The sequence below is a fragment of the Pezoporus occidentalis genome, unplaced genomic scaffold (genome assembly GCF_034315485.1).
Source record: "Pezoporus occidentalis ecotype Australia unplaced genomic scaffold, CSIRO_AGI_Poc_V1 ctg118, whole genome shotgun sequence".
Taxonomy (NCBI): Eukaryota; Metazoa; Chordata; class Aves; order Psittaciformes; family Psittacidae; genus Pezoporus; species Pezoporus occidentalis.
The window spans coordinates 3731683-3841579 of record NW_026912972.1 but is presented as its reverse complement, the minus strand read 5'-3'; the positions used below and the strand labels follow the sequence as shown (position 1 = coordinate 3841579).

General features: G+C 46.1%; 4 protein-coding genes across 8 annotated transcripts; 2 read left to right on the top strand and 2 right to left on the bottom strand.

The window, feature by feature from the left end:
- Positions 1 to 10094: 10094 nt before the first annotated feature.
- ADARB1 (adenosine deaminase RNA specific B1) lies at positions 10095 to 76183 on the top strand. Of its 5 annotated transcripts, XM_062602735.1 has the most exons (11): positions 10095 to 10216; positions 29519 to 29555; positions 35794 to 35868; positions 42833 to 43764; positions 49280 to 49394; positions 51348 to 51516; positions 52039 to 52187; positions 52792 to 52960; positions 64819 to 65000; positions 72343 to 72521; positions 73213 to 76183. In XM_062602735.1, exons 3-11 carry the CDS (start codon positions 35841 to 35843, stop codon positions 73387 to 73389), a joined length of 2100 nt encoding a protein of 699 aa, XP_062458719.1. In that variant the 5' UTR covers positions 10095 to 10216; positions 29519 to 29555; positions 35794 to 35840; the 3' UTR covers positions 73390 to 76183. The 5 variants fall into 5 exon arrangements, with proteins under 5 accessions (XP_062458719.1, XP_062458744.1, XP_062458736.1 ...); XM_062602724.1 differs by lacking the exons at positions 10095 to 10216; positions 29519 to 29555 and adding an exon at positions 30918 to 31086; XM_062602743.1 differs by lacking the exons at positions 10095 to 10216; positions 29519 to 29555 and adding an exon at positions 35369 to 35390.
- A 3710-nt stretch (positions 76184 to 79893) lies between these two features.
- On the bottom strand, positions 79894 to 91029 carry POFUT2 (protein O-fucosyltransferase 2). Its single transcript, XM_062602772.1, has 9 exons — positions 90863 to 91029; positions 89477 to 89727; positions 88806 to 88950; positions 88607 to 88717; positions 86307 to 86373; positions 84081 to 84206; positions 83399 to 83579; positions 82463 to 82586; positions 79894 to 81679 (listed from the first exon to the last, which is right to left on the bottom strand). Exons 1-9 carry the CDS (start codon positions 91027 to 91029, stop codon positions 81526 to 81528), a joined length of 1326 nt encoding a protein of 441 aa, XP_062458756.1. The 3' UTR covers positions 79894 to 81525.
- Positions 91030 to 91042: 13 nt separating this feature from the next.
- YBEY (ybeY metalloendoribonuclease) lies at positions 91043 to 92253 on the bottom strand. The gene is made up of 3 exons (XM_062602817.1): positions 91879 to 92253; positions 91340 to 91408; positions 91043 to 91178 (listed from the first exon to the last, which is right to left on the bottom strand). The coding sequence occupies exons 1-3, from the start codon at positions 92215 to 92217 to the stop codon at positions 91092 to 91094; spliced, it is 495 nt and encodes a 164-aa protein (XP_062458801.1). The 5' UTR covers positions 92218 to 92253; the 3' UTR covers positions 91043 to 91091.
- A 17-nt stretch (positions 92254 to 92270) lies between these two features.
- On the top strand, positions 92271 to 105976 carry MCM3AP (minichromosome maintenance complex component 3 associated protein). The gene is made up of 14 exons (XM_062602713.1): positions 92271 to 93130; positions 93217 to 93440; positions 94121 to 94199; positions 95685 to 95832; positions 96803 to 96999; positions 97882 to 98021; positions 98509 to 98706; positions 98925 to 99193; positions 99732 to 99894; positions 100424 to 100584; positions 102155 to 102399; positions 103616 to 103806; positions 104744 to 104844; positions 105841 to 105976. The coding sequence occupies exons 1-14, from the start codon at positions 92338 to 92340 to the stop codon at positions 105974 to 105976; spliced, it is 3045 nt and encodes a 1014-aa protein (XP_062458697.1). The 5' UTR covers positions 92271 to 92337.
- The last annotated feature ends 3921 nt before the right edge of the window (positions 105977 to 109897 follow it).

Here is a 109897-nt window from a genome sequence, read left to right as displayed (position 1 = left end):
TCCATCACCCCTTGTCCTGTTACTACAGTCCCTGATGAAGAGTCCCTCTCTGGCATCCAGCACTCAGTTTGGTTTCTGGCTCCAGTCCTATCCCTTCAAACCACTGGGAGCCAACAGAGCTGAAACCTCATGATCTGGGAAGCAGAGGGGTGACTGAGCACAGGGAGGTGTTGAGCTGGGCAACCCCACCTGGTCCAGCCGGTAGCTGGTGGCCCTTCATGCCCAGCATCACTTGGCTGTGTCTGTCTCTTACCCCTCTGTTTGAAAATGTTGATCTCCTGGGTCTTGAGCTGCAGTTAAACATGGGATTGTTTGAAACCACCGTTCCCAGCCTGCTGCAGGCATCTCCTGCCCCCGCCAGCCTACCAGTTGAGCAAAGGACTTAAAATCTGCCAGGAAACAGGCGTCTGCAGCATTGAGTCGCCCTCGCACTTGGCGCATGTTCAGGAGGATGAAAGCTTTCGTGCCAACTTTCCTGGTTTTGTTTGTAAGATAGCAGGTTGGGAAAAATAGCTCCAAGGAGTGCTTGTGCCAGAGGGAAGGGCAGGAGCCTCCCCAAGCTGCTCTGCGCTGAGAGGAGTAAGCAGTGAATGCAACCACACTGCGAAGATCTGCTTTTCACAGCTCTTTCCTTTCTCGGTGGTGGTTCTGCCTTTGAAGGCTGTTCCCAGTAGTGTGTCTCAAAGCAGAAGCTGGGGTATCCTTGTCCATCTGGTGGTATCTGTGGGTATTTTCTGCTACACACAAAGCACCCGAAGCACCAGTGGGTGGATGGGGATTCTCCTCTTGCAGCAGCTCAGGGGTAGAGTCTTTGGCTTGCAGGTTGCAAAGGGAGAGGTTTTTATAGCAGCTCTTGCAGCTCGTGTGTTTCTCCTTGGTTCTGTGTGTGCTGGAGCAGAGCTTGCAGCAGGGCAGCAGCGTGTCTCACATCAGCACAGTGAGTCACAGGCCTGGCTTCAGCTTGTGCTCCAACCCAAGGAAGTCCCTAGTGTGAGTATGTAACCGCCGGCTCCTTCCTTCCGCTCCCTGGTTTCTCTGCCCTGGAAAGTTTTCCTTACAGCCCTTGTTCGAGTGAGTTCCCCCATCCCTTCGCATATGGAAAATATGACTTAGGCCAGGTCAGAGCACTTCTGCTCTGCTTTACTTCTTTCAAGGCCAAGGGCAAGGTCCTGCCCCAGGGCTGGGGCAATCCTGGCACAAACACAGGCTGGGGGAGACTGGATGGAGCAGCCTGAGGGGAAGGACTTGAGGCTGTTGGATGAGGAGGAGCTCCCCATGACCCGGCTTCTGTGAGCGCTTGACTCTAGAACCAACCCCCCCCCCCGTGTGTGTGTTGGGCTGCACCCCCAGAGCATGAGCAGCAGCTCAGGGAGAGGATTCTCCCGCTCTGCTGTGCTCTGGGGGAGACCCCCCCCTGCAGTCCTGATCCAGCTCTGGGGCAACAGCACAAGAGAGACGTGGAGCTGCTGGAGTGAATCCAGAAGAGGCCATGGAGGTGCTGCAAGGGCTCATCCTCCCTCACCTCGTGTGTCACCAAGACAGGTGTGAGCAGGAGCTGAATCACACCCCAGACCACAGGAGCATCTGCCTGGGACCTGGCTGGCTGTGACTCAGCCTGAGCATGGCTGTTGTTGCTGCAGCCGGAGTCCTGGTCATAGAATCACAGCCTGGTTTGGGTTGGAAGGGACTTAAAGCTCATCCAGTTCCAATCCCCCTTCCTAAGAGCTCATCTCAATCTCCCCTGTTCTGGCAGGTTAAAGCCATTCCTGTTGTCATGTCCCTACAGGCCCTTGTCCAAAGCCCCTCTCCAGGTTTCCTGCAGCCCCTTTAGGCACTGGAGCTGCTCTAAGGTCTTCCCTTAAGGAGCCTTCTCTTGTCCAGGCTGAACCAGCCCAGCTCTCAGCCTGGCTTCAGAGCAGTGCTGCTCCAGCCCTCTGCCACAGACACTTCTGCCCATTCAGGATCTGGATCCCACCACTGCAGCCACTGCCAGGAACCCCTGTGGTACCACGGAGGACAAGAGTGGCTCCCCACATGTGCAGGGCTGATGAGCCACACTGAGCAGATCCAGGCAGCCCTGTATGGTAATGGGAGCAGTTCCTGTACAAATCACAGCTGGTTCACACAGGGTCACCAACACACCCTGTCTGGCACGAAATGCCAATCGTTAGAGCAGAGAGAAACCCTGAGATTATACTTTATGCATCCTGCTTGGAAGCAAGTGGTCTGGAAAATCCTGGAGCGCTCGGATGCAAAGGTTTAAATCTTAACAATGCTCCTGGCAAGGCTCCTCTGTGTTTGCACTCTTTAACATCTTCGTAAGGAATCAGGCTGCTCAGGGACCTGCTTCAGGGACCTAAAGGCAACCATTAATTTTTGCATGGTTTTGGATCTAGTTCCTTTAGCATTTAATGTATTTTTCTGCCATCTGTAAATCATATCACCCTCAAATCTTTGTTTCTTTTTACTGTAGGTCTAACATTGTTACGTCAGTTTGTGCTTAGGAACTGTAACCTATTTCAACACATTTCCTTTCCCTTTGTGGATGAAGGCAGTGCTTTTTCACATGAGAAGCCCAGCCCTGATCACTGCTATGCACCAGAACCAGCACTGCTCATGTGCCTCCCTTCACCACTGTGCACAACGAAGGCAGGAGGGACATCCCAGAGGCTTCATGAAAACAGAGGTTTCATGGTCAAGCATCTGCCTGTGGCCAAGCTGCTGCTGTCCAGGTCCCCAGTGCTGCTTCCATCCTGGATCACAGCTCCTGAGGGGTGATGGCTGAACAGGATTAAATTGCTCAACACAAAGCCAGGTTTAACACTTCCCATTGAAGCAAGCCATGATTCAGAGAGGTTCAGCAGACACCTGGATGGTTACCACTATTCGATAGTTGGGAAGCATTAGCATTGCAGGGCATGGTTTTCCCTCACAGGCAAATGGTAAGCATGGAGATAAAGTTGATCCAATTAAGCGGGTTTGATGTGGATTTCCAACCAGCATGTGGCAATGCTCTTAAGCACTTAAAGAATGCCCCAAAGCTCTTAAAGAAAGTGAGCTGCTGTGGGGTGAGAGGTGGAGGCCTCCTGGGATTAGTAACTGCTGGAAGGTCAGGGAGCAAAGAGCAGGACTGAATTTGTCAAGAGAGTCTCCCCCATCTTGCCCCTCCCTGAGCACCCAGGACACAGCAAGGTGGTGGCAGGATGGCCAGCAAGGGCAGTGGAAGCAGCAGACAAAGGCTGCCACAAACAGGCTGTGGTGAAACCCTTGCTTCAGGGCAGGGATGTGAGGGTTTGGGCTCAGGAGCAAAGGCTCAATGAGGTGGTGATTCACCTTGTGCAGCTGTGGGTGAAAGGAGGAGTTGGTGGTGCCTGATCCCGTCTCCTCCCAAATCCAGGGAGCAGCTCAGATTTGCATGCAGTTGTATGTGCTGAGGTTCCTGCTATGACTGCAGGAACAGGGCTTGGGTTAGTATCACATGTAGCCATGCTGCAGATAAAGGGCAAAAGAAGGTTTGGAGCAAGCTGCTCTAGTGGAAGGTGTCCCTGCCCGTGGCAGGGGGTTGGGACTGGATGAGCTTTAAGGTCCCTTCCAGCTCAAACCAGTCTGTGATGCTGTGATTCCTGTGGTTTAATCTAGTGTGGATTCTTCTTGCAATCAAGCAAGCTGCGGCCTGGGTGATGGAGAGCAAGGTGTCTGTGAGGCATCTGTAGGCATCTGTGAGGCTGCTGTAGCTGTTTGCTGGGCTGCCCCACAAGCGTGTGGGATGCAGCATGCTGTGGAGGATGCTGGCAGCACAAAGAGCAGCGTGCAACACCTCATTCACTGCGTGTTCCCAGGGCAGTCGCCTTAGTTTCAGTGGCACAAGTAGGAGAGGAAGCTGAGACAAAGGAATATCCCAAACAGGAAGCTGCTGGGAAGGGAACAAATGTCAGGGCCCCAGTAGGTGAAGGCAGATGATGCCAGGATATCCTCCCAGGGGATGGAGATGGAGGAAGTGATAACAGCTGCAGTGCTCATACCTCTTTGACCCACGCTCATGGACAGATTGACGGCAGGAGGTGCCACGAGGACAGACTGAAAACCTCATCTTTATTTGAACGTGCAGATGTTTTCCCAGCTTTAGCAGGCACTGGGATGGGGCTGCAGTGGATCCATGCTTCCCACAGCCTGGCTGGTGTTTGATGGGTTTATGAGTGCGTCAGTGGCACCACGGCCCAGAGATGAGGCTGGAAGAGCGGCGCCAGGCCAAGGAGATGTGAGGGTTTGCAGCTATTCTGCATATATTTCATCTGAGTGTGTTTACAGCCAACCTAAATCTGTTAATCTCTGCTCAACAGCGAGGAATTCAACAACACTCCACTGCGTGAAGCAGCCACCACTGGTGTCCTGAGCCCGTTCAGTGGCTTGGGAGTGGAGAGGTTGGAACAGCACTTAACTCTTACAAAGCTGTTGATGGTTGTAGCAAGGTGGGGTCAGTCTCTGCTCCCACGGGACAAGGGATGGGACAAGAGGAAACAGCCCCAAGCTGCACCAGGGCAGGTTTAGATGGAGCTGAGGAACAATTCCTTCCCCACAGGGTGCTCAGACATTGGAACAGGCTGCCCAGGGCAGTGCTGGAGTCACCGTCCCTGCAAGTGTTCACACACTGTGGAGACGAGGCCTCAGTGCCATGGGTTAGTGGTGGCCTTGGCAGTGCTGGGGAATGGTTGGACTGGATGAGCTTAAAGGGCTTTTCCAGCCTGGTTGATTCTGTGATTCTATGACAGGAGGAAGGATGCTCTGCTTGGTCCAGCAGCCAGCACCTAATTTGGGGGCTCAGGGGTATGTGCTGGTCCGGCATCACCACCCTGCCTGCAGACCCTGCTCAGGGCATGGTGTAAGCACAGCTCTGCATCTCAGCATTGGCCAAGGGGCTGCACAAGCAGGGGACTGCAATGGAGCTGCCAAACTGCATTGAATCATGCACTGGCCTTGGAAATCCAGGTTCCAGACCTGTTGGATACTGCCACTTGCACATGTGTAATATCGGTCCCATAGGGACAAGGCAACACAGGCACACACGTGGTGTGAAGTAGGAGCTGGGTCTTGGCAACCAATGCCAATTACACCCCAACCAGTTTGATACCTTCACTGCGTGGAAACCTCAGCAGCTGAGCTGGGGCTGTGGGGGGGTGTGTGAATAATCAGAGTGGGGATGGCAGCTGTGCTTCCCATGCGTGCTCCTGCAGGCAGGCACGCACTGCCCTGGTGAGGATACTGTTGTGCTTCCATAGGACAGAGAGCTGGCCACCCCTTGCACAGTCTGGGTTAAACATCCTCCTTTTGCTGAATCCCTTTGGAAGCAGGTTCTCCAGAGCTGGCTGCTGCTCCATCAAGGATCACATGGAAACAGTGAGGGGAAACAACCAAGCTTGGACCTGCTGCTTAGAGCTGTCTGGAGATGCAGTTTCTGTTGGGTTGGTGGCACGGACGGGATGGAGGAGGTGATAGGTCTGGCAGTGGATCCACCATGTCCCGCAGGTCTGGATGAATCCCACACTGGTTTGTGTTGGAAGGGACCTTAAAGCTCATCCAGTTCCAACCCCTGCCACAGGCAGGGACACCTTCCACTAGAGCAGGGTGCTCCAAGCCCCTGTGTCCAACCTGGCCTTGAACACTGCCAGGGATGGGGCAGCCACAGCTTCTCTGGGCACCCTGTGCCAGCACCTCAGCAACCTCATAGGGAAGAACTTCTGCCTAAGAGCTCATCTCAGTCTCATCGCTCATGGGCAAGTCGCAAGCAGGAGATGGCAGTGCATGATGTGGAGGGCACATGCAGAGCCATTAAAGGCAGCAGGAGGCTTCAGCTGGACGTCAGACACAGCAGCAGGGCAGGATTGCAAGACACAATTCCCTGAAATCACTGCAACACTTCTGGGAAGATGGCTCATTTCTGCAGTCTGTGGCTCTGGTGAGCCCACAGTCACCTCATCTCTGAAACCCCACAGCCCCTAGGGACCTCCAGTGCTACACAAGCCGCACCGGTGACGCTGGTGGCACATTAGCCATAGCTGGGAAATGGTGTGGGAGCATCAGCCTTGTGCCAGGCACAGCTCTGCTCCCAGTGGGGCTAACTGAGCTCAGACATGTCCTGGGCTGTGGGGACCTCAAGGAGTGAGTCCAGTTTGCAAATCAAACTGCCCCAGTGTGGGAAAGCTGCTTTTGGTTTGTGGTGTTTGGAACACGCTGTGCTTGGCCTTACAAACAGCCTAGGATTTCCAGTTTCCCAGGGCTTTGATAAAAAAGTCGGTGTTAAAAAGTCATAATTTTATTAAAGTTAATTTACCAAGAAAACGCCAACACAAGATTTGGATGAAAATGCAGAAGAAAAGGAGCAAATGGTTTGGAAAAACGTGATGTTTCATAAACACCAGCAACTGTGTCACAGCTCAGCGCTGCTCAGGGAGCCCCTGGGAAAGTTGATGTGCAGTGGAGTCAGGCTGGCCATGGAACCGGGTGAGGACCTTGAGGACACCCTCACTCCTGCCCCATTTGCCAATGTGAGTCCTTGTCACCCCAGCAGTGATTTTCCTCTCTCCAGTTCAGGGCTGGAGCTGACAGAGACCCCTGCATGGTCCCTTGGGCCAAAGGGGATGTGCCTGGCTACATTTCTGGCTTCCCGGGGGGGGGGGGGGCAGCACCTCTCAGCCTCCTCCAGCCCTGAGGCTCTGCTGTGATCTTCATCAGTGAAGCCTGTCAGCCTTGTCTCCCCCCATCTCCAGAAGTGGTTTCCCCAGCATCCTGTGAGGACACAACCGCTTTGGTCCATGCCATAGAGGTGGAACTGAGGAGCGCAGCTTTGTTCTCGGTGGCTTCGCTGCTAATCTTCAGGGGGGAGGAAAAGAAGAAGGAGTAGCTGGTGTTGAATGCCTAGAGCCAAAAATAAACCAGGATAAAGAGACACAGGCGTTCCCGGAGGCAAAGGCTTCGCCAGGCAGGAGCTGCCCACTGTTAGCAGGGCAGAGGCACAGGATTGTCTCTGGGAGGGAGGAAGGATAAAAATAGATGGGTATTTCCAGCACAGGCTTTTGTGCTGGTCCTCTGCACCCTCCCATTGAACATCCCTATGGGTCCTTACCCTGCCGGGAGTGAATGAGGAGAGGGAAGAAGCCACGTGGGAGCCTGTGTGATGGTGACATGAGTGCTCTAGGGAAAGCACACCAAGTTCTCAGCGCCAGGTTTAAACAATACCGAGGTGGTTGCTGCAGCAACGTGTATACGGTTTGTCTGATTGGTGTCTACGCAAGGCCCCTGCCATGGCTGGGCACACCCCGCTGTGGGATGGATGGGAGATGCCAGAGGCGCTTCCCACTGGCACATCTGTGGGTTGAAGCCTTAGAAAACTATTGGGTTTTCTTTAAATATCTTTTATGTCCTTAAATTCCCTTTTGAATCCTAATTGCTTTAAGGAACAGTTTCCTTTTCTGGCAGCCACCCGTAGGTCTGTGGGCAGCCACAGCAGGATGGACATCAGGACATCAGGAGTAGTTTCCCCACCTCGCTTCCCAGCACATTTGGTTCAGCGTTGGCTGCTGCAGTGCTGGGTGTTACTCTCCTGCATGCAAAGGTCAGTGGTGCCTGCATTCTGTTTGTGTCAGACAACAACAGGCAGGGACTTTGAGCTCATCCATGTCGGTTTTATTAACTGTGGGTGGAGAAATGCATCTCTGCTTGGGCAGGGAGGTGGGAAGGGGGAGCTTCTCCAGGTCCTCCTGGTACCTCTGGTACTCTGTGTCTTTGGTCTGGTTTGACCCATTGCAGAGAATCCTGGGGCTGGTGCTCCCCATGGTCCTGTGTGCCACTGAGCCCCTGGAGGATCAATCCCAGACTGTTTTGGGTTGGAAGGGACCTTAAAGCTCATCCAGTCCCAACCCCCTGCCATGGGCAGGGACACCTTCCACTAGAGCAGGTTGCTCCAAGCCCCCGTGTCCAACCTGGCCTTGAACACTGCCAGGGATGGGGCAGCCACAGCTTCTCTGGGCACCCTGTGCTAGCGCCTCAGCACCCTCACAGGGAAGAACTTCTGCCTAAGAGCTCATCTCAGTCTCCCCTGTTCTGGCAGGTTAAAGCCATTCCCTTGTCCTGTCCCTACAGGCCCTTGTCCAAAGCCCCTCTCCAGGTTTCCTGTAGCCCCTTTAGGCACTGGAGCTGCTCTAAGGTCTCCCCTTGAGGAGCCTTCTCTTCTTCAGGCTGAACCAGCCCAGCTCTCTCAGCCATATGAGAGCTGCTCCAGCCCTTCTGAAGATGTTTCCAGCACTTACTCTGCCTTTCACTGACTTCACATTTAACACCTTGTCCTTCCCATCAGAAATACCCGAGTGCAGAACAGCCATTATCTCTTCACCATGAAGAGCACAGCTTTCATGGTGGTGCAGCTGAATCTACCAGCTTGCCCTTTGCTCCTGGGCATGGAGCTTTTGTGGCTGGATCCACCTCCACCCTGGGTCCTCCCATGATGTGCAGCTGGGACTGGGGGTGTCTCAGGATGGGTGATGTGTGATGGGTGATTGTCACTGCACTCCAGGCAAATAGTCTGCAGTATATAATGTTTAATGTGGCTTCTTAGGGCGAAACATATTACCCGAGGGGAAATTAAATCAGCTGCTGGTTCATTTAATAACTCTGTGTGTTCACAGGGTAACCTCAAAAGGACAGGAAGCTGGGAAAGGCAGACTTGTGCTTGACCAGTTGATGTCTGTGGTCAGCTGTGGCTGTAAATGAGATTCTGGGACATGATGAAGTGCTCTGAAGGACAGAGGAGTGATAGTGGCTATGCAGAGCGAGGCCAGTGCTGCATCCTGCTGTGTCCTGCTTCATCCTACAGGCTGAGCTGGCTTTGAGACCTGCAGATGCCAAGAGCAAAACACAAGCCCTTGCTCAGAAACCTGCTCCCCAGGTGACTGCACGCCTTTGCTCTCAGCCTGCTGCCACGGTCAGACCATGTGAGAGATGGGCTTTAAAGTAACTACTGAAGCCTTTCTGTGTCCTCTGTTCTAGATTGAAGCCTTAATTTACACCATGAGCTGTGAGATACATGCACCAGAAGCACTGATGAACTTTGCTGCTGGTGGAAAACACTGGCCTTCTCATTTTGGCATGGTGGGACACACTCAGACATAGAGGCTCAGTCCTTGGGTCTTCCTGGGTCTGAGGACGTGGAGGACACGGGGAACCATTTTTCCTTCTCTCTTTTGAACCAATGTTAGCATTTCTGCACCTCATGGCAAAAATTGACTATTATGAAAGATAAATAGAAGGCATTCAGGTCTAAAATGCAAAGCCAAAGGGACAAAAGCTCTTCAGCAGTTTGTATGCTGAACACAATGAATGTCTTGGTGGGTCCTCAAACAGCACTGCAAGTAGGCATCACCTGCAAATTACAGTGTCCCTCTGGGACTGCTTAGCACTTCTTAAGCTGCTTTAATCACTTCAACTGTATTTTGGTTCCTGCTTTAAGTATTTGCTATGGGCATCTTGCTTGCAGCCCACCCAGTCTGGTTTATGGCACTGGGCTCCCCAGGCCATATGAGCCAGGCTAAGCTCAGTGCCAGGCCCCAGCAGCAGGTGACAGCAGGGTGGCCCTGCCCTGGCTGAAGGAGCTGTGCCCAGCATCAAACCCTTTCGGAGGCCGGTCCTGGCACCCACCACACTGCATGGGACAGCGCGGGCACCAAGCCCAGCACCCCATGGAGCCGGCTGAGCCCTGACACAGGGCTTGGCTGGGAAGCAGGTGGGGGTAAAGTGGCCAGACCTGAGGCCCTACTCCTGTCCCTGTGCCTGTCCCCGTCCCTGCCTCACGCCCCAGGCTCTGCCCCAGGCCCAGCCGCTCTCCTCCCACGCCTGCCCCTCCCAATCAGCGTCCTCCTTTCCCCAGGCAGCCTATCCGGGACCCGCTCCCGCTGCCGGCTCCGCCCCGCCCCTCCATCTCCCCGCCAATGAGGAGGGCGGTGCTGTCGCGGCTCCGCCCCGCGCGCGCGGCTGGCGGGCCAGGCGCGGCCTGCACGTCGTCGGGGGCGCGCACGGGGCCGGTGGCGCGCAGGCGCGCTCGGGAGCCGGTGTCGGCGGCGCAGCGGGGGCCGCAGCTCGGGGCTCGGCTCGGCCGGGGCTGCGGATGGCGGAGCGGCGGCGGCGGTGGAGGCGGCGGGGCCCGGGCAGCGGCGCGGCGCCGGGCGAGGTGAGGTGCGGGTACGGCGGCGGGAGCGCCCCGCGGGACCTGTCCAGGTCCTGACGGGGCGGCAGGTGCTGGTGCGGCGGCAGTGGCGGCGGCGGCGGCCGCCCCGCACCTGTTGATGGCGGCGGGGCTGGCGGTGCTGCCCGGCGGTGCGGCGGGGTGCAGTGCGGCGGCGGGGCCCGGCCGTGCCCGGCGGGCTCTGGGGCGGGGTGACCCGGCCAAGGGGGCGAGGCGGCGGCGGCGAAGCCATTTTGAGGGGGGTGCCGGCGCGGCGGGAAGTTTGGCCCCGGTCCGTGCCCTGCGCGGGGTGCGCTGCCCTAGCGCAGGTAGCGGGGCCGGTGAGCGCGGCTCCGCGGTGGCCTGGCCGCCCTCCGCTGCTCCCGGGGCCGACGTGCCCTCTCCGATGGCTGGTTCCCCCCCCGCCGCCGCCCGCCCTCTGCAGTGGGGAAGGCGGGCGCGTCCTTGCGAGCGGAGCTCGGGCGTGAAATGCGGGCTCACCTCTCGGCGCCTTCCTCCCCCCGCTGCTTTAAACACCCCGAAACCCCCTTTATTGTGCCGTGCCATCTGTTGCTTTGGGGTTGGGTTTCCTGCTTCCCCCTGGATTCGGGTGGGTTTAAGGCTGTGCTGGAACAAAAGTGTGGCTGCAGCGTCTTGTACAAGAACGTAGAGTCTGGTTTGCGGAAAAACACGCGTTTTTGAGGATTGAGGCGTGCTGGGATCCCCCCCGAGGGTTGTCAGGCTGAGGGGTGGCTATTGCTGCCTGCATCCAGCCCCGCTGCCTGTATCCAGCCCCGTGTCTTTGCCTTGTCCCTCTCCAAACTCGGGAGGAGTGGTGGGAGAGCAGCCTCAGCCTGGTGAAACCACAGAATAGATCCATAATGGATCGAGGAGCAGCCAACTGCAGCCGTGCTGGTCCCGGGAAACACGCTTGGCCTGGGCTTTTATGTAGTTGTTCAGGCAGATACCTCTGCGTGCAGGAGCCTAACCCCTTTATTTGTCGTGTTTATACCATCTCCAGGAGGTTCTTCTAAGGAGCAGGAAAATGCAGTTGATGTTTCTGTGTTGTGCTGTTGGGGTCCCAGGGCTCTGAATGTGGGGCTGCTGCGCAAGGGCTTTTGCCACTGTTTGTAGCATGTTTATTCCTCAGGGAATCATAGAATGGTTTGGGTTGGAAGGGACCTTCAAAACTCATTTATTCCAACCCCCTGCAATGAGCAGGGACATCTTCAACCAGATCAGCTTGCACAGAACCACATCCAGCCTGGCCTTGAATGTCTCCAGGGATGGTGCATCCACACCTCTATGGGCAACCTGGGCCAGTGTTCTACCACCCTCATTGTAACCAATTTCTCACATCCAGCCTGACTCTCCCCTTTTAGTTTAAACCCATCACCCCTTGTCCTATCACAACAGGCCCTGCTAAAAGTTCCAGCTCCTCATCTTTTCCAAGGATGAATGAAAACTTCCTGTTTTCCTGGAGCATAAGCAAGATCCTGCTCTGATTTGATGCCTCCCTTTGGCATGCACAGAGGGTGATGCGCTCGTCGGGCTCACAGGGACATGCTGCTTGCTCAGGGAGCGATCTGTCACCCCAGAGTCGCGTGAGAGAAGTCGTAGCATCATTCTGCAAGCCATTTGGCTGGGGAGTGGCAGCGGGCCAGCCCCCAGTGCGCAGGAGATGTTTAGAATAATTAGTGATGGACTGCCCTTTTACAATAATTGTTTGGGTTTATCTAGCACTAAGCTGTAGTGATATCTATCTCTATAAATAGGCAGGCCTCCTGTGTAATGAGTCTCGTAGTATAAACAGCCGTGTCTTCAATGACTGGTGTTACTTTAAAGATGGCCAAGACAGATGCTTTTTGGGGGGGTTGCCAATTTCCCTGTTTTAACTTTCTCCCTTCAGTGAATAATGTGGTTTTTGGCCCTTACGGCAGGATGACCAGGGGAAAAGCTCAGTACACCCTCGCTGCTCAGAGCTGGTACAGCTTCTCACCGCCTCTCTGGCAGCCCAAGGTCAAGGAGTGCTGTCTTCTCCATGAGACTCCTGCTCTGTGCACAGCCACCTTGCTGGAATCATGGGCAGCACTCAGCTCTGACAGGTGACGGTGCACTTTTGCTCTGAGGCACTGTTAATTCAGCACAGAGCTCCCTCAGCTAAATTTATACTGGTGCAAGCAAGAGATGATGCTGTCCGTGCTGGTGAGTCCTTGGCTTTTGTGTGAGGAGGAGAGAGCAGCTCGGGTGTGATTATGGTGGCACTGCTTGCTCACCCTGTGCTCAGTGTCACCTTCTGGGGTGCCTTCCCCCTCTTTGCTGCATGAATGCACAATTCCTGCTTTCAGGAATGAAGAAAAAGATTGTGCAAGGAATTCTCTCATGTTTTGCCCTGGAGTTTATCAGAGCGTAACAGATGAGCTGTGGGCCCTAACCCCTCATGCACACGTGCTGCCCAAGGTCTGTGGCATGGCTTGTGTATGAAAACACTGGCTCCTCTGCTCAAGGGAAGGATTTCTAGCATTCCTTTCTCTTTTCCAGCAGGAGGAGAACTTGCTTTATGAAGACTTGCTTGTGTGAGAGGACACTGTGCTCAGCGTTTGAAGCAGGAGGTGTCTCATAGCATAGCTCACACTGTGCTCACAGACCTCAGGCTGGTTTTGTATTTGCTCTGGGCTTGTTCAGATTTATCCACTTCGGTGCAAGTTTAGTGCCATTTTGTGGGCTGTATGTGCTTTGGGAGTGGAAATGCAATGCCTTTAAGACTTCAGTGCTCTCTTGCTTGCTGTGAGCATGTAAGAGTGCCTTTATCTTGTTTATTATATGTTAACGGTGCTTATTTTCTCTTTTAAATGCCAACTGTGTTTTGACTTAAGTGAGTAAAACCCTCTACATGTCTGGGCTTACACAGGGCATCATCACAGTATGGGGCTGCAGCCAAGTCAGGCTCTGCTGCTCCCCAGCAAACTCACTTCTGTGCTTGGCATACCCCACAGTTGTTTGCAGTCACCAGGTCACATATCCTGCATGGGAATGGAGGTTTCCTGTTGAACAGGGTGATGGCAAATGCTCGTGTGGGAGAGCCCTGGGTCAGACCAGGAATATAACATGCCCTTGTAGCATCTCAGTGTCCATCTTTCCAGGATGTCATCTGTGACTTTGAGGATGGCGGTGGTGGGGGAGGAGTGTACCATTGGCTGAATGAGCGTGTTGGTGCTTCTGTGTGCTGGGAGGATTTTAGGCAATGCTTAAAGAAGCTGAAATAGGCTAAAATAGGCTGTTTGCAGGTGCAAGCAGCGAGCATGGCTTGTCAGGGTCATGCCTCTTGTGTTTGAAGACAGTTCAGGGGGTGCAGGACCATGTTAGGTGAGGATCTTTATGCTGATCTTTGAGGATCAGAGGATGTGCTCTGATGAAGACAGAGACACAGCACTTGCTGTTTCTGCTACTCCTGAAACCAGTAAGTGCTTGGCACCTTTGAAACTCTGTCCATCCAGCTGCTGTACTACGGATTTCAGTACCAAAGATTAAAACTATGTTTTGGGACTGTATTTATCGGTAGAAGCTGTTTTTTATATACCTTGGCTTTAAAGGAAATACCTTCATAATGTAAACGTTGTGTGACTGCAGAAAAGAGCTCAGTGAATGATTATGTAAGCTAATGAAATGGCATTTTAAAGCGGGTTTCTTTCCCGTTTACATACAATGTGGATTTTTTTTTTTTGCTCCTTCTTACCATTTGACAATGGAATGCATTATTTCAATCCTATTAGTGAATGGTTTTTATATGGTATGTGTGAGAAATACTTGGGTTTTCAATTTGAATCCCTGAGGAGAGCATCAGCAGGCTCTGATGGTGAGTGTTGGGGTGTGTAGCTGCCCGAAGCAGTAGCACATCTGTGTAGCCCAAAAATAATAACTAAAACCAAAGAAGAAACCCACGTAAGTGATATTACTCTTGTCTTGGAGTGATGCTCTGGAGCGATCCTCTCAAGGATATCTGGTTGCAAAGGGAATTGAGATCTCTTTACACTCTGCCTTTGTGCTTTGTTATGGGTTTATATGTTCGTGGGTTGTGCTGTTTGTTTTATTTTTAGCTTTATTTCAAATTATTGATGTGTCTTGTTTCCTTGGGGAAAAACCTCTCTGACGCTGTAGGGTTAGGTCTCTTTGTGTTCTATCTCTTAAAGTGAGCCTCCTGTCTGTGCTGTGTAATCAGGCTTGCCTCCTGCTACCTCCCTGTATTTCTGAGCTCAGTTTCCCATTGCATAAGCGCTGTCAACACATTGAAAAGCACATCAGTTTTGACAAGAGGGTAGAGATGTCACAGGTAAGTGCCGAGAAGATGTGTGAGCACAGGAATCTGCGTGGAGAAAACTCAGATTAGTGCTCTGCTGGAAGCCAAGCTGTTGGCTGAATGCAGATGTATTCTTAGACATCAGAGGATCTTTGCAGTAGGGAGACAAATTAAGTTTCATAAGGAGTTCCAGTAGACACTGAGTGTTCCTTTACTCTTCCTTTGTGAGAGTGGGGAGGAGTGATCTGATGAGTAATGCTGTGTTGCTGTAGGTAATAGAAGAAAACAAAAGGGTTTGGGTACAGGCCTTCACCCTGCCCCTTGGGGCTGAAGAGGGAAGGAGATGAGTGGGTATTTTTTAATGTCACGGTAAAGGTTGTCCTGATAATGGTGCCATGTGATCACTTGGGCCAGGATTTCTCTGGCAGAGATACACGAGGCAGGTCTGCTTGGGGATCACCTTTTTCCTGCGTGCATCAACACAAATATATTTATACAGATATTCTTGACCATTTTCATCACTGAGGCTTTTCCTTTATGAGGCCTCCTGAAACAGGAAAATGTAGTTTTTCATATTCTCTTTCTTTTAAAGAGATTTTAACAGAATGGAGGGCTTGGAGCCATATTTGAGTCTTGCAGGTGAAAAGCTGAGTATCCTGAGTTATTGTCATTCAGAGAGAGTGTGGGAGGCATATACCATATCTTGAAGTTAAAGGAAAATAGAAACCCCCCTCTTTTGGTGATGAGTTTGGTGCTCTGTTCCCTTCAGATGTTCTTACATAGGATTGTGAGGCAGCTTCAACTGGAAGTCTTTTTTTTCCGTAGTTTAATCCGTTTAAGTTTGAAGATTGGCAAATATAATTAGTACCTGCCTCTGCCATTCTGAAGGGCTTCTGCTGAAAGAATCCAGCATGTCTAAAATTAGGTTGTTTTTTATTTAGGTTGATTTACTCAGCTCCTTGTCTTTATTAGCCAGTAAGTCTTTAAGTTTAAACTGCCTTTTTCCTTGCTTAATTATACTCCAGTGTTTGGGCACAGTCTGCTGGGAAACTATTAGAGGGGGGGAAATAGCTTTGACTTCTTTCTTTTGATGCAGAATTTATGAAACTCTGTTTACAAAAGCTCATTCTGGGTCAAAATAAGTTTTTATCTTTCACCTCAAATATTGAACACAGGTACTAAGTACTTAATAAAACGTGAAGTCTTTATATGATTCCCAGTAAGAGCGTAGTGGGAGCTTTAATTCAAAAGCATCATCAGCCCTATGCTTTCATTAATAAAGTCTGCAAATTCAGATTGTCATAGTATCCCAGACTGGTTTGGGCTGGAAGGGACCTTAAAGCCCATCCAGTTCCAACCCCCTGCCACGGGCAGGGACACCTTCCACTAGAGCAGGTTGCTCCAAGCCCCTGTGTCCAACCTGGCCTTGAACACTGCCAGGGATGGGGCAGCCACAGCTTCTCTGGGCACCCTGTGCCAGCGCCTCAGCACCCTCACAGTGGGGAAACTGAATGTGTTCAAGGCCACGTTGGATTCTATGATAATCAGAAAAAAATGTTTCCTTGTCAAAACCAGGCTATGGTAATGTGTTTTCAATGCTGCTTTGCCCTTAGACTTGCCATATTTTTCACAGCTAAAGATAGAGGAACAGTATGGGTATATTTAAGTCTCTGAAAAATGAGAAGAATGAACATAAGCTGATGGCTGACCTGTGCTTTGTTAGTGAGAAACTTGTGATTGAGCCATGGGGAACTGGGTTTATATCATTCCTCTGCTGCCTGAGCTTGCTGTTGTCGCACACAAGTAGCTCTCACTGGGAGACCAAAGGAGGAGGCGATAACTTCTGTTTGTCAGGTGCTTACTCATGTTTTTTTATCCTGATAGGTTTTGGTCAGGCTGGAAGGAACTTTGTAGCATGTGTATTTTATGTGTTTTGCACACTATGGAAATTAGGAAGTTTTATGTAGGGAGAGATCTCCTTTGGGATAGCTTCTTAATCCACATTAGAAATGGCATTTTCTCACTTAACTTTTGGTAGTTTTGGTAGCTGAAACTTGTCATCTGATTGAATGTCCACTTTTGGACACTGACTCTATGAGGGTTTGCAGCCCTTGGGACCTGTTGCTTGTGGAGCCTGCAGAAAGTCTGGGTGGTGTTTTGAAGCTGTGGAGCCAGGCAGCTGTTAAGTCTCTGTCATATTCCATGTTAAACCAGAGTTGTCTCCTCCAGCTACGTTAAAACCATAGAATCATAGAATAGTTATGGTTGGAAAGGACCTTAAGATCATCCAGTTCCAACCCGTCTGCAATGGGCAGGGAAACCATGTCCTTAAGCTTTTCGGAACAGCGCTTCCATTTTCAGCAGCATTGGCTTTGATGTCTTCTCTAGAGCTGCAGCCCCTCTCTTGGTTGCAAGCACTCTTACAGCCAGCAAAGTCATCATTGGAGTGCTGGGAGCAGATGTGCTTTCCTGGGATTTGATGTGTGTAATACAGAGTTCTCGTAGTTGTATTTTTACAGATGCTTTTTATCTCCTGCTGCTCACCAGTGCCAAGTGGTGTTCCGCAGTTTGATACCATGTGATACGGTGTTTTGATAACAAAGCAGAGCTGGAAATTAATTCTTAACTGGAAGCAGGGATCCTGGCGGTTGAGTGCTGGCTGTGTACCCTGAAGTGTGTCTTACTCTGCTTCAGGAACATGCTTTTGACAGCCTCCTGTTTGTCTGCACCTCTGCTTCAGAGAGGTGTGGGACCATGGGCTCGCATATGGGTGCAGAGATGAGCTGCAGGGGCACGTTGGCCACCTTTGTGTTTGTGACTGCATTGTGCCTCAGTCACTAATGAGCACTCAGACTTAATCAGAAGCTAAATTGGGACCCTGTGCTGAGTTTGCAGCTCTTAAGAACGTGAAGCAGGAAAGTGCTGCTGACTCAAGTGAAAGCATGTGGAGGTCTGCTTGGGAGAGCGTGTGCCTGTGCTTTTGGCAAAGCGCTGGTGGAGGGGAAAGTCTCCCACACTAAAGAGCTTTCAAGAGTGTGCATAAAATCCTCTTTTAACTCTTTAACCTACATTACATGCTTGGACTGGTGGGAGCTGTAGCATCCCCGCTGTCCTGAGAACTCTCGCGTCCTTCCAGTACAGTAAAGCCTTGATTTTTCCCCACATCTTTGAACCTCTTTGCAACAATTCAGGGACCTAGGTTAACCCCAGCTCTGCTGTTTTCCATGATGATGATAATGAGTTGGAAATGCTTCCTGTCTGTGCCAAGGGTGCAGTAGTCTGAAAGCCTTTGGGTAGTTTATTCCCGCTGGGTGCTTTTATCTCAGAAGTTGATTTCTGTAGACCTTAGCAGTGATGGATGCAGATGATGAGGGACAGCAAGTACTACTGCAGCTGGGTCTGTTTTTTTCTGGTGCAGCCTAGTTTCTCTTATCCCCTGAAAGCTTTTTTAGTAAGTGGTTGGGTTTGTTTTTTTTTTGAGTGAATAATCAGTATTTCATTCACTGCCCGTACATATGCTTAAATATAGTATTTACATAATCTTCTTATATGCTTTTCCTCCTGCTGCTCCTGAGTTCATAAAGGAACCAGGTTCACCGTTAATAAGATCTATGAATGAACTTGCCCAGAATAGTTCTATTGGGCTGTGGCTCGGATTTATTGCCAAAGTGATAATTTATTTATGCTTCTGGAAGATGGCGTCATTCTTCATGCATAAACGGCTTCTTCTGCGCTGGCCCCGTCTGTTTCCTTTGGTGCTGTCAAGAGTAATTTCTCTGTGTACAGATTCGTTGGATACAGCCTGTGAAGCGATGGGTTTTTTTCCTGCTTTGAAAGCAAAACGACTGTCTGATGGCAAACTTCTGTGTTTTCCTTTCTAGGCAGGTTCATTGCCTTGCGAAGACCGAGGCGGTGATTGACATCTGTCAGACTCCCCGCGCAGGAGGTTCGCATACCTCCCCTCGGGGCTCAGGCCTCGCTGAGCCGTCGGGAAAGCGGGAGGGGGGGCAGGGAATGAGGTTATCCCGCAGCCTTCCCCGGCGCTGGTGCTGCGGAGATGGGCTTCGGGTCCCCCGCCCTCCGGGAGGGAGCGAGGGAGCTCTCCGTGGTGCCGAGCGGGGCCGAGGCTGCCTGATCCTTCCTTAGGAGCCTAATCCCTCTTTAGGAGACGTGCACGGAGGCTCCAGTCTGCTGATTCCCTCGTATTCCAGCGTCGGATCTGTGTGTGGCATAGGAGCAGACCTGGTGTCTCGCTTTGGATGAAGGTGCCTCACCACAGTTTGCCAAAGGTACCAGGTTTGGTTGCTGCATGCAGCAGATCAGCGCCTCATGCTCGTGGGAGCTTGAGCACGCCAGAAATATAAACTTTGAATGTTAGGCCATGGAGATGGAGTAAATATAATATACCCTAAGTAAATATAGCTCATGTTCCTATAATTCCATGTTCTTTTCTCCCTTCATTGCATTTCAGCTCATGATGGCTAGCTTTTCTGTAGCCCACATAATGCTCAACATTGTTAGAGTGTTCCCAGCTCCGCTGTTCATTTTCCATTCCCTTTGGCCTCCTCGTGCAATATTCCTTAGGCAAAGCTGCCTGCTTTTTGTGTAGGGTCAGTCTGGTCCAGCAGTCAGGAGATGAGATCCCAGTCAGTGAACCACGGTACTTCTGAGGCTGGGTTTGCCAGCCCTGTTATGAACATACATGGCTTCTCTCAGCATTGGAGCCAGAGAAGCTGTGGCTGCTCCATCCCTGGCAGTGTTCAAGGCCAGGTTGGACACAGGGGCTTGGAGCAACCTGCTCTAGTGGAAGGTGTCCCTGCCTGTGGCAGGAGGTTGGAACTGGATGAGCTTTATGGTTCCTTCAACACAAACTAGTCCATGATTCTATGATTTGTGATGTCCTGGCTGGCTCCTTCAGCACTGAAAAAGTTGTCCTTTGCTCTACTTTTGATCTTTTCTTTCTTGCCCATAATTCATTCAAGACTTTTACTTGAAAGAAAAGTTGGCTTTCCACTCTTAAGCAACCTTCTTTGATAGCTGTGGAACATTTTCTAAATAGCTGCTCCTGCTTGCTTTGTTTGGAAGAGCCAAAAATAAAGCATTTGATTCTTGCAGCAAAAGCTTTGTTGAGGAATACGGCTATTGACTTTTATTCTTTAAGGTCCTTTCCAACCTAAATCATTCTGTGATTCTCATGCCAGATATCACCTGGTCTATAGACAGCTTGGATGAAGCAGGCTGCTTTGAATCCTATGGGAAAAAAGCCGATATTTTGAAGGTCATAGCTTCTAGGCTGTGATGGCAGAAAGTAGGGAAAGGATTTTTTCTCCTGGTGTCTTCAACTGTGACATAACTTCTCACCATTAGAGAAGGTTTTGGCTTTGGCATTCATACTTCTCCCTGGGTTGCTTATCTTACTTACTGCCTTCTTGTGGTTTCTTGCTTAGGTTGAGTACATTTGCTATAATCTAAATGGGACATAAATTGTATTAATCAGGATAGGATAATTCCTTTTCCTGGGAAGATGTAGGCATTACACTGTCCATTTAGCTGCAGGCTTGCTCTGATAAGGAGACCCAGAAGAACAACTAGACATTGGCCTGTCCTCACAAAATGGGAGTGAATTGTTCAATACAGAATACAGCACTGCTGTATCTCCTGCTCTTGCTCTTTACCTATAACTATGTCTTAACTATACCCATAACCACCTTTTTGCATTGGGGAAGGTTGACAGTCATGGTTCTGAGACTGGTATAGGTCCCTCTGATACGGTTGTCCTGTGAAATACGGGCACAGCACAGCCCTCTGAGCAGTCTGGAAACAGCATCTCCCCCCTCCATGTGCAAAAGTCTGGGAAAGTGAGTATAAATGTGTATTTTTACCTCTCCTGGTACTTACAACACATGCAAACTCCTCTTGCTGGAGCAGTTTGCTGGGCTTCAGGTGTCCTTTATCGTGGCAGCACTGGTAATGAACACTACTTAATTGTGTGGTGCAGAGGGATAGTTTGAATCAATGACTTTTGGAACTGTGTTAGGGTGCTGCTGGTGTGCTTATTGGAGGTTTTCATCTCACAGAGCTCAAGTCTTGGCTTCTTGTTTAGTGGGTGTTCATGTTGCTTAGGTTGTCCTTCAGAGAAAAGCCAACTCCCTATGTTCCTAAATCAATAGCTGCTTCTTTACGCCACAGAAAATGTGTGTAGTATATGCATGTATATAAAATACATGAATATGTGTAATGTTTTATGTTTGGTGCTTTGTCAAGAATAAAGGTTTCCGTGTAAAAACAACTCGGGTCCAGTGAAACATTACTGAAGTAAGTGCATAATCTGAATTGCACTCAGTAACATGGCTTCGTCTTGTATGAACTGAGGTACTGTTTGCTTTGGTGGCTGAGGTGGTCTTGGTGTGGCTCTTCCATTCTGTCATTCTGTTGTCATGGACCTGAAGCAAGCTTAATGTCTTCCCTGTGTCTGTGTGTGCCAGGGGAATGGGGAATTTCCACCCTGGTGCAAGAGCATTTGCAGCAGAGCAGCAGTGCTCATTCCTTCGTTCATCTCCTGCTGGTTTTAATTCCTTCAGGACCTATTTAGACCTTATGCGTGTGTTGGTGGATGTGTGGGAGGTGGCAGAGAAGGAGGCGGCCTGTGGTGGTGGTGGTACAGCTGTGTCCATGCCCCATGGGGTGGGGAGGATGGCAGCAGCATCCCGTACCACAGCAGGCAGCTTGGATGCCATCACGCTGCTGTGGTTGTGGCTGCAGTGAAAGGAAATACAACCAAGAGATTTAGCTCAGCAAGGTGCCCCTTGTCCCCAGGTGAAGGCTGGCTTCCATCAGCCTTTCCATCCTTCCTTCCATGGCCAGCTCCTCCCCTCCTGGGGACACTTGGAAATGCTTTCTGAAAGGCTGCAGAGGAGTAAAGGTGCTCATGGCTTAATGCAGTGTAGTCCCTGCTCTGCCGTCACTTGCAGCAGGTATAATTTTGCCTGAAAAGCATTGATTATTCCTTGCCTTCAGACAAAAAGCCTCATTTGGATCCATGCAGCACTCACTTCCAGGACACATAATTGCTTCCATTTCTTTCTCTCCCTTCTGTATTTGGAACAGTCATACTCTGATTTGTTCTGTTAGAGCAGCTCTTGGGAGACTTCCTTTGAATTCCCTGTGCCCTGTAGTCCTTCCCTACTTGCCTTCCTCTTTGAGATGATACTGATTTGCAAGGGATGGCAAAGGTGGGCAGGGTCCTGTGTGTGATTTTTGCCGTGCAAGATCAAGTATAAATAATTCTGTTGTATTGGCAATTTCACCCCATCTCCCCAGGAAGGTGTCACATCTGGCAGGATTCTGTCTCCTCTGCTTTTGAGCCCTGTCAATCTGGTGGGCCACAGAGATGCTGCAAGGGCTGGAGCGGCTCTGCTCTGGAGCCAGGCTGAGAGAGCTGGGCTGGGTCAGCCTGGAGAAGGGAAGGCTCCTTAAGGGGAGACCTTAGAGCAGCTCCCGTGCCTAAAGGGGCTGCAAGAAACCTGGAGAGGGGCTTTGGACAAGGGCCTGTAGGGACAGGACAAGGGGAATGGCTTTGACCTGCCAGAATACGGGAGACTGAGATGAGCTCTTAGGCAGAAGCTCTTCCCTGTGAGGGTGCTGAGGCGCTGGCACAGGGTGCCCAGAGAAGCTGTGGCTGCCCCATCCCTGGCAGTGTTCAAGGCCAGGTTGAACACAGGGGCTTGGAGCAACCTGCTCTAGTGGAAGGTGTCCCTGCCCGTGGCAGGGGGTTGGAACTGGATGAGCTTTAAGGTCTCTTCCAACCCAAACCAGTGTGGGATTCTGTAAAGTTACCATCATCTCTGCAGAACTTGTTAATTATTATGATGTTATATCAAATACTGTGTTGATTTATATAAACAAGTGGTGTTAACTCTAACTCCATCACTTCCTATTTGACTGCTAGTAACTGTTACGAAAGATGTGCCATTTCTTGAGAGGGGAACATAGTCTAGGTGAGGTCAGTTCTGCCGCTTCTAACCAGTGTTTCACTGATGCACCGCATCTCCAGTAAACTGAGAATTCATAGTTTGACCACTGGTGTCCTCCCGAAGCTCATCCTCCTGCTGTTGCTCAGCGAGGCTTTCTTTTTGGCCAGTCTTACTCAAGAGCTGGCTCAACTAATATATAGAGGAATTCATTCCCATTGAAAGTGGGGTTTTTTTCCTTCTAAAAGACAATTTTTGGATCTTCCACCAGAAGTATTTCTGCAGCTTTCCCAGTTATCATAGGCATAAAGCTGCTAATGAATCAGCAAAACACATTTGTGGGTTCAAAATGAAGTCCCATTACAGAAGCAGAAGTATAGACTTTACCACTATATAGGGAATACAAACACTGACAGCATGGAAGTACTGAAGTTGAGGAGCTGATGTGGGAACAACAAAAAACCCCACCAAGATGTTGTAATTACACTAAATTGTATTAAAAATAGTATCTGAAGGTCAGTATGTGTAACTGAAATACCTCTTCTCTCACCCAATATTAAAACTTAGATTTGACTAACTTGTGGAGGGGAAAATAAGTCTTACACTTTTGTGTGAAGTTTTTTCACCCCTCTTTTCTAACATGACTTCTAGTAGCTGTTCCTACCTATAATTCTGGGGGCAACTACTATTTAAGTAACTATAACCTCCTGCTTTCAAGGAACAGTAATGAATTTGGAAAGGGCTTCTGCCTATAAATGCACAAAGGGTGGAGAAACCACCCCCCAAAACCCATATGGAAAGGGGCAGTGTTTGGAGTAAGAACAAAGAGGTTTGCTAGCTAGGAACTGGAAATGGCATTTGCTTTGACCTGTGATAGTTAAGTCAGAGAACTGGTGTTTTCTCTGTTAATCAAGGGGAGAGTCAATCCCAAAGTTCCCATGAGGTTATAAGAGACTTGTACTTGGAGAAGCAAAGCTTTGGTGGCAAAAGCCTGATCTTCATGTCCTGCCATTTCATTGTTTTGGTTTATGGGATCAGCTGGATCCTGTATTAGGGGGCTGTGCTGAGCTCTGTCTTCAGTCTTCAACAGTATATTTTATGTTTCCCTCTGTTTTCACAGAATCTGACTGGTTTGGGTGGGAAGAGACCTTAAAGCTCATCCAGTTCCAGTCCCCTGCCACCTGCAGGGACACCTTCCACTAGAGCAGTTATTTAGTAGATAAAGTAAGTGTAGGTATTTCTACTCTCATTAGCCTCATTTCCTTTGACTATCAGGAGCAACTTGTACTATTCAGCAAGAGATGTTATATTATCTGAAAAGCTATTTATGTAAACTCAGAAAGACAAATGAAGATGAGTGTATGAGTTACCTACTGACAACTCTGAATCAAATTCATCTTCTGAAGTCTCAAGTCACTGTCTTGATACATTCACAAGTTCTGATCCAGTTGCCCTCAGCTGTGGCTTCTGCTCAAGAAGCAGGACATACAAACCTTTTCCAACCTTTTCCTGTGTGGAGGTAATGCAAGCCAAGGGGTTATTCAGGACATGCCACCCTGAGCAGAGCTTGGGGCATGCCAGCATCCTCCTTCTTTCCTGCTCTCCTCCCACCCTATGCAGTCTCTACTGGGTGTTTCCCTTGCTGGTCTTGTGAGACTCAGGGATGTATTACAATTTCTTGAGTAAGAGGGTGGTAAGCACCATTTCTGCACAACGTGGCTGTAAAATGTCTAATGTTCTGTGATGGCAAACACTCTGCCCACACACCAGAGTGGTGATGAAAGTCAGATTTTACACCATAAGTGTGGTTGGTGGTGTTTTTTTTTTTTTTTCCTAACATGCAGATATTTGATATTGAATAACACAACTACTCTGGAAGTAGTTGTTTCAGGTTTGAATCGGGCTTGGGTTAGAGAGATCCCAAACAGCCAGTTGCAACTGCTGGATCCAGAGGAAGGCTTCCAGAAGACTGCCAGAGAATGGAGCCCTCTCAAGAGTTAATTTGAAGTTCATCTACTTCATATGATAAAGTTTACCGTATTTATCATGGGGGAAAAGCAGAAATGTGATTTTAGAAGTGAAAGGTGATGCTTTCATGTTCTCAGAAGTCCAGCAGCTGGTTCTTCCAGAAGCACTGCAGTGATACATGCATGCAGAATCCCACCATGGGAATGCAGGCTGCTGGTGAGACTTGAGTGATAAACACGGGGTGCTTTGAGTTCAGCTTGCCAAGGCTGCTGCTGTGTGCTCACCATGCCTGCTGTGATGGCCCAAGAGCACTTCTGTGGGGAAGTAAACCCAGTGTAAGATGCAGACACAGGTCTCTTGGCTCCTTGCTGCATTGAGGCAGTTTGTGTGATCCCCTTTTCCTTGCGAGGACCACCATGTGCCTGCAGGTAGGTCAGAGTCCTTGTTTGTGACTGAGCCCTAATGTTGGGCTGTGAAAAGAGCTGCAGCTGGACTGGGATGTTGGGAGAGACTGGTGCGTGCTGGGATGGGAGTGATCCTGTGTGCAGGGGGGAGGATACAAGTTAACGGCTCTGTGCAGCCTTTGGCAGCTCTTCCCTTCCCAGCTCCCTTGGGGCTCTATCCCTGCATCACTCTCCTGCAGTCTCCAGCTCAGCCTGGAGCACGAAATGGGCCTGTATGTACAAATAGGGAAGCAGGGAGAAAACAACTGACCCGGAAGCGTGATTTCCAGCTACTCACACCCTCAGCCTTTGTTTGGGAAAACAGCGTGACTCATTTTTCTCCCACAGGCTCTTAACTTCCCTGTGCATGGAGTTCCTGTCATGTGCAAGGTAAAGCCAAAGGATTAAGGAGCTTTGAAACCCTCCTAATGTTAAATGCGTAACATTTATTTGAATAATAATAGTAATAATAATAATCATCATACTATAGCATGCACGGGCAGTGACCACAACCTCTCTGGTGGGGTAGGGTGGCTGCTGCTATTGGATGCCTGGGCTTTTGTTACACACATGCAACGCAGAGCTTTTGTTTCCTGGTTTAATTTGTGCTTCCTGGCTTTTTGTGCGCAGTGGCTGCAGTTTCATGCTGTTTCTCCTGGTGGGGGAGAAGCTGTTGGCGAGCTGCAGGCTCATGGAGAATGGTTAGCGTCGGGATTCAGCTCAAAGGCTAAGCCCAAAATGTGCACAGACAGTATCTGTGTTGAGCCCTGTTTCCAGCCTGTACGTTTTATCTCAGTGTACTCTATCTGTTGAAGTTGCAGCACCCTCTTCTGCTGTTTTATCTTCTTAGAGGTGCTATAAACTGCAATCAAGTTGCCTTCTAATCCTCCGCTGATAAAACTAATGCAATTATTGGCTGGGGTACGTAAGATGCTTTTTCCTGCAGTTGTTTGTGGGGGGGGGGGGTATGCCTGTGCCTCTTGGATCTTGTTGGCAGGAGGGGGAGTTTAATCTACTTTGTGTCATTTGACCTCTGTCAGGTATCCCTGGTTTCTCCTATAGTGAGCACGCTTCATCCCACCTTTGCTCATAGCTGGTCCATCTCTCAGCTTGCTGCAGCAGGAGGCTGGAGGGAGCTGACAGCAGCACTTTGCTTTTCTCCCTGGCATCATATGTTTAAAAGTCTCTGAATAAAGTGTGTTGTGTCAGAGGTCATGAAGCAGTAAAGTCTGTGGGGAGTGACATACCATAGTAAAGGCTAGAGAAGATACTCATACATCCTTAATGCAGAGTGTAATCTCACAGTTTGGAACACTGTTAAACTCGGAGATAATTATTTTGCATCTTTTTACCAGCCATTGATATGTGATATATGAACTCTAATGTTAAGCTATATAATCATAGAACTATGGAACGGTTTGTGTTGGAAGGGACCTTAAAGCTCATCCAGTTCCAACCTGCTGCCACGGGCAGGGACACCTTCCACTAGGGCAGGTTGCTCCAAGCCCCTGTGTCCAACCTGGCCTTGACCACTGCTAGGGATGGGGCAGCCACAGCTTCTCTGGCCACCCTGTGCCAGCACCTCAGCACCCTCACAGGGAAGAGCTTCTGCCTAAGAGCTCATCTCAGTCTCCTTTCTGTCATCTAAAGCCATTCCCCTTGTCCTGTCAAAGGGAAGCATCTATGACTTGTGCAAGCCTTAAATTACCCATCTGCCTCCAGGGAGGACATGCTGGAGATGAGAGGTTTGTTACAGTTTTTTGTAACATAGTGGTATTTCCCTTTCTTGCCAGTTTAGCATCTTCACTGGTTTAAGGTGCTCCAAGTCTCATTTTTCATCTCTATCCATCTTTACTGCTCCCAGTCCTTGAGCAGTGAAGATGGCTTTGTCAGTCCATGCTTGACAGTGAAGGGGATTAGTGCCAGACCACAGGCTCTGGGCTGGAGCCTGCCTCACAGGGGCCTTTTCTGCTGCTGACATTGGTGTGAGCCACAAGAACTGGGGACAGAGCCATCCTCTGCTGAATGAGCACCCTTGGAGCCCTGAGCTGGCATCTGCCTGCATTGCCCTGCCTGCTGCAATAGCCCAGTGTGATGGAGATTAAAATAGAAGTGGTTTTCTAAGCAAGCAAATATAAAGCATCTTCATTCCTGATGTTGAGAAGGAACATGGTGTCTTAATGTTCAGCATGGCTGTGCCGTGCAGAAGGAAGCAGTACCCAGCTCTTGGTCTTGGGCTGCTGCAGTTTGCCAGCTAGAAAATGAAGAGTTGGAGGAGGAACGTCTGGGTTTTCCCTACAGATATGTTTTCAAGATGGGCTTTAAAACTGTTCCTTATGCCTCATGCCTGTGGGCTACTTCTTACCCTGTAAAACTGTCCGCAGCTGTCAAAATATAAAGGCTTTTTGTACTTAGTTACAGTAAACTTAGTTTAAGTTCCAAGTCTCATGAATTATGTTTGTTTGAAACTCAGGGAATGACTGACTGTGGTAATATAAGGAATAACAGTTTGTGAAGCAACTAGATGTTATAATAGCATAAAAACCTAGTTAAAAACTACTAGCAATTTGTTGTCTCAGGATTAATTATGACTTTATTTAAGGCAATGCTCATGTAGAAAGGGAATTATCAAAAGCTCTTTAAAAGTAATCTTTTTTTTTGGTGCCACAAATGTGGGAATTCCACATCAAACATTGTTTATAGCTTATATTCTGAGGGTTTGGAAGAGGTTTTAGTAGATATAGGCTGCTAGGTTGGGAAAAATTAGAGGAAATGGTAAATCATCATGCTGTAAATACAGTATTCCCATTTGGTGGGCTTGAGTGTTGTCCATTGCAAGATGGGAAACTGACTGCAGTTGAGACTGTGTTGAGCTTTCTAGGTATTTTCACTGCTTCACGCTAAAACCAAATTATTATTGGCATATTTTTCAGGATTATTGGGAAATGCCACCATGAAATGTTGGGAAATTGACATGTCTTTGGAAAAAAAACCCTGAGACTGAATTAATGCAACTGTCACAGAATCCCAGCCTGGTTTGGGTTGAAGGGACCTCAAAGCTCATCCAGCTCCAACCCCCTGCCATGGGCAGGGACACCTTCCACTAGAGCAGGTTGCTCCAAGCCCCTGTGTCCAACCTGGCCTTGAACACTGCCAGGGATGGGGCAGCCACAGCTTCTCTGAGCACCCTGTGCCAGCGCCTCAGCACCCTCACAGGGAAGAACTTCTGCCTAAGAGCTCATCTCAGTCTCCCCTGTTCTGGCAGGTTAAAGCCATTCCCCTTGTCCTGTCCCTACAGGCCCTTGTCCAAAGCTCCTCTCCAGGTTTCCTGCAGCCCCTTTAGGCACTGGAGCTGCTCTGAGGTCTCCCCTTAAGGAGCTTTCTCTTGTCCAGGCTGACCCAGCCCAGCTCTCTCAGCCTGGCTCCAGAGCAGAGCTGCTCCAGCCCTTGCAGCATCTCTGTGGCCTCCTCTGGACTCGCTCCAGCAGCTCCATGTCTGTCTTGTGCTGTTGCCTCAGAGCTGGATCAGGACTGCAGGGGGTGTCTCCCCAGAGAGCAGTAGAATCTTCTAGTATATAGTATTCAAATATCTTGTCAGATCTCTTCCTGCCTAAGTTGTGCAACCCAGTTTAAGACACTCTTGATGCATCCATCAGTTTGTATTGTCCCAGGCTGTGCTGTGTAACTTACATATAGTGAAGGTTTTGTAGGGTGCCAGCACCCTCTTGTGGGCAGTGTCACAGCGGAGGATTTTAGTCTTCTTGAGGTGCTAATACCCAGATCCTTTACAGGTACAGGTGATGCCCACACTCTGATCAGCTGTGACACTGCATATTTCTCTGCAGGTTTTAGCTGCTTGACTGAAACAGTCTGTTCCTTTGGGAACAACTTCTGAGATTTGCTGGACCGGTTTAGAACAGTGAGATCTTCACACTGATGAAGTCATGTATTTTCTTATAATTAGGAGGTTATCTATAAAAATAAAGCCATCTGCTCCTGTTGTAACAGCTGGGCACTCTATGTGTATTCATGGAAATAAAAGACAGTTTCTTGTATTGTTAGTCCTTCCTATTATCCTGTATCCTCCTTACCTTACATCTGCCATTTCTTTCCCACCCCACTGCTGGTACTTGAAGGATCTTCCAGTTTTGCCATTACTGATGCCAGCAGCATCAAGAAACTGGTATTTGAAAAGGGGGTTGTACTGGAAGGTGTTATTTTTCCTGCAGGATACGTTGCCTGTGCTAACACAGAAGCTGATTTTAGTCTTAAGCTATTATTGGCCACAGTTTTTGCTGACCTTTACTGCTAGAAGGTGCAGAGGTTGCACATGGTGTTCTGCTCGACAGCTGCTTGTACCTATGGGATGTTTCTCCTGGCCCCAAGCATCTCCAGTCTTGATTAATTTGTTTTTATTCCCGTTTATTTTTCCAACCAGGAATGTCCAGAATTGTTTCTTCTTCTCCCTTTGCTGGGATTACAGGGGAGGTGGCTCTGGGACTGTGTATGCGCATTATGTACTATTCATTCTTACAGAATCAGCCATTTGTCCCTTTTAAGGTTTGAGTTGCCATTTGTCATGCACTTAAATCTGGAAAAGAAACAAATCCTGTGTTTCCTCTTTTTCCAGGTTGCAGGATCAGCATGTGTCTCTAACAGTTAAAAAGGTAAGCAAAGTTCTTATCATGAGATTCTCTGTGTTCTGATTGCTGCATTCAGATCAGAACTTGGAGCAGGGGATTCCTCTGAATGCATTTAAAGAGCTCTTTTAAACTTTATTACTCATATAAAACTGTTGCGTTTGTCACTGAATCCCTTCATTGGATCAGTCCAGTTTGAAAACAGGAAAATACTGTTGAAATAGCTCACCCTGTTACAAAACATGACTTCCCCTTCTGCCTGCAGATTGGCCCCAGTAAAACTTCATAATGATTCTACATTACAAGCCAGTTTACTGTAGAATACAACTGCAAACATTGTAAGTTATTTCTAATTGGAGCTGGGCTCTGCGCTGGGTCAAGGGAGCAAGAGATGTAAAATCAGTTCTTTAGGCCGTGTGGCAGTAGATGGTGCTGTTGGAGTGGATTTTTACCACCCAAGGAGCTGACCTCCAAGCTGAGGCATAAGGTAGGGGGGCTCCTGGGGTTCCTGGTGTGCAGCCAGCAGCTTTGTGTTTTGAGGTTTGCTGTGCTGCGCAATGCTGAGGCTGTAATTAGCCTATAACAGTTGTGGTGATTGCTGTAGTTTAGCTTCAGTATTGCTGCAGTACACGAAACTTGAAGCAATCATAGGATCATAGGCTGCTGCCTTGCTTTCTGCAAATCGTGCAGTTTGCTCCAAGGAGCAAAATGAATTCTCCTAAGGAGTGTTTTCCCCCTTTTCCTCTCTATCAGTGGTGGCTTTCCTTCAAGGCTGTGTAGATACAGATACCTCACCCTCCACATAATCCACATTATTATAATATCACATTATCCCATAATGTCACATGTTGCTTTTTTGTTTATAAAAAGGCTGGGAAATGCCACAGTTAATGTTGGCGTTGGGAAGTCTCTTGTTCAGACCCAGCATACAAACCCTCATATGGAAAACGTGTGACTAAAACGTTGCTCTTTAGGATTTCCATAGGTTCATATTCATGCTCTTCAGGCAGTGTCTGAAACTGCCTGAAGAGGAAAAATTACCAAGGTCACTGAAGGCGTTTGGTTTCATGCATTGGGATGTGCAAACTTCTCCTTACTTACGTCTTTGTTTCTGAAATGCGCATAAGGCTGAAGCCTCACCAAAGAGTTGCCCTCCTGTTTTAATAACAAAATAAAGAGGAATTTGCCTTTCCACACTGAGTAGTGAGGATGTCTTTGCTATTGTCCTTCTAAGAAAACTGGCCTTCCATGTCCCTTTGACTTACGGAAGGGTTAATTGTCACATGTGCCTCTTGTGGTGGGTAGGGATGAGCTGCAGCTTTCATTCATTGGAGCATCCTGTGCTTGGAGCAACTGGCCTCAGCTGGGTGAAGGGATCTCAAGACAACACAAGGGCATTTTGGGGGGTACAGCTCTACCTCGTGAGGGGTGCTGGGGGTGACTTCAGGGCTGATCATGGCACCTCCTTTAGCTGTGGCACTCAGCATGGGAACCATCTCCAGCGTGCTCCGGCAGCGCTGCAAACGCAGGAGGAGAAGACGACGAGCAGAGCGGAAAGGTAGAGTTTGAATTGCTGTGTGCTCAGAACAGGGTGTGGACGGGGGGTTGTAATGTAGGCATTTTGAGGGGAGGTTTGAACCTGTCATTGCTAAGTGCACCTTTAGTTTGGGTTTATAAGAAGTATTTTGAACAGGATCCTTCAGCATCTCCCAACATTTCCTTTATTAGCTTTCAGAGTTTGGAAGGAGAGCACTTTTTAACACGTACGAAACATATCTAAAGCTGCAGCCTTCTGACTTCTGTTCTCTTCTGAGTTTTGGCTCATCTGTCAGGCTATATTTTTCTTCATATATGCCATTCTCTGTTAACATAAACCATTGGGTAGTTGCTGTATTTTCTGTTCAAGGTAATCTAGTTTTTCCGTAACGATGAGAATAAACCATGGCATCTGTTAAGAGCCTTTTACAACTTCTTTTTCTTGCATTGAATACGCAGAATATTTAAGCAAAAGAAACTCAAGTTTTTTCTCTCTCTCGTACTCTCGTAGCACATCCTTGCTTATAGACAACATCTAGTTTAAAATCTTTCAGTTAGTTTCTTGGGGAGATAAAACAGACACTGTTGTAGTCTAAGGTTGTAGAGTGTGGTGCTGTGCAGAATCCCTTGGCTTAAGTGAGAAGGTTGAGCCATCAGGTGGACTTTGGTTTGTTAAAGGCAAAAATTCCCTCTGCTATACCAGCATAGTACAGTTGAAACCTGAGAGACATTGATGTGCTGGAGAGGGTCCAGAGAAGGGCAGTGGAGCTGGTGCAGGGCCTGGAGCACAAGTGTGATGGGGAATGGCTGAGGGACCTGGGGGGATTTAGTCTGGAGAAAAGAAGGCTCAGTGGGGACCTTATTGCTCCCTGCAACTGTCTGACAGGAGGATGGAGCCAGGAGGGGCTGGGCTCTGCTCCCAAGAGACAAGTGTAGCTATGGACCACATTGGGAGCAAGTTTGGAAGATTAATCTCCTAATCAATATGCGTGCAAAAAGTGCTGAGAAGTTCTCTGCCCCAGTCCAGTACTGTATCCTGCATATTACGTGTACTGTTTGGATGCTTTTTGCTAGGAAAAGTAGATGTTATTTGGACTTCATGAATAAGTATATCTAATTAATTCATTTAAAAGTTGAAGGGGGTCATTTTTAGAAGTTAATTGTAATGGAAATCAGTGGGGGTGGTACTTCTCTAAAATGCACGCAGTTGTCTTGCTGCAGTGATGTGCTTGGAATAGGGAGTCATAGGGAAAGATACACAGCTTCCCAGGATAGCTTCCCACCTCTGGTGGTCTGAGAGACTTCAAGTTTACTTTACAGCTTGCTTTAGGCATCAAAGTCAAACCCTAGGTAGGACAGTTTTGGGGTAGGATCAGCTGAGCAGTTGTTTGCCAAGCAAAGGGAGGAGTCTCTGGATGCTTATAGAGCCCATGCAGCAGGAATCCATATCTGTTAGTATACTAAAATATGATATATATCTTAGTAGTTCTTTTTCTAGCTCTTCCTTGCCTGTGAATGTGGGTATGTCTGCAGTGGGAATGCATGTTGTTGAGTTGAAATGTGATGGGATCACATAGGTGGCATCGGTTCCACATAGGTGGAACCCTTCCTGCTCTATGCAGGGTGAGTTTTGGTGCTTAGATGACAATATCTGAGGAACCAAAGCACTGGAAAGTATGGGCTTACTAGGCTGGAGTCTGTGCTAGGTGTCTCCAGCAAGAGAGCAGGTCAGCAAGCAGAGCAATATGGGAGGTGATGGGCTGTTGAAGTGCTGGGTGCTAGAGGAAGGTGCTGAGCACCACTGACTGCTCTCAAGTGTATTTCTGTATAAGGAAAGGATTGGGAAAAATGTGTTCATTCATTATATACAAAGAATAAATTCAGGCTGACTCTTAAGCACATATGGTTAAACTGTGAAAGGACACGTCATTAGGAAATGTGGTCAGACAGCTTAGTGTTGTTTGGCTGCATCGCTTATTCCTCTTGCATCACATCTCTTGCATACCTTATAGGTCTTCTGTCAACTGTCGTTCTTCTGAGCTGTGTTAACTGATGCTCCCAAATCTGTCTAGCACATTTATTTAAGTTAATAATAATAAAAAGTATAAATTCTGTCTCATATGAGCTTCAGTAATGCCATGAACAGTCTTCATTAACTTATACACATAGTGATGCAATTGGCATTCCTCCTTACCTATGCCTTTAGCTTTTTTATGCTTTTCCTCTACTTTATGCTGGAGAAACAGGATGGTCAGATGTGGGGAGGTGGTGCTGAACCCTGACTCAGAACTCAGCTCCTCAGGAGGGTTTCTCTCTGAGTCTGGGGCAGCTGAACGCTGTTCCTGTGTTCTCACCTCTGTAGTAATTCAACGTTGTCCAAGCCTTCTGCCCATGAGCAGAGTGGTGCTGCAGAAGTCCTTGGGGCCAGTTTGATGGGGTACATAAAGTGACAATTATTTACAAGCCCTGTTGATTACAGTCAGCTCATTTCCTCCTGTTACACCGGCGTTGTGCTGATGCTATACAGTGCAAATGTGGCAATGCAGCTCTAGTACTTCAGTAAGGAAAAGGTCTCTTCATACTGTGCTGCAGAAATAGTCACAAAGGCTAAAACAAATGGGAAAATGAAGCCAAGTCTGAGCCTACCTTACAACAGCCCATTAATTTATCTTGAACTCACACACTTGGCATCTTTTTGAATACAGTACTAATAGAAGCAGCCCACCTTTTTTCACACGTACTTGCAGTGCTTGCATTTTTAAACAATAAATATGCTTTGGTGTCAATGAATAGTTAAAAAGGTTCTTATTCATCACTTTGGTTTTGTTGTCTTTGCTGTCAGTTCAAGGGAAAGTGTATTAAGTCTTCATACTTGCTTGAGTTGTGTGTTTTAAAGCCCCAGATGTGGTTAGTAAGGACATATAGCTTAGGTGGTGGACAGTATATGTTACTAGCAGGGGTTGTTTGCAGAGTAGTGAGCATCCCTTTCCTAAATTCAGCACTCTGTACAGCAGGCTGGTAACGCTATGGAGATCTTGGAGTTTGATTCTGGTTCCAAAATGCCTTGTTAGTCCATGCTTGCTATGAAATATGTATAGTCACGATGCAATAAAATCACAGTGCTTTCATGGAAATGTATAAACTTTGTTTTTTGTAGGCCACAAAAGAAGTCACCTTTTTGTGGGCACCATTTTTATACCTCTTTGGCACACCTGTTGACGGGTGCTGATGGTGTCTGAGCTGTGCATCTATACAGAATGGGTGCTGCTGCTTCTATTTCTGTAGAGGAATGTTTCCTCTTCACTGCTACACCGAAGTGTGCATAATACTGGCCATGATACACATCATAATCTGGTGGATGATAGTATTAGTATGCCCAAAGTCATAGACTTACTGATAGTATGAGTTAATTAGGATCAGAATCAGCTTTCTCTATGGGGATAGCAAAGCAAATTTAAGAAGCTTTTATAGAGCAAATTAAAGTAGCCTGGTTAGTAAAAGTTCTGCTTGAATTTCTAATCTCTTTAAGGGAAAAAAGCTGATTTGCCTTTCCCTTCTCCATCTGCTTTAGCCAGGATAGCAACCAGGGCTGAGAGATGCCCAAGCTAGTGCTGCTGCAGAGGTACCATGGCACACTTTGGCCTTAAAAATTGATGTATTGGGGAAAAAAAATGAAATGGATTGTGACATTTGAAGTATTTCCAGGTGTGATGGGGACCTGGATCAGACAGCACTGTTGATCCTGCCCATCCTGACTTGGGCTGTTGCACTGACTAGTGGCATAGGTACTCCTGCATGTATCATGCTCGTGTTCAGAGCATGCACTAGCACAGTGGCTCAGACCTTCTCAAGTGGTGTTTTCTTTTCAAAGTCTGTTGCTTCCCAGCTGGCACTGAGGAAATCTCAATGACTCAGTGTCTTTGGCTCTTTATTTGTGTAACACTCCACAAAAATCAAAGTAAAGTGCATCCTGTTATCCTTTCCTCCCACATCCTCTGTGAAATCATTGTCTTCAAGCTATAGGTGTTTCTTATGACTTTCTCTGGAAAATAACTCTTCCTTTCCCAGTTCTCTCACTCATCCCTTCTTCCTCAGTAAAGATTTCTGTTGTTCATCAGTTATTGCTGGCAATTGGGTGCTTGGCATTGATGTACCAGCCCCAGTGACAGTGGGTCTAGGGATGGGTGGTACTGCAAGAAAAGCAATAAAATACACGTTTTGCTTGCTATGGGGCCACATCTTTCAGTCGTTGATGATCATCTTGGTTTTGGGAAGGATCTTGGCTCAGGATTCAACCAAACCAGACGTTCATCAGTTTGGTGCTGGGTAAGAAGCTGCATCTGCAGTGGTCTGACTGCTTGAATTGTCTGTGTGGTGACCTGCAGAGTGGATTGGATGTTAATTTTGAGTTTAACACCCCCCCCCCCCCCCAAACAAACAAACAGTAGTGGGTAAAAGCAGTTTACATACTCTTTCAGATCAAGAATGTTGCAGCTCCTCATACAAACCCCCAAATTCTTGCAAACCTGGTGAAATTTGCCATTCTGCACAGTGCGCTTCAGCTGCAGAAATAGGCACTTTGGGGAAATACTGTGTGAAAAGTGAGCAAAACCCATGGGCAGCCCAAAGCAAAGCCAGTGCCCAGGCTGCTGCTTTGAGGAGAGATTTGATACTTTACATTGCATTGTTGGTGCCTTAAAGCTGAATTATCCCACTCTCTCTTTTCCAGACAGAAGCAGTCTCCGCCAGCCAAGAAACCAGCAAAAGTATTTCACAATGGATATAGACGATGAAGAAAACATGAGTAAGATGTGTTTATTTGCACAGTAATCACTTATGTAATTGTATCTGAAGGTGACTTTTTCTCCTGAGCACAGGGATGGCTCTGAAGAAACTTGGGAAGCACAAATTTACTTCTTTGTATGTTTTAAACTGTGGCATAGAAGAGTGAATCAGAGCTTTTGCCTTAGGTGTGTTTTAAATGTACATGATGCTAGTCTAGTTATACCTTATGTCTCATATTTTAATTCCAACTGACTAATCAAGAAACATACTTCCCTGGTTTGAACCAGCAATGAAGAAGAGAGGGAGAATCCCAGTAGTGCCAATGCTAAGGGTGAGGGACCAGTCAGAAGGGAGGAGTGAGATGAAGGAGATGGAATTTAAGTGTATAAAATAATGAGGGGAAGCAGAAATGGAGGAAGGAAAAATAAAAGGAGGAGCTAGGGGAGCTTGCATGGCTGATTATTCTTATTCAATACTGATTTTTCCAGCCCTGAATTATTGAAGTGCATTTAAGCATGGAAATAGTCAAATATAGTGATCATCTTGATGCATACACTAGTAAAGTACTGCTAACCGTACTGTGGTATAATTAAGATAACCTGTGGAGAGAAGTGTTCTCACTAAAGCATACAAATATTTGAACTATTATTGGCTTTTTAACTCTCTTTTTTGATGAATAAGAGAAATGTTCCATTGCTGCTATGCTGACATGTTGTGCCTGACTGTAAAAATATGCTATAGTAACAAATGTGCCCCTCTTTCCCCTAAGTGACCATGGCTAACCAGCGCATCACTGGCAAAGCCCAGCAGTGTAGGAGACTTTGGAGCAGAAGAGTTGTAGTTGTAGGCTGAAGGGGTTACAGAACGTTTTTATAGGGAGATAAAGAAGTTAGGTTATTCTGTTTACAAATACAAAGCCAAAAATTAAACATCACCACCCCAAACCCTAGAACTCTTCTGTTGATGAGAAAGCATCTTCTGTTCTTTGAGCGAAACAGTGAACTCAGCTGGAAGATGCTAGCTAACACTTTCTTTTCCTTGCTATTAAAGAAATGACTTCATTACTTTAGCTATTTCTGAAAGTGGTCTCCCTAAGGAGGACTTCATGAAATGCAAGAGATGGAATTCAGTAATTCACATAAGAGGCTTTTTAATATAAAACATCCCCTTATCTCAATAAGGAATGTATCTGAGCATGAATAAAAGCTCCTTTCTAAGCTGGAGAAAACATCACTTTACAGGGGCATTCTGTAAGCAAAATAATCAATTTTTGTCTGCTTTTGGATTGTTTTTTTTGGTGTGTGTTAGTGCATCCCTATGGGAAAGCATTCACTGAACCTTTTGTCTTACCAGGAGGCTGGGTTCATGGAACTGGGAGCCAGAGGTTTGGGACATGCATTGCTGTCTCCCAACCACTGTTGTCTCCCAGAAATATGTTCCGAGTTGTCATCTGTGCCATGGTTTTGAAAGGGAGCTACAATGGCTACTTGGATGAGCCCAGTCAATAGAAGGTGCAAGAAGATTTTCCTGCATCTCTGTGCCCACGCGAACATAATGACTTTGAAATGTTAAATCATCAGATTTGGGGGTGAGAAATCAAAGGTGAAATCACTGAGTTCTTCACCTTGATTTGTGCAGAGATGCTTTAAAAAAATTAATAATTCTGTATTTTTCTGTCTCTGAAGATTAAGAAGTTTGATATCAAAAGTTGGCTATTAATTTGTTATTATTTTATGTAACTCCTCTTTGGGGAGGTACGGGAGAGGAAAGTAAGTATAGGCAGTATTTCTAGCCTGCAGTTGTGTAAATAGAATTGCTCTGCAGAAACCAGAATTAGCTGAAATCTTGGTTCAGCTAAACTGTAAGACAGTGATGACCCCCCTGCAGTCCTGATCCAGCTCTGGGGCAACAGCACAAGAGGAACGTGGAGCTGCTGGAGTGAGTCCAGAGGAGGACAGGGAGCTCTGCTGCTCCATCCCTGGCAGTGTTCAAGGCCAGGTTGGACAGGGCTTGGAGCAGCCTGCTCTAGTGGAAGGTGTCCCTGCCCGTGGCAGGGGTTGGAACTGGATGAGCTTTAAGGCCCCTTCTAACACAAACCATTTTATGATTCCGTGATTCTATTTTTCCTGGATAAAATGCAGTGTGTCAGACTTCAGTTTTTAAGGTCTTCCTCCTTTATCCTTTGAACATAGAGAAGATGTTACAAGAGAGTTGGGAAAGATGGTTTTTTAGAATGCTTTGATTAGATTTTTCTGTTGCTTTGCATGGAGTTCATGTCACTCTGAACACCCCAGGAGCTTGTGCCAGAAGCCGTCTGTCTATGATTTCAGTGTCAAATCACTAGAAATAACTGTTTTGTCAGGTGTAAATTCATGCTGTGGTGGCCTATCCTTATTGATTATTACAGGCAAGGGAGCAGTGGGGCACTTTGGAGGACATTTGGGCCACTAGCATGTGGCTGTCCTGACCTTTCACTGTGATCATTTTCCATCTTTTTCTAAAAGGATGCTTAGAAGAGATCACATGGGGTATTTTTCTGCCTGTTGTTTATGCAAAAATGACTCTATTTGGAGTTTCCCCAGGCAGTAAATGAGAGCAGCAGTATAAGGGGTAGGTAGAAACATCTTTCAGTTCAGCTAAGAGTAATCTCCATTTAATTAAGTGTGCTCCAGATCAGACAAAGCAGGGAGAGTCTTGTCTCTCAGCAAGCAGGTAAGTTCCCCCATGGATAAACCATCTTAATTAGACAGTGTTTAATTACAGGGAGTAAACCCAGAAATAACCCAATGTGCTCAGATGGAAGATTTCATTCTTCAGCGGCATGAAAACTTCCTGTGCCTCTTTCCTTCTTGAAAGGCTCACGGGTTTGTCAGCCTCTCAAACAAGATTGCAGGGTCAGGACTTCCACTGACGTTGTTGTCCTGTGATTCTGTCAGCTATGATTTTTACTAAGGCTTCTTCCCCAGACATCAGTCAGACTGTTTTGAGTGACTGCAATATAAGCCAGTCTTATGAAAAATGCCTTATTCTTCAATCATGGATAGTAGTAATGTTTAAGAAAGCAAGATCCCATTATCAAGTGCTAATATCTGTATTTGAAGTATTGAATACACAGCAGCCACGGTGGACCTCAGAGGGCTCTCTAAAGCATTCACTCCTTGAAAACTTCCTTAAAGACTGGAAAACACATAGACTTGACCGTATATTTCAAATCTAGGATTAGGCTGGTTTTAAACCTGGTTTAGGGTAGGCGAGGAGATCCACCAAGACCGTGTAACCTTTCTGAGGCCAGATGTATGATGTTAACATATGGTCACTTGTCAACCCCAATAAAAGTTCGAGATAAAAGAAAAAAGGTAATGAAGAGCAGACATATTCCCATATTCAGATGGGAATTTCTTTTCTCCTTCCAGCGTTCTCCTCTGCTTTATCCTTTCCAAGAGTGTTTAACATTCAAATTTCTCATTTTCCTGCCTTAGTTTAGTTGTGATGCTGGCAGCACAAAGCTTAACACTGGTCTCTGAATCAGACCAATAGACTTCAAAATGATCTAAGCTGTTTTTTAGAACATGTACGGAGTGGTGGTCTACATCTGCCATGACCTTTGCTTTACAGCAACCTAATTTTGCTCCTTTTGAGTACTGATGCTCTCAGCTTGAGCTATGATGGGGTCCTGAATCAGCCAGAGCTTTCAGGGAATGGAGATGCCTTCCTTCATGCTCCTTGCAATGAGTAAGAGACTCCCCAAAGTCTTATGGTCTCTAAACCAGCATATTACCACAATGAAGAAGACTGCAGAATAGAGCATGAAGAGTAAAGGTACAGAACATCCAGCAATGGGTCTGCTAAGAAGAGGATGACCTCGGGACAAGGCCTCCAGTGTAGAGGACGGATGACAAGGTTGGAGACCGCTGTAAAATCATGTGTAGGATGGGTTATTTGATATTAGAATCATCAAACTGACAAAACAGCAAAGAAAACCCAATAAATGCGTTAAGTGAGACTAGAAGGTGGGGATTCAAAGCCAGCAATGGGAGATATTTTAATGCAATGTGTAATGCATTGCCTGGGATACTGTGGATACCAAGAGTTTTATGGGGTCTTGAGAGGTAGATAGACAAATCTCTGGGGGACAAAACCCCATTTGTGGCTCCCTGCCTTGCTCTCTGAGACAACCCAGAGCTGTGGCTTGTCCTGGGGAAGGGCTGCTGTGGCCTTGCTCTGCTTTGATGCCCTCTCTTAGGGTCTGCTGGTGGTCCTGTCACAGGCAAGAATGAGCTAGTAGGGCTGTACTTAGCTTCTCTAACAGGGTGAGATGCCTGGGGCAAAGGGAGAGCTGTTTCTGGACAGCAGGGAGAGGCTGGGCTGCAGGAGTTACTCCATTTCTGAATATGGACAAGATTAAAGGAGACGACTCCTCTAACATTGTGGTGATAGCTAATCTTCTTTTTTGACTAATCTGTCGGATCTTCTCCAGCCCTAAGGACCTCACCGCTGCTGGGCAGGACAGGCTAAAGGAAAGGTCCAAAAGCATATCTTCACTCTCAGCCTGCGAAGGAGTTTCTCTTTTTTGCAGTCCAGTGGCTCTGTGGGTTGAAACAAACCCAGGTGCTTTTCCTTCCCATCACATTCAAGGCTTGGATTTGGATCACCTGCATAGTATAGAAACTTGCTTACTTTCACGGTCTCTGCTTTGACTTGGGCTGCTAGCTCCCTGCTTGCTTTCTCTCCTAGTTTCTCCCACCCTGCAGGTTCTCAAAGCTGACAAGCCTAGTAGCTCTCAGGCAAGGAGTAGTTTTCTTCCCTTCTTTCATATTGAGACAAGGTAAGCGTGCAAGTTTCTTTCTTGCTTCCTTCAAGTCCCCTCTCCCTGTCAGGGCATCACTTCCCCTACCTGTGTTAGGAGATGGATTAAGGAGTTCCTCCAGCTGCTTTACTTCCATGAAAAAGTTCAGGGGGGGTTGTTACGGTTTTTTTTTAACATTCATCTGGAGATGTTCAACTTGTATTTTCCTCTTATGGTTTCCACAGGCACTTGTAGGAGTTTTCATATAAAAAGAAAGATAAAACCAGATTTAGTTTTAACTAAATTACTACTGTTTAGTCTAAAAGTCATATTGGTTGATGGCACTAGTTCCCACGAGTAAGAGCAATGTTCCAGAAATGGTAGTTTAGATAAGATATAATTTTTGGAGATGACAGCTTCAGATAAGAAACTCACTACAAGGAAAATTTAAAATGTCACTCTATTATCCTTAGATTCCTTCACCATATATATATATATATGTGTATATATAAAGAATATATATACTTGAACACTGTGTATTGACAGTTGTGGCCCTCTAGTACACATTCTGCAGGCAATATAATTTGTGGATGAATGTTACAAGAGATACTCGTTAAATTCAGCAGCTTTCTAGCAATGAAATGCTTCAGAACATTGAGTGTTTTATTCTTGACTGACTTTAATTGACTAGAATTCACCGTTCAGTACTGTACCATTTGTTGTGCTGTTGTGATTTAACAAAATACGTTCCTGCTCTGGCTTTTTCTTTTGATCTCTTTCTTCTTCTTCTCCTTCTTTTCTCTTTGAGCACCGAAAGGAGTAACCTATCGAGCTTTTGCTGGAGGATGTTATAAATGAAAATTTAGTAACCATTCCATCAGCTTTGTAATCTGGGCGAAGTGATGTGTGCATGGTAGGGGCTTCATAGGGAGGGCTTCAAGTGCGGCTGCAATTTGTCGCTGTGATTGAGAGCCTCCACTTGAGTTTGCTCTCACCTCAATTCATACTTAGCATCTAGTTACAGTGTAGAGGTAATATAAAGAGTTTGAAGTTTTGGAACAGAAGAGTTAGAAATATTTGACCTACTAAATTTGCCTTTCCATTCACAAATGCCAACATAAGCACAAATCATCTCATTTTCTTTAGCAGGGTGAAAATGAGGTCCTTGCAGTTCTAGCAGCTAGAATTTTTTAAACGTATGTCTGACATACAACACCACCAATGTTCTGCTTTAGAAAATAATTCATTAATTTAATATTACAATCCCACCCTACATTAAAATATCACTGGGATTGCTCAGCTTTTGTCACATGTGTTGTATTCTGTGTGGTCTTAAGAGAGGTTCCTTATCACGGTGTTTGTAACTGTGACAGCAGCCTTTGTCCTTTGCAAGGAAGTACAAAATAGCTTGTAAATGACAAATACAAGGCTTCTTAATAAAAGGCTGTATGGAAATACATGAAGTAATATATATATATGAAGTAATATATAAAGTAGCCTTGTGGTGATGCTGGCACAGTGGGCAGCTGACATTCCTGAGCAAAGGGGGTGAGGTGAAATGAACATCTAGGAAAGATGTAAAACCAATTAAATTCAGAAAATACAGAGTAGTTAAGGAGAACCAAAAGCATTCAAACACTTTCCAGCCATGGTGCCTACCAAAGAGCTGCCTGATTCTTCATGGCTGAGGTTTTATTTATGTCATTTTTCAATTTGAGCAACTAAAATCACTAAGAAAAATGTGCCATGAATAAAATCAGGATAAAGTAAAACTAAATATCCATCTCCTGGTCTTAAGCATTCATTTTTTAGTTTACTAGTGGTTCTTTGTTTTATAGGCGAATGCTACTATAATTTATATTTCTGGTTTAAAGCACTTTTCAGGCCAAACACAACTTGTCAGTGAAAGTTTTGTTCCAGCGTGATTTAAATGTAGAACACCAGCAAAACAGCTGCAGTGCTTTTTGCTATCTGATCATATCAAATGCGTAGTTTGAGAATCAATCTTGAGCGTGTTATTTCTTGAGTTACCGATGTTTTCTTGCATTGTTATCGTGTCTGATCGTGTTGCGAAGCTTTAACCTGTGAGCACACATCACTTAACCAGTTACAAAGAGAGATAAAGGAATCTATAAATTTTGCATTTACAAGATCCTGCACCGAAGGCATTGTAAGTTACTCTTTCTGGGCACCACAGGTTCGAGCAGCACCGACGTTAAAGAAAACCGCAACGTGGACAACGTTCCCCCCAAGGAGGGCAGTGGTCAAGGTGCCGGGGAGGGGACACAGCTCTCCAACGGTGGTGGCAGCAGCAGCAGAAAGCGTCCTTTGGAGGAGGGCAGCAATGGCCACTCCAAATTTCGCCTGAAGAAGAGGAAGAAAACACCAGGCCCCATTCTACCAAAGAACGCCCTGATGCAGCTTAATGAGATTAAACCTGGTTTACAGTACAAACTCCTTTCCCAGACGGGCCCAGTTCATGCCCCCATGTTTGTGATGGCGGTTGAAGTCAATGGGCAGGTATTTGAGGGGTCTGGTCCAACAAAGAAGAAAGCCAAGCTTCATGCTGCCGAAAAGGCTCTCCGGTCTTTTGTCCAGTTCCCAAACGCTTCGGAAGCCCACCTGGCAATGGGGAGGACTCTGTCAGTCAACACGGATTTCACCTCCGACCAAGCGGACTTCCCCGACACCCTTTTCAATGGGTTTGAAACACCAGTCCCTTCCGATCCTTCCTTTTACCTGGGGTCCAACGGGGATGGGTCCTTTAGCTCTAGCGGGGACTATGGTTTGCCATCGTCTGCCGTAGCCAGCAGCCTTTCCCAGTCGCCTCTCCCTGCACCATCACCTTACCCCTCGGCCAGCGGGAAGAACCCTGTCATGATCCTGAATGAGCTGCGGCCAGGACTGAAGTATGAGTTCCTCTCGGAGAGTGGGGAGAGCCATGCCAAAAACTTTGTGATGGCCGTGGCAGTGGATGGGCAGACTTTTGAAGGCTCAGGAAGGAATAAAAAGCTGGCAAAAGCTCGTGCCGCTCAGTCGGCCCTCGCATCCTTGTTTAACATGCAGCTGGACCAGACCCCATCTCGACAGCCCATTCCTAGCGAAGGGCTCCAGTTACACTTGCCACAGGTGAGAAGCCCTTTGGGTTTTGTTGATGTCTTTGGGTAATGGCCAAGAGTAGCTAAGTCATGAGTATTGAGTCAGCTTGAACAGCATTTCTGCTGTTTATTCTGCTTCTGTAGATGTGTGGGCACGTGTCTGCATATATATATACATATATATGCCCACACATCCATATATATGTTATACATATATAGATGTATGTGTATATATACCTCCCATATGAAGACAGGCTGAGAAAATTTGGGCTGTTCAGCCTGGAGAAGAGAAGCTGCATGGAGACCTCAGAGCAGCTTCCAGTGTCTGAAGGGGGCTACAAGGATGCTGGAGAGGGACTCTTCATCAGGGACTGTAGTGATAGGACAAGGGGTGATGGGTTCAAACTGAAACAGGGGAAGTTCAGGTTGGAGATAAGGCAGAAGCTCTTCCCTGTGAGGGTGGTGAGGCAGTGGCACAGGGTGACCAAAGAAGCAGTAAATGCTCCATCCCTGGCAGTGTTCAAGGCCAGGTTGGGTGGCGCTTGAAGCAACCTCACTTGGTGGAAGGTGTCCCTGCCCATGGCAGAGGGGTGGAACTGAAGGAGCTTCAAGGTCCTTTCCAACACAAACTATTCTATAATTCTATGTATGTGTGCATTAGGTGATTTATCTGCTTATGACTTCTGACAGTTGAATGAGCTCTTTCTGTTCTGTGGGGACAAAGAGGAGACTTGCTAATGCTTTCAGCCTTGATCATGTCACATAAGAAAGCACCAAGCCCAATGCAGTGCCAGCTTGGATTATAGTTTGTGCTGAGGAAAACTTGAATCACATCTTGCTCATCATGGGCAGCAAGGCTTTGAAGGAGTTCAAGTCAGAAATGCTGCTTTGGGTAAAACTATCATTTGATGCAACAGTTTTTAGCAGAGAAGAAAATCATTCTCTTCTGCAGACTGAAGCTGTTGGCATGAACAGAGGTGAATAATGGAAGTCAAGGACAGACTGAGGCAGTTGCCACATGTTTCAAGGGTCTAAATAAATGACACATTTGCAGTGCACGTATCCAAGACTCATGGTTAGGTAGTTATCATCTAAGGGATTGTACTCTAACCTAGTTAGTTAATAAGTATATCCAAGTTACCTAGACAAGTAAATATTGATGAGAAATAGCTTAAAACAAATAGTTGCTGAGCTAGGGAAGGTACCAAACATCCCAGACATTTAAAGTGACTTGAATGGAGCAAATTTCATTTTTTTTTTTAGTGAACAAAAGTTCTCCCTTATTTGCTTGCTTGTGTTTCTCCCTATCAAACTATAGTAATGTTTGTTCAGCTGCCCTCTTTCTACTTGTCTCTTGGGTCTTTTCGATGATACTATATGCCTGTCTAAATTCAAATACTCACCTTTGACTTTTGTAACATTCTGTGTATTTATTATGAGAATGTCAAGGCTTTGACCTTTCCTATCTCAAAAAGCATTGGTTTAGATTTCATGAAAATGGTGAGATAGTGATCTGATTTGGTAATGTGGGGTTGAAGAGTGTAAGTAGATGTTGTGACTATTTAAAGTATGTTCTTTTCTCAAAATGCATGGACCACATGCATAATTTAGGAATTCCTAAGCATCCATGGATGCTTTCTTTTTTAATAGTGCAAAATTAATGCATTATTGATGGATGTTTCCTTCATTTTCAAATCTAGGAGCATGCTATTTCAGGTAGTCACGATTTCCTCAGTAGATCCAGTCGTTTCAGCTTGCATTCTCTGCTGTGCCTTGAAAGGCAGATTTGGCCCCAGACCCCTAAAAAATTCACTGCCAGTAATTTATGTGTTATTGGTTCTTGAATCAGTAAAACAGTGAAAATTGGAACCAGAATAGAGAAGTGGGAAAGAGGAGAAAGTGAGACCTGAAAGAGGAGTCATTCTAACAGGGTAAAGTTGTTTCTCTACCTGATGTAGAATGGCTTAAACTGCCTCTTTTCTCTCAGGGATTTCCATGGACTGCTGTCAGTGCTGGGTTTTTGAGCTCCTTGCTATTACCAGCTTTTGACTGAGTCCCAGGTAGAGCTTGTGGAATGCTCAGGGCATTTGAGCCTCGAGTACAGTTCTAAATAACAAAAAAGCAACACATGCAAGCACAAATCTCATTTTTTTTTCCAGCTCTCCTACACTGATTTTGATATCCAGATTGTGTACAACGAGGCATGCTCAGGGATACTTGTGTTTCACCTCTTGTAGGTGTGCACTGACAAAGGCTGCTCCAGGGTGGAGGAGAACCCAGTGGGCTTTAGGAGTAATGCCAGCAATACACTGGGTGGGAAGGCTGCTGGTACTGCCTTGTGCAGACCTGATTCCCAGTCAGTTATTTATTGAGAGGCTTTTGAGGAGCTTGTCATCAGGATGTCATCATCCTTCCTGCACTTCACTGTGTTGGATCACACTGCTTTTAAGTATAATTAGCTGTCAAGCTACTGGAATGATATGAGGTCTGGTGCATATTAGTGATTTTGGTCTGGTATGTATTAATCGCAGAATTACAGACTGGTTTGGGTTGGAAAGGACCTTAAGATCATGCAGTTCCTACCCCCTGCCATGGGCAAGGACACCTTCCACTAGACCATGTTACCCAAGGCCTTGTCCAACCTAGCCATAATTAATGATAGTTAATGATTAATAAGGATTATGTTATGGGTTATGTTAATGATTAATAAGGGTTTTAAATGTGTGATGTTTTCAGATTTATATTTATAATATATTTATGCGTATATATTTATATATATATTTAAATCCAAATAATAAATGTTTAGTGGAAATAATAAAAGTGGAAGGTGTCCCTGCCTGTGGCAGTGGGTTGGAGCTCGATGAGCTTTAAGGTCCTTTCCAACGCAAACCAGCCTGATTGTACAATACAGTGTGGTTGTGCCGATGGAGATGTTGGAATTGACTGCCTGGGTTGCAGGTTCAAAACTGGCCTGTAGCTGGTGTGTTACTTTGTGGTGCCGCATGAGAGAAATCAGTAGAGCAGAGTTGGGAGGATAGATGGTCCCTACTCCAGTGGTGGTGGTGAGTATCTGCTGAAATGTACATCGGTGATCCCACACCTCCCGACAGCCGCGGGCACTCTGGAGAGAATGGAATGCAAGCTCTCAAATGGAGCAGAAGGGCAGCTGACATCAGGAATCAGTTTATAAAATGGGCACAGGTGTAACTTTATGGTCTGCAGTGTTGGTTATTGAGGTGCTGATCCCATGGTTTAATACTTTTAAAACCAGCCTCTGCAAAGCAAGCTGCCTTTGGTTCCACCACATAGATAATCACCAGCATTCATCCAGGGTGGTCCCTGTGGCCTGCTGAGGTCTTCCTTCAGCTCCAGACAGACCTGGACTTCATGAGCTTCAGAATCTTTTAAAGCATGGATGGTCAGGGGGTTCTACAACACCGTTGCTGCAAGATATGTATTAACCAAAGTCAGTCTGTGGATTCACTGTGACTTCATCAGAGAAAGAAAAAGCGCACCCAGAGTAGCTTTGAGCACACGTGCCTTAATGAGCAGAGTGTCAGCTATTTTAGGTCTTTCCTTTTTGGCATTGCCCAACTTTGAATAATGATGTAATGCGGGAGTGGGGGTAGAGAAGCTGCGTGTTAGATGTTAGGGTACTCACTGGGAAGGTGAGACACGAGCTCCATTGCTGTTCCAGTTAATGTTTATTTATGTGAAAGGGAGTTGAGTCAGATTAGAAGTTAAAGATCCCTACCCAAGCCAGTAAGTGCTCTGGGCTTGATGTGAAGACAGCTTCAAGTCCTTGATTTTGAGATGGGGACAGCAAGGACATCGTTTTATGCCGGAAAGTCTCATTGTTCATGCTGCAGTGGTGTGTTCGTCCTGCCTTATTCCCATCTCTTCCATGCTCTTAAGGACTCTTAAGTATGTTAATATAACAGGGAGAAAAGGGTAATGCTTCTAATTTAGCACGTGAGCATTCTTATAAAGGACTAAAACCTTAGTAAGTAAATCTGTAGACATTTAATAGTGTTTATTCCTCACCACCCCTCTGTTGTCATGCAACTTGAGTTGCAAAGAGAAAAAGAGAAATCTTCACTATGTCTGCCTATTTTCTGGCAGTGATTTTCTTCCTGCTGCACCTACAGTTCCTTCTGTATTGTTTGAATCTCTAGTGGTCATTGTGTCTCGCTTGAGTTGTACTTAGTCCTTTCTTATCAGCCTCCCCAGTGTCTGGCTTTGTGTTCATTCAAGCGGTTCTTGGTTTCCTTGCCAGCAGCTTAGTTCCACGCTGCTTGAGCTGCAGCCCCATCCCATCCTTCTGTTCCAGCTTACATCTTCCCAGAGGGACTGACTGTGTTCTCACTTGTATACCAACACCACAGTTTCCTGTGTGGAAAAAAAATGATCATTTTGGGAAATGCTAATGTGTCCACCTTGTATGCGCTTTCAGTTCTCACCTCTTGATGAGAACCTATTGAAGGCAGCCCTGGTTCCCCCAGGGAATGGGCGATTGCATGGTGTAGGTCAGACTCCGTTTGGCTGGGTAGGTTGAGGATCTGTGTAGTGATTTACTCATGTTTGGTGACCTGGAAGGATCACAGAATCACAAAGTGATTCCATCTAGCATGTAACTTGCCTTCCTCAGCAGCTCCCTTGGGAACAACCAGCTGTGCTAGCATAGATTGCCATGGGTTTCGGTTTCTTTTCACGTGAAAACTCAAGGATTTGAGTTTTGACTCATCTTCTCTAGCTGTTGTAGTTCCAGCTTCCTTAAAAAGAATGGGTGAGATGAGCTGCAGTGTTGAACTGAACCGTTGTTCAATGAGAGCAGGACAGGTGTTTTCAAGTGCTCCTTACTGTTAGGAGTTGGCCCTCATACAGCCTGATCCACATTGCTTCAAGGTACAACAAGGCTGTGGCTGTTTTCCTGAAGGTGAAAGAGATAAATCCTTCCTCATGCTGAGGTAGCTTATATGGGGTTATATGATGACATTTTCTATTCCTAGATTTATGTATATCTTGTAAAAATGAGAAAGAGAAAATGTTGAACCAGTGTGGAAAACAGACTTGTTCCTATTTTTATAATGGGTAATGGATTTGATCGTTATCAAAGGTTTACAATGTTGGGTTACGGAGCCTGGGTTTTGCACTTCAAACTTCTTGTCAGGTTGAATGTTGAGGAAACTGAAATGATGCATTTTGAGGTTTGAGCATGAAAGTAGAGACTTATCTGTCTGTCCAGTTGTTCTCCTCAGCCTCAAAAGTTCATGACAATATGAGCATTAGGTACTTTGATGCTTGGCTTAGGGCTGTCTGATCCTGTTTTAATCGATGTGGAAGAGCTACGAGTGCTCAGGATGCCTGAAAATCACATCCTTGACTTCCTGCTGATGCCTCCATGATGTTTTCAAAGCGAACAATAAAAACTCCTTTGATTTCTTGTGTCAGATCAATGAAAAGTGCAAATCTGTGGCCTAACGCTGCTGTGATGTTTATGGTATTTGTTTAATTGTCTAATGTGCGTTATCTGTGTGATCCCACAGGTTTTAGCTGACGCTGTTGCACGCTTGGTTGTGGATAAATTCAGTGATTTGACGGAAAATTTCACGTCTCCACATGCACGTAGAAAAGTCCTTGCTGGAATTGTCATGACAACAGGTAAAGAAAAGGTCCTATTTTACCTGCTTAAATAAGAGAGCTCTGTTTGCATTCTAGGAAACTGCCTTTTTGCCAATCAGCCAGTATTGAAATACATTTTCCCAGTTTAATCTTCAAGGTGCCCTAAATAGAGCAATTAAATCTTAGCTGAAGTTAATTACAGGAAAATTAGAGCTGCAAATACTATCTTATGCCTTATTCAGACATGTAAGAAAACTTACGGTCTACGAAATACATGTATCATTTAAGATCTGACAGTAAATCTAAGATGAATTGTACCGTAGTGGTCACACAGACGGTGTTCTTGGGTTTTGACATCTCAAGTAAGAAATGATGCTTGCTTCCCAAGGTTTTGCACTTCGTTAGAGTTATTCTTGCTGTGTTTTATTCTTAGTGCTTTCTGTCTCAGTCATTTTAGTCAAAACATCTGAAAAAGCAGCTTATATTTTGGCAGCTGACACCATCATGCATGTACAAGCAGTAGGAATGTTGTAGTTCTCACTGCAGGCATGAGATCTGCTAGTGAAGTTCTGCCTGAAGCTGATCTGCAGCCACCTGGTTGCTGAATTTTCCTCACACTAAGATTGCTTTTGTTCTTCAGTCCATCTGAACCCTTTATGGGACATTCATTTTGGGCCCGTCGTGAAATGTCATTGAATCCCAGCCTGGTTTGGGTTGGAAAGAACCTTAAAGCTCATCCAGTTCCAACCCCTTGCCATGGGCAGGGACACCTTCCACTCGAGCAGGTTGCTCCAAACCCCTTTGTCCAACCTGGCCTTGAACACTGCCAGGGATGGGGCAGCCACAGCTTCTCTGGGCACCCTGTGCCAGCGCCTCAGCACCCTCACAGGGAAGAGCTTCTGCCTAAGAGCTCATCTCAGTCTCCCCTGTTCTGGCAGGTTAAAGCCATTCCCCTTGTCCTGTCCCTACAGGCCCTTGTCCAAAGCCTCTCTCCAGGTTTCCTGTATTCCCTTTAGGCATTGGGAGCTGCTTTAAGGTCTCCCTGGAGCTCCTAAGGTCTCAGCCTGTTCCTATTAGTTGTGTGAGTCAGATGGATAGTGATAACTATACAGCCTTCCCGTGGTGATTTGAGCAGTGCCAGCCCTTTCCTCCTGCAGGGGTGTTTGTAGGGGCCTCCTCCAGAGCAGAGGAATCTGAGGGTGCTGGTTAGGGTAGATAACTCTATCGTAAGACATCCATGGTGAGCTGATCCTGGCCAGCAGTCAAACCACCAGTCTCTTGCTTGCTGCTCTCTCCTGGGGCATGGAGAGAAAACATAAGGAGGGCAAGAAGACTCATGGGTAGACAAACACTGTAACCTTCAACATAGAATCATAGAATCAACCAGGTTGGAGAAGACCTTTAAGCTCATCCAGTCCAACCATTCTCCATCACTGCCGAGGCCACCACTAACTCATGGCACTGAGAGCCTTGTCTACATGGTGTGTGAACACTTGCAGGGATGGTGACTCCAGCACTGCCCTGGGACATCCGCTCTTCCTTTCTCTGGGCTCCTGTTGCATGGAATGTATTGGACTCCTATTGTATGGAATGTTTTAATACTAAGAACTACACTTCTAGAAGCATTACACTGCTGCTAAGCTTTACAGTGTTTTAATCATTTAAACATCTTCATTTCCTATTTTTACATTTCCTGTTGTTGGTTTAATACCCTTCCATAACATATTTCTGTTTTAATAAATTGGTGACTTTCAGATATCTAAAGTCACTGTGAATATCTGCAGAGGTGGCAAGGAGGCACATGCTGGAAGCTAGCTGGGGCTCAGGATTAAAGCACCATCTTCATAGCCCAGGCTTTAATAACTCTTCCTGAAGCAGCACTTTTTTCCATCACATTTTCTAGTTCTAACTAGTTTAGGTTCTGCACTAAGATGATTTGTTGGATTAGTTGTGATTTTAGTTGCATCTTCTTCCTGAAACTTTATTTTACAGGTACAGATGTGAAAGATGCCCTGGTAATAAGTGTTTCTACAGGAACAAAATGCATCAATGGTGAATACATGAGTGATCGTGGTCTTGCATTAAATGACTGCCATGCAGAGATTATATCTCGCCGGTGCCTGCTTAAATTTCTCTATACACAACTTGAGCTTTATCTAAGGTGAGCTGGAGGGAAAAGGAAGCTGAGCTGATCACATGGAACTGAAAAGGTGTCTGTGGGAAACATCTATGAACATTTCAATGTGAACCATTTGTTCTATTGCATTAGGATGCTTCATTTAGAACTCAGGCTCTTTGCCCTAAGGTTTGACTTAAACAAAACACGTATTCAGTTAGCTGTCAATCATGAGATGGGAGGACCGAAAACATCATTGGGAATCAGTTTGGAAGCTCAAAATGTACAGATCAAAACAACCTCAAGTGAGCTAATGGGTGGTAGTGTTTTATTTGCTGTTAAGTGCCTGAAAGCTTGTGCCTTGTGCATTGACATCTAGGGGTGTCAAGGGCTCTGTATTTCCTGTCACAGTGGTCTTTTCACTTTGTTAATTGTAGTAACTGTTAGCTTTATACTATAGAATTTCCAGACACCCTGTGGTTGTTTTAATGCCTGTTAAGACTGCCCAGCTTATGGTTCTTTACATGTTCATGTCAGTTCTGACTCTGGCTTTGTTCTCCCTTTCAGCAATAAAGAAGATCAACAAAAATCCATTTTTATCAAGTCGGAGCGAGGTGGATTTAAGCTGAAGGAGAATGTGCAGTTCCATCTCTATATCAGCACATCTCCTTGTGGCGACGCGAGGATTTTCTCCCCACATGAAGCAGCACAAGAGGGTATGACAGCAGTCCTGCTCCAGCAAGGAGGGTTAAAGTATTCTTTGAGCATGTCCAAGTGGTACAGTTAAAATTTAGGTGTCTTCTTTCCTTTTAGCATAGATGTGTGTTTAGACAAAGATCTCTTCCAAACAAAATCTGAGCTGTTCTTCCTGTGTGATAGAAGTGCAGTGTAGACTGATCCACCATGTGGTCTTGAAGAGGCTGAAAGCCAGCCGTGATATGCCAGTGAGTCAGCAAGTATTTGTACAGAACTAACCAAACCTTTTCACTGTTTCCAGCTTTTAACAGTGGTTTTCTGCCTGCCCCTTTCTTGAGCTGTCTGTTAACTTTGTTCTAACGCTATAATACGCAGAACAGAACTGAAGAGCTCCCTGCTTGTATTGCTCCTTTGTGGAAAGCTTGGGTTCATTGTAAGTGTGTTTTAGAAGACTGTATTTGTGAGAGGTGTCTGATGCTGTAGCTCATTTTCAAGGAGAAATAGAAATTCTTATGCAAGCCAGCAGGCAAATTCCTTTAATTGACTCCTGTTATTGTAATGCTGTCTGTAAAACACTCTGAGAATGTTCCTCACCTGATTGTAAGTGATTTTTTTATCATTTAGATCAAGGGGACAGGCACCCAAACCGCAAAGCAAGAGGACAGCTACGGACAAAGATAGAATCTGGGGAAGGGACCATCCCTGTGCGCTCCACTACCACCATCCAGACATGGGATGGTGTACTGCAAGGAGAAAGACTACTTACCATGTCCTGCAGTGACAAGATAGCGAGGTGAGACATGGAACAATTGCTTTCTTTGTTATTGCTTTTTATTGCTGAACAAGGAGGGTTGCATGGTACCTGTAGTGAATGGGCAGGTTCTTGATTTGCTCATTTCACTGCTTAGATGTAGCATGGGGGTGGCTTTAGCTCCAGTGTTAGAACTCTGGTTCTTCACCTGCACTTGGTATCAGACCTTTTGCTGGGTTCAGAGGCAAGGTGAAATCATGATGTACCATTTCCAGCCACTTCAAGTCATGACAGCTTTGGTTTGTGTTTATATCACTAGGAAATAGCAGAGGAATGCTTTTTCATCCCCCTTCTCCTGAGACTAGTAAAGCATTAGCAAAACAACGCAATAAATATATCAGTCATATTTGGATGACTTCCTCTGATGATATACATTGTTTGCCTCATCCCTGGCAGTGTTCAGGGCCAGGCTGTATGGGGCTTGGAGCAACCTGTTCTAGTGGAAGGTGTCCCTGCCCATGGCAGGGGATTGGAACTAAATGAGCTTTAAGGTCTGTTCCAACACAAGCAATTCCATGATGCTGTGATATCAAAAGATACATACATTTTGCATGGATAGATTTAGATTTAGATCATTTTATAGAGAGAAAAATTGTTCCAGTTTAAAAAAAAAATAATGATGGGCACTTAGAAAATAAAACTTTAAAATTATTTTAATTTAAATACTTTTATTATCATTAGATATTTAGTTTCCAACCTAGTGCTTTTATTTCTATTTTATCCTATTCCTTCTTCTTTGTCCTTTTTGACAAAGATTGTAAGATTTATTCTTTTTTTCTCAAAACCATAAATGGACAAGTGTTACACCACCCAAAATAAGTTTAACATTAGTGTCCTTTAACAAGTATCAGAACATGGGAGAGTTGCAGCATCTTGAAATGAATCCGTGTGTTTGCAGCCTCTGTGTTTTTGCAAACCAGATGAGAAATGAGTATTTCAGCGGATGGTATTTTAGTTATATTTTAATGAAAATAGCTCTCCTGTTTCGGCAAGTCACAGTTGGCCTGCTTCAAAGTGTATTGAGTATATTAAATTGCAACTGTTCTTGTGAACAGTGTATGCCGCATCAAAAATGCAGCAGGAAGGTTATGGAGTCACTTGGTTCCTTAAGTCTTGTCTCAAGTTATCAGCATCTCTGCTGAAGGAAGATGTTTTACTTTAGTTTAAAACTAAACATAACTGGATAGGGCCTTTCAGAAGCTAGGACAGGTAATGCTACAGAAATGCCATTTCAGTTTCTTTTAGGATATTTTCCATCAAATCCACCAAATAAATTCCCCAGCTTCATGCCGGGGGCTTCTCCCAAGCACCCTGCATGGTAATTGTGCCCCATTCAGTTGATTTCTTTTATCACATCATCCTTGCTGTTAGTGCAAATGACAAAGAAATGAAGCCAGTTGTTGAGCGAGAACCCATTTGACTATTTTGTTGATTTTGTGTGATGCAGAACAGACTCATCTCTCGCTTGCCTAGCTAGCTGTCACCTCTCCTTTGGGCTAATGGGAGTAATTTTGTTTGTGCCAGTGAAGGAAGCAGATAGAACCCCTTGACACAGAACACAGACTGTATGACGGGTAAGGAGGCCCAAATTTTCCTACTCTTTTTTTTCCTTTCCTTATTTTTTTACATTTCCCTGACACTTCTGACTGTGTTTTGTCAATTTTACCTTTTAAAGAATGCATTGCTCTGGAGTGTCTGGCACTCAGCCCTCCAGTGTGCCTGAGCCCTGTGAATTTCCACTGTGCTTTCTCAAAGCTTCACAGTTCCAGCCTGGAAGAGGCGTGGATAAATTCAGGGTGCAGGATTGCACAAGCAAGAAAAGTCTTGTATCTGAACAGCCTCATCCCTGTGGATTATATGTATAATCCAAGCTGTTATTTCCAGCCTCTGAGTGCTTTGATGCAATGTGCTGCTGAGCACCCTCCTGAGCCTGGTAGGAACATCCAAGAAAAACGTGGAAAGGCCATGAGTGTATTTCCATGTGGGTCAGAAGCACTAGAACAGGATTATCCTGGTGTGTTAGTGCCTAGTGGCTCTGCAGTGTGGTGTTAGGGTGCTTTCTGTGAACAGAGTAACTGTTTTGAGAGATTAATACACATGCATTTGTTTTCAATGTATCCTAAACTCGTTCTGTGGTACTTTATAATGTCTGGTTTTGTCATCCTCCTTTTGATGTGTTTTTCCACCCCCCTTCGTTTTAAGCTACTTGGCTTCAAATAATTACTTAAACTCTCATGAATGGAAGTTTGTAACTCAATCTTTCTCTTTGAAGTTGCACCAAAATACATCTTAAAATCCTGTGCATGCTCACTAAAGGCTGCATGTTCAGCAGCTGTGTCCATGCCCATTCATCTATCTTCGAGTTTGAGAGTTATTTCCAAGTGGCAAGCTCCATGACAGAGCCAGTGGGATTTCTGGACAGCAACAGATGGAGCAGTTCTCATTAGTTCTTACGCCAAGTGACAATGGCCCATGTGAACATATTCACTTGGATATTCTTCCCTCTGAGGGTGGTGAGATGCTGGCATAGAGAAGCTGTGGCAGTGTTCAGGGCCAGGTTGGACACAGGGTCTTGGAGCAACCTGCTCTAGTGGAAGGTGTCCCTGCCCATGGCAGGGATTGAAACTGGATGAGCTTTAAGGTCCCTTCCAACCCAAACCATTTTAGAATCCTATGATACATGGTGGTTGCATGACACCTGGCAAAAACCCTGTGGGGAAGTGGTAGAAAACCACTACCCCAGCATCTAAATAACCAGGAGCAGCATCATGTAACCTCTCAAGCCAGTGACCTGAGTCTTGACCCATGCTTACTGTGGTATGGAGCAATATCAGAAAAGCTGAGACAGGTCAGAGCTGTGTGGTTGCCAGCCCAGGAACAGCTACAGGAGAAAGCAGATTCTCTTGGCTGTAGCTGCAACTGTGACCTCAGGATAAGTAAAAAGATGTTTGCAGGAAGTGCTACTGTCGAAGAGCATGGACTTTGTGCACTTACTGATTTATAGTGTGGGCTGCTGACTAAGCCACTTGACGTAGAAGAAGCTCTTAATCCACTCCACGTAAAAGATGTTGCTGCCTGTTTATTCTGTGACTCATGAAAGGCATGGGCTGGTCATAGAGACTCAGTTAATCTCTTAAGGAAACAAAGAGAAATCAGATTTAAAATAAGACAAGAAATCAGATTGCAGTCAGCTGAATGCAAAGTCATCTCTGCTCCTTCCTTCTGCCAGGTGGTGACTCAGCTAGATGGGTTCCACAGTGAGCAGGTCATCACCTGCCCAGCGTGGGTCTGTGCCACAGAATATACATGGACTCAGTCAGAGATCAATATGATCAGACAAAAAGCCCTTTATTACAAAGCCTTAGCCCCTTAAATACTATTTCTTACATGCACTTACAGTGATTTGGCATATTATGATTGGATACATGTCTTGAAGACCCTTTGCAACTAGCATATAATTGGTTAAGCACAGGTGTGGGAACTTGACCTCGAAAGCTTGCCAACAGTCCACAGTTCTCATTAACTCGGTGAAATCCAGCTGCTTCTTATCTTGCTAGTTTAGGCTTCCTTGGGCCTCTCATGGCCTTGCTGTATCTTTCAGGATTTTCAGAGTTTATGTACCAATTATCCATTCTCCTGTGAGAACACTGCCTCCACATCTCCCCCTTTTTGTTTTGTATATGGTTTGGATGACTCTACTTGAGCAGGGGATTTAGCCTAGATCATATCTCCAATATATGCTGACTACAAGCTGCTGGGCCTGCCCCTTTTTTCTGCTGTATGGATCTCTGGGAACAGGGGAGGCCATCCTTCACATCAAGGTCTGGCATGGCATGTGTCACCCACCGCTCCACGCCTGCTGGGTTGCAGCCAACAGCGGAGCTAAAGGTTCTTCTTGGTGGCAAACACAGAGGCCAACCCAGTCTTGCCCTTGATTGTGGTAGCAGGCCTTTTGTCAGCTTCAGTCCTTGCACCTTGTTGTCAATGCAGAGTTTTACCTGCTTCATCCAGTATTGTATTAAAATCTTTCTAGCTTTTGCCTTAGCATTTTCTAGCGGCTACTGCAAATTTCCATACTCGGTAACATCTCTTTTACAAGTGACAAATCTATACAATACAAGGTGTAGTTTCTTATTAGCAGGTGGTTTCATACACAAAATCACAACCTCTAATAATAGCTACTTTATAAGCACACGTATTTAGGATGTTATTTTTCATTTGCCCCCAAGTGATGTTTTGCAGTTATTCGTTCTTTCTCTTCCTCTATCTCATTCTGCTTGGGGTATTCACGGTCAGCTCCTGTAGCTGAGGCATCAGGTTTCTCCATTCATCTGTCCAGCTCATGGCAAGGCTTGACAAACTTTGCAGGCAGTCGCCATGGACCTTGGACCTGTAGGCAGGAGGACACAAATATACCCCCTCCCCCAGGTTATCAGTTCTTGAGAAGTAGACAGGTTAAACTGCGTATTTGCAGCATCATTACTCTCTCCCCCCCCCCCCCCCCCCGTTTGTTTGTTTTTTTTTATCCCTGCAAAAGCCGGCCTGCTGGGCAGCAGCTACAGCTGCCTGCCTGCTTCAGCAGCAACTATAAATACCTGCCGGCAGCCGCACTTCTACATTAACCCTTTCATGCCCGAAATGTTAAACTGCTACCCGTTAAAAGCTTTTACATGAACCCAACAATACATAAAACACTGATTGCCCTCAACACACACACACATGTGTGGGATCCCACAAGCACACTTCACACAAGTACAATATTTGAAACACAAAAAGACAATCATTACTCCCACTACACAGTCCCACGTACAGAACGTGGCACAAGGACCCTGTGGAGACTAACAGCAAACCAGCTCCGAGAAGCATCATTGCAGTGCGAGGTGGCAGGCTCAACCTTAGCGGGCGTCCCTGCAGAGGCTCTGCCTCCCCCACATCGTATGAGGCTTGGACTTTTATACTGACCAAAATGCACACTCATTCCGACACAGGTGGCCAGCCTGTGCTGGAAGAAGTGGCCAGCAATATCTACAAAGGTCTCCAAGGGTTGATAGAAACCTGGACATACTTATATTTACCAACTTCTAGTTCATGAGTATCACAGAGAGACTGTATTAAATGAGTCACAGTATGCCCAATACCCCTGATAAGAGCATACGAAAGACCTTCCCACCACCGAAAATGCACACAATATGCCTGTATCCCGTGTTTGTCTCACTGTAGGTTTGGGGGGTGGGTGGGGGGTGGTGGATGGTTTGGTTTTTTGTTTGTTTGTTGTTTTTTCTTTAACATAATAAAGATTGCTCTCTTCACTTTAAGAAGGACCGAAAACATCCATAAAACGGAAGTCCTAAGCTGAAATTTCAATTAATTCAATCACTGACAGGGGGGTGTCCTGGGGCGGTGCTAACTCTTTCCAGGGTTTCACCCATCGAGCTGGCACCCACCGCAGACCAGAATCTGTAATTACACACATATAACCTCGACCAGTTAGTTTTACTTTCACAGGACCTTTCCAAATGCCGGTTTCCAAATCCTTGTACTGGACCAGAATACCCGGAGTTTTAGTCATATAACCTGAACCTAATGCCTGACCATGTATTATAGCAGGGGGGTCATTAAAGTCTCCTGTCAATTGCACAAAATTCATAACGTATACAGCTTTCTGCATCCTTGCTACCGGTGTAAGTCCTTCTTCCCCCGTTTTTTGCTTTTCCAACAACCGTTTCAAAGTTTGATGTGTTCGTTCAATAATAGCTTGTCCTGTAAGAGAATAGTGTCAATAGTAACGTGGACATATTTCAATTTCCCAAAAGAGGGTACATGAGTCACAGCCATTTGCCAAAGCTGGAGGCCTCGAGGGTTGACTCCAAGGCCTATACCTACTGCTTGGCCTTGACAATCAGGACAAGATTAGTGATTTTTGTCATGATGTGATCTAAGGCCTCATACTGAGCTTTTGGTAGAACTCTTTTTTGTTCTGCCTTTGACTCACCCTTTAAAAGGGGCATGAGATCGCTCAGATCATCATTTCAGATTTGAGCTGTTTTCGAATTTTCAGGGATGTTGACCGGAGGAGCATGTGTTTGCACCATGATCCCAATATTTCCAGTATAGTCAGCATCAATTACACCAGGTAATACAAAGATTCCTTTCCTTGATGTTGATGATCATCCCAGTAGCAAAGCACATAACCCATGACCAAGAGGCCCATTTAATTTAGATGGAATACAATGAACAGAAGTATCAGTTATGGTAAAATCTATTGCTGTTGCCACATCCACTCCAGCACTCCCTGCGATGGCGGAGGGGATGCAGACCAGACACCCTGATTTTGTGTCGTCGCGCGGGGTGGCATCACGCTCACATTCAAGTTTCCCAACAGGGTTCCGTCTTTTTTAAACTTTGAATGACATTCAATTGTCTTGTGGCCAAATTTGTCACATTTAATACATTTGTCTGCAAAATCAGTAACACCACACTGAGGGGGTCGGGTTGCTGAACTGATTTTCTTTACAGTACACTGCTTTTTAAAATGTCCCATCCATCCGCAGTTATAACATCTCACACCTTTAGTACCCCCACGATCACCCTGACCTTTTTGTAGAAGGGGTTTAACAGCAGCGGCGAAGGCAGTAGCCATGTATCCAGCCTTTTCCTCTGCTGTGCCCACTTTAGAACATGCATCCATCATTTCTTGAAGACCAGCAGATTTTGGCAAAACCTGCAAAATACGCTTAAAGCTGGGTTAGCATTTTCCATAGCCAGAGACATAAGCATGGATTCTTTAGCATTCGATGCCAGATCACTATTCTTTTCAATAGCCTCTGTCAATCTGTCAGTAAATTGCGTATATGGCTCAGTAGGTCCCTGCTTTACTGATGTATGTGAAGGATTAGGTTTTCCCGCTTCCGGCACAGCTTTCAGAGCAGCTAAAGCCAATTGCTGTGCTTGCTGTAAAACTTCAATTTTCATACGAGCTTGTACTCCATCAGGGTGAAATTGTCCCTTTCCCAATAACGTTTCAGATGAAACACCGTGCAAAGGGTGATGAGGATTACACTCTGAATTCTCATCTGCAGCCCTTGCAGCAAGCTCCTCAAACCCACTTTTAAAATGCAGGAGCTGTGAAGGAGTTAATAAAATGCAGCCACTCTGAGACAATCATGTGGAGTTAGAACATTACTAGAAAAGAAAGCAGATAACATTTGCTGTGTATATGAGTAAGACAACCCATACTGAGTAATTGCTTCCTTAATTTCTTTCATAGCTTTCCAGTCCCTAGGAGTCCAGACAGACTGTCCCTGAGAATTTATAATAGAAGGGAATGCAGCGGGAACATCTATCGGTAAAATAGTACCGTCTATAATTGCATCCTGAATGCAGCCTCGCCATCTCATGGCACTCGGATTAACTTTATTAGATGTAGGAGTCGGTGGTAACGACACATCACAAGGACTGATGTTACCCGGTTTTTCCGTTTTTTTCTGGGGCTTGCTGCCTCTCCTGCCCCAATTTGTCCAGACGGTCCCACAAGTCCTGCAATGGTTTATCTAAGGATTTTGTCCATTGTGTCCAGTTCCACTCATTTTGCAGCTCTGGTGGGAGCGATGCAAGCGGTGGTGTATGTGGCGGAGGTGGGTATTTATTCGAAGTTACACTCTCCTCCTCAGGAGACTCCCACCCTGGCAAAAATTCCTGGAGATTAAGTTTAGGGGCAGTAGCAGCATGAAAAAGGGTTAACATCAGTTTGTTTCGGTTGCTCAGTAGCTGCTACTGGCTCCCGAGTATCAGCTGGAGCTACCGCCCTGGAGCTACCGCCGGTACAGGCGTTGTCGACACAGGATAGGGGAAAGGCGCAGGGTCCTCAAACTTTCGTACTGTACTGCACGCCGATTTTTGGCCAGAATGTTTTATGCCCGAAACAGACAACACTACCATGGCTGTAGCACCGGGTGCTGAATCTAATGTAGGTGCCGAGCCCTGCTGTTGTGAAGGCGAGTCAGAGAGAGCTGTAAAAGCGGATTTTGCCGCCTGTTTCTCAGCCTTCATTGCGGCTAGAGTCCCTTTTAGTAGTAACCAGGGGGCAGCAAGAGACTTCGCCTCCTTAAACCCACAAGTAACTTGATCCCACAGGCGTGCCCCAATTTTTTTCCAAGTCCCGAGATCAAAAGCTTCATTAACCCCCTGGATCAGCTCTTTTTCTTTACTCCAGAGCAGCAATCTTTTTAACAGATTATCGTCATATTCTATCCCTCTCACTGAGAGGATATGCTGGAAGAGCTTAAGGATGACCATTTTTTTTTCCCCATCCTAACCCTCTTCCAGACCCCGTCGGCTGTTACCTTATTTGCACTGCGCAACGTCTTCTGGGCTCACAAGGCTCCGTTCCGAGGCGTCCACCTCCCGATCCTGGTCCTGCCGGATCGAACCCAGCCGACGTCCCTGCGGCTCTGCGTTTTCCACTTTCTTTGGTGCCACGTGCTTTAATTCCTTCGGTTTCAATATGAAAAATATGGGGGGGTCCCTGTTCGGGCGCCAGTTGCCGCAGAATATACATGGACTCAGTCAGAGATCAAAATGATCAGGCAAAAAGCCCTTTATTACAAAGCCTTAACCCCTTAAATACTATTTCTTACATGCACTTACAGTGATTTGGCATATTATGATTGGATACATGTCTTGAAGACCCTTTGCAACTAGCATATAATTGGTTAAGCACAGGTGTGGGAACTTGACCTCGAAAGCTTGCCAACAGTCCACAGTTCTCATTAACTCGGTGAAATCCAGCTGCTTCTTATCTTGCTAGTTTAGGCTTCCTTGGGCCTCTCATGGCCTTGCTGTATCTTTCAGGATTTTCAGAGTTTATGTACCAATTATCCATTCTCCTGTGAGAACACTGCCTCTACAGGTCTGAGCTGACACTGAGCAGCAGAAATGTCCCTGCATATGAATGATGAGCCTGTGGAATCAGTGATGGGAATGTTGTCTTCTGTAATCACTTTCTTGAGCCATCAAATGCTCCTAAATGAGCGCTGTGTGTGGCCAGGGTCTGTCTGCTCTAATGCAGTGTGGCACAGCAACAGGAAAGGTTGATTTCTATGATATAAACTACATCTGCGCCCTGGAAGGTTGGAGTTTTAAGCTATATTTGTTTCAGTTCCTCAACTCTTTTCTGGTACTGTTTTTAATGTGCAGAAAAACCCCTTTGATTGATTGTTGCACTGGGAAGTCAACACTGACATTAATCAAGTTTTCTGTAATAGAGTTTGCTTTTTTCTGCTGGTTTCATGGTTTGAAGTGAAATAATGAATTTGGCTACAAAAGAAGTTGTGGCTTCAGTAAACATTTAGTACCAGATTGACAGCATTTGTTCACATGCGTTCTGACAAGCTGTGCTTGTAAACTGCAAGGATGAGGCAGTTTTACCATTTTAGGAGGCAATCAATGCTTGTGGCCTTTGGAAAATTGATGCATGGTATTGGTGTAGCTTCTTCTCAGTTTATATCTAGAAAGGTTGTTTTTAGTATACATGCTAATGGAAGTGAGAAATTCTGCTTGTCAGAAAGAAGTACAGTATAAAAAAGGAACAACAAGACATACATCCCTCCCTTTTGACTCTGTTACAATCTGCATTTGGGTTTAATGTTTACTGCTGCATTACTGACAGTTTCTGATACAAGTATACATTTCTATAGCTAAGTTATTTTATTATAACAATTGACATTTAATGCTATTTTTATGAAGCTAACCACCACCAAACCCTGCCTAGTAAATAGTGAGAGCTTGAGGTTTTGGTTGTACGAATGAGATGCTGGCACAGAGAAGCTGTGGCAGTGTTCAAGGCCAGGTTGGACACATAGGCTTGGAGCAACCTGCTCTAGTGGAAGGTGTCCCTGCCTGTGGCAGGGGTTGGAACTGGATGAGCTTTAAGGTCCTTTCCAACACAAACCAGTCTGGGGTTCTACGTGTTGGAAGAAGCAGCAAAACACAAGCTTTGGAAATACAGGAGGCTGAAGCAAGGAAAAGGGTCTGGCAAAGGTTTTTATTTAGGAAGCCAGGGCTTGCCAAAGGAATTATTTGGCCTTTTTTTTAATGTCCATCTGTCACTCAGGTACTATTCATGAAAGGTAACCTGGGATGTGCCTTACTGAAGGAAGTGCAGTGTGTGGCTGCAAGTTTCAGATACTTCTGTAAGACCCCAGTTTGCAATGCTTAGTCTTGAATTCTTTCCAGATCTCTTCCATATTACCTGTGTCCGTAACAGTCCACATGCTTCTTTATGCTTGATGTGTGTAACACTGCAAATAACAAGAAAATACAATTCATTTGGCGCTTGAAATATCTCTGTGCTTACAAAATTCTAGTCATGGTATGGTCCTTAGGGACCTGCTCTAAGGTATGCTCCTGGGATGCAGTAATTTTCACTTGATATCTTTGCTCTCACATCTGGATGCTGATTGACTTTTCAGTGCTATACAAAATAGGCCTTTATTCAATGGGAAATCTGCTTTATTTTTCATTGCCACAGCATTTTTATTCATTAGGGCCAGCTTTTTTACTGACAGGTGAGTAAGCTAGAGCACACTGCTCCATTTCATTCCCTGTGAACATACACAAAGCAATTGTTTCCTTGGATTGCAGTTTTTATTTTGCCCTTTTTTCCTTTAAAACATTCTCATAGTTCAGGGTTTGCAGTGGTGTAGCAGTTGTGTATGGTTCCTAGCCTGAGCTGTGGTGATGTGTGAGCCGTGACATGCCAGCACAAGCTGCAGGAAACACTATTAGCAGCATCCATATTTCCCGTTTTCCTAAAGAAACCTTGCCGCATGGTTTAGGATGGGCCTTTTATAAGGACAAACCATTCTGTACGAGAGTGAGAGCTTCAATTGTGCTCTGTTTTATTCAAGCAGCAGAAGAACTTTCCTGCTGCTTGTGTCTGGGTGTTGCAGTTGTACTCAAGTGTGCTGTTCTCATAGTGCCAAGCTGCTTCCAGGTATATCTCAGAGACAAGGACAGTGACAATACTCCGCAGTAAAACCTCTTTGAGGTTTGAGAAGGTGCTTTGTATGGCTGTTACACACAGGCTGAGAGCCAAAACTTGATCAAATGAACACAGCTACAAAAAATCCTTCTGTATTTTGCTCTTTTGCTTACTATATCCCTGCCACAAGACCTGATCCAGTGTAGGTCACATTGGTGCAGACAGGGATCTGTGGTTGGAGTGAACAAAGAGTATAGGCGCTTTTCCTATTTTCAGGTTTCAGAATCAGTTTTCTCCCTGCCCATGGATATTGCAAGCAGCTAATTATGTCCTTCCTGGCAGCAGAATGTGGGCAGTTTGGCTGCGGTGTTAAGGGCAAGCTTTCCCTTATGGTGCTGAGCTCTTGCAGACACAATCCTTGTGTTCTGGAAGGATGGTTTGCCTGCTGCCAGGTGTCTTTTGGAGGCATCAGCTACTGTTTCTGACTGAGAATCTCACAGTTTGGCTTTTTCTGATTGAAGTATCCTGTCTGTCTCTGTTATTAGGTTGCTGGAAAATGCATCACCAGATGTGTCAGTGGGAAAGTAAAGTTGAGACTGCTCCTGAAGCGGATGCTAACAGTAGACCTGTTGCTATAGGTCATCTTACTCAGGATTTTATTGAGCATCCTATAAGCTGGTCTCTGATACTCTGGCAGGTGTCACAGCTATGCTACCACACTCGTGCTGGTCAAGAGCAAGGGTTCAAAGTCTAGCCTGTTGTGATTGACTGCTGTTATGTCTGGCAGATGTTCCTTGTTCCATTAAAAAGAAAGTGTTTTTTTTTGTTTTGTTTTTTTTTGTTTTTCCCTCCCTCTTAGGTGGAACGTATTGGGTATTCAAGGAGCCTTACTTAGCCTCTTTGTGGAGCCAATTTACTTCTCTAGCATCATCTTGGGGAGTTTATATCATGGGGATCATCTATCCAGAGCCGTATACCAGAGGATAGCAGAGATAGAAGATCTACCACCTCTTTATACACTCAACAGACCTTTACTTAGTGGCAAGTATCTAATGGAGAAGGCCGTGCCGGTAACTAAGTCTGTTCCAGTAGCAATGTGATTTTGCAGTTCTCAAAACCTTGCAAATTATGTACTGTGAGTAAACTGCTTTCTGGTTACAACAGAGAAGTTATGTTCTAAACCTAATATAGATACCTGGTCAGAAATACCATAGCATCTTCATGAGTTAAAAGGTGGAAAGAACTGGGGTATGAACCTTTAGATGCAGGTTCACGTAATTGCTCTCTAGAGTATGCCCTAGCAATATGTGAGGCAAGTTGAATGCCCTGGCCTAGTGAAACCTCTTCCTACCCATGAAATAATGTGTTAGCTGTCACTGTTGCTTCTCTTGCCATTGCAGATATCTGTTGAATGACCACATCTTTAATCAGTATGTCAAGATAGACACGTTTGATTCACCATTTCTAGATCTATAAGAAACTAAAAATGGATGGGGAGAGCATCTCCGCTGCATTGGTTGTGTTTTCTTTTTATCATCAATCTGTTGGATGCAGCATTAGCTTTAATTCCCATGGCACCCAACTTGTTTGTATGACCCAGTAATCATAATACTGTCATTTCCACTTTGTGGAAGGTTAAAGTATTAGAGTTAAAGGTTAGAGTATTAAATATATTTGACAGACAGCAATATGGCAAGTCCCAGCCAGGGTAGTTAGTGGTTGTCTTCTGCAGTTGCTGGTGAACATTTAACTACTGCTCTTTGGCTTTAAGCTGATCCTAGGCTCTAGTGTGGCTAAGAGGAAGGGCAGTGTTTGAATGAACAGGTTGTAACTTCTAATTGAGATGTGACTTTCAAAGGGAACTTTGGAAGTGTCCTAAATCCTAGAACTGAAAGTAATGCTAAACCTGAAATTTCTCATCGTCCCTCTCGTGTGCATTGCTTTATTCTGTAGGACTTGCCTTTTGGCATGTGTCTGTTTGTTTTCCAGAAGAAAACAAATACACCCCCCAATAAAAACCCCACCAAACCCAAACTCCCTCAGTATTTTAAAGCATGTTTCAAGTTTGACGTTGACATTGAATTTTTAAAATAGATTTAAGGAGGGATTTGAAGAGGATGTTGAATAACGAGCAGTTCTTTAGGTTAGCAAGGTAATGAAAAGGATTTCCTGAACTAGTATGTACAAAAGTGTTACGTTTTTTCCTTGTATTAGCAAGTAAGTAACAATTAAAACACTCACGGTACTGATCATTTAATAGTAGTATGGGCATAGTAGCTTATGTATGATCTGATTTGGGGGAATTTTTATCAGCTCTTCAGGGCAGCAGGTTTGGGGCAGAGGGAGAGGAGATTTCGTTATCCTTTTCACAACAAGTAATAGTACCTTGTCTTCTTAAAAGTCATCTTTCTGCAATATGGATGTAATCTGTTTGCCCTGAAATAGCACCAGCCGTGAAAACAGCTCAACCAGGACTAGCTGAGCAGTAGGGAGCGCTCACAAATGTTCTGTGTTGAGTTCTCATGGAAATACACCTCTCCAAAATGTACGGGAAGCTGGTTTGGAAGGTTGGACAGAGAGTTGTGCTGGTTTTTCTTCTACTGGTTCAGTCTTCTCATCCATGCTGTTAGATTCAGTGGGGCATGCGTGTAGCTACCCATCTGCTCTTCAATTCACACATTGTGCACTGTATTCTTGCCTTGAATAAGCTCTACAGAAATCCCCAATTTTGTGTTCCTCCTCGTACCACACACACAACAGCGTGATGGTGACTCCTTTCTACCAGAGGGATGAACCAAACAAGAAGCAGCTGGTTTTCCCCACTGTTTCACCTGTTTAGCGGAGAAAGTACTGTAAAAACGTTCTTTTTTGTGTCATAAACCAAGTTTTATGACTGCTTTAAGTCAAAGTCAGGCTGAGTTATTGTTATCTACTGCTAAAGCCTGTCTTTTCATAGCTTTTTTTCCTCACAGGAGATTTTCTACTTACACCTTGTTTTCCCAGCAAGTTAAATGTGAACATGCACATCAGAGTGGTTGCTTTTCAGCTAAGGGATGCAGGAAACCTGTGTGATGGTAGAAAGCTCCCTCCCCATGCTGACTCCTGGAAGCCTTTTGGTTGTAGGACCTACCCTTTCAGTGTGCTTTTTAGCACACCAGCACTGAGGGCATGTGAGCTTTCATTGAGAATTGGCCAGCTCACTGAGAGAAGACAGGGTCAGATGTTGTGAGTTTCTAGAATAATCTGAAAAGGGGTTCATTTCTCAAATGCAATGGGGATGAGTCTATAAATCAGCCAGTACCAAAGTGCTAGTCTGCAGGGTAACCCACACAGGCTCATTTTGGAGCCAGTGTGGGAGGTGAGCATGGAAGAGTTCACCCAGAATGGAAGCAGGGTGGCAGAGCTCAGCAGATCCTCTGTTCAGAGAGTCAGCCTTTGAAAACCATAGGATCACAGCCTGGTTCGGGTTGGAAGGGACTTTAAAGCTCATCAAGGACACCTTCCACTAGAGCAGGTTGCTCCAAGCCCCTGTGTCCAACCTGACCTTGAACACTGCCAGGGATGGGGCAGCCACAGCTTCTCTGGGCACCCTGTGCCAGTGCCTCAGCACCTTCACAGGGAAGAGCTTCTGCCTAAGAGCTCATCTCAGTCTCCCCTGTTCTGGCAGTTTAAAGCCATTCCCCTTGTCCTGTCCTTACAGGCCCTTGTCCAAAGCCCCTCTCCAGGTTTCCTGTAGCCCCTTTAGACACTGGAGCTGCTCTGAGGTTTCCCTGTAAGGAGCCTTCGCCAGGCTGAACCAGCCCAGCTCTCTTTCAGCTTGTTGTTAGCTCTTCTTCTGCTAATGCTTCTCTTATTTACCTTGTTAAATAACTTAGTGTCATCACCCATCTTACTCACCTTGGCTTTTCCTCCAACACACACTTTCCAGGTCTGCACAGAGCTTGAGGGTCTCTATCTGTGTTGACTCTTCCCAAGTAGACCATCTTCATCCAGGTGTCCATTAAGTCTGTTTTTAAGGCAGACATCGGAAAGACAGGCCTTCTGCTCCCTGGGCTCTCTAAGAACTAGTGTCGCACTGGCCACCTCCAGTCTTCAGTTAGGCAGTTTTTTGTTGAGTCTTTCCCAACACTGTTGGGTTTCCATCAGTGCCCAGCAGGGCAGCGTGGTAGTTCCTGCAGCCTTCCTGGTGCAGATGTCATGTTTATGGACTGGCAGTTCCCTGGCACACCTCTGAATGCCTTTGGAATTGGAGTCATGCTGGCTGCCTTCTGTCCTGCAGAACTCATGTGGTTTGTGATGAGAGGTTACGTACCACGACCGCTGTTCCTGCTGCTTCATCTGTAGTTTCCTTGTTGAAAGTTGAAGACTTCAACCACCCCAGCAAGGGTGGTTATTAGGAATGTTCATGCCCCAGCACTCCTCTGACTTCTGCCTACGTTTGCAGTTGTGTTTTCTTTTAAACAAAAATAAACCCTTCAGCAGAACCTTTGGTGATTTTTCTGGCTGTTTCCTTGGTACCTGATCCTCCTGTTCACATGGGTGGTTTTCAGCTCCCTGTCTCCTTTTTTAATGAAGTTTTTTTTAGCTCTGTCCTCAAGGAACCTCAAACTTTATTATTTGTGTAAGCACTGGCACAAAGAGCTATTACTTTTGCTTATTATACCCCATTATAATGATATTCAACAATAAGTTCTGAGCAGTGTTCTCTAAATAGCTTAGTTTTCAACCAAGTTTCAATATCAGTTTTCAAAGCAGAGCAAAATATTTTACTTTCTATCCTAGCTTTCTCTCCCATTACTAGTTTCAGCTTATTATGTTGTGTTCATATCGAGGTTTTGAGGGGGAAGATACAATCCATCTGAAATGTTATCAGATGCTTTGCTTTTGTGATGGCCTTTATTCCTTGTCAGTGCTACCCATGAGCCACCTTCAGGGACTTTTTTGCTGTCTCTCCAGGGTTCATGCACATAATAAAGCAGCTGAACAGGGTGGTGTTATTTTAGCCTGTTTGAAATTCTCTGTAAGTCTGTATTTTAAAGAATGTATTTAATTCATCAAGATAACCTAAGGGATGCAATTGTATAACTGCCATGGAAATGTGCATACTGGATGGTCAGCTTCCTCACGGCTTGCTTGTGTGGCTCCTTGTGATGATGTCTGAGTAGCTGATAGGGCAGTGGTGCATGGAACAAAAGCACAGGTTATCATTAGATGGAAGAAGACCCATGACTGACCTGTTTATCAGGTGGTGGCAACTTCTTACGCCCTCTTGCTCAGTAGTTTTTGATCCAGAGTTTTGTCAGCATGGTTCTGTTTCACACACACTTCACAAAAGCAGCCCGAATTGATGTGCTCCTGAAGACTCAGAGCTGAGATTTGTTTTCTGTGCACCCAAAGTTGACAATGTCTGAGGTGTTTGGGTGCAAACCTTGTGTTGTGTGGCTCGTGGAGTAGCAGCGTTTGTACTTGAATGGCAGAGGACAAGTTGTGTTGTGCATGAGCAGCTCCAGTTTACAGGAGGTGTGATGCACATGTCTATTGCCAACCACTCAGAAGGACCTCAGATGTTGTGATGAAGACTTTTGACTCTCATCTTGTTGTAAAGACCTGTTCTTATTGGGTCTTCCTCAAGTATTGCTTGTGTGATGTTTTCGATGGTACCTGCCCAACAGGGACCACCATCTGCTCTCCTGGGTGGGTCAGTATGTGGATCCCACAGCCCAGTGTACAGATAGCTGGGTATAGGTCCATGGCATCCTGCTGTATTTCAGCTCCTGGATGCATCTCTCCTAAAAGAATCCAGAAAATACCTCTTCAGGAAACTTCTGTTCAAATTCTTATTTTTTTTTTTCAGCTTTTATCAGGAATAATGGAGGGGTTTTTTTTATTATTTACTTAGAATCATAGAATAGTTAGGGTTGGAAAGGACCTTAAGATCATCTAGTTCCAACCTCCCTGCCATGGGCAGGGACACCTCCCACTAAACCATATCACCCAAGGCTCTGTCCAACCTAGTCTTGAACACTGCCAGGGATGGAGCATTCACAGCCTCCCTGGGAAACTTATTCCAGTGCCTCACCACCCTAACAGGAAAGAATTTCCTCCTTATATCCAATGTAAACTTCCCCTGTTTAAGTTTGAACCCGTTACCCCTTGTCCTATCACTACAGTCCCTAATGAAGAGTCCCTCCCCAGCATCCCTGTAGGCCCCCTTCAGATACTGGAAGGCTGCTATGAGGTCTCCACGCAGCCTTCTCTTCTCCAGGCTGAACAGCCCCAACTTTCTCAGCCTGTCTTCATATATCTTCACTTATTTATGTAATTACTGGTTATCAGTCACAGTGACCAGGTTGAAATAAACTGAGCATAAAGACACAGCATAAAGACACAACAGCTTCAGGAAGTTCAATGTGATTGATACTTCAAAATGTTGATTTCTGAAAGGAGGAACTGATTGTGGCAAGCAAACTGAATGTTGCTGTGTTGCTCAGACCTTGTAGGTCGTACATGAGACCTGGCCTACATGAGCCAGTCCTGTGCTCTTTCTGTATTAGATTGCATTTCAAATACCAGCAAGAGAGGCACCCTGCTGCAACACTTAGGTTCAATTTATACAAATTCACTAGATGTAATGAAGTGTAGGACTTAGCAGAACCTCAGAGTACATTTGAAACAGGTTCTCAGTGAGAGTTGTGCTAATGTAAAAATGGGATCTTTACTTATTAGAAAGAAAACTTGCCCTGTTCCTTTGCTTTCTCCTGGTGAGACCACTGAGAAAATTAGAGTTTTTCTACCTCTGTAGAATCACAGAATCAACCAGGTTGGAAAAGCCCTTTAAGCTCATCCAATCCAGCCATTCCCCAGCACTGCCAAGGCCACCACTAACCCATGGCACTGAGGGCCTTGTCTCCACTGTGTGTGAACACTTGCAGGGACGGTGACCCCAGCCCTGCCCTGGGCAGCCTGTTCCAATGCCTTTGATGTCTGCAGGATCAAACCTGATGTGCTCCTCAGGTTTTCCATAGCCCACACAACCCAGACTTGCAGCCCGGGGTGCTGCTTGTGGGTGCAGAGCACACGCAGGACAGGAGCTGCCCATGGATGGCAGCAGCTGCCATGATCTTCAAGCATGGTACGGTGGTCATTGTATACAGTGCATCTCTGCAGTGTTGTGATCCTGTGAGGGAATAAATCCTGCCCTAGGCCTTGCTTCACCCTTGGGTTAGACTGCTGATGGCTTTGCTTCTCCAGCAGCAGAGATTTAAGCCATAGCTGAGAGGTGTTGCCCAATTTAACATCTGAGCAAAAATGATCCGAGTCCTTTTCTGAGTCCTGTGGTTTACCATTTGTAGGCACTGTCAGTAGCAATGGGCATGTGGAATAGGGAGGCAGCTGGAGCACAGCTGCATTTATGCTCACAGACCAGTTCTGGCATTCTGCTGAGGGTGCTGAGGATAGGGCTCGCTCATCACAGCTTGGATGCCCACAGTGTCAGTGCTGCTGCCTGTGCTAATCAAGCCACGTCCCAGTGTCAGAAGGACGAGGAGATATATTGATAGATGGATAGCTTTTAATGAAGTTTACTCAACTGCTACTCGACCGTAGGCATCTTCATGCCTTGGTTTGTAAGGCATTCTGCTGTCCCTGCTCTGACCTAACTCCATTCTTATGAGGGAAAGTGGAAAAGCACTTTATAGGCACTTCTAAATCAGCACAACCTCTCCGAATAAGACTGCAGTCCAAGGCTGCTATCTGAATTGTAACTGTGTTTAAACATAGACAGTGTTTCACACCCATTTTGAAATGAGATAAGTAGTATGCACCTATGTTTTTACAGCAGCAGTGAAAGGGAATCAAGTGGAGAGTTACAGCTGCCAAAACCTCACAGTATCTGCTCTTGCCTGTGCTCAACTCGTCTCATGAGTGAGTGGGCTCTGAGAGCAGCGGTTTCTTGCGCAGGAGCAGAGCAACTTATTTCCCCTGCTTCATAATTGTTGTCATAATAATTAGTTCATTGGTTTGCCCTATCAGCAAGACCAGATCATCCTTAGATGGCTGTTTCAAGGTGCCTGTGTTAGTGTCCGCATGGACCCTTGCCACAGACCTCTCCATGAACCCCTCCACTGAGGAGCTAGTTTATCACAGCCCTGCTGGGAAGGACAGGAGGAGAGAGCGCTCTAGGCAGGATGAGAATGAGATGTGCGTGGCAGAATATCCAAGGTTAGTGACAAATCTGCAGGAGAATGCCCTCGGAGTGGAAGATGTGCTTGTAGGACTCTTAGTGATGTGATTTCATAGCTCTGCCGTATCCATTACTCCCCAGTAAAAACAAAAATCATGAGTGGATATTTCTTGTTGTCATTAACCATCAGTTTTCCTTCAGGTATTAGCAATGCAGAAGCCCGTCAACCAGGGAAAGCACCAAACTTCAGTGTGAACTGGACAGTAGGAGACACTGGTCTGGAAGTTATTAATGCTACAACTGGCAAAGATGAAATGGGTCGTGCATCTCGCCTTTGTAAGCATGCTTTTTACAGCCGCTGGATGCGTATTCATGCAAAGGTACATGTGCTGGAGTGCTGGGTTTTCCACTGCTTAATTCCTAATCAAGTATCTCTGAGTATTCAGAAGCCTTTTTCTGAGCCTGTTTTAAGCTGAGCCTGATGTTAGCTACTGCTCCATGTAGTCATGGAAAAGAACAGTGGTGTTTCGGAGCTTGTTCTTCAGTTTGATGATGTCTGATCCAACATACATGCAAGAATCTAGTAATACTTGGTTTCTAGCTAAGTAAACAAAGGGTGCTGTCTCCTGAGCTTGTTTTCTCATTTTGATGTATTTGGAAGGATAATCCCAGTTGCACTGCAGTCCAACCTATTGAGGTTCTGTCTTCCCAGAGAGAAAAGCTACAACAAAGGATCTGTCAGTGGCTTTTTAATGTCGAGATTGCTTCCACCAAAGGAAGCCGATAATCCAGAAAAGGCAAAAGGCAGGCTAGTGGTGATACTGGTCAGGGTGGCATGGTGCTTTGGAAGAGGCAAACAGTGCAGTTGGGTGCAGTGAACCTGGGTACAGAGCCCTGATGGCTGGAAGGAGCAGTGTTGTACTTGTCTGCCTTTGAACATTTGCTTTAGCAGTTTGTTGTCTTGTTTTAATAGTAGAGAGGTTGTTAATAACTCGCTAATAATTAATCACTAATTAATAACTGTTTGGCTTTATAGGCTTTTGTCTCTCTTCCTTTCTTTTGTCCATACAGCTTTCCTCCAGCTTGCGCTCGAAGATCCTCAAGCCTAACCTGTACCATGAAACCAAGCAAGGAGCCACTGAGTATCAAACTGCCAAAGAGTGTTTGTTTAAAGCATTCCTGAAGGCAGGACTTGGAGCCTGGGTGGAGAAGCCCATCGAACAGGATCAGTTTTCTCTCACGGTTTAATCCACAGACTGCACATCACTTTGGAAAGGGGGTTGTTCTGGAAATTCCTGGTGTCCAGCATTGCTTTCTGGCATCTCCTTAGCCATCAGAACTTCTTTTATCCTGTTTGGAGTTGGGTTTTTCCTTTGGTTTTCATTTGAAACTTCATAGCAGCTGTTTCTGTTTTGCCTGAGTATGGAAGCTCAATGCTGGTCTGACCCATCATTGTATCTTTTGTTACGAGAAAGTAGTTTCTGGTGTATTTCTAGGAAGACTTTCACTGTAGAAACCTCGTGGGAAGGCTGCTCCTACAGGACACGACAGCTCGTTTTTTCTGGGTTAAAATTGTTTCTTTTTTAAACTCAATGGCATCAAATGCATGAGGAAATGGAAGTTTCTCCAGGTTTTCCACCACATTTTTAGGAAGTAGCTGATTTTTTTCATATCAAAGAAAATAGGTGACAAAGCTGAGTCTGCTCCTCCCTTAACTTGGTTTTGAACTGCAGATATTTCTAGCCTATAGACCACAGAGCCAGAATGGAGTCTGGACAGCTAGTTTTTCCCCACTTCCTTGCTCTTGACAACCAGCTGCTGAGAATTTCCTGTCTTTGATGTATGTATTTATTAGTCTGTGACCCAGTTTTTAACATGCAGCTTTTTATTCTGTTTTTAAAAATACATTTCCCTCCCATTTACACAAATTGTGAAGTCTTCATGGTTTATTTTTTACCATTGTAAACTGGAAACAGCAGAATAATTCTTCGTAAGTTAAGAAGTTTAGTCTATAATGTGCAGGAACGTGTTTAGAAGTAGGTGATCTGTATATCCCAGGAACCCATCACAGTACAATCCTAGCATTATATGACAACTTGAAAAGGAAATAGCTCATTTTAAGGGCCTGAATTGCCAAAACCAGGCACTTCCTGGGTATTAATTGCTCTCCTCTTGGAAATCAGAAGTTCTTGTATGGACAAAAAGTTGTTAAAACTTCTTTCCTGTGTTACATCTGTTTTCACCCAACTTGCTGTGTCTCTGAGGTTTCACTGCCTTTTGTGTTTACATGTGTGATGGTCTTCATGGAGCTGATTAGGTAAGTTACTCTCAAAACGAGCTTTCATTTGCTTTGATGATTACTTAGAAAGGTGTAGACACTTCTGCTTTATGTAAAAATGTAGGATAGAAAGGAAATATTGTGAGATCCATTTGATTAACTGGTGTATAGAAGGCATTTTTCAGAACACTTTTTAGAACCTGATATTTAGGGGCAGAATGAGCCAATGTCCAATATTGCTCCTCTGCTCACGCGGCGTGTGTCCAGACATTTGGCTCATGCCCATCCAGGTAGCACCTCTGCTTTCTGAAGAGCATCTCGGAGATCCTCCATCGCCTTTGCAGACCATGAAGGTGATGCTTCGTGACATGGGAGTTTGCTTGACAGAACCCAGTCGGTGCTCCAATGCTCCTGCTGTTGGGTTCTGTCTCTCTGTTCTACTGCCCCTTGCCTGTGCTGCACAGGACATCAGATCAGCGGGCTGGTCCGTGCTTTGAAGTCGAGTCAAGGGTAACTTTTAGACCCACATTGGGTCAGAGATCCAGTTTAGAGCTGTGCCGGTGCATCTGCAGAGGCAGTGGAGAGGAGCTGTGGGTCCCTTCAGTCAGCTTCATGGGCAGAGGCTGTCCTGAAGCTGTAACTGGATTTACTGTCCCTCAATCCCAGCACCTCCTGGGGGGGTTAGCAAGTACTTGGGGTGTTGGAGACGTAAAGCCACTTGTACCAAGCATGAATGCCAAGAGATGTGCTGCTTCATTAGTGCTCAAGTAGGAGCCCATTTCCAATCTGAGTGATCAAGCCTGAAAATCACTTGTGCGTTAGTTGAAGGCTCTGGGTTAGTGTCTTTGGAAGTAACACGCTGAGGTTCAGACAATGCAGTTTTAGTGGTGTAATGGGTAATAGCTCTGGGAAGGCCAGCAAGGCTGTGGCTTAGTGATCCCCTTGGAAAAGTCTGATGCTTCCAGATGCCTCTTCTGGGTGCTGGAGGACCAAATGTCACAAGATGCAGTAGACAGGCTGTGTTCATCCAGCTTCCTCCGTGACTTCAGCCATCCTGTCCACTCCTCATTAAACCCCAAATCATTCCCATGGCCTCTGCAAGCCTGACAAAGCTTTGGTCCTTCTCATCCAACTGAGGCTTAGACTGACCTCAAGGTAAAAGGGATTTAACCGTATGTGGTCAGATTTTGCACACCTGCCTTTGAGATCAACCTTGTCTCGTTCGTGGTGTAGAAGTTAAGTTGGTGGCTGCAGTTGGGTATGGGCAGATGGAGCTCACATTGTGTGCTGTTCTTAAAGTCATTACTGCAGTTATGTGAAACACCCACTTTGAAGGGGCTCAGTCTATTGATAAATGAAGCCTGTTGAGAACCTCCAGCCGGTTATTTTCACCCATCTTTCTGAAGTGCTCATTCAAAAGTTGGTGTCTCTCTGGATCGTCTTTTTCTTTTGATGACGAGGAAAGTATTAGCTCAAGCTATTTTTTTTATGAAGTCACAAATATGAGCAATATATTTAAGTATTATTTATAGACATAGTTTTTTAAACTGTTCTAAGGAACGACTGAACTGAAAACTGTAAAAGGAAATAATGTTCCATGCCAAACCCTTTTGATGAAGGAATGGTGTCAGGTTATTTATGAGGAATGAGTTCTCTTGTTTATAATTCCGGGATTTTAAAAAGTATAAAAGAAGTTTTCCAGGATTGTATGCAAATCTCTATCTGTCTTCTGGGAGTCAATAAAGTACTGCTTGGCTTCCTTCACTCGCTTCTTCCTTTTTGTGCACCTCATATGTGGCAGGGTTGTGCTTGCTGATGCTCCCATGTTCCTCACAATTACTCTCTCTGAGCAAGAATTCAGTGATTTATACAGTGCCCAGTGACTGCAGAAGGCAAGACAACTGCTGAGCATTGTGGCTGACCTTTGGGAGCTGCATGTCTCCATGGTGGGTTGGGGTCTTGTCTGAATAGCCGGGGGTGGGTGGATGGATGGGAGCTGGCTTGCACTGGGACCTACAGTGCTGCTCTGGGAGCTGCTTTGCTTCTTTTAAACATATTTATTTTCCTCTTGTCTTTGCATATGAGTGTTTGTCTCAGGATCTTCAAATGACTTAAAGCAACAACTTCCGTGTTGGTGAATACTTGAAATGTAATTTCAGGTGTTTTTCTCCAGGTGACAGTCTGGATGAAGTTTGTAGGTTAGTAAAATAGATCATTTTAAACATAGATGTTTGAAATATATGTGTTCCATGGGATCATTTTAAGGAAACTTGGGCCTAATGTTGAACACTTGAAATGTGGGTCATGGCTGTACTCAGGACCTGGCAATATAACTATAGATTGTGTCTTAACATTTGAGTATGGAGTGTACCGAGTGTGGGACCTGGTTGGCAACTGTTCTCCCCCAAGAGCTCAGATGTTCTCTCACTCACAGCGCCCACCCGCCCTCATGTAGTGATGGTAAATGTGACTCTAGGCTTAGGAAAACCCAACAGGGGTTTCTGTGCAGTTGGCAGGTTTGGCCTCCTCACCATAAAGAAGTCTTTCCATGACTGATTACAGGCACAGGTCGCCCATAGAGGTGTGGATGCTCCATCCCTGGAGACATTCAAGGCCAGGCTGGATGTGGTTCTGGGCAACGTGGTCTAGTTGAAGACGTCCCTGCTCATTGCGGGGGGTTGGACTAGATGAGCTCTGAATGTCTCTTCCAACCCAAACCATTCTATGATCCTATTCTGTGATTCTACAGCATAGGAATCTCAGGAGTAGGTGATTTGTGCATGTACTCTGCATATCCTCTGAAGTGACTTGTGGCTGAAAGTTTGAGGATCTCCGAGCTGGTATGGCATTTCTGTAGTCCCATTCTGGGATGCCTAAGTACTATCTAGCTGTCTGAGGGAAAAACCCAACTCCCACACAGTTCTCTCAGTGAAAGGTACTTTATTTTAAGCTGTTGGATCACAGAGCTTGGTAGAACAGAGCAGAACATGTGTTTGATGGAGGAGCAGTGCTGCCTTTTGAAACCTGGAGAGGGGCTTTGGACAAGGGCCTGTAGGGACAGGACAAGGGGAATGGCTTTAACCTGCCAGAACAGGGGAGACTGAGATGAGCTCTTAGGCAGAAGCTCTTCCCTATGAGGGTGCTGAGGTGCTGGCACAGGGTGCTCAGAGAAGCTGTGGCTGCCCCATCCGTGGCAGTGTTCAAGGCCAGGTTGGACACAGGAGCTTGGAGCAACCTGCTCTAGTGGAAGGTGTCCCTGCCCATGGCAGGGGTTGGAACTGGATGGGCTTTAAGGTCCCTTCAAACCTGACCCAGTGTGGGATTCATTCTGTGATTCCAAGCAGGAATGATGGCATGGGATGGGATTTCTGCTGTCTGCTGGAGAGACCCTTGGGCAGAGAATGGGGAGCATGTGGCATATGAATTGTCTGCTGGGCAGTGGGGGCTTCTCAGCCACTGCCTTTTCCGGAGACGCTGCAGCACAGGCAGTCCCGCTGGCTCTGTATCCAAGGCTTTTAGGTGTATTGGACTTGCTGCCATTCCTGTAAGTAAACATGTGCTCCGAAACATTTTCAACAACTTTGGGTTGACCCCCCAGAAAAATGCTTCTGACAGGACAAATTCTTGCCCTGTTTCTGTTGAGCTGGTTATGGTCAGAATGATGCAAACCAACCCAGGCTGCAGAAACGGGCTGTGGCTGAAAGCCTGAGCCTGTCAGAGCTGCTGAAGAACAGGTAGGACCCAAATTCCTCCTTGGATCTTGTCAACGTAGAGCGGTTTTCAGAACCTTTGCAGCCAGAGGCCTGTCCCGTTGCCCATTAACTGTGCCAGCAGCATTTGGATGGCTTAGGGGTAGATGTGTTTTGTAGGTACATGCTTATGTCTGGAAAAGAGGCACTAAGAGCCATGGTGTCAGTACTGGGAGCAGGGGGAATGATGTTGAAGAGTTTCTGTTCCCTGGAGGGACAGATCCACAGCTGAGGTCGCTGCAGTGGTTTAGATGTTTTTAATACCCTCAATATTCTCATACCAGTGCAAGTTTTGTTGTCATTTGGCTGAGCTGTCTTTAACAAATTTAGGATCAAATGTGTGTGTGAATATGTATTTATACATCCAAATATATAGATCTTGCTGTATATTATTTGCATTAAGCAGTTACTCTTTCCCCAGTCTTCCCATACGACAGTGTGAATACAACAGTTTTACCTACCCGGCATAAGGATATTAAAGGCTACTCTCAAATACAGCACAATCCATCGATTATCCTAAGGAATGACTGTTTTGCATACTATCTATCTTGCTTTGTTTAGTTCATGTTTGTACAGAGATTTGAAAATACAAAGAGCTATGTCCTTGCTAAGTTTCATCATTGTTTCTGTATGGTGCTATCACAATGGAGCACAAAAACCCTAAGGGAAACGTCACAAAATGCTGTGCATATCCTTAAAGTTGTAGTGTTGGTTACGTCCGGAAGAGCTAAGGGAGAAGTAAGCTGAGGGCAGAGTGCTGAAGCTGCCAACCTGATCTATGAAACTACAGCTTTTGCGAAGGGAAAGGGATGGATGGATGGAGGGATCCCAGGCTTGGGACTGCACAGAGCAGCCTCACACGTTGGAACGGGATGAGTTTTAAGGTCCCTTCCAACCTGAACCATTCTGTGATTCTATCATCAAAAAACTGGGCTCTGAATTTCATTTCCAGGCTTTGCAAATGCCCAGAATCCTTGTGATTCACAGCGTGGTTTGGGTTGGAAGGGACCTTAAAGCTCCTCTAGTTCCAAGCCCTGCCACGACAGGAACATCTTCCACTAGAGCAGGTTGCTCCAAGCCCCTGTGTCCAACCTGGCCTTGAACACTGCCAGGGATGGGGCAGCCACAGTTTCTTCAACAACATCTTCAATTCCCTGCAGGAAACTGTTTACCAAAAGAGGGAAAATTACTTCTGCCTCAACATCTAGCTCTCAGCAACCAGTGAACTTAGTCCATAGGCACTATCATCATTCAAAGGCAACCATGTTTGCTTTGATTGGATTTACTCATACCCACAAACCCTACTCCAGTATTGGTTGCAGGAGAAGCTGCTCTGGTCCAGCATGGATCTGGACACAAGGCTCTGCAGCTGATCCCAGCTTAGTCTACTGTCTCCACCTTCTGACAGAAAGGTGATGCTGGCCCAATGGCCAATAACAGAGATTGTATTAAAACCAAACACAGCAGGCTCCTACCATGGCTGTGCAAAGTTCCCCTGTGGCAGGGTTTAGCAGCCTTCCTCTGGACTCTCCTGTTTGTCTACATCCTTCTGGCAGTGGGGGCACTGAGATTTACCAGTCTCCTAGTGCCAAGGGCCACGTAAGCTGTGCTTGCTAATGCAGCCTTGTCAGGACACTCAGATTTTATCCAGGTTTCACCTACGCTGGAGCCAGGAGACAGCAAGATGTACAGTTAGAAAGAAGCAGCATGGACAGACAAATCATATAAAATGCTACAAAGCTTTTTATTGTCATACTGAGGTATACATAACACAGAAAATGCCACCACTGCTTTCCACGTGCACAGGTTAAAGGGGAACATTTGACTTGGTGGAAAAAGGCACTGCTTTGAAGGAATACATGGGGTAAGAACAGGAGACCTGGTGCTGAGACTGCCTGAGAAGTCTGCCCAGCTTCTGCTGCATTTGCACAGGAGGAAGTAACAGAATTGTCTGGTAGCATGTGGGAGATGTCCACTGCAGGACTGTTCCATGTGCTCCCACTCAAGCCAAGAGGAAAGAGCAAAAGGGTCCACTGGCAGTGAGGTAATTTGGTAATACTGACTTTAAGGAGCAGTGTCTGCTTCACCTTTTGAACCTGTCTCCTAGGCCACTTTTGAGAAAGGTTTGTCCTGCTTAACAGAGCTCTGTAGACCTGCAGAGTGAAAGAGCCACCTGAAGCACAGCGTGAAGCAGAATACTGCCCAGCAGCCAATTCTACAGAGCAGGAGACTGCAAGAGCTGCAACAGATACCTCTTCAAAGCCCTCCTCAAACAGGAGCTGCATTTCACTTGTGGCTGGTGGTGTAGCAGAGGGTTCTTCCCCTGTACCAACCAGCATCTCCATCAGAGCACAACCCCACCTACCACGTTCCAGACGGTTTATGCACATCTCCCCAAGGCCCAAGGACCTTCCCTGTCTGTGATTGTTCTCAGTTTACTCCTTTCAGTTTGTGCAAGGGAGAAGTACAGAAAATTCCTTTACTGAGTCACTGGGACAACCCACGTGACTGACATGGAAACTTCCCTGCTCCCCAGCAACCCATCACGCTCACTGACCTGAGCAACTGGGTGAGGCCAAAAGGGTGCTGACATCTGCATCAGTGCAACTGAGAAGGCTGTTGGAAGGACTACGATGGGCAGAAAGAGTTTCCTTTGTGAAGGTAAAACATAACAATAAACAACCTTTCTCTTACCAGCCTACAAGCCCTGTATCATTTTGCCCCTTTCAGCACAGACCCACTGAAGCTACTGTTAATGCAGTTGGTATTCAGGTCAAAACACGTCCTCCTTTTCTTTTGTCAAGCACTGACTGCATCAGACAATTTAAATGTTCACAAAATACTGCTTGAAGATGGAAGATTTCCCCAGAGAATGACAGTTTCCACACAACTTGCACCTCATGTAGTGCAGGTCACAAAAGAAGATGCGGGTTTTTTTTGCCATCAGAGAGGCAAACACTGAACAGGACAAAAAATAAAGACAGAAATAGAGTATTTTAACTTATAAAAGTTAAAACTGCCCCTCTTCCTCCTCAGAACTCTAAAGAAAGCTGTGATTTACTTAGTTTGGTGCCTGGTTTCAGGACAAAGTTTTACCTCTCAAGTCTCGCAGTGTCTGGTGGTTCTCTGTTCGTGGCTATGACAAGTACTGGATCCCAGGCTGACTGCAGTTTTCTTGCTCCCATCCCTGCCTAAGAAGGTGAGTATTGCTTGTTCTTCAAAGCAAAAAGATCAAGTAATCACCAAGAAGAGGGTAGAGGACAGAGCTGTAGTTTGGTCAAAAGGAGGGATTTCCCTGGGGTGTTTCCTTATTCTGTTGTGCTCACCAGTGCTGAAGTCCTTGGAATTCTCTGTACTTTAGTACACAATTTTCCAGTGAGTTGGCTGCTCACAGTTTTTCTCCTTTTCGCCACAAAACCGGTTGTAAGTTGTTTTTGGATCAAATCCCAAGATCTCTCTTTCTTCATGGATCCGGAAGGAAAACGTGGAAACTGAGGTGCCTATAAAATACCTGGGAAAAGAAAGCAGAAAGAGTTTGTGAAGGGGCAAAGTTTTAAAATGGAAGTGATTGATTTCAGTCCAACAAACTTTAATGATCATTGAAATTATATGAAAATGAAATTATCAGATGTATGATGTATATACACACAATGTAACTGTTATCATAGAAATGCAGACTGCTTTGTGTTGGAAGGGACCTTAAAGCTCTCCTGATCCCGTGCCATGGGCAGGGACACCTTCCACTAGAGCAGGTTGCTCCAAGCCCCTGTGTCCAACCTGGCCTTGAACACTGCCAGGGATGGGGCAGCCACAGCTTCTCTGGGCACCCTGTGCCAGCGCCTCAGCACCCTCACAGGGAAGAGCTTCTGCCTAAGAGCTCATCTCAGTCTCCCCTGTTCTGGCAGGTTAAAGCCATTCCCCTTGTCCTGTCCCTACAGGCCCTTGTCCAAAGCCCCTCTCCAGGTTTCCTGTAGCCCCTTTAGGCACTGGAGCTGCTCTGAGGTCTCCCCTTGAGGAGCCTTCTCTTGTCCAGGCTGAACCAGCCCAGCTTTCTCAGCCTGGCTCCAAAGCAGAGCTGCTTCAACCCTCACAGCATCCCCATGGCTTCCTCTGGACTCACTGCCTTCTTCCCCAGCTTGGCGAGCCTATGACCTATTACATATTAATTACAGGTGTAAATCAATTATATAAAATCATGTCATATTTGATTTGCAAACATCTACATCTGGACCAAAAGCTATACTCAGTTTTATGACACTAAGATTTGGTTCCTCAATAAAGTCAAATCTGCTACCTTGCATGTGCACAGATCCACTGGTCAATCACAGCCAAGCCCCCATCTTTGTAGAGCTCCAGCTCCTCCCATGAGGGTTCAAATCTCACCATCTCAGGCAGCAGTTTCTTGAGCAATTCAATCTCTGGAAAAGGAAAAGATACAAATCTGTTTGGCATTGTAAAGAGCAACTTGCTGCAGACATAAAACATGTTCAAGGAAACCCTCGGTGGACAGTTACAAAGCAAGAGAAACCAAAAGCTCCCTTACAATGTTTGCCAATGTCAGAGTACTGCAAAGGGAGAGGACACACTGGGGCAGGACCATGGTATGGAGGGGAGCAATTCTCAAGGGTGGGGAAGCCTGCAAGGGCTAGAACACTAGCCTTGCTGTCAAATCCTACAGGGTAGTTGTACCAAGAGGCCTTTCTTGACAGAAAGCTTCAGATTTGCTATTGCCAATGCCATGCCCTGCAGGGTTACTTTAACATCCCACATTGAAACAGATCCCTAGGTATTACGAGGAGGGAGGTGCAGCCCTGGGATAAGGCCTGGGAGGTGAAGCCCACCCTTGGGGGTGTCTAAGCCTTGGCCACACATAGCCAGGTCCACCCTGTTGTGGCGCTGGGGGCAACCGAGGGGAAGGTGGGCTGGTGACTTCAGAGGACCCTTCCCACCAGCACATCCAAGACTGCAGTGCTAAGGAAGAAGGTGGAATGAACTAGAAGGAGGATCCGGCAAATTCAATTCCCAGTTTCCCACAGTAAAGACCATCAAACCTCCTATAGGAAACACCAAATGAATGGTATTCAAGCTGGAAGGAAGCAGCTGCCCAATCCTGTTCAATTCCCCATTCAGTGATGGAGGCACATGAAGTTCCAGTCATTTATGAAAGCAGAGTGGTAACTGCAGCCCTTGTCAAAAGTTATCAATCCTGAACTGACTATAACCTGCTTACCTTCCTCAACAGCATCAGTGGCTACAAAAACTCTTTCAAGTTTAAGCATCTCCAAGAGGCTGTGGATTTTCTTTACAGCTCCTTGCAGGGAAGGCACGTCTTCTCTGTGACCCCAGATGAAGTCTTTCCTTCTGAGATGAACCCCAAGGTATGGACCACCTAGAGCTGTGCCCATCTTAACCTAAGAGAGAAAGATCAGTAAGCCCTAAGACTCCAGACCACCACTATTCATTCACACTGAAAAGGCCCGAATCTCTGGATGTGGCACTGAACTACACCAGCTGCAGAAAGTAACTTGGACATATGGGGTAGTGGTATTTTGGGACACACAGTGATGTTTTGACCATGGCTGACCTGCATTATACAAGAGAAACCAGAGTTTGAAATCTCTGTATGCAAATATTGCTCTCCTTGACCAAATCCCCAGCTGGCAGTTGGGGAAACAATAAGCAGAAATACAAGTGAAACGACAGCAACAGAAACCTGGCACCCGTAAGTCTCCATTATCTCATGTCACGAGGGAGAAGAGGGTACAGTTGAAACATGCACAAGCACCTCAACCTGAGCAGGAAGAGCCAGATTCACATGGCTCTTCCAGTATTCCCTGCAGTGTACAGCCAGGAGTACACAAATGAAACAAATCATTACCTTTGTTATGGGAAACAGACTGCTGTGATTTTACCTTCATCTGTGTCCAGTCCTCATTGTAGTGAGTCCTGTCTGCCTCATCGGTGGACTGAAGGTATTTGCTCCTGAACTCATCTCCTGCTACACGGAGGTGTTTAGCAAACACCATGCTCCGACGGGTCTGTTGGAATAAGAGCAGATGTGGAGTGAGAAAAAGGGAGAGCTGAAAATGACCAAATGGAGACAGTTTCACATACACAGAGCTTCCAGGATGCAGTTACTTCTGACACATCCATACAGCACTGCAAGCAGCAACTTCTAACCTTTGATCTGAGCTTTGACTGTTTAACCCTACTCATAACTATGTTTATAACCAGCACATGTGTCTGACCCTGCAATACAGTAGTTATCTATATAACAGAACCTAATATACCAAATTAAACATTCTAGCAATGTACCTCACCTTTGGAAACACAAGCTGGGCAAAGACTTCAGCTTGCAAAACACCTGTAAGACAAAAAACACCTATGGCAGGGGGATGGAACTACATGATCTTAAAGATCCCTTCCAACACAAACCAGCCTATGATCTATGAACTAGAACCTGCCAGCCTCTTTTCACCTTCTCCCAGAGCAGCTATTTCTCAATATGCCGAACTCACTGTGGTTGAACTGGTTTCTCCAGACCATTCAGTAAGATACAGAGCAATTTAAGGCTTCTCTTAAATCCATCACACTGGTACCTGGAGATCTATGCCCCTCTTGATATTTAATGGAAGTAAAAAGCCTGCTCTGCTAGCACCTTTAAAGAGATCAGCCCTGCTTTTCAAATTCCAAATCCTCCGGCAAAACATTTATATTTATACATTTTACATTGTCTGTCCCCATGGCAGGGGGCTGGAACTGAATGATCTTAAGGTCCTTTCCAACCCAATCCATTCTATGATCCTATGATTCTCTATCAAGGGAGGATGCACACAGTGTCTGCTGCAGAATGCTCACACTGCAGTTCAGAGACATTTTCCCTCCTTTTTGTAAGATGTCAACACAATACTCCTGTCAAGTCAAGCCTTTGGGTACCTTACCCAAGCCATGACGAACATGGTATGCCCAAGGGGCAGCAAACATGTACACCACCCATGGCAAGAGCAGTGCACTGGGAAAGACAACATCTTCGAATGCTGTGCTTGTGTCAATCACCTCCAAACCTGGCTTGTTCCAATTTGTAAACCTCTTTGAAACAGGAGGGCATCTTTCAGCAAGATTAAAAAGAACCCCAGATGTTATCCACAGAGTTACTGAGGAAAAAGCCAACACCGAAACCCATGCAGGTTGTTAAAAACTGAAATAAAAGAAAGAAGCCTATTCCTAGTGTTAAATAATTTTGAGACAAGTTTAAAATCGCTGAGGTGATGATATTTATAGTGCCACTAGTAAGAAATGTGTGTTATGGCTTTCACATCTGCTTTTACAGACTCTGAAATGAGTACCTAGATTGCATTTCTGTGTTTGCAAAGTCACTTTCAATGAAAAACAGTAATTAGCAAACTACTGTTTGGTCCATTTCTGACAAAATATGCCATATACCAAGTGAGTAGTCAGATGTGGACATGGTTTAGTGGCGGATTTGGCAGTCCTTGGGTAGCAGTTGGACTCCATGATCCTAAAGGTCTTTTCCAACCTAGTGGACTCTATGATTCTATGTTTGTATTTTACAAGACTGAGGTCTATGTAAGTTATTAGTAACATGAGAGTCACTTTCTCTTAGAAATGTTACAAATATCAAGCACTCCACACTGTGTTCAGTTTTCCCATGGCTGAACCTTCACTTTGCCTTAACATTTTTCATGTAGCAATTATTTCACCACAGACCCCTTGGCTGGGGCCTCCCAAAGTGCTCAGTGTTTCCTTAAAACCTGTGGGAATTTTGCCTTCGAAGCCAATGGGGGGATAGTTACAACAAACAATATTAAGCATTTTCAGGAATTCCTTTGAAAACCCTGGTCTTGAGGCTGCCCAGGGAAGAAACTGCACAAAGGCAGATCCCTTCTCACTGCAGACATGTTGTCCTGTGCCACTGAGTCTTTGGGGACAAGACACCAGGACATTAATGCGTTACATTAATTCACAGCAGCCTGAAGACCATCTTCAGCATACATTGCTGAAACATAAGACAGAAGTTAGTCGAAGAAACCCAGAGCAAAACTGAAGCACGTCTCAGTCACTGAACTGTTATTAGAACCAAGTAGAAAGGCTAGAGAAGCTGGCTGGAAAATACTCACATTCCAGTAATCTCTCCCTCCGTAGTGGTCATGAAGAAGGTTTTCAGCTCTGTCTAACATCACTGACCTATTAAAAATTGTAAAACTGAGTGCAGTGCCCTTAGGAATAGAATGTAGATTATGATTATACAGTTGCTAGGACAAAACACAGGCTACGATCTGTTTGCAAAGGGAGCACAGAGGGGAATGAGGGATAGGATGCCAATCTGTTCTGTGTAAAGCATGTTGTGACCCATTACTTGCTGGGAGAGAAGGGAACCGTGCCACTGTGTGTTCCTGCTCTCTTCCTTATTAAGTGGTGCTCTTAATTATGACAGTTAAACACAAACAAGCATTAATAATTCCTCACATAGTCCTCACAGTAGCTGCTGCTGGAGAAATAAGATTGCCAACAGGGAGAGTGATCCAAAGGGGAAAAGTGACCTATAAGATGATGCCTGGCCTCTGAGGATATGAGAGCCTCTTGCAGGAAGCACGGATTATGCTCACAAAAGTAAAACCAGAGATTATGTTTTCCACGTGTGGAATAAAATATCCTACAGGAAAACAACAGATCAAAGAAGACACAGACACTACAAAAACATGTGTTAGCAATTAAGCACTAAAATTAAAATGAACAGTCTTTGCTTTTCATAAACACACACAGTTGAGGATCATGTACTGGAAGCATAACTGCACTATCTAAGTTTGAAGAAGCAGAAGAGAGTTTTGAGTAACCAAGAACACAGGGGATGTAGGCTCAGTCTATGCTCTGAGCACACTGAATATAAGCGAACACACAGAGAAATGCTTCTGCTGAAGGGGGTCAGAGTCATTATCTGGACCTTCTACTAAAATGAGAGGAAGCAAATAACAAATCAACTTCAGATTATCACTGCTGATAATCAGCTGGACACTTGCACATAAAGCTAATCTGGAAAACAGGCTAGATTGTGCTGGTGGAGAAGCAGCACTGCATTTAACAGGAAGTTTGGAGATGAATCAGATTACACACCTGAAGAGTTATAGTATAGGACTACGACCACACAACTAATTGTCTGTCCAAAAGGGCAATAAGGGAGATCAGAGAGGTGCAGGTCACCATAGCCATCAGAGATTTCACATATCGCCAGGTAGGCAGGGCAAGTGTCACAGCAGGATGTGACTAAGCAACTGCAGTTTGAGACATTCTCAAAGACAGGTCCATCAACCAACTGGGCAGGGAGCAGCTCTTGACATTGTCTTGAGCAGCAGGAAGACACGGCCCAAAATCTCACAGTGGAAGAGTTCCTGTTACAGGGGCCATAAATGTACTCTTCTTCAACATCCTACTGGATCAACAATGGCCAAAGGAACGTTACTGCAGTTGCATTCAGCTTCAAACAGGGGACTATGCAAAAGTGCAGAAGTGTCCAAGTGAAGAAAACAGAAAGGTTCATAAACTCCATGAAGCTAAACAGTAAAAGATGATAAAGTAAAAAAAAGAATTTGATCATGAAGAAATAAAAGCCTTCAATCCTAATGACAGGTCTTCATTCCAATACAAAGAGATAGGGAATTAAAGGCTTAACGAGCACTTAGAGACAACATCACAACAGAAACATCTCATGTGAATTTTTGCACTAGGTGGTGGAGCTGGGAAGATTCATAAGCCAGAGCTACTTTTTACAGGGGAACTCATCAGAGAATGTGTCTTAAACCAAAGCATCCATAGGAAATATCCAGGAATGGAACAGCAGGACAAAATGAACCAACAAATGGCCAACACCTAGCACGTGTTCAGCCAACAGCTGGGATAATGTTAGCTCCATCTCCCATGTAAGAGCTTTGCCTTCTTTTCCTCTGGTTATCCTTGTGGCATCTCACAGCAGAAAGACAAAGCATGCTGCTTGCTTCTCTAAACCCAGCTTGCACTATTGAGGATGGACATCACAGGAGACCAGGCACTACACCTTGTGATCCGAGATGTGGGCTTGGGAAACACTGATTCCACTCTGCTCATTCCCTCTTAACCCAGCATTGAAGGATAAAGGAAGGAAAGATAAACACAAGGTGGCAAGGACATTTAGCTACTGGAGAAAGAACATAAAGGAGCTCAAGGCTACTTCCTCTTAGCTTCTAGCACTGCAGCATTTACCCTAACTTACAGTTAGGTGTTTCTTACACTGTAAATTCCTCTGTAATGACTTTAGTGGATTATAGTGACTCAGTGATGAAGTACCACAACAGTGACACATAGCCTGTAACCTCTCCCTGCTCTTCACACCAGGCAATGTTTCTGTGGGCACACAATACAAAAGTAGTAACACAAGGCAACTCACTGTGCTGAAGTGTTCTTCAAAAGGATGGGAGCCACGATAGAGGCAGATCCTTGGACAGACAAACAAGAGACATTTAGGCCCCGTGTCTCCTGGTAACCCCAGAACCATCCCCTGAAAGGGAACACAAAATACTGATTCACAGGCAAATGTCTCATTAAATACAACTAAAACGAAGACTAAAAGGACAGCTAGATGTTACCTGTAGTACTCGTGTTTGTCTTTGGAGTACATAAGCTGATCAATGCATGGCCTTTCATCTATTTTTTCTTCCCATGTTCCTTCTTTCCATCCTTCTGCGTAGCCTTGTAGGACGTAAATCTGTTCAATAAAGGGCCCACCTGACTCTGAGCAGAAGGCAAAGCATTTGTGAGCATGAAAAACCATGATAAAGGTATAAATTAGCACTGCCTGCAGTTAAAACTCTGCTAGAAATGCTAACATTAGACTACACTCCTCTGTTCCCTATAAAAAAAAAAAAGTTCTGTGTGAGCCAGAAAAGCTCAAAGGGCCAGGAGATGTCACAACCTGTTACTCTCACTCAGCTATGAGTGACTTAATGTGCCACACAGAACTGAATCACCACGGGAATGTACATTTAGAAACTAAGTAAAACACACCATGAGGCACAGAGGTTTTCAGGGCTGCAGGTAGCTTCTGTGGGAAGACTGCCTCCAAGAAAATGACAAGTACAAGCCCTTTTCCCCAAAGTATCAGGGTTTCTAAATCCTAAGGAACAGAGATCCCTTCAGCGCTCTTGGCAGAGATGTGGCATTTTATTTCACATATAACAGTATATACGTAAGGATAAACCTGAGAAGAAACCACCTTATATATTTAGTCAGGTGTAGACTGTATGATTCCATACTCTACCTGCAAGAAATTGCTCGTATTCAATGACAGGAATGTTCCTGTTGAGGCTTGGGAGATCAAAGAACTCAGACCAAGGGAGCCGGACCTGAAGGATGTCGGGGCTCTGCCAGTGATAAAGACGTCCCCAGGGAGGCAGAACTAGCACCCAGTTTTCACTTTTCAGCAAGGTCTTTAAAAGGGAAGCAATGCGAATGTACACATCTCTGCGGAGGTTAAACCCTTCAGGAGGATTTACATCATACAAAAGGTATCTGCAAAGAACAAAGCAGTATAATTAATTCAAAGAGCTTAAAACTTGTAGGTGTGTTTTAATCTTTACCCCACAATGATGTCACACAACTGTACTAAGGTGGAGGCTGTTCCTTTTTCATGAATCTGTGGTACTCAGAAGATGGAAGGGGACGAAGCAGGGGAAGGCAGTGGTGTGCACTGTAGTGGCTGGGAGTCTCCTCAGGGGACATCATCAAGGTGATACACAGAATCAATCAGGTTGGAAAAGACCTTTAATAAGCTCATCCAGTCCAAACCTTACCCCAGCATTACCAAGGCCACCATTAACCCATGGCACTCAGGGCTTCATCTACATGGTGTATGAACACTTGCAGGGACGGTGACTCCAGCACTGCCCTGTGCAGCCTGTTCCAATATCTGAGCACCCTGTGGGGAAGGAATTGTTCCTCAGCTCCATCTAAACCTGCCCTGGTGCAGCTTGGGGCCGTTTCCTCTTGTCCCACCCCTTGTTCCTTGGGAGCAGAGCCCAGCCCCTTCTGGCTCCATCCTCCTGTCAGGCAGTTGTAGGCAGCAATAAGGTCCCCCCCTGAGCCTTCCCTTCTCCAGACTAAACCCCCACCCCGCGGTCACTCAGCTGTTCCCCATCACACTTGTGCTCCAGGCCCTGCATCAGCTCCACTGCCCTTCTCTGGACATGCTCCAGCTCCGCAATGTCTCTCTTGTAGTGAGGAGTTCAAAACAGAGCACAGCATCATAAGCCTTTCCTGCAGAGGAGCAGGACGCAGGGCCTCAAGGAGCAAACCCTCAGATGTCTTGCCTGTCCAGAGCAGTACACGGTATGTGGTACGACTGGTGAAATGACTGGCACGTTACTCAGCCTAACTCCTGTGCACCAGAAGTGAAGGTGTGAGTACACATTCGGGAGGGACAAGGGGAAAACGGTGCAATTGAGGCCATACTCAGAGCAGGAAAGCCCCTGTGACGGCTACAGCATCTTTCAGAAACCAAACCCAGCAGCAGCAGATGACGGAAGACCTCGGCTCAGAGAGGCTCCCTCGGGACACCATGCAGGGAGGCTGCGATGACAGGAGAGCCCCGGGGCCGGGTGTGCTGCCGCTGAGGCCCGCAGTGACCGAGGGGGAACCCGCTCTTCACCTGGTGCGCGGCGCGGCAGCGGCGACGGGCAGCGAGGACGCGGCGTGGCCGGCGCGGAGAGCGTCGGGGGGTGGCTGCGCGGCGGCGGGCAGAGAGAGGACGAGCACGGCGAAGCCCAGCAGCACCAGCGGCGGCGGGAGGCGGCATGCAGAACACTGCGCCGCCATCCCCTCGCCACGCCACGTCCGGGGCGGCCCCGGTCGCGGCCCGGCCCCTCGGGGCGGCCCCCTCAGAAGAGGCCCGCGGTGAGGGGCCGGAGGCTGGCGCCGGTGAGGCGATTCAGCTCCTGCAGGATCTCCATCTCCTTCTGGTACATCTGCGGGAGAGGACACACTGTCAGCGCCGCTGGGTTAACGGCGTCCAAGGCGAGCCAGGGCCGCGGGGCCCGCGGCTTCCCGGTCACAAAAGAGGATGCTTTCCACGACGAGACACAGCCGGACACCGCACACCGGTGCCGTGTGCCGGGCATCGCCGTACCTGTTGCCACTCGGCTTCTGTGTTGTGCTGGTAGCCAAGCAAATGGCACAGTCCGTGGGCTGCCGTCACCTGTGCAAAGAGACACGAGAATAAAGGACGTGTTGGAAAGGGGCTCAGAGCACCCTGCTCTTGTGGAAGGTGTCCCTGCCCGTGGCAGGGGTTGGAACTGGATGAGCTTTAAGGTCCCTTCAACCCAAATCAGTCTGTGATATTATGAAACTTCACCCCAACACCGCACAGCCCCGTTGTAGGAGAAATAACCAGGGTTAGCCCCGTACCCCATCATTTCCCATTTTGCCATTACTTGCAGCAGGGAAAAACCAGTACTCTGCCTTGCAGAAGGACAAAGCCCAGGCAGTGTCCTCCCGCAGTTAAGTAAACTTTAAAACACAGCGTTAACCTTCCAAGGGTAAACCTCCTTATTCAGCCGGGCCGGGCTAGCAAAGCGGCAGCCGCTACCCTATCCCCATGGGACACCGCACGCTGCCCGTGTCCGCAGCGGGAGGCCCGGCGGCCCCGCTGTCCGCTGCGGCGCTCACCGCCAGGACGCTGTCGAAGTCCTCCCCGGTGTCACGGCACTGCTGATGGATGTACTCTACCCCCAGGAAGATATCCCCCAGGTTGTACTCGTCGCGGCAGCGCGGCCGCGGCAGCTCCCCCGGCGCCACCCGGTGGAAGGGGAAGGAGAGGACGTCGGTGGGCTCCGGGCAATGCCGGTACGCGCCGTTCAGACGCTTCATCAGCCCGTTTCCGGCGCACACCAGCCCCACATCGAAGCGAGAGGCGCCCAGCGCGGCCCGCAGGGCGCACACCGCGCGGCGGAGCGGGGCACGGCGCACCGGCACGGCCCGCTGGGCGTTCCGCAACGCCACGCTCATGATGGCGACCGCGGTGGCGGCACGACCCTGCCCGCCCCTTTCTTCCTTACCGCCCCGTTCCGTCCCGCCCCGCCGGTGGTACCCCGCCCGCTGAGAAGAAGTGGCCGCCCGCCCGCCGCCATGAATGCCGGGGGCCCGTTCCGCGGGCCGCCCGCCTTCCCGCCGCCCCTGCGCTTCGGGCAGGCCGCCGTTTTCGGGCAGGCCGGTGCGGCCTCTGGCCTCCCCTTCACCACGGGGCCCTCTGCCTTCGGGCCGCCCATCGGGCTAGGCCAGGCGCCGGCCTTCACGGCGGCGGGCAGCGGCAGTGCCCCGGCGGGCAACGCGGGGTTCAGCTTCAAGCCGCCCACCAACCTGGGCAGCTTCCCGGGGCCGAGCGAGGCGCCGGGCGGCGGCGGGGCCTTCGCGGCGCCCGAGTTCCGCTTCAAGGCGCCCGAGAGCGCCGCCGCCTTCAAGCCGCTGACGAGCAGCGAGGCGGAGAAGGGCCCCGCTGCTGCCTTCACTTTCTCGCCGCCCTTCGGCTTCGCGCCCGAGGCGAGCCCGGAGGTGACGGCGGGGGGACCCTTCTCCTTCTCGCGTCCCGCCGCCGCGCTGGGCCGGCAGGAGGAGAAAGGCCCGCGGCCGCTCTTTGAGGAGCCGGGCGAGCCGGCGTCCAAAGGCCTGAAGCGGAAGGAGGAGCGGGAGCGCTCTCCCCGGCGGGCAGCGGCGGCGAGCGGACGGGCGGCGGCGGCACCGCCGGAGAAGCGGGCGGTGGTGCTGAGCCGGCCCCGCGGCGGAGCGCTCTTCGGCCGCATGCTGAAGGAGATGCTGCGCAGCCAGGGCCGCGGCCAGCGCGACCGCGGGGAAGCCGCCGAGGGCGAGCGGGGACCCACAGAAGATACGCCGCCGGTCGAGGCCCGGGACCCCCCTCGGGAAGGTAGGATGGGACGGGGGGAGGTCCGTGTCACCCCGTGTCCCCCCGTGTCACCGCGCGCTCTGAGGTCGCTGCCTCCCTTCTCATAGATTCCGCCGCCGTGACCCCTGCCCGCCGGGGTCGGGGCAGCGAGAGCATGGAGGGTCTGGGGGGCCTGTCGCCCAGCGACCTGACCGCCATCCAGTGCAAGAACGTCCCCGATTACCTCAACGACAGGACGGTGCTGGAGAAGCACTTCGGCCAGTTCGCGAAAGTCCGGCGGGTCATGACCAGGCGCAGTAAGAAAATGGCCATTATCCACTTCTTTGATCATGTGAGTACTGGAAGCAATTGGCACAAGAACAGGTTCAGGTTTGAGTGCTTGGGGTGGGTGCAGTGAGAACTGCATCCCTGTGGTGGTGCCGGTGTGGTTTTCACTTGGCAGAAAGTTTTGTATTGTGAGCACCGTGTTACAGACGGGTGGAGGCACACTGAACTGCACCTAAGGCATAGTAACTGCCAGAGTTCTGCCTGGTTTGAGCTGTCCTGCTAGCATCGAGCTCAAATACCAAATGGATCTCCTGTTTGTTGTCTCTTTATGACCAAACCTGATTTACACATGATGCTGCTCTCCTGCTGGGGCTCAGCAGCACCAAAGGTGAGGTAAACTTGGGTAACCTCTGCAGAGTGACCTTTTTGCTGGAAGCACTGCTGTTACCTCAATGCTGAGATGTGTTGAGAAGCTGGTTCAGAGACTGCATAGTCTGTTCCCGTTTTCTGCTTAAAAACACATCTTTGGGCTCTAAGGTTACTGGAGCTCTTGGAAGTTTTGTGGAATTTTTGTGGAAGTCAGTCCTGCTAATTGCATGCAGGTCTTAAGTGAGAAGCTAAAATGGGGTAACCAGAACCTTACAGAAACTGGTAAATGTTTCTCTGGCGAAACCTGCACTGCCTATTTTGGGGTGATGCTCATGGGTTTTCAAGTTTTCATGCTCTGCTTTTGGTTTCTTTCAGGCCTCTGCAGCTCTTGCCAGAAAAAAAGCGAAAGAGTTGCACAAAGATATAGTAACATTTTGGCAAAAGAAGAAAACAAGTAAGTCTGTGTTTCCAGATAGGATTACTGAGTGATATATGAATGGTGTGCCTTCTGCTCCGTTCTTGTTTCCTCATGTGCTAAAATGATCTCCATATAGGAATGCTAAAGCTCCCAAAGTATAATTCTAGATCCCAGACTGGTTTGTGTTGGAAGGGACCTTAAAGATCATCCGGCTTCAACCCCTGCCACAGGCAGGGACACCTTCCACTAGAGCAGGTTGCTCCAAGGCCCTGTGTCCATCCTGGCCTTGAACACTGCCAGGGATGGGGCAGCCACAGCTTCTCTGGGCACCCTGTGCCAGCTCCTCAGCACCCTCACAGGGAAGAACTTATTCCTAATTTCTAATTAGATTGCACTCTGTTTGAACTTAGTCATTCCTCCTTGTCCTGTCCTTATAGGTCTTTGTCAGAAGGCCCTCTCCAGATTTTTTGTTGGCCCCCATTATGCTGTTAAGTGTTAATATTAAGGCTATTAACCTGTTAAGGCTGTTAACACATGGGTGATGTTAATTTTGTGCTCCTATCTAGAAGTAGGACGATCTTTGTGGGTGTAAGAAAACCCAGTTTCAAATGCCTTGCTGCCCACTTCAAAGCCTAGTCTGGCATGTGGGCTTCCTGAGAACTGAAGTAAAGAGACCTCTGGAGTGAGTGTCTGTGGTGTTGAGCTTGCTGTGTGGCATATCAACAATTGCATACTACTTGAACCAAAAAGAGAACAGTCTACAGAGAACTGAGTTCAGCAGTGGAAAACCTGAATTGGAATTAGGGCAAGAGGAGATGTCAAGTTGTCAAGTGCTTCCTATTCCTTAGCTTTGTAAGGGCTGCATGTGTGCTTTGGAGATCCTAGCCTGGGCTTAGGCTTCATCTGTCAGCAGATGAATGGTTCACCACAGCTTTGACCAACCACAGACTTGCCTTCGAACAGTGAATAGCTGCGGAGTTGTCTTCCTGAGAATGAGCATTTTGAAGCAGCAGCTGTAGGGGTGCCTGTTTGCCTTTGAAGGTATAACTCTTGAGAAGTCACACCAGCCTCAGCCTAAGCTTGGGTATGTGAAATAAATGCTTAACATGCTTCAGCCGGAGCACTGGGAATTGTGATTTATTGTAAGTGAAATGGATTTCATATCCCATACAGAATTATGGCTTGTGGATTATATACTAGCCCTGAAAGGACTTGAATTCGGACAATGGTCAGACTTCATCTGCTGACCAATTACTGGTATTGCTAAGTGATGGTTTACTGAAAAATGCTTCTTATAGAACAGTGAAGCTGACTAGCAACTGGTAGACTTACTCAGTACCGCTTCAAGTTGTCCTGGAAGTTTTGCATACGTGTCCAAAACTGACTCTTAGTTTTATTTCCTAATAGTTTTGTTTTGATATTTTGTTTTCTGAAGCAAACTGTTAAACAGCACCACCATGGGGGAAAAAGTTGTTGTGTAAAGTGGCAAGTACCCGGCTTCATGTTTATATGTCACTTCAGGTCCAGCAAAAAGAGAGTTTTCATCCAAGGAGAAGAAAGCAGGTGAAGATGAAGGAAGGCAAAGCAGTGAAGAGCAAACCTATCAGCATTCCCCTCTTCGAAAACCTTTAATAAGATCTTCTGGCAGCGGTGTGATACCTGGTAGAAGGTATGTCTGCTCCTCTGGGAGCCATCTGGCAGGAAATGGGGTGAACAGGGGAAAATGATGATCTCTGTGTGTGCCAAATAGTCATATTCTTATCAGGGAGTGTGCTTTCCTTGTCTTTTCTGGTTTGTCTGAGTTACAAGGTCACAAATCTTAGACTTGGTCAGAAGGATACTTCTGACTGCATTTTAAGTTTGGATCGTTTTCTTGTCTCACTTCAAGTGGATGGTCTTTGTAGAGGAATCTTCCTGGTTTGTGTCAATTGCTGAAAGGACAGGGTTGTCATCTTTCTGTGGCACCTTAATGGTGTGCCCAGTTTGGTATATATACCAGTCTGTACCTATTTGGTACAGGTAATCATGTAACTATAAAATCAGTAATATCTTGTGAAGGAACGAATGCTCCTTGATTTACAAAGTATGTTTGTATCTGGGCGCTGTAAAATCTTTTCATAATCTCTGTTTCTATAGAAAACACTTGGTGACATGGTTAATGGTGGACTTGGCAGTCCTGGGCTAATGGTTGAACTTGATATAAAGGTCTTTTCCAACCTGGTTGATTCTGTGATTCTCTTTCTTCACACCAAGCAGCAGGCTAGCTCCTGGTTTAAAATGCAAACTGATGTGCCATGGTGATTCAAAAAATGCTGCAGCAGCCACCTGGTTTTATCCACTCTTAAGAGACCTTCAGTAATACCAAACTTTGTTGTACAAAGTTTGATGCTTTCACCACAGTCTGGAATGCTTGGCAGTGTTGCCAAGGCAATGCTGAGGATTTAAGAGGATTAAATCCTTGTGCTGGTGTTAGCTTGTAACAACCTTGGTATTTCAATACATACTTGCTTACTTGATACATCGTCTTATGAATAAAATATTCTTCTGAACAGAGATGTTGATGTCCTAAAGAAAAAGTGAACTGATTAAGGCTGGGGCATGCATTAATAAATTACTGATGATATATCTTCTGGTTTTAGTTCTCCAGCAAAGAAGTCTGGTCTTCGAAAGGCACTGCAGTTTGAAGCAGAAATGTTTGATTCTACTTCTGAAGGGCAGAGCTCAGAGGCCTTGGGAGCTTCTCTGTCGTCTCTTAGTAACCTGGTAGGATTAGTGGCTGAGACATCTGAAGAGAGATACCGTCTTTTGGACCAAAGGGACAAAATCATGCGACAAGGTAATCACACAAGTTAATGAGTGTAATATCTGCTTTTCTGATCTAAACAAACAAAGTGTTTGGTGTCTGCTGTGGTACTATGGAAATGGCTTTAAAGAGAGTAACATGGAGCAGTCTAAAATACCCTTCTGTTGTACATATATATACATTAATTTCTTGCAAAACATGCAAAAACCTGTTATTGCACATGGTTATTGTGGAAAGTGAATAGCAGACTGTTCATCTGTGAAGGAGGCTGTGTGGGGAGATCTGCACCCCTGCAGGCTCGCTGAAGAAAGCTATGCAAGACTGTGTTTCTCTAAATTCAAACTACTGATTATTTCAAGAGATGGCACTTTGTTTAACAGAGTGCCGGGTTGTAAACCCTTCCATCCTCCTCTTACCATTTCAAAGCTGACCCTGCTCTTAATGTCTTATTTTTAATATCCACAAACAAATTTCTCACCTGCTTCATGTGGGATTATGAAATTGCCAGTGCTTAGTTAGGACACAAAACATAGGGTATCTTTTAGAGGTTTCAGTCTTCTCAATCTCGATATCCAGGTGGGACTGTAGGAGAAACTGACCCAAACGAATGGGACAGGTCCCAGCATGGGAGAACCCCATCCTTGTGTGTTTCTGACCCACTCCAAGTTGTGGGGCATAGCCCTGCCCTAAACATAAGTAGGCTGGGAACCTCTAGAGACCTTTTCCCACCAGCTCTTTCTGTAACTGTTTCTCCAGCAATGTATTTCTTGACCAGCATACAGATCCCAGCTGTGGGTCATCTGGCATGCTTAGGCCTGTGTTGACACATCAGGATAAAAGCTCATTATGAAAACAAACTAATGTTTGTTTGTGTTTCCTTAGTGTTCATTCGATTTTATTTTTCTCTTTTTTTAGCCCGAATCAAAAGGACTGATCTTGGCAAAGCAAAAACTGTTATTGGTACTTGCCCAGACATGTGTCCTGAAAAGGAGCGCTACATGAGGGAGACAAGAAACCAGCTCAGCATCTTCGAGTTGCTTCTAGGATCTGACAAGGTATGAGCCCTCTGCATGTGGGCGTTTGTTGTTCCTAGGTCATCTTGCTGCTTAGGTAAAGCTGTCAGTGTTGTTTAGCTCCATTACAAGGGTTAATTATGGTGGAAAAATTCTGTAGGTCATTTCAATAACTTCTCTCAATTCCCAGCTTTAAAAGAAGGAGGCTAGAAAATTCCTTTTTTCACTGTCACGGCTTTTACTTAGCTACAGGTCAGCTTTTAGAGGTATAGTTCTAAAACTGTAGGGCAGCAGTTTATGTTGTCTTGAAGATTATGAGACTGAGTCAACACTTAGGATCCTGTCATAAAAGAAAATGTATTTGCTATTGTAGCAGAATGGACATGAACTGCTAGTGTAAACAGTGGAAAAGCCCCTTTAATAATCTGCTCCTTATTAAAGTAAAGGCGTGGATGGGATGAAATCCTCTATACTCCTGAGAAGTTGAACATACTCCTTGGGCTTTGATTCTTTTCTCCATATGCTGCAGGTAGATCATGCAGCAGCAATCAAGGAATATAGCAGGTCTTCAGCAGATCAGGAGGAGCCTTTGCCCCATGAACTGAGACCCTCTGAGGTGTTGAGCATGACCATGGACTATTTAGTGACAAACATTATGGATCAAGGAGAAGGAAACTACCGAGAATGGTATGACTTTGTCTGGAACAGAACTCGTGGAATAAGAAAGGTAAATGCTGGTGGATGGAGGTGTTTGCTAAGAGAAAACAAAAGATCATGTAATGCTGTAAAAAGTGTAGCAAAAAGCAGTAGTAATTTAAATGTTTTGAATTGCAAAGTGACTTGGAGAATGGTTGAAATGTGTTTTCCAAAGGTAGTGCCAGTTGACTATGCTCTTCAGCTGTAGTTTAAAGACACATGCAGTGTGTTTTGTATCATTCTGGCTAGGATATCACCCAGCAACATCTCTGCAACCCGCTGATGGTGTCTCTGATTGAGAAGTGCACTCGCTTTCACATCCATTGTGCTCACCACTTGTGTGAAGAGCCCATGTCCTCCTTTGATGCCAAAATCAACAATGAGAACATGACTAAATGCCTGCAGAGCTTGAAGGAGATGTATCAGGACCTGGCTAACAAGGGGGTTTACTGCAAGAGTGAAGCAGAGTTCAGAGGCTATAATGTCTTGTTGAATCTCAACAAGGGGGATATTCTCAGGTGGGAGCAACAGATATCACTTGTTTTCTCTCTTTGCTTTGGGAAGAATTGTGATTAGGATTAAGTCCTGAGAAATTGTAATGGAAGCAAATAATCTTAGTTGCAGAGGGTTTTTTTGCCATAGAAAGTGTACTGTAGTAATGTTTTATTTGATGTTTCCAATAGGTCCTTTTAAGAAGTTTCACTGCTTTATCTGCAGTAGAACCAAGGAAAAGGGAAAAACCATTTCATGGGCAGAGGCATACTTTGCTCTTCTGGTCAACCTCTTGCCTGCCTTCCTCCCTAGCCAATGGAGTGATGTACCTATATAATAACATGCTGATGATGCAGGTATCATTAGAAGATTAATGATCAGGAAATGATACTGCAAGTTTAATTCACAGCCATTTGGTTTGGGCAGGAGTTGCCTGTCTTGCTTATAGTTCCTTATTTTAATTCCCTTTTGTTTCAGGTTGCTATTGAATTGTGACTGTTACTATTGAATTGTGATTGTTGCTATTGAAGCAAAAGGGTTGTCTCTGTTTTTTTGTCTCCACAGAGAAGTACAGCAGTTTCATCCAGAGGTTAGAAACTCTCCTGAAGTTAGATTTGCTGTTCAAGCTTTTGCTGCATTGAATAGCAACAACTTTGTGAGGTTCTTCAAGTTAGTGCAAGCAGCTTCCTATCTGAATGCCTGTCTCTTACACTGTTACTTCAACCAGGTGAGAAAAAGGCAGATATATGTTTTCTTAAGTGTTTATAAGAAAAAACAGTCTGGGATTTTGGGGAGGAAATCTCAGCAGAAAACTTGGTAGATATTTAGCCTTACAAATAATCTTATTCTTGCTTCTTCAGAAGCATTTAAAAACATATCAAGAGTGTTCAGCCGTAATAGAAAAGGCAGATACTTTTTTCTCCATAACTGTGTACAGATACATAGTATTTTCCCTGAAAATAATTAGGAAGCAGAGAAGTGAGGCTTTTGCAGAGAAAGCATGAACCTGCAGTTTCAGATGCCTTGGCAAGCTTTTTCTTCTGTACAAGAGTCACAAAGGGATATGCTCAAAATGTGCATCATTATAAAAGAGCAGAAACTAGAAAGCAAATTAAATCTGTGTAGTTGTTTGTGTGGCTATTTAACAAAGTACTGATTTCTTTTAAACATGATTTTTACACTTATAGTTACACTTGATAGTAAATTTGGGGTTCTCTGACTTGGTAGTTACAAGGCTTTTTCTTTCCTTCCCCCAGATCCGTAAAGATGCTCTCAAATCTCTCAACATTGCCTACACTGTGAGCACCCAAAGATGTACAGTGTTTCCCTTGGATCACTTGGTCCGCATGCTCCTGTTCAAAGACTGTGAAGAAGCAACTGATTTTATAAGTTACTATGGCCTGAGTGTATCTGATGGGTAAGTGTAAGGGGAAGGGCTCTGTGCCTCAGTGGAGTAAAACCAGTGTTAGGTGAAGCATTAATGTAGATAAGCTGCTCCTGCTTGTTTGTGACCAGGCAAAGTAAAGAAGAGGCGAAGAATAAGGGCTAGGCTCTGTAAGCAAAAGCACAGGGACAGTGATGCGTACAGATTTTAGTAATCTGTTTGTTATTGTAATTATGAAAATGTCTTTAATTTTACATCTTTCCATCAAGAAATGGGGTTTGTATCCCTGTGACTAGCATAACTTCCCATGATAGCTTTTTTGCACGTGTACATTTACCAGTCTTTACTTGGTTTGATGAGGTGACAAGGGATTTCAAGACACCAAAATTCCTTCAGCCTTCTGGAAGGTTGAATCTGGAACTCTGTCTCCACTGGATTCCAGGGTCTTTCTCCCTAGATTGTGGATAACCCTGTAGAAAAAATTAAATAGTTTCAGGTTCTTATCTTGCAGCTGAATTGTAGGAAATAAATGAGGATACAGTTCTGCCTTTCAGGAAACTGGTGTTATTGTGATGTATGTAGTGCAGGATGAAGGAGAACAGTGCAAACTCAGTTTTTCTGAGGATGTTGGAAGCCAACAGTTTGCAGATAAGAATATCTTCCATAGAAATATGTACAATGTAAAATGTGCCCCTGCAGATTGCCAGTCTCAGAAGACTGAAGAAGACAAAAGCACATGAGCATGCCAGCTAGTGTTCTATTTCCTGTTAACATTCTGGTTTGAAAGAATGAATTCACTAGACTACAGATTCCAAAAATTAGAAGATGATTGTACCTTTTAAAATTACTTCTGTAGATAGCCCTGGCATCTATGATGTGGGCTGTATCTATCCTGAGAATGATCATGGACTGGAGCACTTCCATACAAAGACAGGCTGAGAACATTGGGGCTGTTCAGCCTGGAGAAGAGAAGCTGAGTGGAGACCTCAGAGCAGCTTCCAGTATCTGATGGGGGCTACAAGGATGCAGACAGGGACTCTTCATCAGGGACTGTAGCGATAGGACAAGGGGTGGTGGGTTCAAACTGAAACAGGGGAAGTTCAGGTTGGATATAAGGAAGAAGTTCTTTACTGTGAGGGTGGTGAGGCACTGGCACAGGGTGCCCAGAGAAGCTGTGAATGCTCCATCCCTCACAGCGTTCAAGGCCAGGTTGGACAGGACCTTGGGCAACATGGTCTAGTGTGAGGTGTCCCTTCCCATTATAGGGGATTGGAACTAGATGATCTTAAGGTCTTTTCCAAACCAAACTATACTAGGATTCTATGTAATCTAGGTAAAACTATAATACACACAGTGAATAAAGGTTAAAAGGAGAAAGACACAGAACAGTCTACGAGGGTGCCCAGGAACATTAGTACGGGAGGATAGGTGTGAGGACAGTGCTCTCTGCCTTCCCTGTTCTGGTTCCAGCTAAAGACTGAGATCTAGGCTACAAGAAGCAAGCCAGAGTGCCCAGTGCCTGGCTCACTTTGCCCCCACTAACTGAAAACCTATAGTTTACTGGAGCTTTGAGGATGTACTCCTGGTTTTTATGTTTCCCTAGGGCTTACGTGGAGCTGAATCGCTCAGCTTTCTTGGAGCCAGATGGATTACCCAAACCACGGAAATCCATGTTTGTCAGCCAGAAGCTAACTGTCTTGGTTGGGGAAGTTGTAAATGGTGGCCCATTGCCTGTGGTACCTCACCATGTGCCTGTGTCCAGCTTCAATGGACAGAACAAGTACATTGGTGGAAGCACCTCTGTGGATCAAGCTAGTACTAGCCAAAAATGCAGTGTTGAAGCAACAGGTAAGAGCAGACATGCAGTTTTAGATACTGCTCAGGAGCATACTTCTGTGTTGGCTCTGTGAGAAGTCCTGTTTTACGAAGCGGGAACTGTTCTTTACTCATGGGTTGAAATTGCACGGAAATTTGGATGTAATGGGAGCATGCTTTCATTTAAATGTACTTCGGTATCTAAAAGCTAAGAAGCAACCTGATTAATAAAACACATTCCCTAATACAGGAAACACACTAAGGGAAATGAGCACAATTTTGCCAGCTTGGGTGATAAGCAGTAGCAGTCATTTTTCTCCTCAGTAGCTGGTGCAGTGCTGTGTTTTTGACTTTCAGCCTGGGAACAGCGCTGATAACATGATGTTTTTAGTTGTTGCTCAGTAATGTTTCCTCTGACCAAGGACTTCCTGAGTCTCATGCTCTGCCAGGGAGGAGGGGAAGCCGCGAGGGAGCAGAGACAGGACACCTGACCCAAACTGTCCAAAGGGGTAGTCTGTACCACAGCATGTCATTCATGCCCAGGATATAAACGGGGGGGAGTTACCTGGAAGGGCTAGATCTCTGCTCGGGTCGGCAGGTGGTGAGCGGCTGTATTCTCTCTCCTTGTTATTTCCCTCACCATTATTATTACTGGTGTTAGCAGCAGTGGTTTGTGTTATACCTTAGTTACTGGACTGTTCTTATCTCAACCTGTGGGAGTTACATTCTTTTGATTCTCCTCCCCATCCCTCTGGGAGCGGGGCGGGGGTGGGGGGTTCTGAGTTACTGGCTGGGCATAAACCACGACAGTGAAATCACCAGGTATTGGTCTCCTTCAGACAGCCAACTTTCCTCTTCAGTTTGCAGGTTTTGTATTGCAGCTGTTCACAGCGTGTGTATAAAATCATGTTGGTTTTCAGGTTTGCTGAACATAGGGTTTTTTTGGTTGAAAGTACAGCTCTTCTATATGTTCAAGAGGGGGTGTAGGTGCTAGGTGTATTTGCCTTAAAACAGTTGTTTTATTAGGAATGTATTTAATGTGCACTAAAAATGTTAATGCTTTATATAAAATAGCCATAAATTAGTTTCTATGATGTAACTGTATATTTAACTTCAAGGCAGCAAGCCTCTGTTATGTGCTTGTTTTATGATGAAGTTTATCAGAGAAGCCAGCTTTTGAAGATAATACTTTTGCTTCTACTTGTGACTGACGTGGCTTCCTTAATTTTTCTCCTCCCCCCATCCCAAGAAGGAAGAATGGAAAGCAAAGGTGTGGATTTAGATGTTGCAGCAGTAAGAGTCCAGCCTCCAGCTCATCTTCTGCCCTCGCTGTTACCTCGTCAGCTTGTGCCAGTGCTGCCTCCTCCACAGACCATCTCCCAACCTCCTGGACAACCTGAGCCTCTCTCTTCAAAGCCTCAGCCTGCCTACACAGACACAGTAAGGAAATCTAAATCCATCATGAAGTATGAGGGAAAGATCTGTGAAAATAATTAAAGATAACTGAGTTCTTAGGTTGTTTTAGTTCTCCAGAATCTGCACGTGTTATGTGTAGAATCAAAAGGAGATGCTCCCTGCTTCAGTGCTTTGGATACCTTGAGAACTTGTTTCCTTGAGCTATTCTGAAAAGAGAAAGTCTTGAATGATTTCATGTGCAACCCTGACACAGGATAAACAGTCTCATATGATCAGCACTTACCTGAGAAACCTCTAAGGAGAGAACCAGAAAGTGATAGTAGAAAGTGATTATCTTTGACTTAGTAGGTAAACTTTGCTTTAGTGAACAACACTGAGCTGTTTCTTAATGACACGTTTCATATATGAGACATGACAAAGTTTCTCCTGGTGGGTCTGTGACTATTGATGTTAGATCTTGAACATGTACCCTGTGTATCTGTGCTATTCCTCTTTTTCTAGCTTCCACACGTTTAGATACGTACTAATGCTGAACCCGTCTCAGAGTCTCTCATTGCTTTGTAAGCTAGTGCTGCCTATTCTACCTAAACATGGCTGCATATCAGTGAAGGTTAGACCTGGTCATTTGGAATTAAATCAGCTAGAATGAGAAAAACTCAAGAAAAGAGGAATCCCTCTCAAAATTCACTTTTAGCTACTGTTTCCTGACTTGACTTGTCCATATTTATTACAGAAAGCTGCTCCTGTTTCTGGGCTGCTACTAGCCTTTTAGGTAGTCTTAAATTTCCAGGCTGTATGTTTGATGAAGTTAGCTTATTTTGTAAGTAGAAATACAGATAATATTGCCAATTCCAGTCAATTAAACAAGGCTGAAAAGCCTTATTCCCAGTTCACATCTGTGCCCAGGCCATCCTGAGCAGGGCTGCATCTTGCTTCAGCTACTTCCTCTGCTGTGTTGTAGGACATCGCAGAAGTGGTGGATGTGCTGTTGCAGGAGGTCCTCAATGGAGAGTGCAGTGAAGTCAGCAGAGCAGGAGTGGCTTATGTGACTGCTGCCATCTGGTAAGGAACATTTATTGCTGCTACTCCTGGCATCAGTCATTAGAGCTGCAATTTGCCATAGCAGCACCATGTGTGAAGATCATAAGACTTAAGGCAAGGTCTGTAGTGGAGATAGCCATACTGATACAGTTGAGGGAAGAGCAGACCTTTCTTCAGATGCCTGCCACCTCCCTGTTACACACCAGCTAGGATAATGGAAGGCTTACTGCAGACCTCTACACCTTGCCTTGCATGATGCTCACAACACTGCTGCAAGGAATGTGTTTTGTGGGAGGGAAGGGGCCTAAAGAGGGAAAAGGAGTAAGTCCAGATCCGTCTGCTTCTCTGCTTCATATAACGTATTCTCTCCAAGGCCATTGGTAGTTGTAGATGTGAGATTGTAACCAAAACAGTGTTATTAATGCCCCAGTGTTTGGACTGTTGCTGAACAGCAGAGGGGCAAGGCCTTCCTTGTTTCCCACTCTGCAGGCCTGTGAGTAGGCTGGGGGTGCGGCAGAGGCTGGTAGGAGACACAGCAGACACAGCTGACCCAGACTAAAGTCCATACAGTGTGATGTCATGGTCAGCAATAAAACTGGGTTTGAGGAAGAAAGTAGATTTTCTGGTTTCCAGGGTGGCCCCTGACCTGAAACTGTGAGGGACGCCTCACACTAGACCATGTTGCCCAAGGTCCTGTCCAGCCTGGCCGTGAACACTGCCAGGGATGGGGCATTTACAACTTCTCTGGGCACCCTGTGCCAGCGCCTCACCACCCTCACAGTAAAGAACTTGTTCCTTATATCTAACCTGACCTTCCACTGTTTCAGTTTGAACCCATCACCCCTTGCCCCATCACTACAGTCCTTGATGAAGAGCTCCTCTCTGCATCCTTGTAGCCCCCTTCAGATATTGGAAGCTGCTCTGAGGTCTCCACTCAGGTTCTCTTCTCCAGGCTGAATATAGGGCTTTGAATGAAAATTTTTTGGCTTTGAAAAGAGACTTGCTCTTCCTGCACAGCACCTCGGAGGCTGCTGTAGAGGAGCTCGTGACTGAAGTGACGGGGGAGATCCTCAGACAAGTGGCTGGAAGCGTGCTTAATGCAGAAAGGGAGCGTGTCAAAGAGGAAAGGCGCAGAGTAGAGGAAGAGAGGTGAGTGGCTGCTTTTGCTGTACGTGGTGGGCTCAATTCATCCTTAGGCAGCATTAACAACAGCTGGTGCCAACCTGAGGCCTTGCCCAAGGGCTCAGCCCCTGTGTTTTTCTGCCATACCAACAGCACTCAGTTTGTCTCACACTGGGACTGTGCAGGCAGGCTGCCCCTTCCACACGTTCAGATGTGCTAGCTTGTATTTTGGGGACCTCAGAGCCAGTATGAAAATCGTGGCTCGGGGTTTTGGGAACTTTAATACCCGCAGAGCTTCCAGAGAGGGAGATGGATCCCAGCTCTGCTGTATGCAGGAACTTTTCCTTCCGAGTGAGCTACTTGTTTTTAACTTACTGTGGTAAGTATAAAATCACCCTGTTGTTATGTGTAGTTCTGAAGGAAAACTGGCTTCATGGAAAGCTGTTTAAAGAGAGAAACCAGCTGGTGGCAACTCAAGTTGTGTGTGAATTAACTGTCTGACACTGTGTGTAGCACTTGTGTAACTAAGGAGCAGGTTTGCAAGCGTAAAACTTCAGTCTTGCCACTGGTGTAAATGTTTTCTCTGTCCTTCCAGGAAAAAGCAGGAAAAAGAAAAGTTAATAAAGCAGTTGAGCCAGTTGGTGGGGATGGAGTTAATGGAAGAAGTAATAAAGGAGAGTGTTCAAGAAGCTTCAACCGATGAGTTAAAGTAGGTACAACATACTGTATGGTGTACTTTCCTGTAGGATGCTTTCCAAAGGGTAAGGATTTCTCAGGGAGTGGTAGGATTCCTGCTTGGATTTCTTTGAGGTCATCTTCACTAAGCTACTTGAGAAGGAAAGTGTAGTTGATCGTACAGCAAGTGCCAGTTTGCAGTCATGCTGTCAGGCAGTAGTGGTCCTCCAGGGTGAAGGGGACAGAGGATTGTTTAGGGCAAGGCTGCCATGTATGCTTTTTCTTCATCCGACTCCCTTATGGCTCAGCTGTGGTCTCTCTTGTAGACCCTTCGGTATAAGCTTGTGATCAGTGTAAAACTTGAATGACTTCCAATTGATCACAAGTCTTATTCAGAAGAGCTGTAGAATACAAGTATGGAAAATCCCGTTCCTTTGCTAAATGTGAAGGTCTTCCCTTCAGCTAATTGTATGGGCATTTGCTGCAGTCTCCACTTCACTAGATGTCTTGGGTTATTTCATTTTGAACTAGATGTGCCTTAGAAAGAGACCGGCAAGCCCGTATTGCTCGCTGTTCAGAAGAAGTCTGTGGTCATGTCATGGGGCTCTTTCTGGAGGATGAGATCTTCCAGATTGCTAAGGAAACCCTTCAGGAGCTCCAGTGTTTCTGCAAGTACTTACAACGGTGAGTTACCACCTTGTAATAAAACTGCTTTTCTCAAGAGCATAAGTTACTACATGTGAGGGGGGAAACACACCTCTCGGAGTCAGCTTGGTAGGAGATTTCAGCTTCATTTTATTCAGAGACTTGTAATAATTCCTCCTTATATTATTTCTGTTGGACATTTCTTTTTCTGGATATGTGGTAAGGGTTATGGGGTTGTTGTGGTGTTCCAAGGCAGATATTCATTCTGTACTGCCCCAGTACAGTCAGGTTGAGGTGCATTTCCAGTGGTATCTGTCACCGTTAAAACGGAAGGAGCAGAGTAGTCCCTTTTCTGTGGAGCACCTCCCCTTGTAGAGTTTTTTGTCCTAAAATTGAGTTCATGTGTCTCTTTAGGACACGCGTTAATAGCCTTCAGTGCTCCTTTTGTCTGGATGGGTTTTTTGAATGGGGCACAAGGCCCACCCCTTTTCGTAGCTGCACATGTACAGCTGGCAGTTCTGGTCCTGTGTGTGTTCCATTTGAGCTTTGTCTTTGCTGCTGTGTGCAGCAATACAGCCTGAATCCACTGCAGCATCCACATGCACCACCTCACACTGTCCCCTGGGCAGACTGACGAGGGTGTTTGAGAGCCCAGTCCGGTTCGAAGACCAAAGATGAGAAACACAGAATCACATAATGGTTTGGGTTGGAAGGAACCTCAAAGCTCATCCAGCTTCAACCCGTCCTGCAACGAGCAGGGACACCTTCCACTAGAGCAGGTTGCTCAAAGCCCCATCCAACCTGGCCTTGAACACTGCCAGGGATGGGGCTGCCACAGGTTCTCTGAGCACCCTGTGCCAGTGCCTCAGCCCACTCATAGAGAAGATTTGTTTCCGTGACAGAACCCCTTTGGTCTGCAGAAGAGTTTAGTATTGTGAGCTATTCTCTTCCAAAGGTGGAGGGAGGCAGTGGCAGCTCGAACGAAGTTGAAACGTCAAATGAGGGCATTTCCAGCTGCTCCCTGCTGCACTGATCCAGAAAACAAGCTGAAAGCACTGTCCCCCAGTGCAGAGTGGCCTGTAGCCATGGAGAGCTTGTGCAAGAGGATTGTAAACCTGGGGAATGGAGGAAAGCTGGGAGTCTCATGCACAAGGTAAGGATACTTCGAGTGACAGCAGCTGGCAGTCTGGTTGGTTTTTGGAAGGTAAGTCCCAAAGAAGCCCTCTTCTTCCATTGCAAATGTTAATGGTTTTACAAAACTTAGTTCTTAAACAGCCACCAGAAGACACTTTGGGCACAAGTGCCTTGACAAAGACTGAAAACATACCTAAATCCTTCTATTAGCCACCACTTTTTAAAGTGTCTGCAGTTCTTCTCAGGTCTTAATGTTCCTTAAAATTGGTTAAAGTACCTGCTTTACACCAAAAATTACAGTCAGGTATCATTTGTTTGCAGATTGAATTGGATGAGAAACAAGACAGCGCATGAAATTAAAGTTCAGCACTTCTACCAGCAGTTGTTAAGGTATGTTGGTGTTTGATCCTTGTTTTCTGTGTAAGTAAACTGTAATGGAACTGTCAGAAGGTCAGTAAGGAATGGCAAATCATACTGGAGTGTCCACTGACATTAAGCTATCTGGTCCTATTGTCATGGGTGTAAATTTAAGGGGCTGGTAGATATTATGTTTTTTTTTTGTACCTGGGTAGGATGGAATATAAGAGGAGAGGAGTAAATGAGCTGTTACCAGCCTGGCAGTGCAGCAGGTGAGCTGCTTTCTCAGCTCATCATGCATTCTGGTGGTCTGTGTGGTTACTGGGGACTTCCCCAGTATTGAAGCAATGTGGAAGTGGAGCATTTCATATGTGGTCCACAATCCCCAAACTAAGGCTTGTGTATCAGATTTAGCGGCTGCAATTCTTGAAGGCATCTGGTCTGTGGTGCAATAGATGGGCAATACATCTAAGGAATTGGCTCTGATTTTGGAGGGTTTGAACTGGACAGTAGGTACTTCCAGTATTGCAAGATACAGTAAAGAGCTCAGGTTAGATGTAAGGATGCGCTCAAACAGGTTGCCCAAAGAAGTGGTAAATGCCCCATCCCTGGCAGTGTTCAAGGCCAGGTTGAACAGGGCTTGGAAGAACTTGGTCTAGTGGAAGGTGTCCCTGCCCATTACATGGGGTTAGAACTGAATGATCTGAAGGTCCTTTCCAACCCAAACCATTCTATGATGAAAAACATTCCCAGGTGTGAATGAGCAATAAAGGACTGTCTTTTCACCAGTTTCTCTCTTTTTAAGTGATTTAGCTTGGACTCCCCTGGATCTTGTCTCATTAATCACTGAACATACTCCACTTCAACAAGAGCAGGTTTTTTGGAAGGTGATACTGGTTTTGCCAAATGATGATGAATATGTGGAGGATGATCCCAGCAGGTGAGTAGAAGAAGCAGGTTGCTGGTCCCTTTCTCAAACAAGGCAGTCACACAGAGAACAGTAGTAGTATACAGTCCTTGATGTGTTCTTCTTATTACCCTGTACCATGTGAAATTTCCAGGTGGTGGTGTTTTGGTTTGTATTGTTTTTCTCCAGAGTGCTCTAAAGGAACATAGCTCTAACTTTTTGCAGTGGTCTGGA

Bases quoted from the DNA above. Each gene is read 5' to 3' on its own strand.
- ADARB1 (XM_062602724.1), top strand. From the start codon at position 30,984: ATGGCACCTCCTTTAGCTGTGGCACTCAGCATGGGAACCATCTCCAGC. The intron at 43,765-49,279 runs GTGAGAAGCCCT...GTGATCCCACAG, and splicing joins TCCAGTTACACTTGCCACAG to GTTTTAGCTGACGCTGTTGC. The intron at 51,517-52,038 runs GTGAGCTGGAGG...TCTCCCTTTCAG, and splicing joins CAACTTGAGCTTTATCTAAG to CAATAAAGAAGATCAACAAA.
- POFUT2 (XM_062602772.1), bottom strand. From the start codon at position 91,029: ATGGCGGCGCAGTGTTCTGCATGCCGCCTCCCGCCGCCGCTGGTGCTG. The intron at 84,207-86,306 runs GTGAGTATTTTC...TTATTCCAACAG, and splicing joins GAGGGAGAGATTACTGGAAT to ACCCGTCGGAGCATGGTGTT. The intron at 82,587-83,398 runs GTAAGCAGGTTA...TTCCTTTTCCAG, and splicing joins CACTGATGCTGTTGAGGAAG to AGATTGAATTGCTCAAGAAA.
- YBEY (XM_062602817.1), bottom strand. From the start codon at position 92,217: ATGAGCGTGGCGTTGCGGAACGCCCAGCGGGCCGTGCCGGTGCGCCGT. The intron at 91,409-91,878 runs GTGAGCGCCGCA...CTCTTTGCACAG, and splicing joins ACTTCGACAGCGTCCTGGCG to GTGACGGCAGCCCACGGACT. The intron at 91,179-91,339 runs GTACGGCGATGC...CCTCTCCCGCAG, and splicing joins CAGAAGCCGAGTGGCAACAG to ATGTACCAGAAGGAGATGGA.
- MCM3AP (XM_062602713.1), top strand. From the start codon at position 92,338: ATGAATGCCGGGGGCCCGTTCCGCGGGCCGCCCGCCTTCCCGCCGCCC. The intron at 93,441-94,120 runs GTGAGTACTGGA...GGTTTCTTTCAG, and splicing joins TTATCCACTTCTTTGATCAT to GCCTCTGCAGCTCTTGCCAG. The intron at 100,585-102,154 runs GTAAGTGTAAGG...ATGTTTCCCTAG, and splicing joins GGCCTGAGTGTATCTGATGG to GGCTTACGTGGAGCTGAATC.